At 48.4% G+C, this 111310-nt stretch overlaps 4 protein-coding genes across 7 annotated transcripts; 2 read left to right on the forward strand and 2 right to left on the reverse strand.

Moving 5' to 3' along the window:
* The first annotated feature begins 19422 nt into the window (after window positions 1-19422).
* LRRC24 (leucine rich repeat containing 24) lies at window positions 19423-46106 on the forward strand. Of its 3 annotated transcripts, XR_014549943.1 has the most exons (6): window positions 19428-19596; window positions 37546-37720; window positions 39446-39724; window positions 41219-41387; window positions 43807-45087; window positions 45140-46106. XR_014549943.1 is itself a non-coding variant. In XM_083622099.1 (5 exons), exons 1-5 carry the CDS (start codon window positions 19562-19564, stop codon window positions 44823-44825), a joined length of 1677 nt encoding a protein of 558 aa, XP_083478225.1. In that variant the 5' UTR covers window positions 19423-19561; the 3' UTR covers window positions 44826-46106. The 3 variants fall into 3 exon arrangements, 2 of the variants coding, with proteins under 2 accessions (XP_083478225.1, XP_083478226.1); XM_083622099.1 differs by having other exon boundaries at window positions 19423-19596; window positions 43807-46106; XM_083622100.1 differs by having other exon boundaries at window positions 19423-19596; window positions 37549-37720; window positions 43807-46106.
* Window positions 46107-48954: 2848 nt separating this feature from the next.
* Window positions 48955-57211, reverse strand: LOC310766130 (uncharacterized protein). The gene is made up of 3 exons (XM_083622117.1): window positions 57077-57211; window positions 55465-55549; window positions 48955-50674 (listed from the first exon to the last, which is right to left on the reverse strand). The coding sequence occupies exon 3, from the start codon at window positions 50671-50673 to the stop codon at window positions 49111-49113; it is 1563 nt and encodes a 520-aa protein (XP_083478243.1). The 5' UTR covers window position 50674; window positions 55465-55549; window positions 57077-57211; the 3' UTR covers window positions 48955-49110.
* A 1064-nt stretch (window positions 57212-58275) lies between these two features.
* LRRC14 (leucine rich repeat containing 14) lies at window positions 58276-71832 on the reverse strand. 2 transcript variants are annotated; one of them, XM_083622114.1, is made up of 4 exons: window positions 71674-71832; window positions 65314-65668; window positions 63639-64280; window positions 58276-59693 (listed from the first exon to the last, which is right to left on the reverse strand). In XM_083622114.1, exons 2-4 carry the CDS (start codon window positions 65634-65636, stop codon window positions 59123-59125), a joined length of 1536 nt encoding a protein of 511 aa, XP_083478240.1. In that variant the 5' UTR covers window positions 65637-65668; window positions 71674-71832; the 3' UTR covers window positions 58276-59122. The 2 variants fall into 2 exon arrangements, with proteins under 2 accessions (XP_083478240.1, XP_083478239.1); XM_083622113.1 differs by lacking the exon at window positions 71674-71832 and adding an exon at window positions 70833-71290.
* A 120-nt stretch (window positions 71833-71952) lies between these two features.
* RECQL4 (RecQ like helicase 4) lies at window positions 71953-109822 on the forward strand. Its single transcript, XM_083621859.1, has 25 exons — window positions 71953-72055; window positions 76737-76846; window positions 76957-76990; window positions 78368-78477; window positions 79084-79227; window positions 79808-80910; window positions 81875-81974; window positions 83771-83900; window positions 85563-85694; window positions 85986-86135; window positions 87236-87328; window positions 88321-88457; window positions 90455-90538; window positions 91131-91319; window positions 91423-91605; window positions 93099-93303; window positions 95059-95336; window positions 96312-96449; window positions 99821-99977; window positions 100841-100970; window positions 103692-103858; window positions 105570-105756; window positions 107001-107163; window positions 107878-107986; window positions 108799-109822. The coding sequence occupies exons 2-25, from the start codon at window positions 76763-76765 to the stop codon at window positions 108918-108920; spliced, it is 4329 nt and encodes a 1442-aa protein (XP_083477985.1). The 5' UTR covers window positions 71953-72055; window positions 76737-76762; the 3' UTR covers window positions 108921-109822.
* Window positions 109823-111310: the final 1488 nt, after the last annotated feature.

Raw genomic sequence — 111310 nt, forward strand, 5'->3', positions numbered from 1 at the left:
TCTCCCCCTTGGCAAGCTTTGTTTTGTTTTGCTTTTGTTGTCATTGTTTGGTTTGTGCTTTTATCCTGTCTTTTCATCTTGTGAACCGCCCTGAGATATTCGGATGAAGGGTGGTATAATAATAATAATAATAATAATAATAATAATAATAATAATAGGAGATTGAGAGCACAGCCTGAGGGGACTCCCAATGAAACTGAATGCTGGAAGATTCAGAACAGATAAAAGTCCTTTACACACCACATAGTTAAACTGTGGAACTCACTGCCTCAGGAGATGTTGATGACCGCCAACTTGAATAATATAATAATAATATAATATAATAATAATAATTTATTTATACCCCGCCCTTCCTGGTTCAGAAAACCGGGCTCAGGGTGGCTAACAACAAATTGAAAACACTTAATTGATGCAACAAAAAAACAGCATAAAATACAGTATAAAACGTGAATAACAATAAATTCAGAATTCAAAAATCAATTTAGGGAGGAAATCCATCCAGTAAACATTAGATGGGCTAGCTGGCAAAGTTAGTCCTATTTGGGCCAGTGAGGAGACCATGGGAGAATTAGCTGTGGGATCCCAGAGTGGGTAATCTTCATAAAAAGGGGGAAAGGGAGGGAAGGAAGGGGAATAAAAGATCAGGCTAAGTTCAAATTGAAAGCCAGGTGGAATATCTCTGTCTTACAGGCGCTGCGGAAGGAGGTTAAATCCTGCAGGGCCCTGGTCTCCTGGGACAGAACATTCCACCAGGTCGGAGCCATCACTGAGAAGGCCCTGGCCCTGGCTTTAAAAGAGGATGAGACAAATTCATGGAGGAGGAGAGAGCTACTGATGGCTCCTAGCCAAGATGGCTATGATTTCCCTCCACAGTTGGAGGCAGCAATGCTTCTGAACTGCAGGAGAGGAGAGTACTGCTCTTGTGTTCGAATCCTGCTGGCAGGCATCTGGTTGGCCCCTGTGAGAACACAATACTGGACAACTTTGTTAGCCCCAAAATGGAAATTACCAGAATTACCAACAATAGAGGAGTAGAGGCAGACGAAGATGGTTGATTACACGGAACTAGCAAAACGGGCCTGTAGAAGCCGAAATCAGGAGGAAGCAAAAAGATTGGCGTAAATTTATGGAGTACATAAATAATAACTGTAGAAATCTGAAGACTCTGGCAGGACTGAAATAAATCTTACGATGTAGATAGGATTGGATAGGATTAGAAATGGTGGGAAAAGTAACTGACATAAGAAAACCTGTTGAAGGGAGCGAAGGAAGTCGATGCTCAGCAGAGTGCGGGTAAATGATTGTTGAATTTTACTGTATTTTGTTTGTATTAAATGAAACACCAATAAAAAGCATTTTTTAAAAAGAGAGAGAGAACAGGATGCTTGGCTAGAAGGGCCATTGTCCTGATGCATGACGTGCTCTCCTCATGTTCTTATGCCCCCCTCCTTTGGGACTGATCCTGCTGTGATGTCCTTATCAAAGCTGACTTCCTCCCGCTGTGTAATTTCTCTCAGTCCTCCTTCTCTGTCACTCGATCCTGTTTCCTCGGTGGCCACAGGGAACAATTGATCCGCTTTCCTTTTTTTAGAAGCAACGTGTACCTGCCTTTTTTTAGAAACAAGCCCTGCTCTTCTCCTTCCCCGTCTCCACCACCCCCAACACTCTGCCTGTCCTGTCCCTGAGGACCTTTTCCCTTCTTGGCTTTCCTCAAGGGAACCACTTTTGACGCTCTTTTAAGCCCCTGACAGTCTCCTCCGAGGCAGTGGCTGCATCTTTGTTTGGGGAGAAATCTCCAGCCAGAGACAATCTCGCACCCGGCATCCAGAGGCTGGCACAGACGAACGATGACAAGGGGAACAAACTGGTCCGCAGGTGGCAAGAGTCAAAGGAACGTTTTGAACTGTCTGTGCTTCCCTTCATTTGGTGGGGTTGCTGGTCCTATTCAGGCTGCATTTGCACCGGAGGAAGCAGGGATGCTGTGGGACATTGTCAGATGCTGGTGGTGGTTGCTCATGAGTAACCAGGCAGGCAGGACTCCAACCTGGCTCTTACAGGTTTTATTGTGCAAACTATTTACAGTGCAGGTCTACCAAGTTCATGTCCGTCTTAGTCACTTGCAGAATCCGGGAGTGGCCCCTTCCGGCTTCTCCCCCAACATAAGAACTTCAGCACCCCAAGCCTCGGCCTCCCCTCCTTGCGTTTCACCCCTCTGCACAAGGTGGGCGACGGAAGGGGCGTGCATCCCTCCTGGCCAGCCCGGCTAGGTGAGGCGCTGGGGCTCTCTGCAGCATCCTTGAGCCCTTTCCTCGCTCGGCTGGCCCCTTCCCTCTCTTCTCCAATGGAGGTGTGGCTTTTCCCATCGCTGGAAGAGCTCAGGAGTTTCGGAGGCTCTCTGTATCCCAATGGCCCCCCTGCCTCCCTCCCCAGTTCCAATGGCAGTCCCCTGACAGACATGATCCCCAGGAATCAAAAAAAGACCCCAGCATGTGCATCTGCTGGCCCTACTGTTAGGCAAAGTGAGGCAGCTGCCTCAGGTGGCAGATGCTGGCAGAAAGTGGGCTGTCAAAAATATAAAGGAAACTGTCAGCCCCTGTGGTCTCCCTGTATTCAATGTAGTACAGTGGTACCTCAGGTTAAGAACTTAATTTGTTCTGGAAGTCCGTTCTTAACCTGAAACTGTTCTTAACCTGAGGTACCACTTTAGCTAATGAGGCCTCCCGCTGCTGCGCGATTTCTGTTCTCATCCTGAGGTAAAGTTCTTAACCCGAGGTACTATTTCTGGGTTAGCGGAGTCTGTAACCTGAAGTGTCTGTAACCTGAAGCATCTGTAACCCAAGGTACCACTGTATTTCATTTTCCTCTTGACAGAGTAACCACGGTGGTCCGCCCCACACTTCAATTTCTGGTTCCTGTGTTTGCATTTCGAGCACACCAGTCCATTAGTCTTGTACAGGCCGTCCTACCTGAGCATTTAAGAGGATAACAGCTTGTAGGGCTTCTCAAAATGTCCATATATTCTTCCATTGGTAACTGGAGTGCAGCTGCTTCTTTCCACATTGTCCCTGCAGGCTGCTGGGCTAAGCGGGGACCTATCGCAATCGTTGTGCCGGGTCCAGTCAAGGGCTCTGGACAGATGCTCTACTGAGCCTCACAGCCGTGCTTCCTGCTATGGTTCATGCTCCCAATTCTGTTTTTTTTTTTTTTATAAAATTTTTATTGGTTTTTTAACATATAATAATAGACAATACAAAACAATACAAAAACAAACAAACATATAAACACGTATAATTTCTTCACATTTTTTCTTAGACCTTCTTTCATCGACTTCCTCATACCTCCCTTTTCTGCATCCCTACTTTAAAGTTTTCCAGCAAGCCCCAATGTCAACTTATAACACTTTTTTTTCCCCCTTTAAATCCTTTTTCTCATATCCAATTGTTTGTCCCCGCAATTCTGTTTTACCTGACCCAAAACATTTTAACACTCATTAATTTTGCAACAGTTCTTGAGATAAACTTTAAATTTCTTCCAATCTTCTTCCACCGTCTCTCTCCCTTGGTCACGGATTCTGCCAGTCATCTCCGCCAGTCCCATGTAGTCAATCACCTTGGTCTGCCATTCTTCCAGTGTGGGTAGTTCTTGTGTCTTCCAGTACTTTGCCAGAAGTACTCTTGCTGCTGTTGTAGCATACATAAAAAACGTCCTATCTTTCTTTGAGACCAATTGGCCCACCATGCCCAGGAGAAAGGCCTCTGGTTTCTTCACAAATGTGCATTTAAGCACCTTCTTCATTTCATTATAAATCATTTCCCAGAAGACCTTAATCCTTGGGCACGTCCACCAAAGGTGGTAAAAGGTACCTTCAGTTTCCTTACATTTCCAGCATTTATTATTGGGCGTGTGGTAAATTTTTGCAAGCTTGACTGGAGTCATGTACCACCTATAGATCATTTTCATAATGTTTTCTCTTAAGGCATTACATGCCGTAAACTTTATACCGGTGGTCCATAACTGTTCCCAGTCAGCAAACATAATGTCGTGACCAATATCTTGTGCCCATTTAATCATAGCTGATTTAACCGTCTCATCCTGTGTATTCCATTTCAGCAACAAGTTATACATTCTTGACAGATTTTTAGTGCTGGGTTCCAAAAGCTTCATGCTCCCAATTCTGGTGCCTTTGTCTCTGCCGTCTCTTCAGGCTACGGATTCTCCCACCCAAAGGAGCAGCGCCCTTGCAGAAATCTCACACCTGTGCTTCCTCAGCCATGCTGCAGTCATCCCTGAGAGTGGCAGAGCTGCATATCAGCTGAGGACCAAGGCTCAGCTTATTCAGAATTAAGGCAGCCTCTTAGGGTGTTTCAGCAAGGCAATGTGAAATCAATGCTTGGAGTATTAAGATGGGCTGCCAGGCGCTGAATTTAGCAGTGCCAAAATACAAGCTGAACCAGTTTTTCACTGTTCTGGAAATTGCTTGAGAGAAGAGAATAAAGGGAAGGAAATGGGTGATTAACAAAGCAGATACTCTGTGCTGGATGATGAGCACACGGGGGTGAGCCCCTCCTTCCACTAAGAGATAGTTAGCAGGAAAAAAGTGTCACTCTGTTAAGCGCGGCAAGCCGAGCAGAGAGACAGAGAGCCATGCTTGATTTCTTTCTTGATCCAAGGCTGGAGTGTAATTCTTTGAGCCCCTCTATCGTAGGCTCAGGTTGTAAAGGTAAAGGGACCCCTGACCATCAGGTCCAGTCGTGACCGACTCTGGGGTTGCGGCGCTCATCTCGCTTTATTGGCCGAGGGAGCCGGCGTACAGCTTCATGTGGCCAGTACGACTAAGCCGCTTCTGCCGAACCACAGCAGCGCACGGAAATGCCGTTTACCTTCCCGCTGGAGCGGTACCTATTGATCTACTTGCACTTTGACGTGCTTTCGAACTGCTAGGTTGGCAGGAGCAGGGACCAAGCAACGGGAGCTCACCCTGTCACGGGGATTCTGATCAGCAAGTCCTAGGCTCTGTGGTTTAACCCACAGCGCCACATATGTGTAAATAGACCATATATGATGAAGACACTGCACTTTCTGCTGTGCCTCATTTCCAAAGGAAACACAAACACCACTGTGCTGGTCCCATGGGTTACCCGAGAGGCGAGGTTCAAGTCCGGTCCGTCGTCAAAGGTGCAATGTGGAGGCAGTCCGTAGTAGCTGAAGCTGGGTGCAGGGCAGGGAGCCGGGTGAAGTCAGGAACCGGCTTGCAAGCAGGGAGCCAGGGCGGGTCAGGAGCTCTGGCAGGAAAGCAGGACAGGGTTCAGGCAGGAACTGGATACCAACAATGTTGCTCCCGCAACTTGGGACTGGGGCTGGCTGGCTTTTATCTGCCCCGAGGCATAGGGCGGCCCCGATCCTCTGGTGACTTGCCTCTCTTAGCCTGGAGGTGAGTACTCCTCCTGCGGGAACTTAGTTCCCTCCGCCTCTCTGCCCTGAGCCTCTGCAGCCCAGGAGAGGCTAGAGGGTTACCGGACCCAGAGGCAACCTCCGCTTCCCCTGACGGGGCTGAGAGTGGAGCACCTGCAGGCAATGAGTCCTCCATCACCTCAGGAGCCAGAGCAGACTCAGCTGACACCTGCACCTGAGGATCCAGCACAGGTGAGGACCCTTCAGGCTCATGCCGCAGCCCCGGCTCAGCTGGTTCTGGAGGCGGGGAATCCTGTGCAGGCTGGAATCCCTCAGGTTCAGCCTCCGAGTCCGAATCCCAGGCCATCACAGCCGCTTAAGCACCTGCACCTCCCTGGAATCTTGCACCCCTTGGAGAGGCATGTGACAATATCCACCTGTCCCCTAGAGATGTTTCCTTTCTGTCCCTCATTGCACCCACGGCCCCTGCCTTGCTGGATCTATCCAAAGGTCCATCGCAGCCCAGCATTTGGTTTCTCCCAGATGCCATTTGGAGATTTCCAAAAAGCCCCCAAGCAGCTGTGTGGGGACTGTGGGAGCTCCCAGGTTTGACTCCCATTTCCCCATAGATGTCTTTCTCGTAGGAGGTGTCAGGGAGGAAGGGGGCCTTCTCAACCGGAGAGCTGCTGCCAGCCAGAGAAGACAACACTTGGAAGATTGGGAAAGGTTATGGAAGAAAGGGGTTAAGTTTACTGCATGCACTGTATTAAAAGAAAATATCATGAAAATGGTGTATAGATGGTACTTAAGCCCAGTAAAACTAGCAAAGATTTACCATACGAGTGATAATTTATGTTGGAAATGTAAAGAAAAGGAAGGCACCTTTTATCATATGTGGTGGACGTGTCCCAAGGTGAAAGACTTCTGGGAAAAGATTTATAATGAGTTGAAAAAAATGTTGAAATATACATTTATAAAAAAAACAGAGGCCTTTCTACTTGGAATAATAGGTTTGGAATTGCCCAAGAAAGATGTTAGATTGTTTTTGTACGCCACAACTGCAGCAAGAATTTTGTTAGCCAAAAACTGGAAACTACAAGAAATACCAACAGTGGAGGAATGGCAGATGAAGATGATGGACTTTTTGGAGCTGGCCAACGTGACTGGAAGAATCTGCGAACAGAAAGAGGAGGAGTATCAAGAAGAATGGAAGAAATTTAAGGACTATTTAGTTAAATATTCTAAGATAATATAAGTAGAACTACCTGTAAGTACCAAAGTGGCCTAGGAGTTAAATATGTTAAATTGTATAACATTATGGATAGAAGACAATATGAAAAGAAAGTAAGATGTTAATTGATTAAGTTAATCTCATTTGAAAGTAGTATTGGAAAACTGCTACAATGAGTTATATGGAAACTCAGCTAGGGGGGATTTGAGGAAGTCATCTAACAATGACAAAAAAAATGGGATTTTTAATAGTTAGGATAAATGTATGTTTGTTTGTTTGTTTTCTTTTTTCTTTTTTATCTTGTAAGGTGATGTTTTTCTTTTATGTTTGTTATAAATCTGGAAAACTAATTAAAAAAAATTGAAGAAAAAAACACTGGGCCCCAGGCACAAATAGTCTGGCCTGGTCTAAGGCCAGGTACTCCTATTCCTAGGTGATGGCCTTCCGAGATCATGTGACCTTCACATCTGGCACGCAGCGATGCCCTGCTTCTGAATGCAGCGATCCCATTTAGCTACCAAGGCGAATCATCTTAGGGAGATTTATCTTCTGCAAAACGTGTCGTCTTCTTTTCTTTGCCTGCTCTTTCTTGGCTCTTCGCTGTGTTCTCCCATCCATCACTGTTTTACACGCACCACCTGCCCATGGCTCTGTGCCTGTCTATGGGTGGCTACAAGCCATGTTAGCGATGGTTCGCCCGCACAGCTGGAGGAAGCACTGCTTCTGAGTGGCAGTTGCCGGGGGTCTCCGAGGGGAGAACTGCTCTAGTGCTTGAATCGTACTTATGGGACCGCCTCTCCTGGTCTGCTCCGCAGAGGACCTTAAGGTTCATGAATAATCATAGTTTAGAGGTCCCGGGCCCTAAGGAAGTCAGACTATCCTCCCTCAGGGCCAGGGCCTTCTCAGTGGTGGCTCCGACCTGGTGGAATGCTCTGTCCCAGGAGACCAGGGCCCTCCAGGATTTAACTTCCTACCGCAGGGCCTGTAAGACAGAGCTATTCCACCTGGCTTTCAACTTGAACTTAGCCTGATCTTTTGTTCCCCTTCCTTTCCTCCCCCTCCCCTTTTTATGAAGATTACCCGCTCTGAGACCCCACAGCTAATTCTCCCCTGGTATCCTTGCTGGCCCAAGTAGGACTAATTTAGCCAGCTAGCCCTGGTGATCATCTAATGTTTATTGGATGGCTTCCCCCCCCCCAATAAAATTGATTCTTAATTTTATTGTTATTCACGCTTTATACCGTATTTTATGCTGGGGTTTTTTTGTAGCATCAATTAAGTGTTTTAAATTTGTTGTTAGCCACCCTGAGCCCAGTTTCCTGAACTGGGAAGGGCGGAGCATAAATAAAAATTTATTATTATTATTTTTTATTGTTACGGTAAAAATCTGGGTGCGAGGCTGCTCTGCCACCCAGCTCGTCGGACTAAGTCCGCGGGTCCCTGCGAAGGAAAATGAGCTCAGCCGGAGACAGGAGCAAGCTGCAGAAGATCCACGTTTATTGCGCAACAGGTTCAAGGCGAGATTGAACAGCGAGAAAGGGGTGACATAAACTTTTGAAACTTCCCTCCATGTCCCAGAATACAGTGCAAAATACATCCCAGTTACATCATGAATACATTAAAGAGAGGCTGGGTTACACAGATTACATCATGAATACATTAAGAAGAGGTTAGGTTACACAGGATTAACATATGGAGGAGGGAGGGGGAATATGCAGAGCTGGAGATATGCGCAGATAAGCACATCCTGATGAGAAGACAATGGTCCATGTACTGGCATTTCCTGGAGGAAAGGCTTGGCAGAGTGATTTGACAGGATTAGGGTCTTGACACCTTGCTTGAGGGATTATGGAGGACAGGGGAGGTGTGATGGGGTCCTAGAGAAATTGAGCAAATTGGCACGTTGATTTTCTATGAATTTTATAGATTTTAGTCCCTTTTGACATTGACAATTGGAAATAAATTGATATATTGTAGCGAAGAAGAAGAAGGTGAAGAAGACATGCCCCCCCTTCCATATCAATTATGAATCCTGCTTGCAGGCCTCCCGCTAGGGACAGGGCGAGACCAAGATGCTGGACTCGACAGGCCATTGGGCTGATCCAGTAGGACTCATCTTATATTCTTAGACCATGCGATATCAGCAAAGCCAACACATCAGCACAGAAAATGCCGTATTGTTTTTATTTTATTTATTGAATTTATATGCTGCCCTATACCTGCAGGTCTCAGGGATTAAAATCAGAATATAAAACCACAAAATACATAATCAAAACAACAACAACGACAACAACAGCCCAATAACCCCCACCTCCCAACACATTTGAAAAGGGATGTCAATGAAATCAACCAAAGGCCTGGTTAAGAAGGAACGTTTTTGCCTAGCGCCTAATAATAATAGTAATAGTAATAATAATAATAAAATCTTATTTATATCCCGCCCTCCCCAGCCGAAGCGAGGCTCAGAATGGCTAACAACAATAAAAGTAACACAGTTTACATAAAATCACAATCAATTAATTAAAATACATTCTACAATCAATTCAGAGTCAAATTCATGGCAACCATTGGGCTAGAGTTCTATGAGGATTACCAAAGGACTGTGCCTTGGCCAAAGGCCTGGTGGAACAGCTCCATCTTGCAGGCCCTGGGGAAAGATGTCTATGTTACGAAAAAGGAGCAATGCTGCTGAGTGCTCCAGATGGCTGGAAAGCCAAACAGGATGTTGATGTTTTGGGACTGTACCATGGGAACAAGGGACAGTCTGTTCTGTGCACTGAGCACCGGATGTTAGCTCAGAGTGTCACATGACCCTGTACTGGAAGTACATGGGAGGAGTTATTCTCTCTCTGCTGTTGCTGTTAAGAGAGTGCAGACACGTTTTCTCTGCACTGCTGGAAAGACAGAAATAAAGGCATGTAAATACATTTCTGTCTGTCTCTCTCCCCTCCCTGGGGATGGGGGAGGAAAGGTGTGTTCTTCTCACGAAAGGAGGAGGATCGCCGGGATCTCGCCTTGTCTTGCCGGGAGTCGCTGACGGGGGAGATCAACAAGGAATCCAAGCCCGGCACCTGGAGAGTGGCCAATTCCTCTGACTAAGGCTTGATTCCGACAAATGGTAGCAGACGCCGCTGGTTATCTGAACCATGGGAATCAGCATGAGAGGTGAGAGGTTGATGGATCGTGTGCCATCCTCTGCACCAAGGAAAGAAGATAACGTCTGCATTGCAGCCAGAAGCTGAACAGACGGCTGGACACCGAGAGGGGGTGTTTTCCAAGCATCGGAGCCCCAAAAAGGTATGCTGAATTTCGGGCTGAAAGTGTGAACGCAGATTCTCTGGTTCACAGGAGCTGCGTTTGGAAAAACAGCTCTGAGAGCAAAGGCTTGCATACCAGGGATTCTTGTGGCTAGGTAAGAAATCCTGTCTCAAGAAGGAAGGTATGCACAGTTGCTAGGCAACGACCGTCAGTACAGTGGAAAGTTACTGACACGTGGGGCTGGCTCAGTGAGAGCCTGGGAAAGCGAAAGTTGTTTTGTCTTCGCTTCTTTGCAAAGACTGTGAGACAGCTTGCAGATTGCCTGCCAGAAGGCAGTAAACACCCAGAAGAGACTTTTGGATTTTACAGGCTCGAGAGTGAGAGCTGAGACTTGGATTCAAAATGGATGCCAAGAAGGGGGAGGCCTTGCCTTACCCGCCTCCCCTGACTAATGACAATTATTCATCTTGGTCTGTAAAGATGAAGGCCCTGCTGCAGAATCAGAGGATTTTTGGGGTGATTGAGAACCCCATCCCTCAAGCACCAACGCGAGGTTGGGAATCACAGAATGTGAAGGCCAGGACGGCCATAATTCTGTGTGTCTTGGATGATCAACTTGTGCATATTCAGGATTTGGAATACGCGCGTGAGATTTGGGAAACGCTGCGTAGAACACATCAGAGGGATGCTGGTTCTTCAGCGTTGCTGTATTTTGAGAAGCTGACCAATCTGAGGCTTGCGCCTGATGGAGATGTTCAAGCGCACCTGACGGAAATGAAATATCTGCGCCAACAGATGGTGGAACGCAATTTCCGTCTACAGGAGGAAGTGTTCTGCTTCATGATGATAAACAGCTTAAATCGGACTTACAAAACCGTTGCCAGTCAGCTTGGTTCCCTTCCGGCGCAAGATTTGACCACGGAGAGGGTGTCTGCCGTTGTTTTGAATGAACACGATCGCCTTGCTGCACTGGAGGTGAAAGACAGGGGGAGGGAGGAACGGAGTTCTAATTCCCCCACTGATAAAACACTGATAAAACAAAAAAAAAAAAAATTTTCCTTCCAGTAGCACCTTAAAGACCAACTAAGTTAGTTCTTGGTATGAGCTTTCGTGTGCATGCACACTTCTTCAGATACACAGATGTTGCTACTGGAGAGGATGCTGTAGCTTTGAACGTTGTCCGATGTTACAATTGTGGACAGGCTGGGCATCTTCAGCGGAACTGCAAGAAGCCACGCCAGCCAAAAGGAGCTGAGGGCCGCTCAGCAAAGCCTGAGGCAGCAGGCAAAGGTCATACCAAGTCTTCGGTGAAACCTGCAAAGGCTTTGATGGCGAAAGGAACCACGCCAGAAGTTGGAAACTCGTTTATAATCGATACGGGCTGTACTGTTCATATGTCTCCACACAAAGAGCTCTTTTCAACGTTTAAGAAGCAAAGCTTCGCTGTGAAACTAGCCAACGGTCAGGAGCTGGACGCGACCGGGATTGGAACTGTGTATCTTAAGAGTCTGAACCTGACTATACACAATGTTTACTTGGTTCCTGAATTGAAGTTCAATCTGCTGAGTGTTTCGCAGATTGCAAAGAAAGGACTGAAACTGTCCTATGATGCTGAGAGCTGCAAGATCTTCAAAGATGGAGAGTTGTATCTTTCTGCCAGAGAGAAAGATGGACTGTATTTGTTGACTTTTGAGCAAAGTGATTACATGGAATGTAATTCTGAGTCTAACTTGATTTCTCTCGCAGGTGTGACCAAAACGAGCGCCAAGAAGGTGGCCAGGGTCGACAGAGCGTTTCAGCGGGTGTATGCTGATGTGATTGGTCCTCTAGAACCATCTAGAGGCAATGCAAGATTTTATCTTGTGTGTGTGGATCATTTCTCTAACTTTGTCTGGATTTATATGTTACAGAGGCCACAGGAAGCCTTGGAAAGGTTTCAGGAGTTTTGTGACAAGGTTGAAAAGATGCATGATGCTAACATTGATTGCCTTTTCACAGATGAGAAGCAGATTTTTCTTTTACAGGATTTCCAGAAGTTCCTGCAGAAGAAAGGGATAAGACACAAGGTTGCTGTTTCAGCGGAAGCGTGGAACAGGGGTGTCTGTGTACGGGTGAACAAAGAATTGCAAAAGGGGATGAATGCGCAATTGCTTAGTTCACATCTGCCACATGAGTTCTGGGCGGAGTCACTCATGTCGTTTTGTTATGCGTGGGTGAGAAAGGTTTCAAGAGAGTTGGGAAGTTCTCCTTTTGAGAAACTGTTCCAGAGAAAACCTTCTGTTGCCCATTTCAAGGTTTTTGGGTCTCATGTGAGGACAGAAGCTCCAGGTGGAGTAAAGAATGCCAGAGGCATTTTTGTGGGATATGAAAAGGGTCTCTACAGAGTAATTTTGTCTGAATCTGGTCAGGTGATTCTCACAAAATTTCTAGAGAGTGCTCCTGAACAGGAGAGAGTGATAGTACACACATTTCCCACAGAGGACGATTCAGATGATGATGATGATTTTACAGATTACAGTGGTACTGAGAGCGACAGTGATAGCTCAGAGAGCTCTGTTGTCACAGTCATTGAGAGGAAATCTCACACAATGGATAGACCTTCACAGGTGAAGGATGAACCACTGTTTACTGTTGGAACTGGTTCTCCAAAGAGTCCTGAGACTGAACCAGTGAGCAGAGAGGATCAGCACCTCTTACGCAGGTCTGAGAGAGTCACAAAAGGTGAACCACCCAAAAGGTACTCAGAAGAGTTTGCTAACTTAGCTGTTGCATGTGTTGCTGTTGTACACAACCGAGGACAGGTTGGAGCTGTGTCTAAGTCAGAGACAAAGACACAACAGAGAGTTGCTAGCTAAGGTAATGCAAATGCACTCATTCCTTGGAAGCCAGACAACCAGAGAGGTACACTGGGGAAACCAGTGGCGGGGAGTTCCAAGGGTGGAACTGAAACAACAGGGGAGTGTTATGTGTTTAACAACTGTTTGTTTTCTTCTCTGGATCACGCTTTGCTTGCCGCAACACGCATTGATTCTTTTGGGGGAGGATGTTACGAAAAAGGAGCAATGCTGCTGAGTGCTCCAGATGGCTGGAAAGCCAAACAGGATGTTGATGTTTTGGGACTGTACCGTGGGAACAAGGGACAGTCTGTTCTGTGCACTGAGCACCGGATGTTAGCTCAGAGTGTCACATGACCCTGTACTGGAAGTACATGGGAGGAGTTATTCTCTCTCTGCTGTTGCTGTTAAGAGAGTGCAGACACGTTTTCTCTGCACTGCTGGAAAGACAGAAATAAAGGCATGTAAATACATTTCTGTCTGTCTCTCTCCCCTCCCTGGGGATGGGGGAGGAAAGGTGTGTTCTTCTCACGAAAGGAGGAGGATCGCCGGGATCTCGCCTTGTCTTGCCGGGAGTCGCTGACGGGGGAGATCAACAAGGAATCCAAGCCCGGCACCTGGAGAGTGGCCAATTCCTCTGACTAAGGCTTGATTCCGACAGTCTAGTCCCGCAGGGTCCTTGTCTCTTGGGACAGAGCGTTCCACCAAATCGGGGCCACAGCTGAAAAAGCCCTGGCTCTGGTTGAGGCCAGCCTTACCTCCCTGTGGCCTGGGACCTCCAAGATGTTTTTGTTTGAAGACCGTAAGTTCCTCCATGGGACATACCAGGAGAGGCGGTCCCATAGGTACGAGGGTCCTAGGCCATATAGGGCTTTAAGGGTTAAAACCAGCACCTAAAGGTGTATCATGCAGGCGCCAGGAATGTAGGAATCAGTCCCTTGGTCTATCTGGTTTAGTATTGTCTACACTGAACTGCAAAAGGGATGCGGGTGGAGCTGTGGGTTAAACCACAGAGCTTAAGGACTTGCTGGTCAGCGGTTCGAATCCCCGCAACGGGGTGAGCTCCCGTTGCTCGGTCCCTGCTCCTGCCAACCTAGCAGTTCAAAAGCACATCAAAGTGCAAGTAGATAAATAGGTACCACTCCAGCGGGAAGGTAAACGGCATTTACGTGTGCTGCTCTGGTTCGCCAGAAGCGGCTTAGTCATGCTTGCCACATGACCCGGAAGCTGTATGCCGGCTCCCTCGGCCAGTAAAGCGAGATGAGCGCCGCAACCCCAGAGTCGGCCACGACTGGACCTAACGGTCAGGGATCCCTTTACCTTTACACTGACCTGCACCAGCTCTTAAAGGTTCCAGGCAGGGGGAATTCTTTGTCCTGACCGGCCACCAACTTAGATGGCCTTAAAAGAGGATTGGGCAAATTTGTGGAGGAGGAGAAGGCTGCCGATGGCTACTAGCCAGGATGCCTATGTGGTCTCCCTCCGCAGCAATGTCTCCAAATACCAGTTGCTGGAGGGGAGAGTGCTTCTATTCTTGTTACCCACAGGAATCTAGTTGGCCGCCATGAGATGCTGGACTAGACAGGCAATTGGCTTGATCCAGGAGGCTCTTTCGTTCTGTCTCCCAATGTAATAATATACACACATTTATTCCCCTTCCCCTCTCTGCTTGGGTCCCCTCACACAGCCTGCTGCTCCTGCACGTCCGCTGCTGCTTTCCCTGTTCCAGGTCATTTCTCTGACTCATTTGAAGCCGTCAGTTTCTTTCCCTCTCCCCACCCATTGTCACCCTTCAGCCTCCGTTCAGCATCTCAAATCTCAGCTGCTGTTAGTTATTGATTCCGCGCAGCAGCAACAGCTGCTGGCCTTAAGCTGTTTCTGGGGGCACGTGGGGAGTGCAGCGTGACACGAGCAGTTGCACTAGTGGCGCGAGAGGGGAGAAGGGCGTAAGAAGAAACCGCTGGATCAGGCCAGTGGCCCGTCTAGTCCCCACATCCTTTTCTCACAGTGGCTGACCAGATGCCTCTGTCAGGAAACCAGCAAGCAGGATTTGAGGACCAGGGTCCTCTCTCCTGTCTTGCGATAGCCACCTCCTCCATGAATTTGTCTCCTCCTCTTTTACATCCATCTAGGATGGTGAGCAAGTTCCCTAGTTTGTGCTGCATGAGGGACGCGGGTGGCTCTGTGGGTTAAACCACAGAGCCTAGGGCTTGCCGATCAGAAGGTCGGCTGTTCGAATCCCCGCAACGGGGTGAGCTCCCGTTGCTCAGTCCCTGCTCCTGCCAACCTAGCAGTTCAAAAGCACGTCAAAGTGCAAGTAGATAAATAGGTACCACTCCAGCGGGAAGGTAAACGGCATTTCCGTGCGCTGCTCTGGTTCGCCAGAAGCGGCTTAGTCATGCTGGCCACATGACCTGGAAGCTCCCTTGGCCAATAAAGGGAGATGAGCACCGCAACCCCAGAGTCGGTCACGACTGGACTTAATGGTCAGGGGTCCCTTTACCTTATGGGAGAGAGTTCCCTGGTTTGTGCTGCATGAGTAGATCCTTTCTTTTATCTGTCCTGAATATTCCAACATTCAGCTTCACAACATGTCCCTGAGTTCTAGATTTATGAGACAGGGGGGAAATATTTTCTCTAACTACTCTATCCATGCCACGCATAATTTTATCAGGTTCTATCACTTTGCCTCTTACTTGTCTTTCCTCTAAACTAAAAAGTCCCAAACTATGCAAATTTTCTTTGCAATTCCAGGTGATAATGTGGAAACTTCTTTGTATATCTTCTTCTTTGGCGATCCCTTGTAGTTGAGTAAGATAGTCTTCCATGAACGTGGTTTTAACAGTGAGTCCGTAAGCAGAGGCCAATTCTGGATCCACACGTCCTTCCACAGTGGGAACATAGGTTTCCGCGCGGGAGTTGATCATGGTGTGGATTTGCCAAGCGTGTCTTCCTCTTAGCATGTTTCTCCCTTGCGTCCTGAGTTCGAGTGTCTTCAAAGCCCATGATGCCTTTGGGAAAAGCTGTTCTCCAACTGGAGCGCTCGCAGGCCAGTGTTTCCCAGTTGTCGGTGTTTATACTACATTTTTTAAGATTTGCCTTGAGACAGTCTTTGAACCTCTTTTGTTGACCACCAGCATTACGCTTTCCATTTTTAAGTTTGGAATAGAGCAGTTGCTTTGGAAGACGATAATCAGGCATCCACACAACATGACCAGTCCAACGAAGTTGATGATGAAGAATCATTGCTTTGACACGGGTGATCTTTGCTTCTTCCAGTACACTGGCATTAGTTTGCCTGTCTTACAGAGTGATATGTAAAAAAAATTACGGAGACCCTGTTGATGGAATCTTTCGAGGAGTTGGAGATGGCGTTTATAAGTGGTCCATGTTTCACAAGCATACAGTAAGGTTGATAGTAGAATAGCTTTGTGAACAAGCATTTTGGTTTTCCTGTGAATGTCCCGGTCCTCAAACACTCTGTGCTTCAATCAGGAGAAAGCCGCTCAGGCGATGCTGGTTTGTGTATGTAGCTGTGTGCACACATCATACATTTAAAACACATGATTTCCCCCAAAGAATCCTGGGAAATGTTAAGGGTACCAGGAATTGTAGCTATGTGAGAGGTAAACTGCAGTTTCCCAAGATACTGTGGGGAAAGACGTGCTTTAAAAGTATGGCTTGCACACAGCCTGTATGTGTGAGCGAGCGAGCACGATGAGTAATACTATGTAGAATCTACTTAGTAGATTTGACCTCTTAAAAGCTTCTTCTGCCACCAGCAATCTGGGAGTGGGGTTCAGAGGGGCTTTTATATTAGTTAATTTGTGGGGTGGGGAAGCGTTGGTGGTCTATTCTTAGAAAATGGTTTTAGCATTACACTTCCATACACATGATCACATCTAATTGACCTCAGGAAGCCCAAATAATATACTTATTAAACGACGAAGATACAAGTAGATCCCTTGCAGTCGCTAGATACCTGATTAATGTTTTATTTCAAAAGAGGAGAAATGGATCACTGTATGACTCTGACAGCTTAGCTAAACTTAAGAACCATCAATAAGTGCCAGAACTAAGACGCATACCCCCCAAAATCTGATGGATTTGAATTGCGGTTTACATAGAGGGAGCTTATTGTGTATAGTGTTTACTTAACTGAGGTAAAATTGCTTTTATATGGGTGTTTTAACTTGGAACTGTTTAAATTGTATTGTTTATGGATAAATTTTGATGTATTGTTTTCGATATGGGCCAATGGCCGCAATAAATCTATAGATAGATCACATCTAATTGTGTCCTTCTCCCACATTTCACAGTTGCTGTCAGGCATTAGAATCCCCATGCAGAAGTAGGTAATGATTTGTTTTATTAATGTATTTATCTTCCTTCGTCTACCACCTGAAGCGTGTGATCGCCAGTGCTGATGTGTGGAGTGCTGTCGACATCCTGACCCAGGAAGCTGGTTTTTGTCAGGCCAAACTCCTCGCAGGCTTGGCCAAAACGGCTGATGAGTCTCTGTAGAGCTGCCTTGGGAGTGTGTTGCCAAGGTTGCGTCATCTGCAAACAGGATCTCTCAGATAAGGACCTGGCGCACTTTGGAGAAACGAGCCTTGCCAACATGCCTGTCTAGCTCAGCATTGGTGAAGACGTTTCTGGTTAGGGTGGAGCCCAGGTAGACAAAATCGTCTAGCACCTCAAGCGTGTGGTCACCAGTGTGGCAATGTCGTAACCCAGGATGTTGGTCTTAATCAGGTTGATGGCAGCGGAGGACCTTAGGGTCTCGATTTTCAGCAGCACTCTGCATAATGCCAAAATTCAGTACCCCTTACAAAAGGGGAATGGTTAAGTAAACTATGTGAGTACCTGGAGTTAGCAAAACCGACGGATTTAATAAGGCATAAATCCAAAACTTTAATACAGAATCTATGGGAATGCTTAAATGAATATTTATACAAGCAGGGCTCAGATACGAAAGTTTGGTTGTGCTTAGACTAACCTTGTGAAGAATATAGAGAACATAAAGATTTGACGGATTATGAAAGAACCTAAGGAAAGGAAATGATTGAAAAACATATGTAAAGGCGAGCAAGATAACTAAGAGACGTGCGGTGAATGCGGTGGAAGTCTTTTAAAATATTTTAACTAAGAATTATATATTGTAATGTTTGAAGCATGAATTTGGTAATATTATTGGTTATGAAAAGTATTTTTTTTCCTTTTGTCCTCTCTCTCTCTCTTTTTAAAACAAAAAAAAATTTTTTTCCTTCCAGTAGCACCTTAAAGACCAACTAAGTTAGTTCTTGGTATGAGCTTTCGTGTGCTCATACCAATTCTTTTTAAAGTTTGCGTTTTGGAAAACATGTATATAAATGTGTTTACAGTGTTATGTATTGTTCTTTGTTTCTCTTTCTCTTTATTTTCTTGTAAAAGTAAAAAAAAATAAATTAAAAAACCACCACAACAACAAAATTCAGTACCCCCTGTCGCTCTCACTCCATTCTAAATCATAGCTGCGGCTTTTCCTGCGCTGCCCTTGAGGCTCTGCGCCCAGTGCGACAGAACTGGCCACGCTCCCCTAAATCTGCCTCTGCTTATGGTGAGGCCAAACTTCCTGCAGACTTGGGCAAAACGGTGCTTGAGTCTCGGCAGAGCTGACTGGGATTGTACATGCTCTTTTGCAGGAGACTCCATCCCATGTCACTCCTTTTTTTAAAACTCCGGTTTTACAATTTCAAATAAACATTTTGCATACTTAAGATATCAATGACTTCCCTTCTTCTCCTACCATAGTTCATTTTACATATCTTATATCCCTGCATATTTTACAAAAACTACAACATTCAGTTTTCCATTATTGCATCCATCAAAACCTATTTACATTGCTGAATTTATCTTAATGCTGCCAGTATTTTCAACTGTACACAATTATTTCCCATATATTCAATAAACGTTTTCCAATCTTCTCTAAACGTATGTTCTTCTTGTTCCCTTATTCTATATGTTAAGTCTGCAAGTTGTGCATATTCTGTCAGCTTAAGCTGCCATTCCTCTTTAGTTGGATTAGTGTCTGACTCTTTGTGACCCCCTGGACCAGAGCACACCAGGTACACCTGTCTTCCACTGCCTCCTGCAGTTTGGTCAAACTCATGCTGGTAGTTTCGAGAACACTGTCCCACCATCTCATCCTCTGTCGTCCCTTCTCCTTGTGCCCTCCATCTTTCCCAACATCAGGGTCTTTTCCAGGGAGTCTTCTCTTCTCCTGAGGTGGCCAAAGTCTTGGAGCCTCAGCTTCAGGATCTGTCCTTCCAGTGAGCACTCAGGGCTGATTTCCTTAAGAATGGATAGGTTTGATCTTCTTGCAGTCCACGGGACTCTCAAGAGTTTCCTCCAGCACCAGAATTCAAAAGCATCAATTCTTCGGCCCCCCACCCAAAGGTGCATCGGGCTTGGGCTGGCCGCTCACCTGCCCACCTGCCCTGCGCCCCTCCCTCCCCCCCCCCCCCGGGACGTGTGGGCGGAGCTTTCTCCGCGCCCCGCCTCCTCCTCCTCCTCCTCCCTCCCTCCTCCCAGGCAGGCTCGCCGGCGGCCGCCCAACCGGAGCGTCTGCCCGGCTGACGTCACATCGTCGCGGCGCGGTTGGCTGCGGCGGGCGCGGGGCGGGGCCTCCGCGGGGCTTAAAAGGCCGAGCGGGGCGCGCGCGGGCGGCAGAAGCGCGTCGAGGCGAGCGGCGTCGCGTGTGGCGGCGGCGGCGGTGTCTGTGGCGAGGCGGCCCCTCGTCCTCTGGACGCCCCCTCAGCCCTGGGCCGCTCCTCCCGGCGCTGCTGCGAGGCCGGGCGGCCGGCGGATGCCATGGAGAGGGGCCCGGCGGCGCTGCTGCAGGTGAGACCCGGTGACCTTCGCCGGAGGGGTCCGGGGCGGGGGAGCTGAGGGGAGCCGGACGGCCTACCTACCTACCCGCCTTCCTGGCAGGGAGAGGCGGCAGCGGCCTCCAACCACCCGCCGGTCTCGCCCTGAGGTAACTCGCGAACGGGCGGGGGTCGCGCGCCGAGTGACGTCCGTCAAAGCAAGGGAGAGACGGGGCCTTTGGGACTCCCCGCCACAAGGTCCCGCCGCGCGACCCGGAGCCGCCTCTCAGCCGCGCTGCTCCCTGGCAGAGTTACTGGGTGGCCCCCGAAGGGTCTCCCCTCTCCCTGTTGCTCCATGAGGGTGGTTGTGTCTGTGTGGTTCCCCCCCCCCGAAAGGGGGCAGCGCTTGGGCTTTGGAGGAGAAGGGGGCGGGAGGCAGGGCTGCAGCAGGAGGGCACGGATGGCATGCCAGGATGGCCTCCCGGCTCAGAGCATCCTCTCTCCATGCCATTCTTCCTTGGACTGCCAGCTGGTGGGGCCGATCCAGCAAGGTTATTAATAATAATAATAATAATAATAATAATAATAATAATATCTTTATTGTCACTGCCCCCTCTCGGGGACAACGAAATTACTTGGCTGCTCCATAAAAACACTAATTAAACAATACAGTATAGTACAGCAAGGAAGATTAGATGACTTTCAAAGTCCAGGCTTCCCATTCAGGGCTGAGATCGCTCTGGAGAAGAAGCTGTTCTTAAGACGGCTCGTTCTCGTCTTCATCGTCCTGTATCTCCGTCCCGACGGCAGGAGCTCGAAGAGACAGGGACCAGGATGCGATGGATCTTTTACTATGTCCAGTGCCTTCCTATGGCACCTTGTGGCATAAATCTGCTCTAAGGTGGGGAGTGGGCAGCCAACAATGCTCTCTGCTGCCTTAACAACTCTGCACAGCCTCATCCTGTCCTGGGTAGTGCAGCTTCCGTACCACGCACATAAGCCATAAGTGAGCACGCTCTCAATGGCACAGTGATAGAAGGCAAGCAGCAGTTTCTGCGGAAGATGGGGGGAGATCTATTGCCTTCTCGCCCCTGTTAGCAGCGGGGCTTGCTGGAGGCGTCTCCCCACTGTGGGGAGACCGGGCAAGGCCATTCAGGGCTCTTCTGCTCCCCCAGCCTAGAAGTGGCTCTCCAGGGTCTCAGGTAGGAAGAGAGGTCTGTTCCCAATCCCTGACCCTTGTACGAGTGGAGATGCCGGGGCTGCGACCTTCTGTGTCCAAAGAGATGCCAAAAGATGGGACTGCCTTTTCCCCCTGGCCAGGGCTGAACTGGGATTTGAACCCAGACCTTTAAGCGTGCAACAAGCATATCAGATTCTCTTACCCCAGCTCCAGGGATGGTGGGGTGCACCTCTCAGGGGCTCCCCTTGCTACCCATTTCCCCCCACACCCAGTGAGCCTTGGCAAAAGGGTTTCGCAATCATTCTTCATGGGGCCGGTTGCCATCCATCACTGGTACCGTTGAGCCTGATGTCTTTAATCTACAAAGTCTGATATGGTTTGGGACCTGCACACTTACTTTGGAAGCCAGCTTCTTCTTTAAGGCCCCCCCCCCATCGCCTTTATGGGCTGGTGAGAAGGCCCTCATCCTTGTGCCACATGCAGAGACATCTTGTCTTCTTAAGAGCAGCCTTCTGAACCCAGGCAGGCATTCTTGCTTGGGTTTCCGCTTAGTGTCTTGAGTTAACTTTGAATTCAGTATACGGGAGGGTTTTGTGTTAGTTTGTTTTTGCTTGTTTTCCTCTATTATCTATTGCTGGTTTGTAAATAGCTGAGCGTTTTGCCATCTGTAGGGAAGAAATAACTCTTCCAGGTAAACAAGGAGGAAAGTTTTTGTAATCTTGAGGGTGACTGGTGCTCAGTGCAGGCATGTAGCCACACATTGTAGTCTAAATTATTGTGGATTAGTAACATTTGTGGGCTTGTTTGTGAGAGTTGTCTTTTGGTTTTACAGGGGCATTGTTTGGTGGGTTTTTCCACTCCTTTAAGAGATATTTCATTCACACAGGTCCTTGGGTATGTGTATTCATTAATGACCACCTTTAATAAATAATATGATAGGGGGGGAAAGGAGGAGGAGAGATGGAATTAGGGCAAGCCAGAGATCAAGCATCATGTATGCAAAGCCAAGGTTGTTCCAGGGGAGGGAAATCCCTCCAGAAACATTTTACAGCAACCTTCAGCAACTTTGTGCCCTCCAGATGTTTTGGACTGCAAATCCCATCATCCTTGACCACTGCTGGCTGAGCATTGTAGTCCAAAATATCCAAGGGGATGCCAAATGCACCTTTATAGACTCCACACGGGAGCCACGTTCCCCCAGTTCATGGGAAAGATGTCTCCCGTTGTTGAAAAAGGGAAAGTTGCTGTCTCTGGTGGACAGAGGCATCCTGGGAAGGGGAGTGAAAGTGGGGTGGGCTCCAGGATCACAAGAAACTGTCTTGTACCAAGTTAAGACCCTTGGTCCATTTGGCTTAGTGTTGTCTGCACTGACTGGCAGACTCTCTAGGGTGTCAGAATCATAGAATAGAATCATAGAATCCTAGAGTTGGAAGAGACCACAAGGGCCATTGAGTCCAACCCCCTGCCAAGCAGGAAACACCATCAGAGCACTCCTGACATATGGTTGTCAAGCCTCTGCTTAAAGACCTCCAAAGAAGGAGACTCCACCACACTGTCAGGAAAGGGACATTCCCAGACCTGAAGATAGCAATGATTGACCGAGGGCCTGTGCTCAAGTGAAGGAAGCGCCTTCTCTGAACTGTGATGTGTTCTCTGATAAGCCTCTGAACTGTGATATGTTCTCTGATAAGGTTCACGCGAAATAATGCTTTGGGAGTAGGGTTAACTCCTTTCATAAGAAGTGTTTGTACTGTACTCCTTTCATGAAATCCTCTTAGAAAAAGAGAGAATTAAATGAAGGGCTTGTGCAACCCAATTTGCAAGCCCCTGTTTGCCAGCTTTATTGATCAGGCAATGTTTGCAGAGTCTTGTGAGTGGTTGTCTGCTCCCTTTCCCTGGTTCACACAGGTTGCCATAGCTACTCAACAGCAAATGATGGAGCTATAGTAACAAACGGGGAGTGCCGTGCTTCCCTGTGTATACAGCAAAGGCTGGGACCACAGACACATGTACACACCCTGCCAAAAAGAAAAGAAAAAAGGATTGAGGCTTTTGTTGCAGAATAGCTCTCCAGCACTGGGAACAGCAGCTTCTTTCTGGCAGCCTGTGCAGCACACTGAAATCCAACAGGTGCAGCTTCCCTGTGACAGCACAACTTTTTTTGGTTTCTGATGAAGCTTGCCATGTTTGATATCTGTGTGCTAGGCTGCTACTGTGGGTGACTTGAGAGAGAGTCTCTCATTCCTCACCCTCACTCTGCCAAGTTCTCTGCCACATTGCAAGGAATCCTTGGGAGCACAACGGCATCATTGCAAGTCCCCCCAAATATTACAGTTCCAAACAATGGTTTGGATCACTTCCAAACCTGAGTCTGAGGGTCCTGCTGCCCCCTAAGTGCACTCCTTGAACTCGCATTTAAGAAGTTAACCACTTCAGGGATACTGGATCTGACCACTGCTAGGCTATGCTCATATTTATACTTTGTGAGAAATGGTGGTATTTAGGGATTCACTGAATGCAAACTTTGCTTAGTTGTGTTTGGGTATAGCAAGAGTGTGTGTTTTAATGTGAAAACAGGTGATGCTGTTTTTCTTCTGAAAAAAGCTGGATGCTTTGCCAAAAGTTTGGCACTTAAACTGCTTTGGTTGCCCTGTATCATGACCTTTGTCGAGAGACAGACAAGAGAAACATGTCCTTGTTAATTCTTCTTGACATCTCAGTGGCTTTCGATGCCATCGACCATGGTACCCTTCTGTCCGAACTAGGGGTGGGTCGCGCCACTTTGCGGAGGTTCCAGTCCTCCTTGGACGGTTGTTCCCAGAGGGTGTTGCTTGGGAAATGCTTTGCAGCCCCGTGGAACCTTCAATGTGGGGTCCGGCAGGGCTCAATCCTATCCCCCACATTGTTTAACATCTACATGAAACCGCTGGGTGGGGTTATCCAGGGTTTCAGAATACATTGTCAGCAGTATGCTGATGACACTCAGCTCTATTTCTCCTTTACATCTGCAGGTGAGGCAGTGGAAATGCTGGACCAGTGTCTTGCTTTGGTAATGGACTGGATGAGAGCCAACAAACTGAAACTTAAACCAGATAACTGAGGCACTGTTTGTGGGTGGTTCCCTAGACCAGATGGGTGGGAGGTTGCCTGCTCTTGATGGGGTTACGTTGACCCTGAAGGAGCAGGTTCATAGCCTGGGGTTACTCCAGGGTCCTTTGCTGTCACTCGAGGCTCAGGTGGCCTCAGTGGCCCTGAGTGCCTTCCATCAGCTTCGGCTGGTGGCCCAGCTATGCCCCTATCTGGACAGGGATAGCCTAACTACTGTTGTCTATGCTCTGGTGACCTCAAGGTTAGATTACTGCAATGCGTTATATGTAGGGCTGCCTCTGAAGATGGTTCGGAAACTTCACCTGGTGCAGAATTCAGCGGCCAGGTAGCTCACTGGAGAAAGATGGTTTGAGCATATTACATTTATCCTGGTCCGACTGCACTGGCTACCAATTAGTTTCCGAGCCAAGTTAAAAGTGCTAGTTTTGACCTATAAAGCCTTAAATGGCTCAGGACCGCAATAACTCAAGGACCGCCTCTTTCCATAATTACCTACTCGGGCCTTGGGATCATCTTCTGAGGCCCTTCTTTGTGTGCTTCTTCGAGAGGTCTGGAGGGTGGCAACATGAGAACGAGCCTTCTCTGCAGTGGCTCCCCATCTGTGGAATGCTCTCCCCAGGGAAGTTTGCCTGGCGCCTTCACTATACACCTTTAAGCGCCAGGCAAAAACATTCCTTTTTAACCAGGCCTTTGATCGACATCCTGTGCCCTTTTAAAATGCGGGGGGTTTTGGGGGGGGTTGGGTTGTTCTTTTTATTTTGATTATATATTTTGTGGTTTTACATTTTTATTTTGTTCTGTGAACTGCCCTAAGACCTCCAGGTATAGGACGGTATATAAATTCAATAAATAATAATGATAAAAATAATACTCCTCAGTATCATTTATATGGTGCTATCAATATACATGATGTGCCTAACAGTATCATCACAAATGTATACTCTGCTCCAAGGAGACAGCAATAGAATAGTTGCCTTTTGGAGGATGAGTTCTGCAACATGCCATTGACACAATAATAGTGCTTTAGTGGTGGTGGGTTTATACTGAACCATCCACATACCTGTCTTGTGATGCTCCCACGTTACCACATTATTGCCTCCTGGAAGGGAGGAGTCTTGTGTCTACAGTGCAACAAAAGTGTGGGGGGGAAATCCCTTCCAGAGCATTTGTGGGGTAAAAAGTTACAGGTTTTCTGCAGGAAATGGGAATGAGCAGTACCTCCACCCCAAAACTTTAGCAGGTGCAAGCAGTGTTGAAAGCAGAATCGTGTCTAACAGCCCCAATACCATCCTGAATGCAGAGCATCATGAGTGCACAATGGAAAGGATGTCTGGTGGGACCATAAGCCTGGAATGGCTTGCTCCAAAACACAATTCTTTCTGGGGAAGGGGAGACACTGTTCAGAAAAAAATTGATAATATATATACAGTCATACCTCATGTTACGTTTGCTTCATGTTACGTCCTGTGGCGACCTGGAAGTACCGGAAAGGGTTACTTTCAGGTTTTGTCGCATGCGCACAATCAGCAAATCGCGCCGTGCACCTGCGCAGATACGGCGCTTCAGGTTGCACTCTTTTCATGTTGCGAACGGGGCTCCTGAACGGATCCCGTTCGCAACCAGAGGTACCACTGTATTCAATAATTAATACCCTCTAGTATTTTCCAGATGAAAAACCAGGACAGCTTTGGGGTGTTTGGAACCCTGAGAACAACAAGGGTTGTTGCTTGAGTGTGTGTGCACGCGCACCCCCCTTCACAGCCACCCCAAATATTGTTGGGAAGCTTTTCTCTGGCTGATGTACATATTATACTGACCGTAGCTTTTCTTTGTTTTTAAAAAATGAGTGCTTAATCTTGCAAATAATCTCGTTGCATATGTAGGGTAGCTGCAACTGTATGCACATGGAATAAAAATGAATCTCTATCCCCTCCCCCCAAATACTTAAGTTCTAGAGATCCAGGTGGGAAGCCTGAAATGCGAAGAACTTTAGTGCACACTGACAGCATTTGATTCCCGCAAAAGCAGTGAAGGGATTTTTTTAAACAATAACCAGAAAATTCAGGGGCTGCCCCTGGTAAACAGGGGGTCGGGTCATTGGAGGGCGGACTGTACTGTGGATGTAAAAAACCAACATTAGTTTGAATGCACATTAGATGCAGATACCTTTCTCTTTATTTTTCTTACCTAATACCAACAACATTTGCAAATGCAGCCTTCCAGAGGATAAAATGCATCCTCAAGCCTCTGTTGTGAAACGCCCTAAATTGGTCTGACAGGAGCCTGCCACCGTGACAGCAGAGTGAGGGAATTGTGCCCTAGGGGTCCTGCTTAGCATGGCATCGGTGCTGCCACCCCCTTCCCCTGATGTCTCCCAACTTAGTGGGCATTGCAGCCAGTTGCCTGCGCCATGGCAACAGCAGACCTGCTTGGCAGAAGTGCCAGCAATAAATAACGCCAACAGTGTTGTGGTCCCCTTGCTGCACATCTTGCCCCACATATTCTCCCCTCCCTTCTCCTGCCCCCAGATACACCGGAAGAGATTGCATCTCCTCCACCAAGCTGGTTTCAAAGAAACCTGACAGCATGAGATTGGGGTGGACCATAGTTCAGCAGTGCTGGGTAGTGGGCAAGTTATGACGTTAAATGCATTTATATGAACTGTCATTGAAATAAGAGATGCCCAGTGGCTTGAAGAGGAGGGGGGGGCATCTCTAAGCATGTTGGTGATGCTGCTTTACATACATACATAGTCATAATTACATATTTGTATTGCATCTCATTGCTATATCATGTGTGATCTTGTATATTTGTTTCCCCCCCCCCCCAGCTTATAAACTGCCTTGTGTATTGTAATATAGCCTTTCTAATATAGCGGTATATAACTTAAAAATGAAATGAAAAAAAGAAGGGTGGTGGTGGTGTAGTGGTTAAGAGCGGTAGACTCGTAATCTGGGGATCCGGGTTTGCGTCTCTGCTCCTCCACATGCAGCTGCTGGGTGACCTTGGGCCAGTCACACTTCTCTGAAGTCTCTCAGCCCCACTCACCTCACAGAGTGTTTGTTGGGGGGAGGAAGGGAAAGGAGAATGTTAGCTGCTTTGAGACTCCTCCGGTTAGTGATAAAGCGGGATATCAAATCCAAAACTCTTCTTCTTATATTGCATCTTTTCAGTGGTGAACATGCAGGATCCCATCAAGCAAACATCCTCAGCTCATGTTCATTCCCTTTTTAAAGTAAAAGTAAAGGGACCCCTGACCCTTAGGTCCAGTTGTGGATGACTCTGGAGTTGCGGTGCTCATCTCGCTTTCCTGGCTGAGTTTGCCGGCGTACAGCTTCCGGGTCATGTGGCCAGCATGAATAAGCCGCTTCTGGCAAACCAGAGCAGCGCACGGAAACGCCGTTTACCTTCCCACCGGAGCGGTACCTATTTATCTACTTGCACTTGACGTGCTTTCGAACTGCTAGGTGGGCAGGAGCAGGGACCGAACAACAGGAGCTCACCCCGTTGCGGGGATTCGAACCGCCGACCTTCTGATCGGCAGGTCCTAGGCTCTGTGGTTTAACCCACAGCGCCACCCGCATCCCTTTTAACATGTGTACTTATTTGCTATTTAACAGCAGCATGCTTTTTCACACGGGGAAGGCGGAACCCTTCCTGTTATACCTCTTCAGCTACTGATGTCATTGGACCTACAATCCATAGTTCTCTCTTGCAAGCCCTGGTGGGATGCTCTTGTGTTGGTCCCGTTTAGTTCATGGGGGCTGTGTAGGAGAACTTTCTTGTAGCCGATGCCTTTATTAGTTTGTTATTGAACTTATTCGTTGCATTTTTGTTCCTCAAGGTGGCTAACATAGTAAAAGGAACAAGCCTACTTAATGGATGAGTATAAGACAGACCACTAATATATTAATGTTCCTCCTAATTAAAAAAAACAATGAGTGTGGCTAAATATGAGCCTTTGCCTCTCAGTGTAGACAGTATGGAGTTAGATAAGACAAAGTGTCTGGCTCTGTAGAAGGCTGGTACCTTTGTTCCCAGTTACAATATATGCTTAATAATGAAAATCTATCAGCATAAATACTTTGATAAATATAGATGTCTCAGTATATTTATTACCAATTAACTTGAAAACTTGGGCAAAAAAAGTGTTTACGTCTTCCCTCTTCCTCCAGAGAGGGAGGGGGCCATAACCCAGGAGCTCACAAGCATGTCTTCCTGGCTTCCAGGTTGACACTCTAGGGGTTTTGAAGCTTGTGTGTCCTCCCTGCCTGTGATAGATAGTTGAGCTGTGTTGTTCCACTACCCTTCCTAGGGAGCCAGGTGTCCTGGCAGGGCTGCTTCTTCTTGCTGGTGGCTAATCCGTCTCCTTAGCAGGCTGGCTCTCAAATCCTCCCCATACCATTAAGCTGCTTTAGAATTATTTGCAGCTCTCTAAATGCAGAGGGGACCCAGTTCAGGAAGAAGTCATCATTGTGCCCCACCATGCTTCTGTGGTAGCCTCTCCGTCTGCGTAAGTGGAGCAGCTGTCCAAGGCTCTTGGCTTGCTATGGTAAAAGTCCACCAGCCCAGAATACCATGTTAAATGTTGTAAACACTGGAAAAACGGAGGTGATCCCCTCGCACAAGAAGAGCCCTGCTGGATCAGGCCAATGTCACATCCATCCTAGTACAGTATTCTGTTCTCACAATGGCCAACCAGATGCCCCAGTGGGAAAACAAGAGCAGCCCTCTCCCCTTCTTCCAGGGACTAATATTCAGAAGCATTGCTGCTTCTGACCATGGAGGTGGAGAATAGCCATCCTGAGTATAATAATAATAATAATAATAATAATAATAATAATAATAATAATAATAATATATTATTTGTACCCCGCCCATCTGGCTGAGTTTCCCCAGCCACTCTGGGCGGCTTCCAATAAAGATTAAAAATACATTAAAATGTCACACATTAAAAACTTCCCTAAACAGGGCTGCCTTCAGATGTCTTTTAAACATAAGATAGCTGCTTATTTCCTTGACATCTGGTGGGAGGGCGTTCCACAGGGCGGGTGCCACTACTAAGAAGGCCCTCTGCCTGGTTCCCTGTAGCTTTGCTTCTTGCAGTGAGGGAACCGCCAGAAGGCCCTCAGCGCTGGACTTCAGTGTCCGGGCAGAATGATGGGGGTGGAGACGCTCCTTCAGGTATACTGGACCGAGGCTGTTTAGGGCTTTAAAGGTCAGCACCAACACTTTGAATTGTGCTCGGAAACGTACTGGCAGCATCAAGAGCCCTCTCCTCCTCCATGAACATGTCTGATCATCTTTTAAAGCCTTCTAGGTTGGTGGCCATCACTGTCTGCTGTGGGAGGGAGTTCCATAGCTTAACTATCCACTATGTGAAGAAAGACTTTCTTTTATCTGTCCTGTAACTGCCAACATTCAGTTCTGGTCTTGCGAGAGAGAGAAACCTTTCTCTAGCCTCTTCCTGCATGCCATTTATTATTATATAAACTTCACAATGGCTCAATCCCAACAAGCCCCTCTTTCCTGATCTATGCCAACCTCTCTCTGCCCCACAATTCTGCCATGCCAGGCCTTAAGGTCAGGTTTGGGGGTCACCCCTCTTGTTTCAGCTTTATGGTGAACCATCATGCGTGATCCATTATAATCCCAAAGGAGGATCCTTTATAATCCTTCATTATTAAGAGGCTGATAATATTATTTAATCCCCACCCTATCTTTTGAGGATCAGAGCGGATTACAATAATTTAAAAACACATTATAGCTACGCCCTATTTATAAGCGCTCCAGACTTCCCACGTGTCGTCCAGTCTTTGTGGCACGTCTGCCTCTCACAGCAATATCCTGAGGTAGATTGCTATTAAAGATAAAGGGACCCCTGACCATTAGGTCCAGTCGTGGCCGACTCTGGGGTTGCGGCGCTCATCTCGCTTTATTGGCCAAGGGAGCCGGGGTACAGCTTCCGGGTCATGTGGCCAGCATGACTAAGCCGCTTCTGGCGAACCAGAGCAGCGCATGGAAATGCCGTTTACCTTCCCGCCAGAGTGGTACCTATTTATCTACTTGCACTTTGACGTGCTTTCGAACTGCTAGGTGGGCTATTACTACCACTTAAGAGATGAAGAAGCAGAGAGAGAGAGAGAGAGAGAGAGAGAGAGAGAGAGAGAGAGAGACTTGCCCTCAGCCACCATAAGAGCTTTGTAACCAAGTAGGTGTTTTGAACCCGTGTCCTGGAGGAAGGAATGCTGGATGACAAAATAGAGAGGGGCTTCCTGTGAGGAGCAGAGCAGCTTCCTGTTGGCACTCGAGTGGGTGTTAGACTTTTTGTTTTTCAGTTTAGCGAGAATGTTTCTCTCACATTAAGGAGGTGACCTTATGAGCATCCTTCAGGTGCAGTTGGAACAGATGAGGTCCTGAATCATAGAAATTTAGAGCTGGGCGACACACAAATGGTTATCTAGTTCAACCTGCCACAAGGCATGAGTCAGACCAGTAGAACATCCAGCTCTTCCCCCCCTCCAATTCCCCAGTTATCTTCACGACAGACCCCATGGCTGTAGCCCCTTCTAAGGCTATGCAACATGCTGGTGACAGTTTTAGCCCAAAACCAGGTTGTCAAAGTCTGTCCCACTTACTGATTGTTTTATTTACTTATTTTGTAAACTCTGTACACTGCTTGCTTATAAAAAGATCCCTTCAGAATGGCTTGCCGGAAAAGATAAAACAATGAAATTATCAAGAAGAATCAACAGCAACCATTAAAGACTTGGGGAATGTTAAAATAGCAATAAATTAAACACAGTTAGAATAGTAATAAACTGAACACATTAAAACTTGCATCAACTTTCTAGACATGCTAGAGCCTCAGCAAGCCACTTCTGCAGGATCAGGCAGCACCCCTAGAAGTGTGCTCAAAGCGAAGAGGCCTTCATTTCCCTGTACTGTAATTCTGAACACGTGTTTCCATTTGCGAGACTTGCATTTTTCCATTTCTCCCGTTGCATGGAGCCTTCCAGCTCACATGCTCTCTCTCCCCCTGCTACCCCCTCAAGCCACACGCTGGTTGCATTCACAATAAAATTGTCCTCCCTGCGATGAGCTTATCACTATGTAAATGCAAAGGAGGTTTCCCTGTTGGGTTTGCTTTTTGTGGATGCCCTCGCCCTCAGAGTTGTTTGGTACTGAGTGCCAAAAAAAAAAAAAAGTTTCCAGGCTGGCTTTGCAAAGTGCTGCCCTGGGGGTGCTGTTTCAAAGCATGTTCCAAGGGATCCTGGCATTGCAGCAAAGCTTTGCAACTGAGCAAAGGCCTGGAGTGCTTATGCAGCGGCCTGACAAGAGCTGCTGTCCTGCTCTAAGCCCACAGAAGAAGGCGGCTTGGTTGCTTCAGCACATTGGAGAGTTCCTAGTGAGCAACTTCTCTCAATGAAGGATCTCTTTTCAGTCCATTACAGTACAGTACTTCATTCTTAAACTGAGCCTGCACCATACAATGGTACCTCAGGTTACATACGCTTCAGGTTATATATGCTTCAAGTTACAGACTCCACTAACCCAGAAATAATACCTCAGGTTAAGAACTTTGCTTCAGGATGAGAACAGAAATTGTGCTCTGGTGACGCGGCGGCAGCAGGAGGCCCCATTAGCAAGTGGTGCTTCAGGTTAAGAACAGTTTCAGGTTAAGAATGGACCTCTGGAACGAATTAAATACTTAACCCGAGGTACCACTGTACACTTAAAGCACCCTCAACCAGAATCCTGGGAACTGTAGTTTAAGGGCACTGGGAACTTTAGTTCTTTGAGGGAAAGCTGCAGTTCCCATTATTCTTTTTCTGTGGCAGGGAATGTGCTTTAAATAGTATGGTCTGTTCCAGTACAGTGGTACCTCGGGTTACATACGCTTCAGGTTACAGACTCCGCTAACCCTGAAATATTACCTCGGGTTAAGAACTTTGCTTCAGGATGAGAACAGAAATCGTACAGCAGGAGGCCCCATTAGCTAAAGTGGTGCTTCAGGTTAAGAACAGTTTCAAGTTAAGAACAGACCTCCAGAACGAATTAAGTTCTTAACCCGAGGTACCACTGTATTGAACAGCTCTTACAGTCAGAAATTTCTTCCTAATGTTTAGGCAGAATCTCCTTTCTTGTAGTTTGAATCCATTGATTTCGGTCCTCTCAGTCTTCTCTTCTCCAGGCTAAACGTACCCAACTCGTTTAACTGTTCCTCATAAGGCTTGGTTGGATTCACTCAGTCGACACTCTGCATTTACTCAGAGGTGCTCTCCTTATGGTTTTTGTGGCTGAGCCGCTGTACTGAAAAAGAGATCAGGGGCTTTGGCTTCCAGGCACTGCAGGGCGCCCTTTTGTTAGCAGTTAGGCAGCAGAGAGGATTCTGCCCGCAGCCAGTATTTTGACACTGTGGATGTGCTTCGGATTTATAGAGTGGCATTAGGAGGATGTTTGCTGCCTTGTCCTCCATCTTTTCCCTCCAGCATCCCAGCGAGATCCTGATGAAGGTTTCTCATGGTGTAACGGCTGATTAATATAGCTGGATGCTCCTCTCTCTAATTTATCTGCTGGGAGGCCGAGCTGCCTCTGTGAATGAACAGATGGAGGGCACCCCCCTCCCATTTTACCCCAATCTCTTGCAGCGGCTGCAAACTCCCGATGAAATTTTAATAAGGCCTTGCTTGCTCATTATTTATTATGCATTAAAGAGAGCGGGAGGCAATTAACTGAGCAAGAGATGACACAGAAGAGTGGAGTGAAAAGGGACCCTTCAGGCTAGCAGGGAACAGCAACCCCACCTCAGCTGGGCAAGTGCCTGAGCAGCAAAAGGGACCTGATGGCTCCTCATCATGATAGTCATAGAATTGTAGAGTTGGAAGGAACCCCAAGGTGATCTAGTCTAACCCCCTGCAACACAGGAATCACAACTAAAGAATCCCTAACAGATAGCCATCCAAACTCTCCACCCTCAGAACCCTCCACCGTCAGAGGGAGTCATTTCCACCGCTGAACAGCTCTTAAAGTTAGATAGATAGATAGATAGATAGATAGATAGATGATAGATAATTTATTACGGTCGGAGGCCAGCTTATAAAACACACTTGGGGGTACAGTCACAGAAGGAAAACAAACAATTAAAACAATGTACAACAATAAATTTAAAAACAATGTACAACAGTAAACTACCGCAGGGAGCTGACCCAGAGTCACCCATGGAACCGAGTTTGGGGAATTTGTTAACGAACTAGTTTGAGTCAGGGGATAGTCTGCGCCTACAGATCTGTACACAGAATCTGGCGACCATCCGGATCGTCTTCTGATCTTTGCCTAACAGGAAAAGGTCGAATTTTTGCTTTTCCGGGAGGTCAGCGAGCCTCACCAGCAGGGGACCAATGGTCTTACTACGTGCCTCTTCATAAAAGGGACATCTAAAGAACAAGTGCTCTGGGCTTCCTATCTCCCCCAATGCACAGGCGCAAAGTCTCTGAGCATATGGGACTTTTTTAAAGGCTCCTTCCAGGACCGGTGAGGGCAGAGCCGAGCTTCTGGCAAGTGCAAAGGCCCTTCTTGCATTTTTAGCTCTTAAAGTTATTCCTAACACTCAGTCGAAATCTCCTTTCTTGTAACTTGAATCCATTGGTTTGGGGCCCTGCCCTCTCGAGGAACAGAAAACAAACCCAAATCCTTCAATCATTCCTCATGAGGCTCTGTTTCCAGACCCTTGATCATCCTGCTCTCCCTCCTCTGCACACCTTCTATCATGTCAATATCCTTCTAAAGTTGTGGCACCCAGAACTGGACACAGGACTCCAGGTGGGGTCTGACCAAGGCAGAACAAAGCAGATCTGATCACTAGACTTCTGTTGATGCAGCCTATAATAACATTAGCTATTGGTGATGGTTGTATGCTCCTTCCAGGATCCAGAGGCAGCAGGCTTTTTTATACCTATTGCTGAGGAATAACCACTGTGGGGGGCTATTTCCCTCACACTCTGTTTGTGGTGCCCCTGCAGCCATCTGAATGGCTACTGTGGGGTTCTAGATTAGGTGGGTCTTTGGTCCAATTCAGCAGGGTACCCTTCTGTGAGTCCGGACACCCCAAGAAGGCTCAGTTCTTGCACAACTGCAACTCACGTGTTTGATGTATTACAGTATTTTAATATTTTTTTGGAAGCTGCCCAGAGTGGCTGGGGAAGCCCAGCCAGATGGGCGGGGTATAAATAATAAATTATTATTATTATTATTATTATTACTGGACCGTGATTGTTGCTGCAATAACAACAGTGTAGTAGAAAAGGCTAACCAGGGGAACTGAATTGATTTTGAGCAGAATCTGTGTTTTCCAGCAACTGGTATTCAGAAACATTTCTGCCCCCAACTGTGGCAGTACAGCGTATAACTACCATGGCTAGTAGCCATAGATAGCCCTTTCCTCCACGAATGTGTCCATCCTCTTTTGAAGCCATCCAAGTCAGTGGCCACCACTTCCTCCTGTGCTGTTGGGGCAAAGAAGAGAGTCTACGGAAAGATTTGGAGAAAGGGAGAGAGGTTGCTTTAGAAGCAAGGAGGTAGAGGCTGTCCCTGTCATTGCAAGCAGGGCTGTGTTCCAAACTAGCTTATTCCACGAATATGTAATCACAGCAGAGTTGGCTGTATTAGCTTTGGCATCAAAAAGGCCTGGAGTCATAGGAAGCTACGTTGTACTGAGGCTATGTACACACCATACATTTAAAGCACTTTACTCTCCCCCATGAGAAATGTAGTGTACCCTTTACAGAGCTTCAGTTCCCAGCACCCTTGACAAGGTACCGTTTCCAGGATGTGCTTTAAATGCATGGTGTGTACACAGTGCGTGCCCAACTGTTGGTTCAATATTTCTTACGCACTGACTTGTACGGGTTCTCTAGGGCTTCAAACAGAGAACATTCTCCGCCCTCCCTGGAGGCGACCCCAGAGAGGTGCTCTACCACTGAACTATGATGGCCTTTCCCCCCGTGGCTTACAATTTGGCCAAGTTGCACTGAGGTCCTACACAGAAGTTTCAAGGCACAGATCGCAAAACCAGATGTGCTGAAGAAAAACAAGGTCAACAAGAGGAGATTCGAAAGATAACAAGAATGCAATGAATACATGTATAATCACCGCAGTGCGAAATATCAATACAATGCACATCCAAAACATAATGTGCATTTGCCAGAGCATCGGCGCATGAATACTAAACCATTGTTATAACACCAAAGCAGTGATAATTACTTTTGCAGCAGGAGATTGCTCGAGTGCAAAGTTGCGTATCAAAATAGGCCCATAGCTGGGGGTTGGCAAAGCAGAGATGGACAGGCATGCAAGAACAGGAGCTTTGAGGCTGATGGAGAAATTAAGAGGGAGCTTTGTCCAGAGATTGGCACAAACAACCTACCAAATCTCAGAGGGCAGCATCCATACCCCCATCTGTTCTTCCAGCTGGTTAGATGCTCTTCTCTGGAACCAGAGCCAGGGGAGACTTTAAGACCATTGCCCCACGCAGCGTGTCTGCTGCCTCACCCTAATCTCTCATTAGGATGCCTGTAGCACTGTGGTGCTTTTCCCTGATTGTTGGTGACGTTGCTCAAAGCCTCTAATGGGTTTAGGAGCCACTGAGCTATCCCTCTCCAGCTAAGGGGCAGTGGGGAAGATGAGATGGTGCCGTGCTGAGCCGAGATGCCAGGGGGTGCAAGGTGAGTCTCTTCTACTTCTCCAGCCTCCTTTTTGCAGCAACATCCTCACTCTGGCTTCACCCCAGTCCAGCTCTGCAAGCAGTTTCCACCTGGTGGCAAGGATCCAGCCATATCAGCGGCATCCACTGGTACCTATATTTTTAGATGCTTGTTGCCATGGTTTTGGTACCTTGGTTACAGCCAGCGGATCCACTAGCAGCCCACACCTAAGACAAAGACCCCAGATGGTCTCTCTCCAAAGAGGTTCTCATCTGTTTTGTTGACATGGTGGTCATCGCCATGCATGTAGACAAGCTGTAGGGCCAACCGCAAAGAATCCTCGATACCAAAGCAACTCCCAGGTGAGCAAGGACTGAATCACACCGTGCATGGTGGAACTGTGGAGTTCACGAGAAGTGCATGGCCGCCATCTTGGACTGCTTCAAAGGGGGATTGGAAGAATTCTTGGAGGAGTGGAAGGCTATCGATGGCTGCTAGTCACAATGATATTTTTTTTTGTCCTTGTGGATCAGAGGTAGCCTGCTTGTGACTCCCAGCTGCTGGGGAGGATAGGAAAGAATGCTTGAGTGCAGGAGTGTGCCTTTTCTGCTTGCGGGCTTTTCTTAGGCATCTGGTAGGTCCCTGGAAAGAAATGAATGCTGGACTCTTGGACTGATCGTGGAGGAGTCTTCTTGCCCTCCTTCATCCTGCAAGGCAAACAGTGTATCCAGGACATGCCTGCCTGCCTGCCTGTTTAATTAAGATATATACCACTGTGCCATAAATATATATATATATCAAAGTGGTTTGTGGCAATATAAACAGAAACCCATACAATAAAAACCATTAAAGATATATTAGGAGGGACTTATTTGACTAAAAGATGCCGTATGTCTCAGTACTTCCAAGCTTCATCAAAGAAACACAGAAATGCTTAGAAAACAGAAAACAAACTGTCACTTTTGGGGTTTTTTTTGTTATTCTTGGTTAATTTGTTGTATTATATACATTTAAATGGAATTGTTATAAAATGATAAAAATATTTTTAAAACCAGAAAAAGTTAAAGACAGACATGAATTGGACGGATGTCTTCTTAATTGCCTGTGTGGGCACGGAGGAATGGAACCATTTTCAGCATGCGTTCAAAAGGTTGCCAAAGAAGGAGTCTGCCAGCTCTAAAAAGGAGATTCTGCAGCATCCATATAGCTACACGGATGATGGGAGTTGTGGTCCAGCAATATCTGGAGGGCCAAAGGCCAATAGGCCTTTGAAGCTGTTTATTTTTCTGTTTATTATTATTATTATTGGCTTACTTTAAACTACCTCACAGGATTGTTGTGAAGATAAAATGTCGGCGGGGGGAAAACTCAATGTACAACATATTTAACTCTTAGGAAGAGAGGAGAGATAAAATAATAAAATCGTGATTTAGTTCTGTGATTCTATTTCTCGTCTGTGGTTTGTTGAGCCTCTGCTATAACCTATTGTGGATTTTCTGTGGTGTGTGTTCCTGTTTTAGGTATTTCTATTAGATAGGTTCCTCCTGTATGATGGATGTGTATGTGTATTTTAATGATCCGAATAGAGTGAAATATTACACTTATTATATATTTATTTAAATTGTGTCTTTTTACCTGATGGGGACTCATGAGTCATGGAAGGGGGGGAGAGGAAGTATCTATTAATTTAATAGAGTTTATATTATTTTGTCAATACTGCTTTATAGATTACGAATGCCTTATTGATTTGTTAATCATGTAATATGCCTTACACTGTAATCATGATGCTTAGCTTATTTCTTCAGTTGCTGGTTTGCTAAGATCATTTTACAGATTGTAGTTGTTTTACTGAACATTTGTTATGTGATTTATGCTGTCCCTGTGATGTTCTCTTCTGCTACTGTTTGTTAAGCTGCTCTGGGATTCATTTGACTGCAAAGCGACATAGAAATACAACCATTCAATCTCTCCCTTTCTCTCTGTCTCCTGCCAGCAGCTGCTCTAGGATGGCTCCGGTGGAGCCCACGCTTGTTTCCCTCCTGCTGTTGGGTCTCCTGGCACTCCAGGCCCACACTTGCCCAGCCACCTGCCGCTGCTACAGCATGACCGTGGAGTGTGGCTCTTTGGGCCTCAAAGAGATCCCAGGCAGCATCCATCCCTCCACCCAGGTAAGGCTCAGGTGGGTGGAAGCCCAACTCCCAGCACCACTGGGGGTGTGACCATTAGGGCCAGGTTTCCTTTCTCCACCCAACCTAATCTACCTCACAGTACTGTCGTCCATTCAGTGCAAATGCTGGCTTGCTTTCAAAAATAAATTCAAACGTTAACAATAAGAACAATGAACGGTGTCTTTCCGAAAGCACCAAAATTGGAATCTCTGTAGAAGTAGCATACACAATGACTGATTCGGTCTTGAGCCAATATAACCTACAAAATTGGAAAAGAATATGGAAATGCTTTTTTAAAAAATAAATCTTTATTAATTTAAAGTACAATCATACAGTAAAGGTAAGTATAACAAAGTTAAGCACAAAAAAGAAAAAAAGAAGAAAGAAAAAGGGATTCGTCACCTCAAAAAGGTCGAAGAAAGGTTTAAAAGTAACAAAAAAGAAAAAAGTCAATTAAAAGAACCACATGTTTATACAACATCATGTCTGTCTTATCCAATAAAGTTTTCTGTGAGAAGCTTCCAATCATTCTCATTATACTTTTTCTATTGTCTTGATTTTGTCGCGCAGTTTGTTTTATATCTTTTTCCATATATGCTTTCTTTGAGGTGCATGCAGGTGTCAAGAATTACTTTTTAATAGACTGCCAATTTGGTGTGTTTGAATCTGGGTGGTGGTGGGCTTTTGTGTGTGCGTGTACCTGGTATAGATTTGTTTTAGCCAGCTCAGACCCTTTGGGATGTGGAGCTAGAACAAATATATTAAACCAATAAAATGGAGAGCGTATATAAAAAACCAAAGTGTGTGCACGCAGACACATTGCTACCACCACCAAGCCTTTGGGCTCCCAATGCAACCTGCACACGTGAAAGAGCACATCCTCTCCTGCTCATTTACTATCTTCTTTTTAAAGCTTGATTAAGTAACCAAAATACTTTATAAGAAAGCAAAATGAATCAGGTGGTGATTTGCTATTAAAGATCTGTAGTACATAGACATCAGAACATGGTGAGCTTCAATCTAAAGTCAGACAAGAAAATAGGATTGTTGTTCTTCCAGGAGCTGACACTACGTTGAGCTCAGGGTTTAACTGATGGCATCTCCCCTGGCTTTCTCCAGCGGGTGCAGAATGCTGGGGTGAGACTCCTTACGGGGTCCTCGCTGCGAGATCACATTCACCCGGTGCTATACCAGCTGCACTGGCTCCCAGTGGAGTACAGGATCAGGTTTAAGGTGCTGGTTTTAACCTTTAAAGCCCTATACGGCCTAGGACCCTCGTACCTACGGGACCGCCTCTCCTGGTACGTCCCACAGAGGAACTTAGTCTTCAAATAACAACATCTTGAAGGTCCCAGGCCACAGAGAGGTTAGGCTGGCCTCAACTAGAGCCAGGGCTTTTTCGGCTGTGGCTCCGATCTGGTGGAACGCTCTGTCATAAGAGACTAGGACCCTGCGGGACTAGACATCTTTCCACACGGCCTGCAAGACAGAGCTGTTCCACCAGGCCTTTGGTCAAGGCACAGCCTGACTCCCTCCTTTGGCAATCTTCACAGAACTCTAGCCCAGTGGTTGCCATCAATTTGATTTGAATTAATTTTATAATGAAATGATTTTAGAATGTTGTATTATTTTATTGTTATTAGCCGCCCTGAGCCCAGCTTCAGCTGGGGAGGGCGGGATATAAATAAAATTTATTTATTATTTATTTATTTCTCCCCACTTCAGACGGTTTTTCTTCAGGACAACGGCATCACGCAGATTCACCAGCAAGACCTGGCGTCTCTCTCGGGCCTGCAATACCTCTACATGCAGAACAACACCATCTCAGCCCTGGAGCCAGGCGCCTTCCGCAACCAGAACCGGCTGCTGGAACTGGCGCTCAATGGCAACCGCATCCATCTCATCAACAGCAGCATCTTTAAGGGCTTGGAGCACCTGCGAGTCCTTTACCTGGCGGGCAACCAGATCACCCGGCTGCCCGACTTCACCTTCTGTGACCTGGAGGTGAGACCCACAGGGGCATTCCGGAAAGCAAGCCATTGTCCATCAAGGTGGCCCCAGTCTGCGTCCCAGAAACAGCCATGTTTTCTGCGTTAGGACCCTGCTGTTCCCATTTTATGGATGAGGGAACTGAGGCTCAGTATTAGTCAGGGTTTGAGCAACTCTCACTTTCATCCCTGATCTGCAGCGGCTTAGTGCAAAGAGATGAATGACTTGGAGGAGCTAAGTCTTAGTTAATTCCTACTGTATGCAACAGAGCATTATGGAAATAGCCGCATTACAAAGTCAGTAGTGTGAACTTTAAAAGCAAGTTCAAGTACTTGTCGTTAATATTAGGAACAGCAGGGACTTTCAATACACAATTAAACTGTGTCCAGTTCTGGGCACCAAAATTGACAGAGGAGATTGGCAAGCTGGAAAGGTGTGTAGAGGAGGGTGACCGAGATGGTAAAGGGTCTGGTAAAGAGATGGCAAAGGGCCCTCAAATATTATGAGGAATGGCTGAGGGAGGTGGGTATGTTTAGCCTGGAAAAGAGGAGACTTTAAGGAGATCTGCTAGCCTTCTTCAGTGCCACCTAGACCGCTGTCACATGGAATACGGAGCAAACTTGTTTTCTGCTGCTCCAGAGGATGGGACCCAAGCCAGTGGATTCAAGTTAGAAGGAGACTAAACATCAGGAAAAAACTTTCCGACTGTAAGAGCCATTTGACAGTGGAACGGTCTCCCTCAGGAGGTTGTGGGCTCTCTTTCATTGGCTGCTTTTATTTTATCCCCCCCCCCCATTTTTTTTATTGATTTTCCAAAATTATAACAAACATAACAAAAACATTACAGTATCAAAAAACAAACAAACATTTATCCTAACTGTTATAGTCCCACTCTTTTATCATTGTTGGGTGACTTCCTCAAATCCCCCTAGCTGAGTTTCCGTATAGCTCATTGTAGCAGTTTTCCAACACTATTTTCATATAAGGTTTACTTGTTCAATTAACATCTTTTTCTTTTCATTTTGACTTCTATCCATAATATTATGCAATTTCACATAGTTAAATCCCAGGCCAATCTGTTACTCACAAATATTTCTGTTTAAGTTATCTTAATGTATTTAGCTAAATAGTCTTTAAATTTCTTCCATTCCTCTTGGTTCTCCTCCTCCTTCTGGTCATGGACTCTTCCGGTCAGGTCGGCTAGCTGCCAAAAGTCCATCATCTTCATCTGCCATTCCTCCACTCTTGGTACTTCTTGTAATTTCTTTGGCTGTTTTTAAGCAGAAGGTGAACGGCCATCTGTCTTGCATCCTCTAGTTGTGATTTCTGCCTTGCAGGGGGTTAGACTCCTGGCCAAGAGCTCCCAATTTGCATGGGGCTGCATGGGCAGCGCAAACGAATGAGGGACAAACAGCCCCAAACAGCAGTGGTACCAAAACAAGGAAGAAGTGGATAACAGCTCCAGGCCTGCTTTCTACCTAATGTGCCATCTGATTCTCTCTTTTGCAGAGGTTGCAGGAGCTCCACTTACAGGAGAACAGCATAGAGACTCTGGAGGACCAGGCGCTGGCCGGTCTGACCTCGCTGGCGCTGCTCGACCTCAGCAAGAACAACCTGCGCACCATCAGCCGGGTGGCTCTCCGGCCCCTCATCAGTCTTCAGGTGCTGCGATTGACAGGTGAGCCGCCGCGCTGGCAGCTCTTCTGGCGCCACCTGCAGGCCAGAAGTGCTGGTGATAGCGCAGCCATTTCAAAGCGGGCCTCTGCTGCCCACTTCTCTTACTGCCCCCAAGGTGGAAAAGTTGGGGTAGGCAGGAGGGATGCAGGCATGTCAGGCTGGGAGGAAATCTCTGCAAGAGCCACAAAGATTTATTTGTAGGAAACGGTGTTTTTTTTGTGCAGCAGCACCTGCATTCTGGAACCCCCTGCCTATTAACATCAAGTACGGCCTTCTCCCGTTTCTCGCTCCCTGCTCCTGCCACCCTAGCAGTTCGAAAGCACCTCAAAGTGCAAGTAGATAAATAGGTACCACTCTGGCAGGAAGGTAAACGGCGTTTCGGTGCACTGCTCTGGTTCGCCAGAAGCGGCTTAGTCATGCTGTCCACATGACCCGGAAGCTGTACGCCGACTCCCTCGGCCAATAAAGCGAGATGAGTGCCGCAACCCCAGAGTTGGCCATGACTGGACCTAATGGTCAGGGGTCCCTTTACCTTTACCTTTACAGCCTTCCATGTACTTTTTTCGGCACCTGCTAGAAACATTCTTTTTTAGACACGTAGAATGCTGAGGTGTGTTTTAATCCTGTTTTTAGTTTATTGCTGATTTTATATTCTGGATGTTTTAAAAGAGTTGTTTTTACTGGTGATTTTTATTGTTTTATCCTCTTTGTAAACCGCTTTGAGTGGTGTTGTTTCAACAATCAAGCCGTGTGCAAATTTTATGAAATGAAAATAAATGTGGCCCCATGGGCTGGAAGAGGTAATAATATATTATTTATACCCCGCCCATCTGGCTGGTTTTCCCCAGCCACTCTGGGCGGCTTTCAACAGAATATTAAAATACAATAATCTATTAAACATTAAAAGCTTCCCTGAACAGGGCTGCCTTCAGATGTCTTCTAAAAATCTAGTAGTTGTTTTTCTCTTTGACATCTGGTGGGAGGGCGTTCCGCAGGGCAGGTGCCACCACCAAGAAGGCCCTCTGCCTGGTTCCCTGTAACTTGGCTTCTCGCAGTGAGGGAACTGCCAGAAGGCCCTCAGAGCTGGACTTCAGTGTCCAGGCAGAACGATGGAGGTGGAGACGCTCCTTCAGGTATACGGGACCGAGGCCGTTTAGGGCTTTAAAGGTCAGCACCTACACTTTGAATTGTGCTCGGAAATGTACTGGGAGCCAGTGTAGGATTTGGGTGAAGCTTCAGTTAGTTTGGCTGAGTATTATGGAGGTGTCCTTACAGCTGTGGGAGAGGGAGCAGGAGCATTCTGGGATTCCACTCCAAATCCCATAGGAAAATAATGCAGGTTGGGTATTGCAAGGAGACCTTCTGGCTTTTCCTTCTGTAATTAAACTGCCGAACTCCCTGCCACAGTAGGCAGGGATGGCTCCCAACCTAGAAGGCTTTAAAAGAGGGTTGGACAGATTCATGGAGGAGGAGGAGAGGGATATCAATGGCTACTAGCCAGGATGGCTAGGCTGTGCCTCCACGGTTAGAGGCAGCAGTGCTTCTGAATACCAGTTGCTGGAAACCACAGGAAGGCAGAGTGCTGCTCTTGTGTTCAAATCCTGCTTGCGGTACAAATCTGTTCCCAAAACTGTTTCATTTTCTCACATGTCCACCACATGTGGTAAAAATCTCCATCTTTATAACGAATTGAAAAGGATATTTAAATACACTTTCCCGAAAAAGCCAGAAGCTTTCTTGCTAGGCTTGATGGGAGAGGAAATAGAAAAAGCAGACCAAAGGTTATTTATGTATGCTACGACTGCTGACAGAACTTTGTTAGCCCCAAAATGGAAATTACCAGAATTACCAACAATAGAGGAGTAGAGGCAGACGAAGATGGTTGATTATGCGGAACTAGCAAAACGGACCTGTAGATTCCGAAATCAGGAGGAAGCAAAAAGATTGGCGTAAATTTATGGAGTACATAAATAATAACTGTAGAAATTTGAAGACTCTGGCAGGACTGAAATAAATCTTACGATGTAGATAGGATTGGATACAATAAGAAACGGTGGGAAAAGTAACTGACATAAGAAAACCTGTTGAAGGGAGGGAAGGAAGTCAATGCTCAGCAGAGTGTGGGTAAATGATTGTTGAATTTTACTGTATTTTGTTTGTATGTATGAAATGAAACACCAATAAAAAGCATGTATATATAAAAAAATCCTGCTTGTGGGTTTCCCATAGGGGCATCTGGTCTGCTGATGTGAGATGTTGGGCTGGATGGGCCATTGGCTTGAGGCAGCAGGCTCTTCCTATATTCTTATTTTGCATGGGGCTGTGGAGTGGAGAGTGGTTGGGAGGCAGTGGGAGACTCCTGGGGTGACATTGACTTGTAACCAGACCCTCTCTTTTTCTCCCTTCCTTCCTCCTGGCAGAGAACCCTTGGCGCTGTGACTGCTCCCTGCACTGGCTGAGCTCCTGGATCAAGGAGGACGGGCAGCGGCTCCTGAGCCCCCAGGACAAGAAGATCGTGTGCGCGGAGCCCCCTCGCCTGGCCTACCAGAGCCTGATGGACGTCTCCGGCAACAGCCTCATCTGCATCCCGCCGGTCGTGCAGGTCGAGCCCCTGGAAGTGACGGCGCGGCTGGGCGACGACCTGCGCGTTTCCTGCCAGGCCTCGGGCTACCCGCAGCCCCTGGTGACGTGGCGCAAGCTGGCGCACTGGCGGGGGGCTGGGGGTGCCAAGGCCAGCGGCTCCCGGCTCCCAGGCGGGACCTTTGCCCTGAGCGAGCGCAGCGTGGGGGAGCGCTTTGAGCAGTCGGACACGGGCAGTGGGATGCTCTTCCTCAACAACGTGACGGTGGCCCATGCCGGCAAGTACGAGTGTGAGGCTTCCAACCCGGGTGGGACGGCCCGGGTTCTCTTCCACCTCATGGTCAACCTCTCCCAGCAGCAACAGCAGCAGACGTCGCGAGGCTACCCGGCCTCTGTGGACATCAGCCAGGAGCCCCTCTACGACATGGAGAGCATGGACTTCAACGCCCTCAGCATGGCCACGCAGACGGCCATCGCCGTGGCCATCTCCCTCCTGGCCCTGGTGGCCCTCCTGCTGGTGATCATGATCTACCGGAAGCACCGCAAGCGGAAAAAGGCCAAAAAGGAGGAGAACATCCTCTACGTCAACGACTACTCGGATGGGCCTACCACCTTCGCCCAGCTGGAGGAGTACCGGGACGAGAGGGGCCACGAGATGTTCGTCATCGACCGCAACAAGCCCCTCTTCGCCACCTACAAGGACCCCCAGGGCCTGGTGGGGACCTTCCCTGAGCAGCTGCAGGATCAAGCCACCCAGACCTTGGAAGGGGAAGAAGACGGCCCCCCGGAAGCCAGCGAGCTCTTTGTCAACCAGGGACTCATGTTCCAGCCTCAGATTGCTTACGAAATCCACTGCTGAAGGATTTTGGGCAGGCGGGGAGAGCCCACAAGCAAGGTGCCCAGGAAACCTTTGGGTGGGTGGACTCCCCCTCCCCCCTTAGGGGAGCTGCTTCCTTGACCTTTCACCTCCGCCCCGGCCTTCCCGATAGGTCTGCCTTCTTTGCGGTTTAAGGTGATGCAGGAGTGGAGCCTGAGATGCTTCGGTGACCGTTAGCGGCACCCACAGGGGAGATGGGGGATTTCTTTCTAAGCCTCTCCCCCGGGAGCAATCTCACGCCACAGTGGCTGCCAAGTGGAAGTGTGTCTCACCCTCTCGGCAGCGTTCCTCGGGAGTAAGAACTCCCTCGGTCTCTCTGGAGCTTCCCGGATGCTCTCCGCAAAGACAGGAGAGCGGTTCAAGAGGCCTCTATGAGAAGGTCCATTCAGAAAGTGTTACAGGCGGTGCTATTTTTCTAGAAAAAGAGGGGCCAGAACTCACCATGAACACCTCCCTCGTTCTCTTAGAATGGCAACGGCGCCCACCTGAGAGGTGCTGGAACTGAGTTCCGGTGAGTTCCCCCTGGGAAAAAAGCTCTGGTTATGGGGTACCGAACTGGTGGCCACTGATGGACAGCAACAGGCCGCACCCCTTGATTTATCCCAGTCGCCCCCCATTTGCCCTCCAGTGTGTACCCTGTGGTTGGACAGAAGGAATTTGACTATTCGGCAAATGAAAGAAAAAACACTTCCTAGGTATAAGTTCAGTCTCTTGACAAGAAGCTGATGGAATCCATAAATGTCATACACTGTGCAGTCTTGACCACCCTGTTTCCCCCCACTCTTTCACTAACCTTCAACTGACACTGTGGAGATGAAGCCGGGCGGGGGGGCGACGGGATATACCTTCCGAGAACTGGAAGAGTTTCTCCGGCCGGAGGACAAGTGAAACATTTGTTTTCCAATTTGGTGTTTTGTTTTGTTTTTGTTTCATTTTAAGGATGAAGGAAAACATACTGTGACAATCACAATGAGTTGAACAGCTCCACTGTATTTGTAAGTCCCACAGGTAGACCCCTACCCCACCCTCCTCACCTGCACAGCCACCCCCACCCCCCTTTTCTGGTGCTACACAACTGTGGTTTTGCAGGAACCTTGAAAACCACAGGAAATGGGGAGGTACCACCAGGCTCTGCCAGGAAAATGGAAATGGCAGCGCCGCAAAGCGATCTGAGCAAACAAGAAGCCAATAAAATGTAGCTGGTGCCGGGGGGTGCCAAGGACCAGTATTTCATTTATATTATTTATAAATTCTTACTGCACATCCCCTTGTGGAAAGTGTGCGCGCTGACACACAATTGTGGTCCAAAACGAGTTGCAGTCACACATTTCCTTGCACACCTTATAAGTAGGGTGTAGCTTTGGGGATTTCTATTTTTCACATTTTTCTGATCCTGTGATAATACATTTTAGGCAGAGCATGATGAAGACGATGCAGAACATCCAGGGAGCTCTCTCAAAGGCTCTATAAACTAAGCAGCCAATCCCTGCACAGAGCACGGTCTGTTTTGCTGACTATATTCCTCCCTGGACTCAGAGAGCCGGGAAGGGAGGAAGGCCAGCTACTCCATATCTCCCCCACCCTCTGGATCAGACCATATCCAGGCCAGCGAGAGCCAAGAGCAAAAAATGGCACATGCAGAATTATCATACAGGGAGGAGAGGGATTGAACTGCCTGCTTTTCCTAACTACCCCATAAAACAACTTTCTGGTTGCCCATTTCAACCCTGGAAGATCAGCCCAGGGCAGACTTCACCCACCTGCTGCCCTCCAGATGTTTTGTACTACAACTCCCATCAACTGGGGCTGTTGGGAGTTGTAGTACAAAGCACCAGGTTGACAAAGGCTGGCATAGGCCACAATGAATTTGTAAAGTCTTCAGTGTGCCACAAGACTCAGTGTCGATGTTGCTTTGTGCTGTAGCAGAGAGTCCACCCTCACTTTCCAGTATAAATGCAGCACTCAGTTGTGACTTGCGTGTAATCTTGTAGCACCTGGATTTCTCCACTGTTAACATCTATCACCAGTTCTCCCGCCAAGGAAGGAAGGAACCCTGCAGTCTGTGTGCAAACCTAAAAATTGCGAGTCTATGACCCTTTCTGGGCAGTTCCTTTGAATTCTTGTTTCCCACCCCAAGGGATCATGAGAGGATACTTTAGAGGGTGCAACTGCCTGGCGTAGGTCTGATTCTTCCTATAGTGGGAAAAGCCCTCTGGTTGCAATAGAAAAACCAGCATTGCAGTCCCTGAAAACAGGCTTGGGTACAGCTGGCTCTCCAGGTCTTTTGGGAATCCAACTTCTGATAGCATTATCACCGCCAGCAGCCCTTCAGCTGAAGGCCCCAGGGTGACTTACAGCATATAAAAAACAAGTAATTGCCAACTGGAAATTGCACTTAGAATTGCAATGTTCATGGCACCATAGTGTGATGGCCTGGGACTCGGACTCAGAACCAGAGGAGTCTCGGTCTGTACCGGATCCTCTGGCTCAGGCGGCATCTGAACCGAGTCTGGGGCCTGATTCTGAAGAGCCCCGGTCTGCACAGATTTCCCTGCAACAAGTACCAGCTGGGCCGAGTCAGGGGCCTGAGCCTGCCCTGGCTCCAGATGCGGGGATGACTTCGTTGCCTCCAGCTGGGCCATCACTTACAGCTGCTCCACTACCGGTTGGGTCAGGGGAGGCTGAGGCGGCCCCTGGGTCTAGTAACCCACCGACATCTCCCAAGCTGCAGAGACTGAGGTCTGAGAGAAGGAGAGACCTGAGTACTCGCATGAGGAGTGCACCTTCGGGCGAGACAGGGAGGTGAGTCACCGGGGGATCAGGACTGGCCGTTACCCCGTCAGAGATAAAAGGCTGTTAGACCCTGCCCCAGGTTGCGGGAGCAACATTGCTGCTTGCTGGAACCTGCCTGTTACCCTGTGCCTGACCTAGCCTGGTTTCCTGCCTTGGCCCTGTCGGACTGACTCCTCGTGGAATCCTTGGATTCGGGACCGGACCTGAACCGTGTTGCTCGGGATAACTCCTGGGCCCAGCACACATAGAACTGTAGTGTTGGAAGGGGCCCCAAGGGTCATCGACCCCCTGCAATGCAGAAATCACAGCCAGCAAATGTCTTCCAGCTACAGTGGTGCCTCGCAAGACGAAATTAATTCGTTCCGCAAGTTTTTTCTTCTTGCGAGTTTTTCGTCTTGCGAAGCACGGTTTCCCATAGGAATGCATTGAAAATCAATTAATGCGTTCCTATGGAGACTGCTTGCCAGGCTGGCGGTGCGGAGAAGGGCTTTTCTCCCCACCGCAAGCCTTCAGGACGGGTCCGGGAACAGAGGGGAAGGCGCGTAGCGCTTCTCCTCTGTTCCCGGGGCTTGCGGTGGGAGGAGGGTTTTTCCTCCCCACCGCCAACATTCAGAACAGCATTCTGAACGTTGGCGGTGGGAAGGAAAACCCTCCTCCCACCGCAAGTCTTCAGGACAGCCATCCGAAGGCTGGCGCGGGGAGAAGGTCTCTCCGCCCCACCGCCAGCCTTCGGAGCAGCCTTCCGAAGGCTGGCGGTGGGGCGGAGAGACCTCCTCCCGCCGCCAGCCTTCGGGGGAGCCTTCCGAAGGCTGGCGGCGGGAGGAGGTCTCTCCGCCCCACCGCCAGCCTTCGGAGGAGCCGTCCGAAGGCTGGCGGGGGGAGGAGGTCTCTCCGCCCCACCGCCAGCCTTCCGAGGAGCCGTCTGAAGGCTGGTGGCGGGAGGAGGTCTCTCCGCCCCACCGCCAGCCTTCCGAGGAGGTCCGAGGACAGTGGGGAAGACGCGCTGCGCTTCTCCGCTGTCCTGGAGATTTCCCTATGGGCTTTCGTCTTGCGAAGGAACCCCAATGGGAAATTCGTTTTGCGAAGCACCTCCAAAACGGAAAAACCCTTTCGTCTAGCGGGTTTTTCGTCTTGCGAGGCGTTCGTCTTGCGGGGCACCACTGTACTTTGATGGGCGCTGTCAACTTTCAGGGCCTGGTTCCTGTCCACTCCCCGCTTTGGCAGAACGCAATTGGTCCTCATTTTGCCAGTTCCAGTTCCCTCCCAGCAATACTTGAAATTCTAGATTCTACTGCGCTAGCATGACTTTTCCGCAGGGTTTGTAATTAGGATTTATTTATTGGGATGTATGCTTGTTTGCTTGTACTAGGAAGGAGACGGCTGCAGTGGGAACAGCCATCCAGTGACGACCACCAGCCCGCCCGCCCCTCCCGATCGGGCTCCCTCTGGGCCCCGTATTCTTAAGGGCCGGGTGTCACTCAGTGTCTCCCTCACTCAGCACTCCGGCCTCGATGAGGTACAGCCTGGTCCTGTAGCCCCGGTAGGCGGACTGGATCTTGATGGCAGCTTCCTGCTGTTGGCGCAAGACCTGCCGTGCCCTCCACCCCCTCCAGAAGGCCTGGATGAGGGTCGCTGCCCGCGCCACCTGCCACATCTGCTTCCGCGTCTTGAACACCCGCTTCTGGCCCTCGCCCATCCGGCGGGCATAGTAGTTCTCATAAAGCCATTCGGAGGTCCCCGCGCTGGGCGCTCCTTGTTGGCTGAGGCTGGTGGAGGAGAGGCTCCGCGCTGTGTTGCGGTCCCGCGTGGGACGGGCAGCCGCGTGCCCTGTGGAATAGCGCTGGCTCAAGCCTCCGGGATCCCGGCCCTGCCTCCGCGGCTGGTCTTCAGACGCCATGCTCTGGTTCCCGGGGTAATAGGCCCTGGGGCCCATCTGGTAGGACACATGGGACCCGTAAGGCTCGGGCCTGGCAGGCGACTGTGACCCTCTCGACCTGGGAGCCGGGCTCTTCCTCCTGGCGGATGCAGGCCGGGCGTGCCCCTCGCACTCGCTGTCGTCCATGTCCGATTCGGAGGGCGGGCCCTTGCCCACCCCCACCAGGACGCGCACAGTGGTGCATCTCCCGCAGCGGGGGCACGACTTGGGCTCTGAGCGCTCTCTCTCCCTGGCTCCTGGCTGCTCTCTTTCCCTGAATTCGGGGCGCTCCCTTTCCCGGAATTGAAGGTGCTCTCTCCTGCCTCCCCCCATGCGCTCCCTTGCGTGTGACGACGGAGTCCGAGGGACCTTGCTCGCCCACTCCTCGGGGTCTCCCACGAGACACTTGCGCCAGTGCTTCCTGGGGTAGGGGCCCACCCAAGAGGAGCTCCCGGGCATGTAGCTGGGCTGTCCGTAGTAGGTCCCTCTCGGGCCAGGCCGGTGAGCAGGGCGTTGCGGCATCTGCGCCAGCTCCTGCCGGGTGCGGTAGCCCCTCCAGTGCGCCTGGATAGTCGTGGCTGCCCGCCTGCACTCTGCGAGGGCCTGCCGGGTCTTGTAGCCCCGGTAGTGTGCCTGGATGATGATCGTAGCTCTTTCTTGGTCCATCTCCGGGGCCCCCCAGGACCTGCTCCCCTCGTTGAAGGAGGCCAGGGAGGGTGTCGTCCTCCTCCTCGTCGTAGACCTCCTCCTCCTCCTCCTCTCAACCCGACGCTCCTGCCTGTACCCTTGCCACGAGGGCACCTGCTCCCGCTGCAGGGCCGCGTACTCCCGGGTGATGAAGTGCCTCCACGCGGCCTGGATGACCGAGGCGGCAGCGTGTTCCCGAAGGACGCGCCTCCGCACCAGGTAGCCTCGCCACGTGGCCTGGATGGTGGTGGCTGCCTTGTCCATGAGCATGTCTAGCTCGTCCACCAGGAAGGAGGAACGGTGGCGGGAGCGGCTCGTGCTCCGGGCTCGCACCCTGGCCAGGTGGGGGTCGTGGTAGGGCTCTTCATCGTCATCCTCGTCCTCCCCGCTCTGGGAATTGTAGGGGCACCAAAGGTGGTCCTCGTAGGTCTCCATCCTGGGAGGGAGGGGAAAGGGCAGGCATCAGGCAGTGGCCAGAATCCCTGCCCCATTTGGGGCCTCAGGTGAGGTCCCAGGGTGAACGGATTGTCTCCTCTCTAAAGGTAAAGGTAAAGGGACCCCTGACCATTAGGTCCAGTCATGACCGACTCTGGGGTTGCGGCGCTCATCTCGCTTTATTGGCCGAGGGAGCCGGCCTACAGCTTCCGGGTCATGTGGCCAGCATGACTAAGCCGCTTCTGGCGAACCAGAGCAGCGCACGGAAACGGCGTTTACCTTCCCACCGGAGCGGTACCTATTTATCTACTTGCACTTTGACGTGCTTTTGAACTGCTAGGTTGGCAGGAGCAGGGACCGAGCAACGGGAGCTCACCCCGTCGCGGGGATTCGTACTGCCGGCCTTCTGACCGGCAAGTCCTAGGCTCTGTGGTTTAACCCACAGCGCCACCTGCGTCCCTCTCTCCTCTCTACCCTGCTGCATTTTAGGGGGATACCCTTCCACTTTGTGACCTCTTTCCCCCAGAATTGCCCACGTTTCTGTTGGCTTTTAATCTCACTTCAAAGATGCTTTCCTCCTCCTCCTCTCCCCGTCACTGTAAATGTGCCACTCTTGTCCTCAAAGCTCAGAATGGCTTCCTTTCCCATCCATCTCAGCTTCAAGCTTCGAGTCCTCAAAGGCCTCCACCATGCAGCCCTTAACTATAATTTATTTGCATCTCCCCTGAAATTTGCCCTCTGCTGTTAACTCATTGGTCTCTCACACTCTCCTTCCCTTCCCATCATCAAGCCTTCTGCTACCTAACATCTGAAGAGGCCCGTCTGGTCCAGCATCCTGTTCTCACTGTGACCAAAAGAACCTAGATAGACTGCTACTGGAGCTGGAGGTTCCATAAGGACATAACAGCCTGGCTCCTGGATCAGGCCAATGGCCCATTTAGTCAACCTCTTTTTCTTACAGCAGCCACCCAGATGCCCCTTATGGGAAACCCACAGTTGGGATTCAAACACACAAGAACACTCTCTTCCAGCAACTGGCCATCATGGCTAGTAGTCACTGATAGTCCTCTCCTCCTTGGATTTGTCTAATCTTTTAAAGCCGTCCAAGATGGTGGCCATCACTGCCTCTTGTGGGAGGGAGTTCCACAGGTTAACTGTGAGCTGCCTGAAGAAGGGCCTTTATCTGTCCTGAATCTCCCAACATTCAGCGTCTGCCATGGGTGTGGATGCACTTCCGCAAGTACACACACACACAAACCACACAAAATTTGCCCAGCAGTTCCCTGTTAATGTTAAAAGTCTTTGGAAAAGCCACACTTGCTCTCTGCCAGAAGAATGTGGCCATAAATATATATTTTCAATAAAGTTAAATGATAAGTTTTCACAGTAGCTGCCACCATTTCTCACACCTCAGACTCTGTGTCTCTGAGCACAGGCAGATTGCCTCCCCCACCCCAGCAAAAAGCTTAATAAAAAGTTTCAAAGATACAAAGCAACTTAAAAACAACAACTTTGTGTTTTTAGTACCTCTGAGCAGGTACAGACTGCTCCCTTCTGAAGGTTTTCATAAAAGCCACCTTCAAAAATCTGAAGGGACATCACATGGAAGATGGAGCCAATGGGATCTGAACCAGGGGATTCAAGTTTTGGGAAAGGAGATTCTGACTAAACCTGCTGAGGGCAAGAGCTGTTTGACAGTAGAACAGACTCCCTTGGCGATTTATTTGGAGATTTTAAAGCAGAGGTTGGATTTTTGCATTTCAGGGGGCCGGACTGGATGACCCAATGCTATAATGCCATGCTTCCACTGTTAGATGCACCTTGGAGTACATAAACGAAATAAATAATGCTATTTCCCCACCCGCTGCCACCCTGCAGCTTGGCTTTGGCACCAATCTGTTCTGGTACCTAGCCAGGAGGGGAACGAAATGCGGGAACAGTTCCGCTCCTTACGTGCTCATAGACACAGCTACGAGAGTCAGCCAGGACAGAAGTACTGGCAGCCTTCAGGATGAGCAAAAGGGAAAGGAATGGAGTCTTGGCAGGCCTGCGGGTGACGATGCTGATGTTTGGTGGATTGCTTGCCTGTTGCAGAATGTAGCTCCAAAACAGGCCTGGGGGAACTTCCTTTTCTCTATTGGGGGCCACATTCCCTCCTGGACAACTGTCCGAGGGCCGAATGCTAGTGGTGGGCAGGGTCTTAAGCAAAGGTGGGTGGAGAAGGGAACATAACCATTTTAACTTTGTAGAAGAGGATGGTTTCTATGCTCAACTCGCACCCTGCTCCCTGGGTGTCAGCTAGGTCATCCAGAGCCATTACCTCTAAATTTGATTTTACACCTTCCAGCCAGGCAAAAGCCCTCAAGGAAGATGAGATGCAAGGTGTTTAGCCTAGGAAAGAGGATCATAGAATTCTAGAATTTGGAAGGGACTCCAGTGGTCATCTAGCCCAACATATAATAATAATAATAATTTATGAGGGATGCGGGTGGCGCTGTGAGTTAAACCACAGAGCCTAGGACTTGCCGATCAGAAGGTCGGCGGTTCGAAACCCCGCGACGGGGTGAGCTCCCGTTGCTCGGTCCCTGCTCCTGCCAACCTAGCAGTTTGAAATCACGTCAAAGTGCAAGTAGATAAATAGGTACTGCTCCGGCGGGAAGGTAAACGCCGTTTCCGTGCGCTGCTCTGGTTTGTCAGAAGCGGCTTAGTCATGCTGGCCACATGACCTGGAAGCTGTACGCCAGCTCCCTCGGCCAATTAAAAAATGAAAAGGAAAAATATATATATATTATTTATACCCCACCCATCCGGCTGGGTTTCCCCAGCCACGCTGGGCGGCTTCCAACAGAACACTAAAATACAATAACCTATTAAACATTAAAAGCTTCCCTAAACAGGGCTGCCTTCATGTGTCTTCTAAAAGTTTGGTAGCTATTTTTCTGACATTTGGTGGGTGGGCATTCCACAGGGCGGGTGCCACCACCAAGAAGGCCCTCTGCCTGCTTCCCTGTAACTTGGCTTCTCGTAGGGAGGGAACCGCCAGAAGGCCCTCGGCACTGGACCTCAGTGTCCAGGCAGAATGATGTAGGTGGAGATGCTCCTTCAGGTCTACTGGACTGAGGCCGTTTAGGGCTTTAAAGGTCAGCACCAACACTTTGAATTGTGCTCAGAAACGTACTGGGAGCCAATGCAGATCTCTCAGGACCGGTGTAATGTGGTCCCGGTAGCCACTCCCAGTCACCAGTCTAGCTGCCGCATTCTGGATTAGTTGTAGCTTCCGGGTCACCTTCAAAGGTAGCCCCACGTAGAGCGCATTGCAGTAGTCCAAGCGGGAGATAACTAGAACACACACCACTCTGGCAACACAGTCTGCTGGCAGGGAGGGTCTCAGCCTGTGTACAAGATGGCGCTGGTAAACAGCTGCCCTGGACACAGAATTAACCTGCGCCTCCATGGACAGCTGTGAGTCCAAAATGACTCCCAGGCTGCGCACCTGGTCCTTCAGGGGCACAGTTGCCCCATTCAGGACCAGGGAGTCCTCCACACCCGCCCGCCTCCTGCCCCCCAAAAACAGTCCTCCTGTCTTGTCAGGAATCTCAGCTAAAGAATCCCTGGCAGGGGGGCACCCCACCTCTTTCTAAGGGAGTCCATTCCACAGCTGAATAATAATATAATTTCACTTTGGCTTTTTTATAAAGAGCTCTTACCGCCAGGAAGTTCTTCCTAATGTTTAGTCGGAATCTCCTTTCTTGGTTTGAGGTTGAATCCTGACAAGACAGAAGTACTGTTTTTGGGGGACAGGAGGCGGGCAGGTGTGGAGGATTCCCTGGTCCTGAATGGGGTAACTGTGCCCCTGAAGGACCAGGTGCGCAGCCTGGGAGTCATTTTGGACTCACAGCTGTCCATGGAGGCACAGGTCAAATCTGTGTCCAGGGCAGCTGTTTACCAGCTCCATCTGGTACGTAGGCTGAGGCCCTCCCTGCCCGCGGACTGTCTCGCCAGAGTGGTGCATGCTCTGGTTATCTCCCGCTTGGACTACTGCAATGCACTCTACGTGGGGCTACGTTTGAAGGTGACTCGGAAACTACAACTAATCCAGAATGCGGCAGCTAGACTGGTGACTGGGGGCGGCCGCGGAGACCATATTACACCGGTCTTGAAAGATCTACATTGGCTCCCAGTACGTTTCCAAGCACAATTCAAAGTGTTGGTGCTGACCTTTAAAGCCCTAAACGGCCTCAGTCCAGTATACCTGAAGGAGCGTCTCCACCCCCATCGTTCTGCCCGGACGCTGAGGTCCAGCGCCGAGGGCCTTCTGGCGGTTCCCTCATTGCGAGAAGCAAAGCTACAGGGAACCAGGCAGAGGGCCTTCTCGGTAGTGGCGCCCGCCCTGTGGAACGCCCTTCCAGCAGATGTCAAAGTGATAAACAACTACCTGACATTCAGAAGACATCTTAAGGCAGCCCTGTTCAGGGACGTTTTTAACGTGTGATATTTTACTGTATTTTTGGTTTTTATGGAAGCCGCCCAGAGTGGCTGGGGAGGCCCAGCCAGATGGGCAGGGTATAAATAATAAATTATTATTATTATTATTATTGGAATTTGAATCCACTGGTTAGGGTCCTTCCCTTTTGATCAGCAGAAAACAAACTTGCTGGCCAGGGGAGGAGGTGTAGCCTGGAGAGAGTTTCTCAAGGGCCAGAGAGAGAGGCCAGGAGGGCTGGACTGCCTCCCTCCCTTCCACACCCCCCTCTCCATAGGGCAGGGGTAAAAGGGATGATGGTCTATTACCTTTCTCAGGCAACCATGTCAGCTCTGCCACCTTGATCGTGCCTCTTTGCAGCTGCCTCCGGTTAGGCATAGGGCTGGATATACCCTATGGCGAGAGAAGCTGTTTACAGCATCAGAAGATAAACACACACACACACACACACACACACACACACACACACACACGTAAACTGTCACAGCCTGGCTGAGGCTGGTGTGAGGCTTGGTCCACCTCATCCAGAGGGCACCGGCTTGGGGAAGGCTGGCCTAGATAATCCATTTCATCCAAGGCTTCCTGCAGCTGTCTCACCTCAATCCTCTCCATCAACTACCCAAGAAAAGCAACTGGTTGCTAGTTTAGCTCAGACTGGGCAGTCTTGTTTAAGAAACAGAAATAGCCCCTCCTCTTTCAAAAGACATCAGAAGAGCCTACTGGATCAGGCCAGTGACCCTTCTAGCACAGCCGCCTGTTCTCACAGTGGCCAGCCAGAAGCCTGCAGCATAATTAATAATAATACTAATACTACTACTACTACTACTACTAATAATAATAATAATAATAAATTATTTTTACCCCACCCATCTGGCTAGGTTTCCCCAGCCACTCTGGGCGGCTTCCAACAAAGATCAAAAATACATTAAAATGTCACACATTAAAAACTTCCCTGAACAGGGCTGCCTTCAGATGTCTTCTAAAAGTCAGATAGTTGTTTATTTCCTTGACATCTGATGGGAGGGCGTTCCACAGGGCAGGTGCCACCACCAAGAAGGCCCTCTGCCTGCTTCCCTGTAACTTGACTTCTCGCAGCAAGGGAACCACCAGAAGGCCCTCGGAGCTGGACCTCAGTGTCCAGGCAGAACGATGGGGGTGGAGACGCTCCTTCAGGTATACAGGTCCGAGGCCCTTTTGGGCTTTAAAGGTCAACCCACAAGAAGGATTCAAGCACAAGGGCAGCTCTCCCCTTCTGCCATTTCCAGCAGCTGGCATTCAGAAGCATTGCTGCCTCCAACTGTGAAGGGAGAGCAGAGCCACCAGGGCTAGGAGCCATCCGTAGCCCCCTCCTCCATGAATTTGTTCAGTCCTCTTTTAAACCCATCCAGGTTGGTGGCCATCTCTGCTTCCTGTGGCAGGGAGTTCCACAGTTTTAACTCTGCACTGCAGGAAGGACTTTTATCTGTCCTGAACCTCCCAATGTTCAGTTTCATTGGATGTCCGTGAGTTTTGGTGTTACGAGAGGGAGGCAAACGTTTCTCTTTCCTCCATGCCATGCAGCATTTTCTAAACTTTGCCTGAGACTCCCCTTATCTCTAAACTAAGAAATCCCAAATGCTGCAATCTTTCATCACAGAGGAATTGCTCTACAATATCCTTTTTGAGGTGAAGCGATTGCATAACGACAGTCCCCAAACCCTGCATCTCCCCAGCCCACTGCATCTACAGCAGCTGATGTTGGGAGTTTGGGTGCCTAGGAGGTCTGGCTATGGGTTTTTGGAAGGCCAGACTGTGCACAACTTGACAAAGGAGAACTAAAATGGCGGGTGGCCAAGTTGGGAGACAGCGGTGCTCCCTTGCCTTGAATCCAGGTGAACCGTATCCATTTCTGCTCCCACAGGAAGCCTCTTCATGCCATACCTATATACAGACGGCAGCTCCCATGCACAACCTGTTCTCTCCCTTCCGCAGGACCTTCCAGCCACCTCTTGCATGGGCCGAGGAATTCTGGGGGCTCCCAACATCACATGCTGACATCACTACAATTGTGGCATCATGGCCTGTGTGCAGCCAATCACAGGCAGTTGGGAGGGGGGAGCCTTTGGCAGCCCAAGTTGGAAGAGGGAGCATCTCTGCCTCCTGGGTTCTTCACAGGTGTGTGGTCCATTCACACCTTGACAAAAACACATTTTGGAAGGGAGATCCTTCCTAGTGCTGCTCCTACTCATTTGTTTTGCTCAAGGCCAGGGAAGGTTTAAGCCTCAATTGCTGGCAAATTGCAAGGGTTATAAAGCAATGCATTGGAGATCTTGATTTGCCTTCCCTCTCAATGTGAAAAGATGGATAGACTCAAAGCATCAACACATCTCAAGCTGGGGGCAGGGGCGAAATTCAGAGCATCGTGTGTGCATGAGTGCAGAAGGGTTGTGGGTATTGTGCATAAATAGCACCAGAAGCAAAAATTCCAGACAGGAAGATGAAATGACAAGGAAGAACTCCCACTTAGCTCACCATCTGCACGTTAAGCAATCATTGAAGATATCGCTGGTCATAGGGATGCCATCCTCTCTAGGCCTGCTCAGGAGGTACTATGGCAAGGTTTAGGCTTCACACCAAAAATGGTTTCATGGTCCCTGGCCTTTGAGCCCTAAACTCATGCCTGCCACCATCCTTAATTTTAGTCCTTTTCAGCACTGGGGTGATTTTTTTCTACTACTGTTTTTCAGCTCCTCCGGACAACCTGTTTATTGAGCATCCATCCCAATTTGCTCATTCTCCGTTAACACTCGGTTGCCTCCGCTTATCCTTTACTTGTGTGCATGAAACTATAGCAAGTGCCACAAAAACATTGTGGCTGGGGCTGAGGGGAGTTGTAGTCAAGCAACATTTTGTGGACACCACGTTGGCAAAGGCTGCCAATGAGATGCAAAAGCTGTTCAAAAAAGACCCTGCCGCGGTACAATCCCCTCCTCACTTCAACACCCACTTCTCCCCACGGCCAGAAACCAGATGTTACGGGGCTTTCAGGAGAACTGTATCTACCCCACTGATGAGAACACTTTTCTTACTGCTTATATGTGAGCTGAACCCTCTTCATAAGCAAACGCCAGACACCTCGGTTGCTGTCAGGCAAATCATCTTTTATTTCAGGTCCCAAAGTTCTCTGTATATAATCTCACCTCCCCTTCCTTCGGCCCTTACAATATTTAGGCCTTATTCCAGGTTCTGGATTGACAAACCTCCCGCTCCTGTCAAGTCTTGAAAGGGACCAAATCATTTCAAAGGCACCCACCCAAATGACCTCTGGCAATCCCATCAAACACACAGAAGGAGAGGCGGTAATATCCACTTTGCTAAGCTCTAACTAAGATGTTACAAAATAGATGTTTGGGGGAGAAAAAAAAAATCCAAAACCTAACCCCCGGTATTCTTACATGCACCAGAAAGGGCTCACGTGCTTTTGACCTGGCATTCACTGCTGGCCGTCCTATGTTAACAGAAATACCCATCCGCCACTCGCCACCACACCAGGGCAGATTTCATCCGCTCCTCTGTCCTGGCCACCACTTGCCTGCCTGTTCCCTCCTTCCGTAGTCACTGCAGCGCTGTTTCCGCTGACTGGAAGGAATGCAAGGCTCCCCTGCCTGCTTGCCTGCCCCTTTAAGGTTGAGGACAAGCAGGCAAAGGCAGCTGCATCCTCCTCCTAGCAGGAAGAAAGAGCAGAGCAAGACTATTATGCCTCCACACACTCTCAGTCTCTGCCGGAAAGAGAGCACAGACAGCCACTCGGTGTTGTCTGCAAGGCTCTCCCAGGTGGATCTTTCCGGCTGAGATGCACCAGGGCAGGTAAGACAGTCAGCACTGGCCCACTGCAGTACGGTGCAAGACAGGGAGTGTTGGCAGGCAAGTGGCAGCAGGAGAGGACAAGCCCCATTCCTTGTCTCTTGGCAGGAGATGCGCGTGGGGCTATAAACTAAAGAAGTCCAGACTATTGTGGCGGCAGAGGTTCGTGGTCCAGGTGACGTCTGCCCGATTGGCGCTCAGCAGCATCTGCTGGAGTTCGTTGCTGACCCGGAAGAACTTCTCCTCGTCCACGTTGCCGTTGAGGAGGTTGGAGGAAGTGGGGGGCCACGGCAGGTCATCCCCATAGCAGTCTACCGGGTAGGGGTAGATGACCAGCTTCAAGTCCAAGAGGCCCACCGTCTTGTGAAGGAGGTTCTTCAGTCCTTTGGCCGAGATGGGGTTGCCAAACACGCCCAGGTAGCGGAGCCGCGAGCAGCGGCAGATGGCCGGCAGGAGGACGTTCAGGTGGGTGTCCATCATGCGGCACTCCATGATGTCCAGGTGCAGGAGGGTCGGGGCGGCCTCCATCAGCAGGCCTTGGAAAGGCTGCAGGAGGCAGTCGGAGAGGTTGTTCCCGCTGAGATCCAGCTTCTTCAGGGCAGGAGTGTGGAGGCTTTGGGAAAGGTAGGCCAGGTCATTGGGCAGAAGGTAGCAGAAGGCCAGCTCCAGGCTCTCCAAAGGGCTTTGCAAGTCACTGTGGAGACAGGAAAAGGGCCACCGTTACACACTCACAACACGCCCTCTAGCTAATTCAGCCCCTGATTACTTTCAAACTTTTGAAGTATTTTTACTTGCAAACTAGCAACTTTTTTCTCTCTCCTTCCTTTTCTCCTTTTGTGTCCTGTCATATTAGACTGCAAGCTTGAGGACAGGAATTATTTTGTTATTTAGCATAAGCCCCCTAGGAGCCTTTTGACTTAAGAATTGGGGGTGGGATCTAGACCACTCGCACTGTAGCCAGCCAGTTCCTTCTCAGAGTGTTGATCCTTCTTTACTTATCCAACTTACATACTGCTCTTTATGCAAGATCTCATGAGTGGGTTACGTAATAAAAACTTATCATGAAACAAAACTTCAGCTTAGTAAATACAGTTAAACACTGAGAACAGTGTTAGAAACTGAGATATGAAAGCTAGGAGTTAAATGGCACCTTAAGCCTAGGTTATGGGCGCAGCAATGGAATGTCTAGGCACGCTTGTTAAATAACAAGAATACAAAGCTGAAAATGAATCAACTGCAGCTAAAATATTATGTTCATTAAAAATATTTGTATTAAAAAATTCCTTAGTTTACAAAAATACATTTTTTTCAAGTTGCGTTTTCTACAGATCAATTTAATTTGTTGTGAGACATTAGTGTTACATATTATGTTCATTTTTCACATGGTCTGGGCCTTCCCCTGCCCACCCGCCTAATACTCTTAAGAGAGTCTCTTCTCTAGTCTTCAGAGTAGTCGGAAGTGGGGAGGCAGAAAAAGTCCTCCTTTTCTTCCACTCTGCAGTTTTACTCTGAAATCTTAGGCTCAAGTACTGTGCGCAGAGCTCAGAAACTGCTCGCGCTAATGAAATTCCCCGTCGCAAAATGCGCCTAGAACAATGGGAGTTTCGAACACTGACTGAGAAGTTCAGTTAATACCCAGAAAAAGAGTCCAGGAAAAGGAGCTCCAGTGATCATTCATTCACACACCTCCCCACACAGGCTGCATAAACAGGTGTGCCTTTGAAGGATGTCTAATGTCATCAATGTGTGTGGACAGTTTTTCCTTCCATAGGGAGGGAGTTCCACAACAGTAGCCAAAAGGGAACCACTGATGTGTAAGAGGAAGGTATCAGTGGATTTCATGCACTCCAAAGTTTGCAGAAGCACCAACTTCGCGTCCCCCCTTTAGAAAAAACCATGAGTGGAGTGCTGGATGAGTGCCTGGTGGAGCAGAGGGAGACAACAGAAACCAGAGGGAGGCGAGAATGACATGGAGTATTTTGGAAAAGGGCTGAAATCCCTCTTTACACTGTGACTTTTTTCTTTGCGGGTTGGAACTTCTGATAAATATAAATAAATGGCTTTATCTCAACCACTGCTAATTACACAACTTGCAAACTTTTGGGGCCTGGAAACTGAGCCTCCTTTTAAAGAGGGACCAGCGTGCAGAACCAAGAATCCACACAAGCACGTGTGGAGCAAACTACAGGTATATTTGTGTTCTCTCTTTTTGAATTTTCACGTGTCGCGCCAAACCAGTTTTGAAACTGATGCTTCACCTCAAGAGGCTGCTTTAATGCCCCCAAAGTGGAAGTTACAGGAATTACCAACGACTGCGGAGTGGCAGGCGAAGATGATGGACTTTGCAGAATTGGCCAAAGTGACCTGCAGGATTCGAGGCCAGGACAATCAAAAATTTCAAAGGGACTGGAGTCAATTTATTGTATATTTGAATAATAATTGCAAAAATCTGAAGACACTAGCAGGACTAGTGAAATAAATCCTACAATGTGGACAATAGGTTAAAGAGCTAAAGTGCGAGAAATGACTTGAAAGTGGAAAACCTGCGGGAGGGAGGGAGGAAAGCCACAGGCTCGGGAGAGCTGAAAGTAAATGTGTATGTTATTGTACTGTGGAAAATATTGTTTAAAGAGAATAATAATAATAATTGTTTAAAAAAGAGATAGGCTGCTGCGCCATGGAGTCAGCAGGGTCAAGGAGGTGGAAAGGAAAAGCAGGGAAAGGCTGCAGCTCAGCAGCAGAAGGGCTCAATTCCCAGTATCTGCAGGTAGAACTGAGACACTATACTCTGCTTGAAATCCTGGAAAGCTGCTGTCAGTCAGTGTAAGGCAAAGTGATGCCCTCCAGTGGCTGCCAGACTCCCAAAATGCCCTGGCTGAGTTGATGGGTATTGGGAGCTCAACACCACCTGGAGTACACCAGGTTGGCTACCCTGGTATAGACAATACAGAGCAAGTTGGATGAGGGGGTCTGGTTCAGGGGAAGGCAGCTATCTATCTTCCTAATCAGTTTTAAATTGTGGTCTGCATGATCTGTATGGCGGATGCTTAAAAACTGAATGAAGAGCCTGCTGGATCAGGCCAAAGGTGGCCCATCTAGTCCAGCATCCTGTACAGTGGTACCTCGGGTTACCTATGCTTCAGGTTACATACGCTTCAGGTTACAGACTCCACTAACCCAGAAATAGTACCTCGGGTTAAGAACTTTGCTTCAGGATGAGAACATAAATCGTGCTGCGGCGGAATGGCGGCAGCAGGAGGCCCCATTAGCTAAAGTGGTGCTTCAGGTTAGGAACAGTTTCAGGTTAAGAACAGACCTCCGGAACGAATTAAGTACGTAACCAGAGGTACCACTGTACTCCCAGTGGCCAACCGGATGCCTGTCGGAAACCAGCAAGCAGGACTCAAAGAAAAGAGCACTGTCCCCTGTGACTTTCAGGCACTGGTCTTCAGAAGCATTGCTGCCTTCAACTGCGGAAGCAGAGCACAATGGCTAGTGGCCATTGATAGAAGAAGAGGAGGAGAAGAAGAAGGAGGGGGAGTTTGGATTTGGTATCCTGCTTTATCACTCCCCTTCAGGAGTCTCAAAAGCGGCTAACATTCTCCTTTCCCTTCTTCCCCCACAACAAACACTCTGTGAGGTGAGTGGGGCTGAGAGACTTCAGAGAAGTGTGACTGGCCCAAGTCACCCAGCAGCTGCATGTGGAGGAGCGGAGATGCGAACCCGGTTCACCAGATTACGAGTCCACTGCTCTCAACCACTACACCACACTGGCTCCCTCCTTCATGAATTTGTCTATCCGTCTTTTAGTAATAATAATAATTTTACTATTGACGTGTTGCTCATCTGACTGGTTCACCCCAGTCATTCTTGGCGACTCCAGCAAAATATAAAAACACAATAAAGCATCAGACATTAAAAACTTCCCTCCTGGGGGAGTGAGCTCCATACTCTCTTAACTATGCCCTGTGTACCGTGGACTCCTATGGAAAAACATTATTGATTAATATACTTAAGGAGGACAGTGATACATTTCCGAGCACAATTCAAAGTGTTGGTGCTGACCTTTAAAGCCCTAAACGGCCTTGGTCCAGTATCCCTGAAGGAGGGTCTCCACCCCCATCATCTAGCCGGACACTGAGGTCCAGCTCCGAGGGCCTTCTGGTGGTTCGCTCCCTGCGAGAAGTGAGGTTTCAGGGAACCAGGCAGAGGGCCTTCTTGGTGGTGGCACCCGCCCTGTGGAACACCCTCCCACCAGATGTCAAAGAGATAAACAACTACCTGACATTTAGAAAACATCTGAAGGCAGCCCTGTTTAGGGAAGCTTTTAATGTTTGGTGTATTACTGTATTTTAATATTTGGTTGGAAGCCGCCCAGAGTGGCTGGGGAAACCCAGTCAGATGGGTGGGGTAGAAAAAATAAATTATTATTATTAGGCTGTTACTGGAATTCTACCACTCCCTTTTGTCTCCTCATAGCTTTCCTTTCCTTTTTTGCTTTGTTCTTTTCTCTTTATTGTTGGTATTATTGCTTGCGTGAAAACAGAAACGATGCCAAATAACGACGATGCCCTGTGTGACAAAGTAGGGTATTAGCAGAAGCTCACACACATCCACAGCCCCCCTTTCAGCCGCTTACCCTAGGAGCAGCCTCAGCTTGCCAGACAGCCGGGAGGATCCCAGGTTCAGCTCCTTGAGGCATCTCAGCCGGCTCAGCTGGTTGGCAAAGTACTGCAGGCTCCCCTCCATGCCCACGGTGAGGCGTCTCACATCCACGTTGCTGTAGGGCAGCTTCAGGCTCGCCAGGTTGGTGAACTTGGTCAGGTGTGGGAGGACCACTCGCAAGCCGGAGAGGCCCAGGTTGTTGAACCTCAGGTCCACCTGTCGGACGCCGACCGGGTCCAGGAACTCCAGCAGCCCCACGGTGCTGGCGATGGACAGCTCCTCTGCCCGGAAGTCCCGGCACCTCAGCCGCAGGGCATTGTAGCTGTTGATCTGCAAGGCGTCCTTCAGGACTCCGTAGGAGGTGCTGTTCACAAAGAGGTCCACCCAAACGTCCACGGAGACGGGAGGGAGGGCCGGGGGGCCCGGGGGTTTGCTGTAGGGGCTTTTTCTCCGCTTGGACGTCCGCCTCGTCCACTTGCCTTGCTGCTTGGAGATGTCCAGGCAAGCCTTTGCCAGCGTGACCGTCCGGGACCAGAGACTCATGCTCTCTGGGCCCTGCCCTTCGTCCTGGAGGCCAGTCATGTCGAGAATCTGCAGCCGCTGCTGCGGCCCTTTGCTGCCAGAGAGGCCAAACAAGAACAGCCATTAGAGCAACCCTAGTCCCGCCCCCCAGGTAGCTCTCCCTGCCCACCTCTGCCCACACCCTTTAGGAGACGCCCAGGGGCCACATCATCATCATCATCATCATAAATTTTTATTTATACCCCGCCCTCCCCAGCCAAGACTGGGCTCAGGGCGGCTAACAACCAATAATAAAAACTAGTTGATTAAAATACAATTTAAAAGATTAAGATACAACATTAAAACAATTAGGGAGCAATCTCTTCATAGGAGAAGAAATGAAAAAGAAAGGGGGGGAGGGAATCAAACTGATTCTGAGACAAAGGCCAGGAGGAACAACTCTGTCTTACAGGCCCTGCGGAAAGAGATCAGATCCCGCAGGGCCCTGGTCTCAAGAGACAGAGCATTCCACCAGGCCAGGGCCAGTGTTGAAAAGGCCCTGGCTCTGGTTGAGGCTAATTTAACTTCCTTAGGGCCCAGGACCTCTAGGGTGTTGCTATATATGGACCTTAAGGTCCTCCGTGGGGCATACCAGGAGAGGCGGTCCCGTAGGTACGAGGGTCCTAGGCTGTGAAGGGCTTTAAAAGTCAAAACCAGCACCTTAAATCTGACCCTGTACTCCACCGGGAGCCAATGCAGAAGAAGAAGAAGAGTTTGGATTTGATATCCCGCCTTTCACTCCCCTTCAGGAGTCTCAAAGCGGCTAACAATCTCCTTTCCCTTCCTCCCCCACAACAAACACTCTGTGAGGTGAGTGGGGCTGAGAGACTTCAAAGAAGTGTGACTGGCCCAAGGTCCCCCAGCAGCTGCATGTGGAGGAGCGGAGACGCGAACCCGGTTCCCCAGATTACGTGACTGCTGCTCTTAACCACTACACCACACTGGCTCTGGAAAAGCACTGGGTGAATATGTTCCCATGGCAGAGACCCTGTGAGGAGCCTCGCTGCAGCATTCTGCACCCGCTGGAGCTTCTGGGACAGCTTCAAGGGCAGCCCAGCTTAGAGCGAATTACATAGACCATCACATACCTCTTACTGCCACGCCGGTTCTCCAGCAGCTTGATTAGGTATGTCACAACTCCCGATATAACCATCTGGATGCAGTACTTGTTGGGCTTCTCCCGGATCAGGGCCCGTTCGCAGTGCTGGCATTTCCGCAGCAGCTTCTGGAAACTGAGGACTGGGAAGGGCCAGGTGTTCACGAGCAGCTGCAAGGACAGGGTCCTCTTGTCCATGAAGGCCGCTTTGAACAAGACGGGGTAGAGCTCCTTCGGGAGGAAGCCCAAGGCATCTTGCAGGCTATCAAAGTCAGCGACAACCTTCTGAGAGCAGAGGAACACCAGGGAGTTCATGGCAGCGACTGAGCAGAAGGCAAGCCAGAAAGCTGAGGAAAGAATAGCTTCTGTTAGATTTATTACTGAGTTTATTTTTATTTCATAAGATTTATACACCGCTTGAACATAAAAAAATAACTCAAAGTGGTTTACCAAAAAGATAAAATGACATTATAAGAAAAAATAACAACAATGATCTAAGATATTCAGAAAGTTAAAATAGCAACAGGCTAAAAACAAATTAAAACTCACACCAACTTTCTAAACATCTTGGCAAGTTTGTCTGAACAAAAATGTTTTTAGCAGGCACTAAAAAAGTACAGTGAAGGTGCCTGTCTGATGTCAACAGGCAGGCAATTCCAAAATATAGGTGCTGCCACACTGAAAGATTGATTTCTTACAAACGCAGAATGGGCTGTGCCAGCTCTGCCAATCAAAATGTTGAGTAGGTACTTATGGGGTATGACAATATATTGGGTATCTCTCATTCAGTTCCAAACATTCAGTGCATATTAAAAAGGCCTCCCTACACCTTTTACCTCTACAGAAGCACTGGCTGGGAAACTGACTTGTGCAAAGGCCACTCAATGAGTTTCAAAAATGACGACGGATACAATCCTGGAACTTCCATACTGCACCAGCTGCCACAATAATGAACACCCACCCCAGCTCCAACACTGTGGACTGTATGCAGTCTCCAACCTTCACAGGGGTGAAGTACGACAGTGTGCTCTCAGAGACTTATGGATCATATGTGGTTTCCTGCTGTCTCTGGGGGAATTTTCCTATTGTTAATGGCTGAGGGTCTTGCCTAGGCTCTCTTGTCCACTGTGGTTATGTTCTTTTTGAGGTTATTATGACTACTTTTGTTATGTTTGTAATAATGTAATTTTTTACATGTTATAAACCGCCATAAGCATTGTTTCAAGTTGGAAAAGCGGGATACAGATAAATTGATATATACATGTCTTGGAAATGAGATGGCATTGGTCAAGTGTCTTCACCCCAACCACAGTCTCATCTTAGTGCCGTGTTACTCTGAGGACAAAGACACGGTTGGGTTGATCATTAGTGCACAAATGGCAGAAGAGTAAAAAAAGGATGACCCCCCCAAAACACAGACTAGGGCCCACTAAAGAGCCAGCTTTGTGGTTATGATGGTGGTCAAGCCCAGCCTCTCTTCCAGCCAGCAGAGCTCCTTCAAGTCATAAGGGGGTCTACTTCAAATAAGCAAAAGGAATCAACCACATACTTGAGCCTACTGTGGTCAATGTCGTTTTTACACTTTATCAATCAAGTGCTTGCATCTAGATACCGTAATAGTAGTCATAATAATAATAATAATAATAATAATAATAATAATAGTAATTTATTATTTATACCCCACCCATCTGGCTGGGTTTCCCCAGCCACTCTGGGTGGCTTCCAACAAAATATTAAAATACAGTAGTCCGTCAAACGTTAAAAGCTTCCCTAAACAGGGCTGCCTTTAGATGTCTTCTAAAAGTCTGGTAGTTGTTTTTCTCTTTGACATCGGATGGGAGGGCGTTCCACAGGGCGGGTGCCACTACCGAGAAGGCCTTCTGCCTGGTTCCCTATAACTTGGCTTCTCGCAGTGAGGGAACCGCCAGAAGGCCCTTGGCGCTGGACCTCAGTCTCAAGGCAGAATGATGGGGGTGGAGACGCTCCTTCAGGTATACTGGGCCAAGGCCGTTTAGGGCTTTAAAGGTCAGCACCAACACTTTGAATTGTGCTCGGAAATGTACTGTTATGAAGGTCAGAGACAAATGCAACCAAGATGCCTTCTTGTCAGATTATTATGGGCAAGTATGCCACCCAGAGATAAGCTGCTTTGAGGTTTGAGAGCTACTACTTTCATTGTACCAGAAGTTATGAATGATTCCTTGAAGGATGGGGTGGTTCAAGGGGTCTACAAATTATGGCTGGTCTTGACATTACTTTCCCCTTCCAAATTTTTAAGATTTCCCCCCTCTCAAGTATATATGATCCATTATTTGAACTGATATAAATGAACTACTGACACTCTTGTTTTCTGGCACAAACATCAGAATATGGGGAAACGCTGATTTTTGGCTAGTAAGCGTCCTATGGCACCATCAAGACTAAAGATTTTTGGAGCATGGCTAGGGATGCTGTGTTGAGAATAAGAACCATTAAGCTCAGAGGTGCTTTATTAACTTCCATGCCATTAGGCTGCAGAGCAGAGGGTGAGGAGGGAAGCAGGATTGTCCCATCAGCACTGCTGAGAACCCACCTGCCTTCAGAACTTCAGCCTGAAGCAGCCATTCCACCTGGCTACCTGTTTCCATTCCAGCAGATCAATGACCGAAGCCTAAGTGCTTTTTCTTCCTCCTCTTCCCTTTTATGTCATGCCAGACAATAGGGACTATTTTGTTTTTTAGTGTAGGCATCGTGGAACAGTTTTTAATGAAGAACAGGGGGGAAAGGCTTTCTTTATAAACTTGAAAAGCACACTGAACATTTTTTTTCTTTAAAAAATGATATTCAGCCAGCTAAAAGACAACCATTGGGTTTTAATTGGAAATGCAAACAATTTTACAAAAAAGTGTTACAATTTAAATTGGTAGCCTAAAGTAGGAATTCCATCAAGCAAAAGCATCCAGTCTCTGATATGATTCCCTCCCCTCTTATTTCTAATTACTGGTATTTAGGTCCTTGCAGTTTGAGGGGGGAATGCTTTCAGTTTTTTCAGCGACCACAAATGTTGAAGACTAAAAGAGTGAATCAAGTTCCACCCGCTATATCCCTCCCCCAGCCTTGTTTTTAATTAACCTCATCTACCTCCTACAATTGTAGCGCTAGAAGGGGCCCAGCTGGCTAAATCAGATGAGGGGAGCTGATGGGTCTCAAACCCCTGGTGAGTTAGCTACTTCCCCTGGATGCAAAGACAGGCTTTGGTGGATTGAGAGGACAAAACCAAGAGGGGGTTCAACAGTTAACAAAGCAGTTTCTGCACACTGAGCAGAGGGTTGTAAGGGGCGGGCGGATGGTCGTCCACCTGGGAAGGTAGACCATCTAGGTGGAGAAGGCAAAATCTGATCCTAAACCTCCGCTGCCTTGAGGGATTTCTTTGGGAGAAAAAAAGGCTCAGGAGTAAACCCTACACAAATCCAGAGTGGAGTCCCTAAGACGGTTGGATGGTGTCTTGTACGCCTCCATCCTGCAACTTTGCAGGCAAGCTGGTACCAAACGTAATGCTCTGCTTTCCTTTGGACCACATCAGCAAGGCTGAGAGAGGGGTCTTGTTGTCTGGGTAGCCCAGGACCTCCATATTCATTGCCCAGGTTTGCGCTCTGGGGAGGAGACAACAATCTCTCAAAGGACTTGTTGATGGCATTTTACCATTGTACTGTGGAGAGTGTATTAACTTATGGTGGGTGGTTTGGGAGCTGCACGGTAAATGCTGTCCAGGGTTGCAAAGACTGCGGAGAGAACAACTGGGTGCCCTCTTCCCACCTTGGATCAAATCTATGCTTCCAGGTGCCATAAGAAAGCTACAGAGATAGCGCAGGATAGTGCGCACCCCGGAAACGATCTCTTTCAGCTTCTAACTTCTGGAAGAAGGTACAGGGTTATAAAGACCAGGACTAGCCGCCTGAGAAACAGTTTCTACCCAAATGCAATTCTGGTTTTAAACGCAGTATAAGGAGTCTCTACAGGAGTATATTGTATTTTAAAATGGAGTTTCAGAGTTTTTAGGGGTTTTTGAATGCCTTATGTATTTTTCAATTTCATTGTTCTGTATGGGACAATGACAATAAAGCTATCGTATCGTACTGCTAGTGCAGTGGATGCGCACTCCATTTGGATATAGACAAGGGAGATCTAATCAGCATAGGTAACTGAAAAGGGGTAGCATGCTCAATCTCTTGAAATCACAAACTTGAAAGCTTTCCTTATTCCCTCATTTGCCAAAAAGGAGGGGTCCATTGTTACAATTACCTGTAGGGAGTTTGTCAAATCTGGGTGCTTCTGTCTGCCCTGAAGGCAAGAGGTGTTCCAGCTCCTTTTTTATATATACATAAAATAACCACTCTATTGACCTGAACAATTATCCAGTGTCAAATTTATTGTAAGAATTAAGGTATTAGCATCAGTCATGCTGTTCCAGTTTCGGACAGTCCTGGATGACACTGATTATTTGGATTCATTCCAGGCTGGCTTCCAGCCTGGTTTCAGAATGGAAATCACCTTGGTCATGGTGGCAGATGATCTCTGGGAGATCAGAGTAAACCTGTTGGCAATCCAGGCTGTCTCAGCACCATGACAGAAAGGATTTCTTTCTCTCTCTTTTGCCTCTTCTAATATAGTACTTGACAGCTACTTATATATGAATGCTTTTAGTGCCCCAATGGATTTGATATTGTGCATTCTTATTTTTATTTACTTATTATTACCTGCCCTTTGCGGGTGGCGCTGTGGGTAAAACCTCAGTGCCTAGGGCTTGCCGATCGTATGGTTGGCGGTTCGAATCCCCGCGGCGGGGTGAGCTCCCGTCTTTCGGTCCCAGCTCCTGCCCACCTAGCAGTTCGAAAGCACCCCTAAGTGCAAGTAGATAAATAGGTACCGCTTTATAGCGGGAAGGTAAACGGCGTTTCCGTGCGCTGCGCTGGTGCTGGCTTGCCAGAGCAGCTTCGTCACGCTGGCCACGTGACCCGGAAGTGTCTCCGGACAGCGCTGGCCCCGGCCTCTTGAGATGGGCGGACAACCCTAGAGTCGGACACGACTGGCCCGTACGGGCAGGGGTACCTTTACCTTTACCTTAGCGCCCCAATGGATTTGATATTGTGCATTCTTATTTTTATTTACTTATTATTACCTGCCCTTTGCCATAAGGTTCCAGGGTGGGTTACGGCATTGAAAGCAACACTGATAAGCAGTAAGGAACTAGAAAATGTTGAGGAGTAACAATTGGATAAAAATGGTAACAAAATGCAGAGAATGGTGTAAGATGTAAAGAACCAGTAGAAGGGGGTGAAAGGAAGTCTTGAGGTTTAAAGAGCCTCAAAAGAAGACTTGCAAAATAGTAGGATCCCTTATTAGAAGTTCAAATGTTAGATTGCGCTTTGATTTTTGTATCCTTATTGTTTCCTGCCTGTGAAAATTAATAAAAATTTATTTACATAAAAAAAGAAAGGAAAGCAACGTTGATAAAATGGTTTGATTTTCTACCTGTAGAAGCCATTTTGGCGTGCAACAGAGGAACATAGCGGGCTGCGGTAATCGAGATCGGGCCTTTTCTGCGCTTGTGTGATGCTCTCCCCAGCCCGGGAGGCTCCCGGTTTGGGTGGACGGCTCTCCCGGGGCCACCTTTAGGCGATCGGGCATTATTCCTCCCCTCCGGGGCCTCCGGGTGATATTATACAACGCGTGGGGCCTTTGCAACCGCGGGGCGGGGTTTATCGCTTTGTTCTTAGGCTACGCGTTTTTGCGTTTCGGGGACCGGCAGCCGATCTGCGACGATCGGGCGACCGGCGGCAGCTGCGACACCGAATCGGACCCGCCTCGCTTCCAGGCACCGGTGTCCCGCCGGGAGGAGGCCTCATCTCTCCCTCCCTCCCTCCCAGCCCGGCGATGCCGCGGGGGCCGCCTGCTTCCGAGGCGGAGGAGAGGCGCCTCGGCGGGGAGGGAGGAGGAGACGGAGCCCGATTGTGAGGGGAATCCGATCCGGACGGGGGGGGGCTCCGTCGCCCCCCGGGAGGCTGCCCCTCCCCTCCCCCCCGCTCCGTGGGCCTCAGGGGCGGAAACCGGCGCCCCCCATACCTCCCCCCCCGGCCATTTTTAAAGCAAGGCGATCCCTTTAAGGCGAGGCCGGGCCTTTCTTTTGTTGCGCGGCTCGCCCGCCTCCCCCCCCCCCGCCCTTTGCCGCCACGCCCCTCCCCCCACCGCCGCATTCCTGTCACGGAGGACCCCTCCCGTCGCCATGGCAACCACATCCCCCTCAGCGACCCCCCCCCCAGAACCGGGCTCTCTCTCTCTCTCTCTCTCTCCCGTAGTAGGCCTCGGGTCTTACCGGGCCCCCGCGACCACTCCTCGCTCCTTCTCTCGGCGACGCTCCGCGCTCCCCTCAGGCCATCCCGAGGCGGCCCTGACACCCTCCTGCGCGCGCACCGACCGCCGTCCCCTTCGCAGCCGCCGTAGCGCCGCGCGGACGTGGTGCGCAGGCGCGGACGTGGCGCCGCCGCCCCGCCCTCCTCTCTCCCCTCCCTCCTCCCTCCCGCGGGGTTTCCAAGGAGACCGGCGGCCTTCCTTCCTTTCTGCCCTGCCACCCCGGCGGCTCCTCCTGATTGGGGCGCAGCAGGCGCCGCCCCTCGGGCGGGAGGACCGTCGCCGATTGGTCGGCGCGGCGGGCGCGCGGGAAGGAGAGAATCGCCTCAGAGCGCGGGGGGAAGGAGGTAACGGAGCGCGGCCGGACGCCTGGGTTCCTTCCAGCCTTGGGAGGGGGAGGGATCCCCGGACGCCTGGGTCCCTTCCAGTATCCTGAGGAGGGGGTGCCCGGACGCCTGGGTCCCTTCCAGTGTCCTGAGAAGGGGGTGCCTGGATGCCTGGGTCCGTTTCAGTATCCTGAGGAGGGGGTGCCCGGACGCCTGGGTCCCTTCCAGTATCCTGAGGAGGGGGTGCCCGGACGCCTGGGTCCCTTCCAGTGTCCTGAGGAGGGGGAGGGATCCCCGGATGCCTGGGTCCCTTCCAGTATCCTGAGGAGGGGGTGCCCGGACGCCTGGGTTCCTTCCAGCCTTGGGAGGGGGAGGGATCCCCGGATGCCTGGGTCCCTTCCAGTATCCTGAGGAGGGGGTGCCCGGACGCCTGGGTCCCTTCCAGTATCCCGAGGAGGGGGAGGGATCCCCGGACGCCTGGGTCCCTTCCAGTATCCTGAGGAGGGGGTGCCCGGACGCCTGGGTCCTTTCCAGTGTCCTGAGAAGGGGGTGCCCGGACGCCTGGGTCCCTTCCAGTGTCCTGAGAAGGGGGTGCCCGGACGCCTGGGTCCCTTCCAGTGTCCTGAGGAGGGGGTGCCCGGACGCCTGGGTCCCTTCCAGTATCCTGAGGAGGGGGTGCCTGGATGCCTGGGTCCCTTCCAGTATCCTGAGGAGGGGGAGGGATCCCCGGATGCCTGGGTCCCTTCCAGTGTCCTGAGGAGGGGGTGCCCGGACGCCTGGGTCCCTTCCAGTATCCTGAGGAGGGGGTGCCCGGACGCCCGGGTCCCTTCCAGTATCCTGAGGAGGGGGCGCCCGGACGCCTGGGTCCCTTCCAGTATCCTGAGGAGGGGGTGCCCGGACGCCTGGGTCCCTTCCAGTGTCCTGAGAAGGGGGTGCCCGGACGCCTGGGTCCCTTCCAGTGTCCTGAGGAGGGGGTGCCTGGATGCATGGGTCCCTTTCAGTATACTGAGGAGGGGGTGCCCGGACGCCTGGGTCCCTTTCAGAGCCCCTCTTCGGGGCAGGGGTCTCCCCTTCTGCTTATCTTTCTCATGTACAGGGATGGCTGCCACAGTGATGTGTTTCATGGTGGGGGGCGGGGAAAGCCCAATGGGAACTTTATCACGGCACCCTTAGTGGGTCCAGCTAAGAATCCCAAAATCTATATATAATAATAATTTATTATTTATACCCCGCCCATCTGGCTGGGTTTCCCCAGCCACCCTGGGTAGCTTCCAATAAAATATTAAAATACAATAGTCTATTAAACATTAAAAGCTTCCCCAAACAGGGCTGCCTTCAGATGTCTTCTAAAAGTCTGGTAGTTGTTGTTTTCTTTGACATCTGGTGGGAGGGAGTTCCACAGGGCGGGAGCCACTACCGAGAAGGCCCTCTGCCTGGTTCCCTGTAACTTGGCTTCTCGTAGGAAGGAAACCGCCAGAAGGCCCTTGGAGCTGGATCTCAGTGTCCGGGCGGAACGATGGGGGTGGAGACGCCCCTTCAGGTATATTGGAAGATTGCAAAGCTCCTTGACATCTGGCAGGAGACAGGTGCCACCACCGGGAAGGCCCTCTGCCTGGTTCCCTGTAGCCTCACTTCTCGCAGGGACGGAACTGCCAGAAGGCCCTTGACGCTGGACCTCAGTGTCCGGGCAGAACGATGGGGGTGGAGATGCTCCTTCAGATATACTGGGCCGAGGCCGTTTAGGGCTTTCAAGGTCAGCACCAACACTTTGAATTGTGCTTGGAAACGTACTGGGAGCCAATGCAGATCTCTCAGGACCGGTGTTATGTGGTCTCAGCGGCCGCTCCCAGTCACCAGTCTAGCTGCCGCATTCTGGATCAATTGCAGTTTCCGGGTCACCTTCAAAGGTAGCCCCACATAGAGCGCATGGCAGTAGTCTAAGCAGGAGATAACCAGAGCATGCACCACTCTGGCGAGACAGTCTGCGGGCAGGTAGGGCCTCATCCTGCGTACCAGATGGAGCTGATAAGCAGCTGCCCTGGACACAGAATTGACTTGCGCCTCCATGGACAATTGTGAGTCCAAAATGACTCCCAAGCTGCGCACCTGGTCCTTCAGGGGCACAGTTACCCCAGTCAGGACCAGGGAGTCCTCCACACCTGCCCGCCTCCTGTATCACATGTGGTGGCAATGTAAAGAAATCAAGTTGTTCTGGGAGGATATCCATTCCGAATTGTGAAAAATGCTAAAAATATCTTTTAGCAAAAAACAGAAGCTTTACTAGGAATCACAGATTTGGATATTCCTAAAAAAGCAGAACTTTTTCTCTATGCTACAGTTGCAGCAAGAATACTCATTGCGAAAAATTGGAAAAGTGATAAAGCCCCTTCTATATCAGAGTGGATCCAAAAAATGACCGAATATGCAGAATTAGACCATTTATCAGAAAGAATAAAAAATAAAGCAAAGGAAGTATTCACCACAAAATGGGAACTTTAAAATTTATTTGAAAAATAGTAATGGCAGTTTGAAGTCTGTAGCAGCATTTGAATAACTTCAGTAGGAATTTTAAATCTAATGGAAAACCTAGGATAGAATAAATAACATTAAAGCCAAAATATGCTATAATATGGCAGTGAATAATGGATGAGAAACAGAAGTAAGGAGTAGACAGGAGGTCAGCTACATAGGAAAAAGTCATTTCATGTTAAATGTATTGTGAGCACTATTCAATGTATTGTTTTTTATTTTTATTTTTTTCTGTCTTAGTTGTTAGGAGGTGATGGATATGTGTTTATCTTCATATTTCTTTTTTGTATGTGGTGTATTAAAATTATATATATATATATATATATATATATATATATATATATATATATAAAATCCCAAAAGAGTTAAGTTCCCTCAGAGCTTCCTCTGACTTAGTTCACATGTGATACAGGCATGTGAGAGACCTCAATGTGTGCCAGAGCATACTTTGGTAGAGAAGCAATGTACATTCTCTTTCCTTTTGGAATATAGTGTTATAAGAAAAAACTGCACCTTTCCCCTTATGGGGTACCCAAGAGTCCATACAGAGTCCTTATGTAGGTTCTCTATCTGTAGGAGAAAATGTAGGAGGCCAACCAAAGAATATTGAGAAGCAAAGCAGCTAGTAAACCTGATGTTTATTAAACTGTTGCAACAGGGTGCTCACACCCCCAATGCAGGAGGGAGGAGGAACCCCAAAAATTGATGTGCAAGCCCTTTTATAGACTTTTGAAATTGCCACCCTGTAGCTCAAGACACAGTGGAAGACGGGAGTGCCTGGCGTGCTCTGGTCCAGGGGGTCACGAAGAGTCGGACACGACTAAACGACTAAACAACAACAAGCTCAAGAAACACACCCCATACATCATACATACATCACAGAAGGGGCGGTCTACAGCAGAATCCTGTCTGGCAGGAAACCTGTTAATGCAGATAGGCAAACTCCGGCCCTCCAGATGTTTTGAGACTACAATTCCCATCATCCCTGACCACTGGTCCTGTTAGCTAGGGATGATGGGAATTGTAGTTCCAAAACATCTGGAGGGCCGGAGTTTGCCTATGCCTGTGTTTATGGGTTTACCTGGACAGCCTGGCCATTCTTTTGTGATGATAAATACTTAATTCCTGAATCCAGGTCACAGGCTCACCCTGTTCATACACCACCTCAAGGCAGGATTTGTGAGCATAGAGACAATGGGGAGGCTTTTCCCATTTCCATCCAAACTGCAGAGGAATATTTGAGGTCACTGAAAGAGTCAAAATGGCTTTAGGACTGTTTTCCTGCTGGTTAAGACATGTGGTTTATATATGTATGTGTTTGCCTGGTACATTTAAGAACATTTATTTTATATCTTAGACCTTATAATTCTCATAACAATAGAAAGTAACAGTTATTTAAATAAATAAAAACGATGCAGCACTATTTATTTATATCCCACCCTTTCCCCCTGACTGTGACCTAACTGTGTGGTTTACAGCTAAAATAAAAACAATTAAAAACATAGGGGGGAAGCAATAATTAAAAACTATTAAACAGATATATAATTTATTTTATTATTAGATGTATTTCTTTATTATTATTATTATTATTATTATTATTATTATTATTATGTATCAAATTTATATACCACCATATACCTGAAGTTCCCAGGGCAGTTCACAACAGAAAAACACAAAATGAGAATACAAAATACATAGTAAAACAAACACATTTTAAAAGCCTTAGAATGTTAATCAGCCAAACACGCCTGGTTGAAGAGGCGTTTTAAGAAGATGTATTAAAAACATACAGATAATTACAAGAAGAACAGCACAGCACCAGCCATTTCCTTAAAAGCAGCCACTTCTGAAAAGCTTGTTGAAACTAGAATGTCTTCACCTGCTGGCTAAAGGACAGTAAGGAGGGAGTAAGTCTATCTTCTCTAGGGAGGGAGAACCAGAGTTGTCTGGGAGCAGCCATTGAGAGGGCCTTATGTCATCTATATTGATTACACTGTTTAAATAATAATAATTCATGAAAAATATTAAATCTGAAAGTTGCATTCTCCAATTATGAATTGCCTGCTGTGTAACATATTCTGGACTTGCAGTGTGGCCTCCTGCCTGCTACCAACCCAGCTCTGAAGGGTTCCTTTGGAACACATTAACCTAAAACTTCTGTCTTCTCGTGCAGCTTTTGGAAGCCTGTCTTGGGGAGCGATGGACAGATGTAACAAGGTGAAACGCCTGCTGAAAAACTGGGAGGTTTTGTTTTTTCAGGAGCACCAGAGGAGACCTGGCAAGGTATTTGGAACACTGTTGACTAGGATGGACATTTGAGTTATTGCTGACAGCATGTCTGTAGCCATTCACATTTCTAAAATTATCCTGACAAATTTGCACCTGTTTTCTAGGCTGATGTTGCAACAGCTCCTGAAGAGGTCAGACGTAAGTGTGACTCTTCTCCATAGCATTTTGTGTGTGTGTACTGCGGTAGTGGAAGGGATGTCAAGCCAGCTTTAGGTGAATCAAGGGGACAGCTTTTATTTTTGGAATAGTTTAGATCAGCTGGCAAGTTTTGCAAATAAGTTGCTCCCCAGAGTCACATGTATTCTTCCCAGTTCCCTATGATGGTAAGGAGAGCCTAGAACTCTAAAACCCTGTAACTCCTGCTAATTAAAACACAAAAATTCAACTAGCAGAATAATTGTCACTGCTCATTTTAAGAACACATTGTCTTAAGGTAGGAAGAGCTTGGTTGGTTCAGGGCAAACTCTCTATTCCATCACCTTTCCCCTGCAAATGCCTCAGTGGGAAGCATTGCAGAAGAGAAGATAAATGAGGTTAAACAATAGCATGCAAACATTATAAAATACATGGCAGCATTGCAAATCTAAAGTATTGATGCAGAGCTGAGAAACCCTAATTACTGTTGGGGATATGAGGTGAGGCACCTGTGTAGCAGAAGTTGCCCCCAGTTCCATTTACCGCACAGAAACAGGTCCAAAATAGTTTACTGCTTTAGAAGATTAGGTTCAGTAAAACAGTTCCAGACATTGATATATAGACATATAGTTTGTAAGCTTTGCAGATACAGATATAAAGTATAAAGTATTCCTGTTGCTCCAGAAATTCAAGATGTAACACAGGCTCCAACTCACAGACAGAGTGACCCTAACACTCAGGCAAGACCCCAAACACAGACAACACAAGACCCCAAAACACTGAGATGATGTGCCTTAATCACTTATATGGTCAGCACTGGGCCATTGCCATCTAAATATATTTTATTTGTGTAGGAGTTTTCAGTGTACAAAATGCTTTTCCATTTACTTAATATGCTTTTCCAGTAGCTGTGAAATTTGACCCCTTATAATACATGGAAACATGATTACAGAAAGGTACTGTGGCTGCCTACCTTAAGGAGATTCAGGCCAACAGTCCATCTTTAGAGTGTTGTCATTTCTGATTGGCGGCAGCTCTGTGGAGCCATGGCCTGTCAGATGGGGGGGGGGCTTTGTTCATTGAAGCTCTCCATCTCTCCATCTCAGCCCCTTGCAACATTTACTGTCGTTTCGTTCAGCTCAAGCTGCAGGCCTCAATGCCTAATCCAGTGGGTGAATTTCTAAACATATACTGTCAGAACTAGACCTCCCTACAGGCAGGCTCTTCTCAAATCAGTACCTATTGTAGAACTGTCACACCTGAATATTACTACTACCTGAGGGAGAGTGTGTATACTGGGTTTGATAGACCCCAGAGTTGATTTGGGCAGGTAATTCCTCGTCAGCTTAGAAGTCATTCTGAACTGCTATTTGTGCACAGAACTGTACAAAGAGTACAAGGCACTGAAAGAAACCAAAGGACACCAAGGCCTCCTTGAATCTGAAGCCATCTGCCAGAAAGAAATTCAGGAGCTGCCAGTAACAGAACAGGTAACAAAGCAGCTTTGTGTTTTGCAGTTGTGACCTTGCAGGGAAAAGCCTTGATCCCATGTTTGTTATTATCAGATCAAAACCCCCTGCAGCCTGTTAACACCCCCATCTCCATTTTTGTCACCTACAGCCTCTAAATGTGAACCAGATGAAGCTGTGTTGGGGCTGAACTGTTTTCAGAAGGCAATACAGTGTTAGTGTGGTGTAGTGGTTAGAGGCCTGTACCACGTCTTGGGAGACCAGGGTTCAAATTCCCACTCAGCCATGAAGCTCACTAGGTGGGCTTAGGCCAGTCACTCACTCTCAGGCTGACCTACCTCACATGGTTGTGGGGATTAAGTTGGGAGGAGAACTGTGAATACCACCTTGAGCTCCTTAGAGGAAAAGTGGGATATAAATGTAATAAAAGTATAAATAGTTGGAGAATGATAGCAGTTACATGGAAAACGAACTACAATATGGATATGTAAACTTAACTATTAAACAACTCTGCACAGAGGAACGATTTGCAAGTAAAATTTACAAACATCAGTTTTGCATGCCATAATTACCCTCTAAAACTTCTGCCACTATTTTCCTTCCCCCTCCCCTCATCTCTGTTCCAAGGTACCTGAGTCAGATTGCTGGGGTGCGCACCTGAATCGAGGAAATGTGGCTCCTAAACTGACGCCGCAGGATCAAGAGACACTGCAGGCTTCTGTAAAGTATTTTGGCATGAAGCTGAAATGCAACTTGGGATCAGCTATTAAGGTTTGTGTGATTGGTGAGTGACTAATTCTAGCCTTGAGCCCAGGCTGAGTGCAGGGACAGGGCAGCTTCTGAAGGCTGAAGATCCTTGAGGAAACAAAAGGACTAACTCCATTTAGTCTATGCCTGCGATATCATCTAGTCTTTGCACTTCCTTCCATCTCAATGATGTCTGCAAACTTGATGAGCACCTTGAACCAGACAAAGGGATAAGGCTGTTTGGAAAGTCTGAGCTCATTTCCCTTACCTAAATAATTACTTATCTGTATAATTTGACCTTGCAGACGCATGAACATGCATTTCCCAATACTAAGTGAGATTTTGTCCGCTCTCACTGGTGGGTGTCCAAGGTTTTTCTCAGCTCTGGTGTTTGATCTCCTTTAACTGGAAACCCCACGGAAGGAACCTGAGACTTGTTATGTGGTTCAAAACTTGCTGAGGAAGAGCTATCCATTTAGCAAAGATTTCCAGTAGGGGAGGGAAAGATGTCTGTTGTGCTTAGCTTCAAAGGTTTTCTGTTCTGGTATAAAATAAGAGGAGAAAGTGTTGCTGGAAACTAACTGAATTTTACTTTTGATCTCAGGAACGCCCTGTAACTTTAAGGAAATCCCTCACCCCCAGGAGGAAGTCAGTCACAGCGGCGCAGAAGGACATGCACCAAACCACTGCAAACCCTGTGTCTCCCAAACCTCCTGAGGCTCCTTTGTTAAAAAATAGCCCAGATCAGCTGCTTTGGCCCGATCCCATGGAACTTGAAACCCTCCTGCCACCTTCATTCCCAGGGCTGATTCCTAACAAGCTCCTTTGCTCTGACCCAAAGCCAAGACCGCCACCTCTGCTGGATAAGTTTCGGCAGCTGAAGCAGACACTGACCAAGCGGCTGAGTAGCCTGGATCCTGGTTGGCTGGACAGGTGCCAAGGGGCAGAATGGCAGGCAAGAGAGGGGCTCCCTGGAGACGGGGCAGATCCAGGCCAGGGCTCACCAGGACACAATTCTCAGGGGAAAGGGGGTGTTCCTCCCCACCTTGGAGAGCAGGAACAGGAGAAGTGTTGCAATTCTCCCAGGGAAAACAGTCAAGGAGATGCGGTGGAGAGCCAGCCCCTGGTCCAAAGTGTTGGAGATGACTGCAAGCCCAGTGGGCAGGCTAGCCACCCTGCAGGTGAGACCCCATCCAAAGCAGGTGCAAACGCAGCACTCTCTGAGAGCAAAGCTGAGTTTTCTGCCTTCAAGCATAGCCGCAAACTGGAGGTTTGCACAAAGGAGGCCAATCAGGAAACCGAGATGCAGCTTCGGGAAGGAACTTCGCCGCAGTTGAGTGGTGCTTTCTGCAAAGTGGAGGATAGGCAGCAGAGGAGTCCTTCTAAGAGAGGAAAAGCTTCTTGCAAGAAGAGGCAACGGGATGCTGAAGACCACGGAGATGATGGCAAGGACAGGTCCCAAAGTGGCACCTCTGGCGTAAAGCGCAAGAGAACTAAAGAGGTAGCGGGGGGCAGCCGCTTCAAAAAACTGCGTGGTGCTAGTCAAAAGCCAGGGCTCAGTGAATACGACTTTGACGATCAGGACATTGTTGAGGCACAAGACAAAAGTGGAACAGGCACCCCAGTTTGCTTTGAAAACCTACTTGGGGAAGTCGATGGGGAGGAGTGTCCCAGACAGAGTGAGAGATCCAACAGTCTGGCCTGCAGGTATGTCCAGGGAGCTTTCTGGAGCTGGCGATTGTTGCTCCTCTTGTATGGCCAAGGAATAGCCTGGAGAGTTGCTATTTAAGAGAAAAAGTGGCATCCTCGAAGTACAACTTAATCTAATATTTTCTCCTCTGTTTCGGTATGTGCTCATAAATTTGTACTAGAAAGTGAATGGTTTGTGCAGTCCATCTCTCCTGATGTCCCTACCCTGATTTTGCATTCTACAAATTACTGTCACATGTTGTTGTTGTTGTTGTTTAGTCGTTCAGTCGTGTCCGCCTCTTTGTGACCCCCTGGACCAGAGCACGCCAGGCACTACTGTCTTCCACTGCCTCCCGCAGTTTGGTCAGACTCACGTTTGTAGCTTCGAGAACACTGTCCAACCATCTCATCCTCTGTCGTCCCCTTCTCCTTGTGCCCTCCATCTTTCCCAACATTAGGGTCTTTTCCAGGGAGTCTTCTCATGAGGTGGCCAAAGTATTGGAGCCTCAACTTCACGATCTGTCCTTCTAGTGAGCACTCAGGCCTGATTTCCTTCAGAATGGATACGTTTGATCTTCTTGCAGTCCATGGGACTCTCAAGAGTCTCCTCCAGCACCATAATTCTGTCACATAAAATAGTCATTTCATGCAGTACCTTCCTACAGGGTTTCTCCGTGCTGACACCTTGCATGGTTTTGTTTTATTAACACTACAGTGTCACCCTTCCTTTTCCACTTTGAGGATGTTTTACCCTCAAAGACTTGTGTTCACCTAGCGAGAGAGAGAGAAGAGAGATCTCAGAACCTTTTTGAGAAATACAGTCCCTTAGGGTCTTTAGGGGCTGGTGGGAATCAGGACCGCTTTGGTGCTTAAGTCTGTGTGCCTTTTTGCCAGTGACTGTTAAGGCCTGAGCAAGAGTACAACTAAACACGAGGCACCCTATTTTGAACCGTTACAATAAAGGGATCTTATCTCTTTCTAGACCACCACCAAAGAAGGATGGCAACTTTGTGCGAATCAATCTCAAAAATAAATCTCACGTGAAAGGGTACGCTTTGAGAGGGAGACAGCTTCGCAAGCAGGTAAATTGCCTCTTGACTCAGTGGTATTTATAGCCTCTAAAATAGAATGAATCACATCTGAGTGGAACTTCCAACTGTTGAAGTAGCCTGTTTGCTCTGGAGGGAATTGAATTCAATTTTGTATTTAGTTTCACATGAAGAAGAATATTTATGTTTAAAACATTTTGGGAAATGACAGCTACTCTCAACGGTTTTGCTGTTTCTTCATTTGTTTGTGTGGGGTGGGTAGGTCTCTGCCTCATTGCACTTCAACATGGGTGGGGGCCACAGTTGTTACAGAATCGTAGAGTTGGAAGGTACCCCAAGGGTCATCTAGTCCAATCCCCGGCAGTGCAGGAATCTCAGCTAAAGCATCTGTCAGATGGCAAAGGTGGCTCACGAGTAACCAGGCAGGACTCCGACCTGTCTTTTACAGGTTTTATTTAGGTACAAAAACTATTTACAGTGCGGAAACCCAAAGTTCATGTCTGCCTCAATCGCTAGCAGAATCCGGGAGTGCTTGTTTCCTGGACCTCCCCCGACATAAAAGCCTCGTTACTCCCAGCCTTTTCCTTCCCTCTTTGCGCTTTGCATCTCTGCGCAGGGTGGGCGGCGGAAGGGGCGTGCTTCCCTCCTGGCCAGCTTGGCCAGGAGTGGTGCTGAGGCTCCCACCAGCATCCTCTGGTCCTTTCACCTCTTCCCCACTGGAGGCGGGGCTTTCCTCATCACCGGAAGAGGAGCTGCTTCGCAAGATTTTCGGAGGCTCCCTGTAACACAGCTGCCTCTCTGTTTCCCACCCCTGTTCTGATGGCAGTTCCCTGACAGCATCCATGACAGATGGCCAACCTGCCTCTGCTTAAAAACCTCCAAGTAAGGAGAGCCCAACACCTCTCATGGGCTTGTGTATCAGTGTGTGGTTAGACAGTGAGTTATAGTTTATATATTTATAGCTCTGAGTACATGAAGGCACAGGGACGCGGATGGCGCTGTGGGTTAAACCACAGAGCCTAGGACTTGCTGATCAGAAGGTCGGCGGTTCGAATCCCCGCAACTGGGTGAGCTCCCGTTGCTCGGTCCCTGCTCCTGCCAACCTAGCAGTTCGAAAGCACGTCAAAGTGCAAGTAGATAAATAGGTACCGCTCCGGCGGGAAGGTAAACAGCGTTTCGGTGCGCTGCTCTGGTTCACCAGAAGCTGCTTAGTTATGCTGGCCACATGACCCAGAAGCTGTACCGGCTCCCTCAGCCAGTAAAGCGAAATGAGCGCCGCAACCCCAGAGTCGGTCACGACTGGACCTAATGGTCAGGGGTCCCTTTACCTTTTTTTACATGAAAGCACACCTCTTGAAGGTAAGAGCTTACTAAAGCTATGCGTGCTCCTGCAGCCTCTCACTCCTCCTGGTGGGCTGAGCTCTTCTGCCCCCTTCTCATTTCACTCCTCCTAGACTTGGGTGATGGGTGGGTGTGGCTCCAGCTCCTGAAAGGTGGCTGTTGTCCCCTTCCCTTCAGGGTAGATGGAGCTATTCCCAGTCTTCAGTGGCACCAGGGCTTGTGTGTCAGGGCAGGGCTTTGCCAAGCCTTGAGAGCCTGTCAGAGTGGAGATGAGCTCATGACTTCCTCCACAGGGATAACTGGGGTGAGAGAACACTTTGGGGCACTCTCCTGCCAAATATTTGCTGACAGATTCCCCCACAAGCCGTTGGAGCCGTCAGCTGGGTCCTCGGCCAGCCCATGACTCACGCAGCCTGATCACAGCCTCCTGTAGTGACTCAGGAGAGGCATCCATTGACTTAGCCTGCATCGTTTTGGTGTCTTGACAGGTATGGAAGCAGAAGTGGCAGAAAAAGGGGGAACAGTTTGGAGGAGGTGGCAGGCGCTTGGACCGAGGCTCTGACACTTGCTTCCGGTGTGGAGGACGTGGCCACTGGGCTTCCCAGTGCAAGGGGAGAGGTAAGGCCACCTGGCTGTCATGGCCAGATAGACCAGGTACTGGCATGCTTTGCATTAAGAGAACAGAAGACCTGTGGAGTTTGTTTTGGATGGCTACAAAGACTCTCACAAAAAAGGAGAAGGAATCAGTTGCAGAGTTTGCACAACTTCCTGCAATGTCTACAAGCCCTCACTGCCCTTTTATTAGGAAAGCTGCCAGCAGAGTCTTGATCGGGCTGTCAAGCACAAAGACAAGTAAAAAGTCCTCGTTGTAAACCATTTGACCACTTTGTTGGATTGACTCCATAAGATGTTTTTTATTATTAATCCTCAGGTGATTTTAGGTATGTTTTCTCAGCTCTGGCCATTCCTTCGGTTTGGTTTGGATTTTTAAATTGACTTGAAACCCACCCCGAGACTGTGAGGTGAAGGCTGGGATAGATAAAACCAATCAATCAATAATTGCCATATTTGGAAAATGCTTTTTCACTAACCTTTGCATAAGGACATGAAGGCTACCTCAATTGTCCTGTGACATTGCAATGCTTTCTGAGGAAGACACTATTTCTGGCCATAGGATTAGCACATCTAGCAGATAACGACTGAGTTTGCACATTAATATTAAACCCATGGTTTAGTTTTGCACATGTGAGCCTCAGATTCTTGCCCATCCTCCACCTCAGCTGCAAGATGGAGGTTGGGAATTTTTGCTTCAGTTGTCAGCTAACCTTGGCTGCTACTGGTGGTCTCTCATTAGTGGCATGTGGCTGTTTAGTGAACCAGCCAACTTCAAACTGTGGGTAATATTCTTAGCTATGGTTCTAGTGAAACAGGCTAACACCTAACCAGTTCCTGGTTGGGGCATAATAAGTCAGGCATCCCCAAACTTGGCCCTCCAGATGTTTTGGGACTACAACTCCCATCAACCCTAGATAACAGGACCAGTGATGATGGGAACTGTAGTCCCAAAACATCTGGAGGCCCAAGTTTGGCCATGCCTGTAATAAGTCATTGTGCTTAGTTGGACGAGGAAGCTGAAACTTCTGGTCATCTTCCTGCAACTGCACCAAAGCCCAGGGCAACCTGGGCCATAGGCAAGTCCCTGGCCATCTTTGCAGAAGGAGGAGGAACCCAGGAGGCTGCCTTAGACCAGTAAACTCAGTATTGCCCATACGTTGACCGGCAGCATCTCTTTAGGGTTTCAGATGGGAGTTTTTCCCTGAGCTACTTGGAGATGCCAGGGTTTGAACCTTTTGCATGTAAAGCAAGGTGGGCTGGACTTTTTTTGGCTCAGGGGCCTCTTTCACCCTATGTCAATATTTCAGGGGCCATATGCTGAAATGGCCACTCCATGTTCTTGCATGAAAACACAGGAACACAACCCCCTCCCCCTGACTGTGCAAATGGGGTGAGGGGGGCTGGCATTGTCTGTCTTCCCTCATCAAATAATCAATAGGGAAAAGGTGATTTGCATCTACACCAGTGTGCTGGGCTGTGCCTACCCCACTTCTACCCGAATTTGTGGTCTTGTATGGTCAAAAGCAATTGCTGTGGAGGGGGGCACAGCAGGCCCCTGAACTAGGGTTTACCACCCCTGATGTAAAGCACATGCTCTACTCCTGGAAAAGGCATTTTCTTTCCATTATTTTGATTGCTCCAAAGCAGCATCTCTTCTTCCTTTAGCTGCTACTGAGCAGCTCTCTGCTGCGGACCCCCAACTGAAGGGAGATGGCTCTGCTGCCAAAGAGGAGGTGCCACTGCTGACTTTGGAGGAAGTGGCTCAGATGACCAACACAGCCTACAGCAAGATCTCAGGTAAGAGGCAACGGCTGCATCTGTAGCACCCTCCAGTCTGATGCTATGTGGTCTCAGATCAGGAAGAACTTGTCACAGGTCAGTTCCCACTGTGCTATCAGGGCATTTTTCTGAAAGTAGATACAAGTGCCATGGTGTCAAGATGAAGAAATAATTTGGGGCTTTCCTTGCAGCTGGTATAGAGGCTGCAGCTGGTGCAAAGACACTACGGTCCAGCTGGTATATTAATTAATAAACGATAAAGATAATAATATTCATAACTTGTTGTTCTTCCCCCTCCTTCTTCGCCAGCAAAAAGTGAGAGCGGCCAAGGAGGCCTGAAGCAGCTTGCTCAGGAGGAAGAGGTTCACCTGTGTGTGCAGAGGCCTGTGTTCGAAGTTCTCCCACCACCTCCGCCAACAGAACCTCTGTACAAACTGGGGCAGGATGGGAAAGTGAGAGGTAAAGATTCCAAAAGGGTGTCTCTGCTGCCCCCCGAAGGCTGGTTGTCGCCAGCCTCCATGCAGTGGTGAGGCAGAACTTGCTGCAGAATTTCACTTTCACTTTTCATTTGTATACGGCCTTTCTACATTACTATACTCAAGGCAGTTTACAAGCTGAAGAAACAGCAAAGTCTACAGCAGAATCCACACACCTTATAACAATCCGATCCAATACAAAAAAAAAACAAAAAACATAATGTTAAACAACTTGCATCACATAAAGTCGTATTCAACAACCCACTGGAATACAACAGTACACAATAAAATTAAGCACCAGCAAATAATAAAGCAAAAAATAACCTGTAGCAATTACAGTAAGTACTAAGCTATTATCAATAAAAAATAACAGCAAGTCACAATGCACCAAAAGCCACAGTGCATACAAGACCATGTAAAAGTATCAAATTGAGAAACAAAGACACACAACATATGAAATTCTTGTTTTTTAAATCCTTGAATTCATCTTGCCTTCCCACTTAACCCACCCAAGGATGAGCCGAAAAGACGAGGCCTACCTGCAGAAAACCTACAGAACTGATTTCCTCCCCATCTGTTTCTCCCACGGCCCACTTGCATTTCCAAAGGCAAGGCGTCCACATTTGGGGTTTTCAGAATCCCCAGCTGCTTGCAGAGGCCATTCCCCCCCCCCCCACCGCCCCAACCCCGGACTTCTCTGGCCGCCTGAATTTCAATCTTCCCCGCCCCAAAGAACAGAAAAACCGTGGCGGGCGAACAGCTATTTGCCTCCCTTCTCCATCTAAGGAGGGCTTCTGGGGACCCGTGCTGGGATGGATACCAGCCAAGGCCCAAAGCAGCCGCCATCAGACTCACCCTACAGCCACAGCTCCCAGTTAAAAGGCCCTAGTTAACAGTCGGTGTGGGGTTTTCCTAAAGTGCTTCTTGCCAGTGTTGTGAACAGGTTTCACTCTCACTGATAAGGGATTTTGCAGAATTTCTACCTAAGTCTCTTTCCCCTGATGCTTCCATGAGTGTGGAGTCGTTGCGGGGGACAGGCCTTGCCCCTTTCTTGACTGGATCTCTGTTCTGTGTCTCATGCAGAGACCCCTCCAGAAGTGTTGGAAGCACTGGCTGAGTTGGGTTACGCCACCTTCCGGCCAGGACAGGAAACAGCCATTATGCGGATACTCTCAGGTGAGAAGGGTTGTTTGCAGGAAACTTCCTCATCTTGCAGAGTGAAAAAAGGATGCAGTTTACTTGGATGTGCAGCCAAGCTGTTGTTGCTGGTGACCAGATGTGGTCTTGCTGCATCCTTTTCCAACCCTGTGGCCTCCAGATGTTTTGAACTACAATATGGCTGTGCCGACTAGGCTGATGGCAGTTATAGTCCAAGACACCAGGAGGGCACTAGGCAGGGGAAGACTGTTGCCAGATGCAACTTCCAAGGAATAGGAGCTGGTTGATAGGGACAGAGGTGTTGCAGCAACGGTTCCAGTTGCTTAAGGGGTTATACGTTAATGTTAGCACCTTGAATTGAGTCCAATAACATGGAGTCATCAAGTTGTATGACTTCCCCTGCATGCGAAGATAGGCTCCAGTGGATTGAGTGGACGAGACCGAGAGTTGGTCCAACAGTCAAGAAGGCAGTTCCTGCTCATGCTGTAGAGATAAGTGAGGGGCAGATAGGACTCGTCAGCCTAGGAAGGTAGCCCATTTAGGAGAAGGGAAACTGATCCTGAACATCCGCTGCCTTGCGGGATATCTTCAGGAGAAGGAAAGGCTAAAGAGTAAACCCTACACAAATGCGGAGCTGAGTCCCTAAGGCGGTTGGATAATGTCTTGTACTCCTCCTTCTGGCAATTCCTGCAGCCCAGCTGGTTCTAAACGTCTCACTCTGCTTTCCTTTGGACCCCATCAGTGAGTCTGAGAGGGGGGTCTTGTCGTCTGGGCAGCCCAGGACCTCCAGACACACAGCCCAGGCTTGTGCACCGAGGTGATTTGACTTCATCCCCATACGCACAGTCCATTGTCACTTGAACAGATGGATGCCAACAGCAATATAATTTTATACTTGGAAGGGACTCAAAGGATCATCTGGTCCAACCCCCTGCAGTGCAGGAATCACTGCTATAGGCAGCCCGTGCAGATTGCTGCTGCTGCTGCTCTTAATTCTGCGACTTCTCTAGGGCTCTCTACGCTGGTGGTCCTGTCCACAGGAATGGGGAAATCTCTCTGTTACCAGCTCCCTGCGTACCTGTACAGCAAGAGGTCCAAATGCATCACGTTGGTGATCTCACCATTGGTATCGCTGATGGATGACCAAGTAAGTTTGCTGGTGCTTTTGGATTTGGAGGCTGGTGTCATTTCCTTGCTTGTGGTCCAGGGATGGTGGTGGTGGGGAGCTCTCCAGGCTCTAGTAGAGCCAGTGTGGTGTAGTGGTTAAGAGCGGTAGACTCGTAATCTGGTGAACTGGGTTCGCGTCTCCGCTCCTCCACATGCAGCTGCTGGGTCACCTTGGGCCAGTCACACTTCTCTGAAGTCTCGCAGCCCCACTCACCTCACAGAGTGTTTGTTGTGAGGGAGGAAGGGAAAGGAGATTGTTAGCCACTTGGAGACTCCTTTGGGTAGTGATAAAGCGGGATATCAAATCCAAAATCAAATCCAAACTCTTCTGTAGATTTAGGAACACAGGGAACCTGCCTTATATCCAAAGCAGACCATAGGTCCATGTAGCCGATTTCCGTACACCCATGTACAGCCCAAGTCTTCAGCGCCTGCATGGGCTGGGTGTCGGGAGCACCTTCTCCGACCTTCCGATCACAGGAACGCAGGAACAGCAGCACAGCATTCCTGAGGAATAGGTCCTGCTGCAGTGGACTGACATTTGCTGATGTGAGCACCTCAAAAGCAGCAGAGTGACGGAAGCAAAGCTGTGGAGGTTTTGTTGCATACCTAATTTCTACTGATTAAACAAATGAAAGAACATAACAAACATGTACGAGAGATACAGCTCTCTCATACTGCCATCTTGTCTCTAGACAGATCAAAGAAAACCCAACACAGTACCAGGGACGGAAGTCTGGAAGAGTAGTTCCGCCCCCTCCTTTCTCACAGACAGAAAGTAAAACAAACATGATCTGGTGATCCTTGCAGTGGGAGGGATGAAAATACTGACATCCCAGGGTTGTCTTCAAAGACTGGCAGTGGCTCTCCTGGTTTTTGGACAATAACCTTTCCTAGCCCTCCCTGGGGCCTTCTGCATTCAACCTCCACCACCCAGACCCTAGCAGTGTGCTTCTGGTCTTCTGCTGTGATTGCTTTGAACTGTGACAGCGGAGGAGCAAGGCCTCAGCTGGACAGGCAGGCAGCTCTTGTCTATTTTCAATAGAGGACATTGAACAAACCAGTTTTTGACACAAACCTGCTTTTCAAGTCTTTATTATTATTATTTATGGAATTTATATACTGCCCTGTACCTGGAGGTCTCCGGGTGGTTCACAGAACAAAATCAAAATGTAAAGCCACAAAGTATATAATCAAAATGAAAACAAAAACCCAATAAGTTCCTTTCAATAAAGTAACTTTTCTTGGTCCATTTTGAAAAGCTGTAATGGCAGGTAGCAGAGCTGGGAAAGTCTATCTGAGTTGCTGCCCATGAGAGGAGGTAATGCAGTCATACCTCGGGTTGAAGTAGCTTTGGGTTAAGCATTTTCGGGTTGCGCTCCGCAGCGACCCGGAAGTAATGGAGCACGTTACTTCCAGGTTTTGCTGTATGCGCAGATGCTCAAAATGACGTCACGCACATGCGCAGAAGCGGTGAATCGCGACCCGCGCACGCACGGACGCAGGTTGCATTTGCTTCAGGATGCGAACGGGGCTCCGGAGCAGATCCCGTTCACATCCAGAGGTACCACTGTATTCAGGTAGATGGACTCTCTGGCCTGGAGTTCAGATGCAGCGGTATATCTGTAAGAACAAACGTTGAGTTCAGCTTCTAAGAATAGAATTTTGAATTATTTGCAAGCAGGTTCCCTTGCAAAGGTTTCCAACTCCACTCTAACTCAATCCTGGTTATTAAGCAATAAATTAGATCCCCTCCCTGCAAATCATTTCTCTCCCCCAACAAGTTTTTTTGGATGGCATGACCCTAGCATCAGCATATTTCACCCCCTCAGAGGAAGTTACAGAGGAGGGACAGCTTGCAAGGAGGTGGCTCTGGGAACCTCAGTGTGGCTGGAGGGGACCCCCATCTCTTTTGACTGTTCTGTGTCCACCATTGGTTCTTCCTTCAGTGACACACATTTTGTGCTTCCTTTGCAGGTCTCTGGCCTTCCCCAGTGCCTGAAAGCCGTCTGCATACACTCGAACATGTCCAAGACCCAGAGAGAGGCTGCTATGGACAGGGTGAGGCGACTGATGTAGAGGCTACGTAATTCTTGATGTAACTGCAAAATTCTAGGGTGCCCTGGGCTCCTTCCAGCCTCCGGTTTGCAACTTGTAAATAGTAATAAATTGGTAGCATGCTGTCAAATGCTCAAAGCACAACATGCCTTAAAAAAAATAATTAAATTTTATTTAACATAATTATTACAAAATACAAGCAAAATACATACATACATATATTTTTCAGATAAGCACACACATATAAAAAAGAACAAAAAAGAGAAAGGAAACGGGGGGGGGGAGAAAAAGAAAAAATAAGGAAAATTTGGAAGAATTTTTTCCCAATTTTTTCTATAAATATCTCAACAATAAAATTTCATTGATTGACTTCCATCGCTTACACTGCACTTCCTATATACACTTTAAGCAAATTTCTATCTGTTATTCTGTATTTTTCCCATACAATCTCATACAAATATTCTAATCAATACCTGTAGTCTTTACAACATTCCTGTGGGGCAAGTCGGCATTGTAAGACTTTTTAAATTAGTTTAAAAGAAATGTTAAAATTGGAAATTATGGCTCACGACTTGCCGGCTTTCTATGCTTGCAGGTCAAGGCTGGGAAGGTTCATGTGCTCCTTCTGTCCCCCGAGGCCTTGGTTGGGGGAGGCGCCTCGGCCTCCAGTTGCCTCCCACCAGCAGATCAGCTGCCCCCAGTAGCTTTTGCCTGCATCGATGAAGCACACTGCGTCTCAGAGTGGTCTCACAATTTCCGCCCTTGTTACCTGCGCCTCTGTAAGGTATGGAATCTGTGCGCACAGAAGCAAGATGCAACACAGGTGTGTGCATGAGGAACACCTGCAAGCAGCAAAGCCTGGCTAGGTAACACCTTCTCTCCGGCAGGTTCTTCGGGACCGCTTGGGCGTGCGCTGCTTCTTGGGCCTCACAGCCACCGCCACCCTCTCCACTGCGCGGGACGTGGCTCATCACTTGGGCATCCCAGAGGCCAAGGGGATTGCTGTGCGTTCTGCTGCTGTCCCTCCAAACTTGCATCTCTCTGTCTCTGCAGACAGAGACAAGGACCAGGTGAGTCTGGGGCCCGACTTGCTGCCTATCACTACTGTGTGGGAGAGGCTCCATCTTCAGAAGTCTTTCTGGTTGCTGATTTCCAGCCGTATGTTGTGGAGTCTGGGGAGTGTTGTAAACAAAATCTGCCCTTTTTCCCTTATGGGGTATCCAAGAGCCCATATAGAGTCTTTACGTAAGTTCCCTATCGGTAGGAGAAAATAACAGAGGCCAACCAGAGAATGTTGTTGTTGTTTAGTCGTTTAGTTGTGCCTGACTCTTTGTGACCCCCTGGACCAGAGCACGCCAGGCACTCCTGTCTTCCACTGCCTCCCTCAGTTTGGTCAAACTCATGATGGTAGCTTCGAGAACACTGTCCAACCATCTCGTCCTCCACCGTCCCCTTCTCCTTGTGCCCTCCATCTTTCCCAGCATCAGGGTCTTTTCCAGGGAGTCTTCTCTTCTCATGAGGTGGCCAAAGTCTTGGAGCCTCAGCTTCAGGATCTGTCCTTCCAGAATGGATACGTTTGATCTTCTTGCAGTCCATGGGACTCTCAAGAGTCTCCTCCAGGACCAGAATTCATAAGCATCAGTTCTTCGGCGATCAGCCTTCTTTATGGTCCAGCTCTCACTTCCATACATCATTACTGGGAAAACCATAGCTTTAACTATACGGACCTTTGTTGGCAAGGTGATGCCTCTGCTTTCTTTTCTTTCCTTTTTTTTTAAAAAAAAAGCAGAGACAACCAGAGAATATTGAGAAGCAAAGCAGTTAGTAAGCCTGATCTTTATTGATCTGTTGCAACAGGGTCCTCACTCACCACAATGCAGGAGGGAGGAGGAACCCAGAACAATGGCGTGCAAGGCCTTATATAGACTTTTGAAATTGCCACCCTGTAGATCAAGACCCCCAGAAACATCATACATACATCACAGAAGGGGTGTAGCTCAAGACCACCACCCCAGATACATCATACCTACATCACAGAAAAGGCGGTCTAAAACAGAAATTTGAATGTTGTTTTTCTCCTGTCGTTGTTTATCTCCTGTCTGGCAGGTTACTAGATTGGATACCCTGCTTACTTGATTGGATTGCCTGGAGAGCTTGGCCAGTCTTCTGTAATGATAAATACTTAGTTCCTGGGCCAGGTCACAGCCTCACACCCTATTCATATCTTAAATGTGCCCTTAAGACAGGATTTGTGAAGGAAAAGACAATGGGGAGGTTTCCCACTCTGACCTTGCAGAGAAAACATTTGCTCAGTTTGGGAATCAAAATGGTTTCAGGTCGGTCTTCCTGTGCTGATCTATGTATGTGCTTGGTTGGTACACTTATGAACCTTTAACATATACCTAAGACCTCAAAATTCCTATCACAGGAGGATCCCTCGTCTCTCCGGTGATGGTCTTTTGGCATTCCCTTCTTCCACGCTGAGCAACACATGTCACTTTCCCTCGAGCATCTAGGGAGGCAGTCCTGCATCTCAAAGTTGGCAACTTTGTTCTGATTCCAGGCCTTGGTGAACTTGCTGCAAGGGGAGAGGTTTGGGAGCCTAGACTCGGTGATAGTTTACTGCACACGCCGCGAGGAGACGGCCCGGATCGCAGCCCTTATCCGCACGTGCCTCCAGGGTGTGAAGCTCAGAGAACCCCCCAATGCTGAGGAGCAGGAGGAGGACAGCAGCAGCAGCCTTGCTAGCAAGAGGAAGAAGGCAAAAGGTGGTGGTCACTGGCTTGGCTGGTTGTTGGGAGAGGCAGGCTGGGAAATGGAGGGGTCAGAAAACAGGAGAGCTGCTGGTTTTTTCTTCCAGTTCTCAGGCCAAATTGAAAATGCATTTATTTATAGCCGGCTCCACTCCAGAGGCCTGGAGTGTGTCATAATAATTTTTTTAAAGCTGAAATACCCTGTAAAAATAAAACTAAAATGACTGGGAACCACCTAAATTCCAGCTACACAGTAGGTAAAGGTAAAGGGACCCCTGACCATTAGGTCCAGTCGTAGCCGACTCTGGGGTTGCGGCGCTCATCTCGCTTTACTGGCAGAGGGAGCCGGCATACAGCTTCCGAGTCATGTGGCCAGCATGACTAAGCCGCTTCTGGCGAACCAGAGCAGTGCACGGAAACGCCGTTTACCTTCCTGCCGGAGCGGTACCTATTTATCTACTTGTACTTTTGACGTGCTTTCGAACTGCTAGGTTGGCAGGAGCAGGGACTGAGCAACGGGAGCTCACCCCGTCACAGGGATTCGAACTGCCAACCTTCTGATCAGCAAGTCCTAGGCTCTGTGGTTTAACCCACAGCGCCACCTGCGTCCCCACACAGTGGCTACCTTGCACTTAACCCCAAGCTTCAGAGTGTATAGTGTAACATGTCCCAAGGAGATACTCAGGCACACAGAGTGAGAAACTGAAATATCCATGCACCCCAGGAATCCTTGCAATGTGGCTCAGGGATGCTCTCTCAGCACCGCATGCAGAAATTAAACAGGGCAACTTCATGTTCCGCCAGGCCTTTGGTCAGGGCTCAGCCTGACTCCCCTTTTCTTTGTGTATAAGAACTAATATGAAAGAGGCCTCCCAGCTTTCTCACAGGCCTAAATGAGTACCTAAATGAGTGGCTAAATGAATACCTCAAAAGTCAAGGTTCGAGGACAGAAATCTGGCTGAGTCTGGAATAACCTTGTGAAGTGAAAGGATAAGAAAGAGGGATTTATATCTAGAAGTTAGGATAGAGATGATAAGGAAAACAGGAAGACACAATGAGAGATAAAGGAGGTGCTGTGGGACTGGTGGAAGTCAATGTCTTCTTGTTGTTTTAGTGTTTATAGTATTAACTTGAAAGATATGGATTTGTTTTTTGTTGTTTTCTTTAGTTTTCAAATGTTGGTTTTTGTGTGTTTATTGTTATTTTTCGATATTTTTCGTATTGTTGTTGTGTGGAAAATACTAATAAAATTTATTTATTTAAAAAAATAATAATGAAAGAGGCCTCCCAGCATTCTCACAGGCCCATATAAAATCACCGTGAACAGTGGGCCGATGAGCACTTACTGATCCCAACCCTAGCCCTGCGGAAAGCCATCTAATTAGACTTTGATTTTGACCTGTTTTTAGGAGGTAATTTAATTATTGTTGATGCTAGCTGCCCTGAGCCCATCTTCGGCCGGGGAGGGCGGGATAGAAAAAAAAGTTTATTATTATGTTATTAAAAAAACAAATAAAATTTTGTGCTGCCATTGGGAGTTGCATCTGTTGGATTTCTCCAGAAAGAAGCTGCAGTTCCCAGTGCTGGAGAGCAGTTCTGGCCGGGGAGGGCGGGGTATAAATATTATTATTATTATTATTATTATTATTATTATTATTATTATTATTATTATTATTATTATTATTATTATTATGCACCGAAAGCCTCTCAGAGCCCTGTCAAGTGAGCCTTGCTCCTGTTCTCTCTCTTTTTAATCCCATTTCCTCGTAGCCAAAAAGAGCATCCGCCGCCCCCTGAAGTGGATTGCCGAAGCTTACCACGCCGGCATGTCTGCTGGTGAGCGCCGCCGGGTGCAGAACAACTTCATGTCCGGCCAGCTGCGGGTGGTGGTGGCCACGGTGGCCTTCGGCATGGGGCTGGACAAGTCCGACGTGCGGGGCGTGGTGCACTACAACATGCCCAAGAACTTTGAGAGCTACGTGCAGGAGATTGGGAGGGCGGGCAGAGATGGCAAACCAGCCCAATGCCACCTCTTCCTGCACCCAGAGGTAAGGCCTGCTGGACTCTACTCGGGTTGTGTGATGGGTTTGTTGAGCCCTTCGCAATAAATCCCTCTGCTCAATCAGAGATATACCATATTTTTCGCTCCATAAGATGCACTTTTTCCCTCCTAAAAAGTAAGGGGAAATATCTGTGTGTCTTATGGAGCGAATGTGTGGCCCCCGGAGCCAAATTCACCATCAGATCACATAGCATGTCCATGGCTACAGCCTGCACCAAAAAACACACGCATCCACTGTTTCGTGGGGCCGCAATGGCGCAAAAAGATGGTTACAAAGCACCGATCCACATGGATCCTCAGGATTTTTGCATTGGGTCACCCCAAATTCACCGTCAAATCACATATCATGTCTGTGGCCACAGCAGGAACCACAAAAATCATACCTCCACTGTTTTGTTCAGAATATTTGTTTTCTTGTTTTCCTCCTCTAAGAACTAGGTGTGTCTTATGGTCAGGTGCGTCTTATGGAGCGAGATATGCGATATTTACAGTTTTTATTGTACATTATTTACAAGGTACAGAGCATCGCTTCAAGCATCTGAATCATCCGTAGCAGATCCCGGGAATGGGAACTTCCTGCTCCTCCTCCAGCAAATCAGTTTGGGCAATCCCAAACGCCTCCGTTGTTCCCGGCGTTTTAACCCCCTCCTGTCCTGAGCTGACGGAACAGGTCTTCCCTCTCCCTCCATGCCTGAGCTGGTAGAGAGGTGCAAATGCTTGCTCACACCAGGGAGCCTTGCCTCTGCCTGAGTAGCTTCCCCTTGCTCTCCACCCCTCTTCCAGTGCCGCCTCTTCTACCAGCCCGTCTCTCTCCCCCTCTTTCAACTCTGGAGCCTTCCCTGCCAGCTCCGTGACAGGTTGGTCCTTGTGGGAATTCCTGCCTGGTGGCAGCAGCTCCTGCAGTCTGTCTCCTTTCCCCCTGCTTCCACAAAGTCACACGGCTGGTCTTCTCTCTCCCTAGGGCGAGGATTTGCACGAGCTGAGACGGCACATCTACGCTGACACGGTTGACTTCTTCACTGTGAAGAGGCTCGTACGGAAGGTTTTCCCTTCCTGCAAGTGCCGGGAGCTGCATGAGAAACAGCGGGAGCTCAGCAAGGTCAGGAAAGAGAGTGGAGAGGAGGCCAGAGATCTCTTGGGGTGGCGTTGCTCTTCCTGATAGCCTGCAGGGTCAAAAGTGGTGGCAGCCGCAGCCGCTTTTTCATTTGCAGTATCTATTGCCCACTCTTTGAATGTTTTCAATCCCAGAGCAAGGCACAAAGCAATAAAAGTAAGTAGTGGAAAACAATATACAAAAACTACAAACTCATATAAAGATCAATAAACAACTCAGTTCTGTCATAGAGTAAACAAGCAAAATTGCAACACCAGAAGTTAACATTTTCTCTTTAATGAAGTGCAGGCCTCAAGGCCAGGTAAAGGTAAAGGGACCCCTGACCGTTAGGTCCAGTCGCAGACGACTCTGGGGTTGGGGCGCTCATCTCGCTTTATTGGCCGAGGGAGCCGGTGTCCAGCTTCCGGGTCATGTGGCCAGCATGACTAAGCCGCTTCTGGCGAACCAGAGCAGCGCACGGAAACACCGTTTACCTTCCCGCCAGAGTGGTACCTATTTATCTACTTGCACTTTGATGTGCTTTCGAATTGCTAGGTTGGCAGGAGCAGGCACTGAGCAACGGGAACTCACCCCGTCGCAGGGATTCAAACCGCCGACCTTCTGATCAGCAAGCCCTAGGCTCTGTGGTTTAATCCACAGCGCCACCTGCAAGGCTAGGTAGTGACGTGCAAATAGGTTTGCTGGCTTCCCTCATCTCTTTTTACCAGCTAGCACAGACTGCATTCAGGGTCCTCCAAGGTCTTGTGGATATACGAGCCGATTCTGGGACTGCGGCTGTGTAAAGAGCGCTCTAGCATCCCTGCATTGCTGACTCCTAGCCTTTCCCCCCAAAGGCACCCTGAAAAACTGCTTCTCTGGGCCTGCAAAGCACAGCCCACATAACCATCTAGCTCTAAATCTCCTGTGGACCCATTCAGAGCAGGGTCATAGAACTGTAGAGTTGGAAGGAGCGCAAGGGGTCATCTGGTCCAACCCCATGCAAAAGTGAAGGTGCTGTTGCTGCTACCTATCAGTGCAATGCCTACATATGTGGTTGGTGGATCTGGTGGACTCAACCATGTTTTGGATCTGCTAGCCTGGTCCCCATAGGCTAGCTCTGTTTGTTTATATTGCTGTTCTACAAGGATATCTTAGCAACATTTTTTGGTGCTGCTTTAAAGATGTGCATTTGTAAAATTGTATTTTTGTACTTATTTCTGATGTTTTTATGATGCTGCAAACCACTCGGAGGTGGTTTCTTCCAAGTATGGTTGGGTACATAACTTACTTAGATAAATGAATGGCTCTCATGACTAGAAGGGTCAGTAGAGTCCCTGAGGTTCTTTCTTTCTTTCTTTTTTTATGATATAAATTTTATTAGTATTTTCCACACAACAACAACACAAAGAATATTGAAACATAACAATACTGTACACAAAAACCAACATTCAAAAAAAACCAAATCGATATCTTACAAGTTACTAATATAAACACTAAAAAGAAAAACAAACATTTACTTCACCAATCCCACAGCACCTCCTTTATCTCTCATTGTGTCTTCCTGTTTTCCTTATCATCTCTATCCTATCTAGATATAAATCCCTCTTTCTTATCCTTTCACTTCACAAGGTTATTCCAGACTCAGCCAGATTTCTGTCCTCGAACCTTGACTTTAAAGGTATTCATTTAGGCACTCCCATTCTTTTTTTACTTCACTTTTTGGTTTTTGTCTTATTATGTCTGGTCAATTTGGCTAATTCTAAGTATTCTGAAAGCTTACATAACCACTCTCCCCTAGTGGGTAACTGATTCCCTTTCCAGTACTTAGCCACCAGGATTCTTGCTGCAGAAAAAAATTAGTTTTGTCTTTTAGAATATCATCATTTAAAATTCCTAAAAGGAATGCCTCTGGCCTTTTACTATATGATATTCTTAGTATTTTCTTTATTGCTTCGTGGATCGTGGAATCCCTGAGGTTCAGTGAGAGTCCAAGTTAGGAGGGACTCTGCTCCAATTTGTGTGGTTCTGTTGGGGACAGAGAAGCGTTCTCCACATCCGAATTCTAGGTTGAGATTCCTGCATTGCAGGGGGTTGGACTAGGGTCCCGTCCAACTCAGCAGTTCTATGCTTCTATGAATTCAGCATGCAACCCTCTAGCCCCAGGGTAGGATAAGCAACCAGATGGCATCATGGTCCACAAGACAGTTCTTGTCTCCTGGAGGAAGAAGTGTCTCCCTTGTCTTTAGGAAGAATCATAGAATGGTACCTTTGGTACCCCCTGCAGTGCAGGAATTGCAACTGAAGCATTTATGACAGTTGGCCATCCAACTTCTGCTTTAAAACCTCCAAGGAAGGAGAGTCCACCAGCTCCAGAGGGAGTCCTTTCCTCTGTCGAAGAGCTCTTGCCATCAGAAAGGTCTTTGTAATGTTCAATCAGAATCTGCTTTCTAGTGAGTTGAATCCGTTTGTGGTCCCTTCCTTTCCCTGCTGCCTGCCTGCCATTGGTCTCTCCTGTGTGCAGTAAAGACACTTTTCGTATTTACGGGACTGCCACTCCTGGTATGCCCTGCAGAGGACCTTAAGGTCCATGAACAACCATAGTTTAGAGGTCCCGGGCCCTAAGGAAGCCAGATTATCCTCCACCAGGGCCATGGCCTTCTCAGCGATGGCTCCGACCTGGTGGAATGCTCTGTCCCATGAGACCAGGGCCCTTCAGGATTTAACCTCCTTCCGCAGGGCCTGTAAGACAGAGCTATTCCGCCTGGCCTTTAATTTGAACTTAGCCTGAACTTTTATTCCCCTTCCTTCCCTCCCTCTCCCCTTTTTATGAAGAGTACCCGTTGTGGGATCCTACAGCTAATTCTCCCCTGGTCTCCTCACTGGCCCAAATAGGACTACAGTGGTACCTCGGGTTAAGTACTTAATTCGTTCTGGAGGTCTGTTCTTAACCTGAAACTGTTCTTAACCTGAAGCACCACTTTAGCTAATGGGGCCTTCTGCTGCTGCCGCGCCGCCAGAGCACGATTTCTGTTCTCATCCTGAAGCAAAGTTCTTAACCTGAAGCACTATTTCTGGGTTAGCAGAGTCTGTAACCTGAAGCGTATGTAACCTGAGGTACCACTGTAATTTAGCCAGCTAGCCCTGGTGATCATCTAATGTTTATTGGATGGATTTCCCCCCTAAATTGATTTTTGAATTCTGAATTTATCGTAATTCACGTTTTATACTGTATTTTATGCTGTTTTTTGTTGCATCAATTAAGTGTTTTAAATTTCTTGTTAGCCATCCTGAGCCCGGTTTTCTGAACCGGGAAGGGTGGGGTATAAATAAAAATTTGTTGTTGTTGTTGTTGTTATTATTATTATTTTCACATCTAGGGCGGTGAAGTGGGTGATGCAGAGATGTTGGCTGCCTTGGAAGGGAGCGACGAGGAGCAGCCTGATCCAGGCGACGGCCGTCCTCGGGTCTGTTACAAGCATGAGCGAGCTATCCCCATTCAGCAAACTGTGGAGGCCCTGGACTTCCGAGAGGAAGGTGAGGAGGCCAGACTGGTGGTTAACTTCCAGCTCCCAAAGGAGGACGAGGGCAGGGCCGGCCCCTGCCCCACAACTGCTAAGCCACTCCTTGCCCTGTGTCGTTGCTGGTGGCTGCCCAGCTTCCTTCTCTTACTGGTCATGAGCCTTTTGCACACTCATGCACAAAGATGTTCTTAGCCAAGTGGGGAACTTGAACCATGGTCTCTCCTAGGTCCTTGTCATTTAATCCCCACAACCACCCTGCGAGATAGGTTAGGGTGAGAAGCAATGACTGGCCCAAGGCCACCACCCAGTCAGCTTCATGACAGAGTGGGATTTGAACCATGGTCTCTCCCGGGTGCTCTAACCACTGCACAACACTGCCTTTCTTTAGGCCACACAGGGGTTAATAGGGAAGGAGTGGGATGGAGTCCCTGGGTGCCTGCCTTTTTCCTTGGGCTCCCAGGGGCCCTCTTGCCCTGGGCCCAGGTGGAGCTCATCTCAAAGTTGGCCCACAATCCCTCTGCCTCATTGCAAAATTGGGGGGGGGGGGAGATGTGCCAGTGGCGCTCTCTGCTGGACTGTGTTTTATATGTCAAGCTTAAATGCAAACTTCTTTGCAAACAGACAGCATAAAAAATGGGGTTTTGTTTGGAGTGAAATAGCTCAGAATAGCAGAGCATGATACCCTTCATCTTGGGGTCGAGGCTTGGGGTCGAGCCTCATGTTGGGCCAAACATTCCCTGAGTATTTCAGGGGGTTGGACCAGATGACGCTTGGAATTATTTCTATGACTCTATGAAAGACTTTCCACCAGAGATGGATGCATAGCAGCAGCAGATGCCCCCTCCCGCTCGAGAGATTTCTTCTTTCTCCCTTCAGGTATAGAGACGCTTCTGTGCTACCTGGAATTGCACCCCCGCCAGTGGGTGGAGCTCCTGCACCCCACCTTCTCTTCCTGCAGGGTGGTCTGCTACGGTGGCCCCCAGCAGCTGCGGGCAGTGGCTCAAAGGTACGGAGGGGAAGGTAGCTTCTGGTCGGGGACAGAGGGTGGTGCTTGGGGGGGATCTGTCGTCACGTCACTCCTTGGTGTGTGGAGTGCCTCAGGGTGTGATACTCTCCCCGATGCTTTTCAACATCTTTATGCGCCCCCTCGCCCAGCTTCTTCGGAGTTTTGGGTTGGGTTGCCATCAGTATGCCGATGACACCCAACTCTATCTGTTGATGGATGGCCATCCTGACCCGGCCCCAGACACACCGACCAGATGGTTGGAAGCTGTGGCTGGATGGTTACGTGGGAGCCGGTTGAAGTTAAATCCTTCGAAGACAGAGGTCCTGTGGCTGGGACGGGACGATATGGGATTGGGGGGGGGCAACTCCCATCTCTTGCAGGGGTGCAATTAGTGCCAGCATCGTCCGTTAAGAGTTTGGGTGTAATCTTCGATACCTCCCTCTCTATGGAGGCGCAGATTACAGCTATAACAAAGGCGGCATTTTTTCATCTCCGCCAAGCTAAGCAGTTGGCTCCTTACCTCTCTCGCCCTGACCTAGCCACTGTGATCCACGCGCAGGTCACCTCCAGACTGGATTATTGTAACTCGCTCTATGTGGGGCTGCCCGTGAGACTGACCCAGAAACTCCAGCAAGTGCAGAATGCCGCAGCGAGACTCCTTACGGGGTCCTCGCTGCGAGATCACGTTCACCCGGTGATATACCAGCTGCACTGGCTCCCGGTGGAGTACAGGATCAGGTTTAAGGTGCTGGTTTTAACCTTTAAAGCCCTATACGGCCTAGGACCCTCGTACCTGCAGGACCGCCTCTCCTGGTATGTCCCATGGAGGAACTTACGGTCTTCAAACAAAAACATCTTGGAGGTCCCAGGCCACAGGGAGGTTAGGCTGGCCTCAACCAGAGCCAGGGCTTTTTCGGCTGTGGCTCCGATCTGGTGGAATGCTCTGTCCCAAGAGAGTAGGGCCCTGCAGGACTTGACATCTTTCCACAGGGCCTGCAAGACAGAGCTGTTCCACCAGGCCTTTGGCCAAGGCACAGCCTGACATCCTCCTCTGGTAATTCTTCACAGAATTCTAGCCCAATGGTTGCCATCAATTTGATTTGAACTGATTTCATAATGAATTGTTTTTAGAATGCTGTATTATTTTACGGTTGTTAGCCGCTCTGAGCCCGGCTTCGGCTGGGGAGGGTGGGATATAAATTTATTATTATTATTATTATCATTATCATTATCATTATCATTATTATTATTATTATTAATCATCATCATCGCTCTGAGCAGGGACCTGGGGGAAACTGAGCACTGGGAAATGGTGGCACGTGGATAAGCTTCTAGGGGACTCAGAAAGAACCCAAGGGAAGAGTGGATTATTGGGGGGGGGACGGAACCTCTTGTGACCAGGGTCGCATGACACCCTCAGCCTTAAAGCAAACCTGAGGATTTTGTTGCCTGGTTGAAGGAGTCAAACAAAGCACATTTTCATGAAGCTGATTCATTCTCACACTTGAAACAATACAATTAATTGTAGGTTTTATCATTGTGCGCCCACACGTATGGTTTCGCTGTTCAAATCGCTTGTTGCTGTATAGCTGTTTTTGCACAGGCTGTTTCGAGTATCGTTCCTGATGGGAAAACAGGATGCAAATCGAAATAAAAATAGTTATAACAATTCCTTCCGTCCCCTGCTGGGCCAGACAAGGGAGCATAAAGAGCTTTGCAGCCCCCTGGCAGTTTGGCACAGCTGTCTTCCAACCCATTTCTGAGGTGTCCCCAGATGTGACACAGATTGCCGCAGTGACAGCTCAGCTGGAAAACATGAGGGCTAGAAGCCTCCTTTTGAAAAATGCTGCGTTCTGTGCCAGATGCCAGTTTTCATGCTCACAGCTTGGCATGATCATGGAGAGTACACACAGAGCCCTAATTGTACCTGGGGAGCTGGGTATTCCTTGCGTTCACTGGATGAACTGAAGCTGTCCCCTTGATGACTATGATAATTTATTAGGAGTGGATTTGAACTCTGCACTCTTCCAATCATTCCATCTGTGCTTGAATCCAAGCTTGCCAGATGAAAGTGGTGCATGTTCTAGTTATCTCCCACTTGGACTACAGCAATGCGCTCTACGTGGGGCTACCTTTGAAGGTGACTCGGAAACTGCAATTAATCCAGAATGCAGCAGCTAGACTGGTGACCGGAAGCGGCCGCCAAGACCACATAACACCGGTTCTGAGAGATCTGCATTGGCTCCCAGTACGCTTCTGAGCACAATTCAAAGTGTTGGTGCTCACCTTTAAAGCCCTAAACAGCCTCGGTCCTGTATACCTGAAGGAGCGTCTCCACCCCCATCATCCAGCTGAGGTCCAGCGCTGAGGACCTTCTGGCGGTTCCCTCCCTGCGAGAAGTGAGGTTACAGGGAACCAGGCAGAGGGCCTTCTCGGTAGTGGTGCCTGCCCTGTGGAACGCCCTCCCAGCAGATGTCAAGGCAATAAACAACTATTTTACTTTTAAAAGCCAACTGAAGGCGGCGCTGTTTAGGGAAGTTTTTAATGCCTGGTGCTGTGTTGTTTTTAATATTCTGTTGGAAGCCGCCCAGAGTGGTTTGGGAAACCCAGCCAGATGGGCGGGGTAAAAATAATAAATTATTATTATTATATAAATAGACCCTCTTTTGCTCCCCTACGGATTTCTCACGTGTTGACTTCTCTTCCTCCCCTTTCCCCCAGGTGCCCTCCTCTCGCAGTCTGTCTGGCCCAGCAGCGCCTGAAAGGGGTGGACCTTGCTCATGCCAGCTCTGTAGAGTTTGACGTCATTGAGCTGGCCGACTCCATGGGATGGGAGGTCTTGCCAGTGAAACGAGCTCTCCGTCAGCTGCAGTGGAGCACTCAGAACGGTAACCAGTCAGTGGGAAGCCTATCTAAGGTGGGCTGGGATGGGAACAGCTGTCCCAGAGAGCAGGCCTTCTGCCTAAGCCCCCAGCCAGTCTTGGTTTAGGAAAGAAGCAGAGAAGCCACATCTTGTCGGCCGCTCATCCCTTGTTTAATCTTGGCTGGAAGGTTGGGGATTGGGGAAACGGGGGTGCTGTTCTTTAGAGGGAAAGGCCTTCTGAGTGACAAGGATGGAGGAACTTGTGATTCTAAGGCAGTCCCCCACTCTCTTAATATCTGACCCAGCAGGGCCACAGTGGGAAAAAACTCCCTTTGGGGGCTTAAGGTGGAGGCTCGAACCAAATTCCCAGTTAGTCAGACTATTCCACAATGCCTTGCCAGACATAGTCCAAAAGAACGGGAGAGCGTATCCATTAACACACACCGTAGAGAGGAAATGTGTGTCATTTTGGCTGTTTATTTCCTAGCCAACCACCTGCCACCCTTGTTGCTCCACCATCTCTTCACCTAACCACGATCCTTGAAAACACTTCCACCACCCAGTTATTTTTACTATACATGCAGAGCCCTCCTTGCACCTTAACTGGAGTTGTTTTTCACTCTACCATTCAGCCATTAAAGGTAAAGGGACCCCTGACCATTAGGTCCAGCCGTGGCCGACTCTGGGGTTGCGGCGCTCATCTCGCTTTACTGGCCGAGGGAGCTGGCGTACAGCTTCCGGGTCATGTGGCCAGCATGACTAAGCCGCTTCTGGCGAACCAGAGCAGCGCACGGAAACGCCGTTTACCGCCGGAGCGGTACCTATTTATCTACTTGCACTTTGACATGCTTTTAAACTGCTAGGATGGCAGGGACCGAGCAACGGGAGCTCACCCCGTTGCGGGGATTCGAACCGCCGGCCTTCTGATCGGCAAGTCCTAGGCTCTGTGGTTTAACCCACAGCGCCACCTGTGTCCCTGTTCAGCCATTCAGTTCCTCCTAAACTGGTTCCTGCCGATTTTGTGGCCAGACTACCCTCTGGCGTACATGGCACCAGCCTCCCTGGTAGTGGGTCTTGCATGATTTCTACCTAACCTTCCAGTGAAATTGAACATTGGAAGATTCAGAACTCGGACACAAGAAATGGCTTCTTCACCCAGTGCATAACTGCAGGCTCCTACAAATGTTAGCGTTGTCCACCAATTTCAATGGTTTTAAAAGAGGGTAGACAGGCTCAAGGCGGGTAAGACTGTCAGTGGCTACTAGCCGCAACAGCTGTGTTCTAGTTTTAGTGTCGTAAGTAGTAGCCTCTGGGTGCTGGGAATTGCAAGTGGGGAGAGAAGAAGAAGAAGAAGAGTTTGGATTTGATATCCCGCTTTATCACTACCCAAAGGAGTCTCCAAGTGGCTAACATTCTCCTTTCCCTTCCTCCCCCACAACAAACACTCTGTGAGGTGAGTGGGGCTGAGAGACTTCAGAGAAGTGTGACGAGCCCAAGGTCACCCAGCAGCTGCATGTGGAGGAGCAGAGACGCGAACCCGGTTCCCAGATTACAAGTCTTCCGCTCTTAACCACTACACCACACTGGCTCTCTGAGTGCTATTGCTGTGCTCATGCCCTGCTTGTGGCCTCCCCCAAGGGGCACATCATTGGTCACTGTAAGACCTGGATGCTGGACCAAGTGGCCTGATTCCGCTGCAGGCCTCTTCTTAATTCTTCCCTTCCCTTGTGGCCCAGGTTCCCATGTGTCTAGGAAGAGCGGGATCCTTGTGGAATTTGGTCAGTTTGCTTTCCACCTGCGCTCCTACGGCGATCTCACCGACAAGGAGCTGGACTCAGTGTGTGACTTCCTGCACCAGCGAGTGACGGGCCGCGAAAAAGCTGCCCTTTCCCAGCTGCAGGCCTGCTTCCAGGCCTTTCAGAGGTGGGTAGGCACAAACTGGCACCACTTTAAAAGGTGGGCTCTGCTGCATGTGAGAAGCTGGGCAAAAGAACAATGTGTTCAGTCTGGGGGCAGGAGAGAGGAGAAAGAGCTCCTGTTCTAACAGGGAGGTAGAACCACCTTGCGTTTATTTATTTTTTATTATTATTTTTAAAGTTTTTATTAATTTTCAATACAATATACATATAATACCATATCAAAGATTTATCACAAATTATATATTATGGAGTTCCTTCAGCTTATCTGCCAATCATCCGTAATTAAATTTTAGTTACGCATTTCCTAAATTTAATACTGCCTTTTTATATGCCTTCCTAATCTTATTTTCTTTTTTACAATATTCCTCAACCTTTCACAGAGCTTCTTGAAATCCCACGAACGTTGTTTGTTCATCACATATATTTTTCAGATATTCTACAAATTTTCCCCAGTCCTCGATGAACTTATGGTCTCGTTGATATCTAATCTTCCCAGTTAATTTGTCCAGTTCTGTACAGTCCATCATTTTCATTCTCCATTCTTCCAGGGTCGGTAATTCCTCCTGTTTCCATCTTTGGGCCATTAATATTCTCGCCGCTGTAACTGCATATTGGAAAAGTTTACAGTCCTTTCTATTTATTTCATTTCCTACTATTCCTAACAGAAAAGCTTCTGGTTTCTTTACAAATGTATATTTCAACATCTTTTTCAGTTCATTATATATCATCTCCCAGAAACCCTTCACCTTCTTACATTCCCACCACATATGGTAAAATGTCCCTTCTTTTTCTTCATTTAAACCACCTTGCGTTTAATGGACACAACAGGTGCTTGTCATGGACTGGCTATATGCTGAGAAGGGGTGGGAGGCACCAGTTGGGAAGCCTCCTTCCAAAGGGATAATAAAGTGTTAACTCGTACAAATAATAATAATAATAATGGGCTTCCCCAGCCACTCTGGGCAGCTTCTAAAAAAATATTAAAATACCGTAATACATCAAACATTAAAAGCTTCCCTAAACAGGGCTGCCTTCAGATGTCTTCTAAAAGCCTGGTAGTTGTTCTTCTCTTTGACATCTGGTGGGAGGGCGTTCCACAGGGCGGGCGCCACCACCGAGAAGGCCCTCTGCCTGGTTCCCTGTTCCCTGCTGAACGATGGGGGTGGAGACGCTCCTTCAGATTCCCTTTACAGCTAAGAAAGATTTGCAAAAAGAAAAGTATTCCCTCTCCCTTGTCTTTTTGAGCAGTGTGGCTTTCCGCGCCTGTGCCTCGTGCTGTGACCACGGGGGCGAGGAGAAGAGCGCCCAGCTGAAGTCTCTGCTGCTGAATTATTTTGAGAAGGATACAGATGAGGCAGATCCTGCACTCCCAAGTGAAGAGCAGGGCGCTGAGGATCTCCAAGACATTAAAGTGAGAGAAGCCGCTCTTTGCTCCTCCTCTTAATGGCACTGAAGCGTAGAATGACACAGGCATCTCTTTTGGGCTTCTCCAGATTGTGGCCACAGTCAGGCACCGTGTGTGGCAATGTGCCACTGTCTCTGTCCCCTAATCCTGCACTGCTCCTGGGACTTCATGGTCCTCATCCGTTTCATAATGCTATATATGGGTCTGAGTAGGCTTTCTAAATATCTCCTGAGATAATGATGGGTGGGTTGGTGAACCTCTGGCAGATTTGTTCACATTAACTGTGTGCTCTCCACTGATGTGTGGTTAGGGACTTGCTCTGAAGACAGGGAGGGTTCTAACCCTGCTACTCCTCTTATTTTTCAAAGGAGAGGGTCATAACTCAGTGGCAGAGTAGGTCCTTTGCAGGCAGAAATCTCCCATTTTAAAAAGGGCCCAAGAATCAAGGAGCTGGAAAGACCTTGAGTTGCTGCCAGAAGGAAGTTCTGGGCTAGATAATCAGTAGATTTACCCTGCCCACTTTTCTACCTGTGCAAAGAAGTGAGTTCTCTTCTCCCTTTTAAGCCAGAGGTGAGAAAGAGCCCTTTCTGGAGACACTTCCAACTACCAAGTGCACAATGCTGAGCAAAGATGAGTCTAGTGTTTTGACTTGGTACAAAGCAGCTCAACATGTCCAAATTGGTAACTAAACTCCCAGTATGCTTTGCTTCCCAATTTCAGCTTCGGGACTGGGAAGAGCAAATACGAGCTGACGTCCGCAACTTCCTGTCTCTCCGCCAAGATGAGAAGTTCACTGGCAGGGCTGTGGCCAGGATCTTCCACGGCATAGGTGAGGATGTAATTCTCCAGCCATTCCGTGGTCTGCTCTGCTTCTTGCATCAGCACAGAGCCTGGCACTGCACAGGTTGTTGTTGTTCAGTCATTTAGTCGTGTCCGACTCTTCGTGACCCCCTGGACCAGAGCACGCCAGGCCCTCCTGTCTTCCACTGCCACCCTCAGTTTGGTCAAACTCATGCTGGTTGCTTTGAGAACACTATCCAGCCATCTCGTCCTCTGTCGTCCCCTTCGCCTTGTGCCCTCCATCTTTCCCAACATCAGGGTCTTTTCCAGGGAGTCTTCTCTTCTCCTGAGGTGGCCAAAGTATTGGAGTCTCATCTTCAGGATCTGTCCTTCCAGTGTGCACTCAGGGCTGATTTCCTTCAGAATGGAGAGGTTGGATCTTCTTGCAGTCCATGGGACTCTCCAGAGTCTCCTCCAGCACCATAGGCTGAAATCCACCAAAACCTCCAGAGGGCACTTGTGCTCAATCGCGATCTGATCTCTTAAGGGCAAAGGCAACTGAGCATCATATTTGTAGAACAGCCTTTTCCAACCTGGTGCCTTGTAGATGTTTTGGACTACCAACTCCCTGGACGTGGCTGATGTTTGTTGTAGTCTTAAAAACACCTGGAGGCTACTACTTTGGCAAAGGCTGCTGCAAAGTGAACAAAACTGGTAATCCTTAACTTTATGTCAGCAATGTAGGCCAAGTAGAAGGCTCTGTTGGGCCCTCTAATGGCTGGCATTGCTCTGTTTTTCTGAGAAATGACCAAACACTTGTAATTCTTTTGGTGGCTGATTGAGTTTTCTCTGTTTGCACAGGAAGCCCACGCTACCCGGCCCAGGTTTATGGCAGAGACCGACGTTTCTGGAGGAAGTACATACATTTTGATTTCAACAAGATTATACGCATGGCCACGGAAGAGATCATCCGTTGGAACTGAACTGAGCCTGCACTGCCATCTCCAGGGATGAAAGCCCAGAGCAGAGCTCCACGGTTCCCTCAAGCCTGTGTGCAGGTTGCTCTAACTGCATGATGCAACTGACCAGCCAGCATCCCAGGAGCCAAAATAGCACCTCCTGCTCCCCTTGAGGTTTTGCAGAACTTCTCTGCAAGGCAGATGGAAAGCTGGGCACCTGAATGGACTTCTCTTTTGCCCTAAATAAGCAAAGGTTTGGGGGGAAATGGCTTGTTTTTATCTCCAAGCCCTTCCTATTTTTGTATGTAAAGCTTCCTTTTTATGTTTGATTTTTTACAAAATTGTCCTGATTTTAATTTTTTTTTTTAATGTAAGGAAGAGTGTTAAGTCTTCTAACTTCTAGGAATTTTTATTATTTTTATTTATTATCTGGAGTTCTACATATTTTGCAAATCTTGAAGTGTGTTAATGGATGCCTTCCCTCCTTCCTCCAGGGTTCCAGCATTGGAGGGAGGGAGGTTGATTTAATAAATAATGATAATAAAATATGTATAAAAGGAGGACCCATGATTAAGGGTAGAACATGCACACACAATTGGGAGACATACAGGAGGGACTGGTGTCAGCAAGCATAATCTTGAAGAACTGATGGGCAGATCCTCTTCCATAAAAGAATTGTGAAGATTTGCTTTTACATGGCATTTAGAAATATAATGCTTTAAATGTTTGACTGCTGCCCGCCTCTTCACCTGCGATAAACCTATTTCATTGTATGCAGGGCCCTTTAACGTATTTTTTAATAAGCTGTGGAATGCTTGCATTGTTATAAAATTGATCACGAACGGACCGTCTTAATTTAGCACTGATTTTTCTCTCAATTCCCCCATATCCTTTTTGTACATTTGCCTTAATAAATATACAAAGAAGTTTATATGCAGCCTTCCCATCTACTTGATTAGGAACTAAACAGGTGAGGAATTTAATAGTAGTAGTTGTTTAGAACATTTGGACCCCACTCTACAGCCAAAAAGGTTCCCAGAGCAGCTTGCATACCATCAAAACAAGACAGTCCCTATCCTCTGACTTAGAATTAAATAAACCCACAACACCTGAGGGAAAAGAGACAAGGAGGGAAGAGGAAAACCGAAACTCGCACACTGGTTTCTGTACAGGTTTCTGTAATGACCAGCTGGCGCAGATCAGAGGCAGGTGCCTGATGCAGGTAGGCCCCCAGCAAGGCTGATGGAATGAGTGAGCGCTGCGTCCCATCTCCCCCGCTGAGGCAGCCAGAATTGCAGTTCTCTTGACCTCATTCTGTGAAGAAAGTGATTAAGGTCTCAAATATATCAATTAAATGTTCATAAATTTACAAATCTATTTGCCAAGAAGTGATGGGCAGTGGCCATGATCTTCGTTTTTTTGATGTTGAGCTTCAGACCATATTTTGTGCTCTCCTCTTTCACCCTCATTAAAAGGTTCTTTAATTCCTCCTCACTTACTGCCATCAAGGTTGTGTCATCTGCATATCTGAGGTTGTTGATATTTCTTCCAGCGATCTTAATTCCAGCTTGGGTTTCATCCAGCCCAGCCTTTCGCATGATGAATTCTGCATATAAGTTAAATAAGCACGGAGACAATATACAGCCTTGCCGTACTCCTTTCCCAATTTTGAACCAGTCAGTTGTTCCATATCCAGTTCTAACTGTAGCTTCTTGCCCCACATAGAGATTTCTCAGGAGACAGATGAGGTGATCAGGCACTCCCATTTCTTTAAGAACTTGCCATAGTTTGCTGTGGTCGACACAGTCAAAGGCTTTTGCATAGTCAATGAAGCAGAAGTAGATGTCCTTCTGGAACACTCTAGCTTTCTCCATAATCCAGCGCATGTTTGCAATTTGGTCTCTGGTTCCTCTGCCTCTTCTAAATCCAGCTTGCACTTCTGGGAGTTCTCGGTCCACATACTGCTTAAGCCTGCCTTGTAGAATTTTAAGCATAACCTTGCTAGCGTGTGAAATGAGTGCAATTGTGTGGTAGTTGGAGCATTCTTTGACACTGCCCTTCATGGGGATTGGGATGTAGACTGATCTTCTCCAATCCTCTGGCCACTGCTGAGTTTTCCAAACTTGCTGGCATCAGTGGCGTAGCGTGGGTTGTCAGCACCCGGAGCAAGGCAAGTAATTTGCGCCCCCTAACCCATGGATTTGCGCCCCCTAACCCATGGATTTGCGCCCCCTAACCCGTGGATTTGCCCTAACCCCAGATGTTGCGCCCGGTGCGGCCGGCCCCCCCTGCACCCCCACGCTACACCACTGGCTGGCATATTGAGTGTAGCACCTTAACAGCATCATCTTTTACAATTTTAAATAGTTCAGCTGGAATACCATCACTTCCACTGGCCTTGTTATTTGCAGTGC

The sequence above is a fragment of the Podarcis filfolensis genome (assembly GCF_964270895.1).
Source record: "Podarcis filfolensis genome assembly, chromosome: 7".
Lineage (NCBI taxonomy): Eukaryota > Metazoa > Chordata > Lepidosauria > Squamata > Lacertidae > Podarcis > Podarcis filfolensis.

Excerpts from the sequence above, each read along its gene's own strand:
- RECQL4 (XM_083621859.1), top strand. The coding sequence starts at position 76,763 with ATGGACAGATGTAACAAGGTGAAACGCCTGCTGAAAAACTGGGAGGTT. Across the intron at positions 87,329-88,320 it reads CATTATGCGGATACTCTCAG|GGCTCTCTACGCTGGTGGTC; the intron begins GTGAGAAGGGTT and ends CGACTTCTCTAG. Across the intron at positions 107,164-107,877 it reads AGGATCTCCAAGACATTAAA|CTTCGGGACTGGGAAGAGCA; the intron begins GTGAGAGAAGCC and ends TCCCAATTTCAG.
- LRRC14 (XM_083622113.1), bottom strand. Across the intron at positions 64,281-65,313 it reads AACCGGCGTGGCAGTAAGAG|CAAAGGGCCGCAGCAGCGGC; the intron begins GTATGTGATGGT and ends CCTCTCTGGCAG. Across the intron at positions 59,694-63,638 it reads AAGCTGAGGCTGCTCCTAGG|TGACTTGCAAAGCCCTTTGG; the intron begins GTAAGCGGCTGA and ends CTGTCTCCACAG.
- LRRC24 (XM_083622099.1), top strand. The coding sequence starts at position 19,562 with ATGCCATGGAGAGGGGCCCGGCGGCGCTGCTGCAG. Across the intron at positions 19,597-37,545 it reads GCCCGGCGGCGCTGCTGCAG|CAGCTGCTCTAGGATGGCTC; the intron begins GTGAGACCCGGT and ends GTCTCCTGCCAG. Across the intron at positions 37,721-39,445 it reads GCATCCATCCCTCCACCCAG|ACGGTTTTTCTTCAGGACAA; the intron begins GTAAGGCTCAGG and ends TCCCCACTTCAG.
- LOC310766130 (XM_083622117.1), bottom strand. The coding sequence starts at position 50,673 with ATGGAGACCTACGAGGACCACCTTTGGTGCCCCTACAATTCCCAGAGC.